Raw genomic sequence first — 121896 nt, forward strand, 5'->3', positions numbered from 1 at the left:
AAGAGACCCCAGCTCCTCGTTTACTGCTGCCCTCACCTGTCTGTGAGGGGTGGCCCCCCTTTCTGCAGCAGAGATGCCAGAGCAGCTGCCCTGACAGGCAGGTCCCTGGGCACAGCTGGTGCTGAGCAGGCGAGGCAGGCAGCCCATGCCAGCAGCAGGGGAGTCACACAGAAGCCAGGCTGAGGCTTGTGCATCACCTATGCCTTGGCTCAGTTCTGTCATCCTCATGCCTGCACCAGGAGGAGGTACCAGCTTCCTTTGTGCCTGCAGAAAAAAGTGATGGTGTGAACTAATGTGAACCAGGTAATATCATGTGAAAAATCCTTCATGTTTTAAGGTGAAAAAATAGACATCATTTTTTTAAGCACAGGGGTGGAATGGGGAATTAACTATGGGAATTAAATGCCAAGGGAACGAGTGGGATTTTCGCCTCTTCATGTACATTTGATTCAAACATCTTCCAATCAGGTTCTCAAGTAGCTACACTCAGTGTGGGGATAAGTGGGTGCAATGCAGGCTTTGTTTTGGCAGGTGGTCAGATGAAGTAGTTCCCTTTGTCCTGGGCTCGGAGTTTATAAATTGGTGTCCGGTACCAAGCGCCTTCTCGAGTATGCTGTGCTACAGAAGGATAAAACCAAGCACTTGAAAGCATATCACTGTGAGCAAGGAATGTGGGATGCTCTATCCTAAACTTCAGTCAATGGTGTCCCAAACTGCAAACTGTGAGTGCCCTCCAAAGCCTATGTAGAGCTGTAGCTGCCAGAACAGCACCTGCCAGCTGTGTCTCTGCAATCCAATAATCCAGTATCACCCCCACAGCTGGCCTGCCCTCACTCACAGCATCACAGACAGGCAACAGAAGCTACATCACTCTAATTATGAAAAGGCATTGACACAGTCATCAGGTAGAAGCAGATATGTCTCCATCTTACTGGAGATATGATATTCCAACACATGTTCCATGAAATGTGTTTTCAGCTGTCTTGCAGGAGACTATTTCCCAGTCTAGTTGGGGGAAGGAATCTGCTGCCTGCTGACCATGAACTGCTCTTCCAAGGTAATGTATACACAAGATGACCAACTTTGATCAATAGCACAGGGAAACTGGTGCTGTATAACCCTGAAAATTTGACTTTTATGAAGGATTTGCAGAATGAGCAGCTGCTTCCACCTCCCTGAACTGCACTGCCTCATCCCAGCCCTGGCTTTTCCCTTAGTGATCCACCTCCTCATTATGCCTAAGTGATTTGACCAGACAAGGTGACTAAAAATGCCAATTTTCTAACATTTTTGTGTAGAACCCATATGTCTGTCATTTTAAGGTGAGATTTTCCAAGCTGCAATGTTGGGGCCAGTTCCTCTGTGTCCTCAGCTGTATTCAGTTAATGAGCTGAGACTTCCACCAACACATAGCAGCTACAAAATGCATTTCAGGTTTATGGGCACTGTGTATCTGTGGTGCTGCAAAACAGCAGACCAATGGATCTGACCAACATAGTAATCAAAGACATGGGAACCTGTGTGGGAACAAATAGGATAGTGTAAGAAGACTTGATTATGGGCAGGGTTTTTTGAGAGAATTAAGAAAAAATATCCTGCAGTGGTGAAAACAGATGATATTTTAAAATTTCTCATAATGAAATTCAGTTACTGCTCGGCAGATCTATGCCAGGGAATACTCTACTCTCTTCCATACAGTTACTAGGGAAATTAAATAGGAGGTTGTTGCTATTTTAGGACTCGGAATGAAAAATAAAAGTGCTGGTTTACTGCAGCACAAATTTGTAGGGACTCTCTAGGCCAGGCTTTTGAAATAGACTGAAAAGTGGGGGAAGGGGGGAGAGTTGTTGTTTTGGGTGGGGTTTTTTTGTTTTCTTTGTGGGGTTTTTCTGTTGGTTTTTTTTTCCCCATGTCAAAAGTAGACTTAGGATCTGATTTTCTGAGGAGGAAAAATTGTAGTGGAAATGTGTGCCCCTTATCTTGTCTGCAGTGTGAAGTGAAAGAAAAATGTGCAGATGCTATTCAGCTCTGCCTTAGTTAAAGGTGTTGCAAAGACTTTAATGGCAGGAGTACTTTCCTGCTGTTAAATTACTCCATGCCCTATTTGTAACACCTGGTAGTTACTCTGACAGCTACACACTGATATAGTGAAGTCTACAAGAGAGGTTTTCAGCAGCTCACAAGGCTCAAAGATATGCTGGGGCTGAAGGATCAGAGCTTCAAACAGGAGTTTCTGTGACATGAACCAAGAGCAATTCCTCTCCCTTCTTTCCAGGAAGTCTGTTTTCTTTTTCATTACAAATCTAAGAAAAGCTCAAATCTTTCTCAAAAGCAAGATATTGGGACAGGGATATGGCATTAAACAATGAGGATAAATGTGGAGAAGCAGATCTATTTGCTCTACAGAATTATTGCTGTAAGTCTCTACAGGAAAAGCAGTAGGGACTGCTTTTTTTTTAGGGTTTTGCTCACCCTTCCCCAAGTTATATTTTGATAACTTCATAAACTGAATGACACAGTATTATATCCGGAAATTGCAGTTTCTTTCTGCACTTGCAGTTTCTCTGAAACTTGCTCTCTGCTCTGCAATGGCAGATTGAAAGCATCATCCTCTACCATTGCTACTCCATGTCACAGGAGTTCATGATCTCCTGTGGGGATGTAAGGGGACAGGATATAAGTAAATAAAGGTGGAATAGAAAGTAATCTTACCCCTTAGAGAGTTGCAGCTGAGTTAATGATTAAAGATTAGGAGCAGGTCTGACTTTAACAGGCCGCAGCTGTAGCCAATCAGCAGAGTGTTATAAAAGAGTGGATTGGGTGGTTGAGGGGAACTGGAGTCACTTGGATGCTGTGAGGGTGAGGAAGAGTCAGTGCCTAGAGGAGTTGCTATGAGAAACATCAAGGAGATACAAAACTCTAGCAATATGGAAACTTTGCGATGTAATGACAATAGAACTCTTATGCTATAATGATAACGTGGGGAGCCAAACCTCCACTGCTTTGCCAGTATATCAAATGGCAGAAGTCCTTGGTGGGTTGTGTTTAAATGAAGGACGAGGGTAAGAAGAGCAGGTTGTTTCTCAGGCACTGCTGAGGAGTGGCTCTTCTCTGCAGGGATGTGCTACCTTGGCTGATTCCAGCCATCGCTGGGACAGCGTGGAGTTAGTTAAATGGTGTCACTGGTAGAGCATGAGTCCCTTGGAAACAGAAGAGCCACTCAGCAGAGCCACACACTGCCCACCAGGCCATGCACTGCCCTGCAGCTGGTGTGGCCAGGCACCACCATACCTGAGGTGCAGCACTGCTGTGCCCTGAACTCATGTCAAAAGTGACTCCAGTCATCTTCAAATTCTGCCTCAGACCTCTGCTGTCCTCCTCTCTCTCCCTGCCTGTAGCTACAAATGTAACACAAGGGCTTGTGCCTGTCAGCTTTGCAAAATATTTACCATAAACATCTCAAATTGTGATTCTTGCTAGAAATGCCACAAGGGGGAAGAATTGGGTTATTTACAGGGCAGCATGTACTTAAAACATTTGGTTTGTTTAGTTAAATTAAGACTGAGGCTGCACTTCAAACTATTTGTTGGGAGAGGTGGGGAAGGAAAGAGGAGAAGGGATAGTGTGAAACTAAAATCCAAGGAAAACTCAGTCAAAAAATTCTGGGTTTGTGTCTAGATGGGGCATACTGTAGTTTTACATTGTATTGGTTAAAAAAAATTTGGGCCTTGCCAAATCAATCCCTTTCAAAAGGGCTCTTAAGCAAACTATTTTTCATTAAGTTTTCCATTAATTTGTTCAGCAATAGGTTTAACAGATTGCCCTGCTCTACATCTGACAGTGCTTCCTCTGGCTTTAATAATAAACCACTGAAACCAGCCACAGTAAAGATGTGTCATGGCAGCACAGCTAATCAAAGTGCCTGCAGGTTCACTGGGTTTACTTCTTTAAAAAGTTTTTATCCTCATCACTCTAATGGCATGTAAGCATCTTGGTGGAAAATGGAAATCCCAGTCATCCATTTCAGGTTCATTTCAAGGCAGCAGTGCTTGCTTTGCCAGCAGAGCTGTGCCTTCTGCTAACACTGTGCTCCGGAGCACATCCATATCATGATGTAGTGCTGGGTTTTTACAGAAAAGCAGCAGAGGCCAAAACAACCTGCTTCAGATTAGCACATTGACTTTGCAACCACAAAGCCATAAGTGCTGGTTATGTATATGTGGCCATGTGAGAACTGTTGTGCTTGTGGGTTGACAGAATGAAGACAGGCTTCCATGACAGTGTCATTTGGATGCTCTTCGAAATCTGAGCAGTTCAGGGAGACAGTATAATGAAATACAGAGTGCTAATTGCTTTAAAGTAACCTTGGATGTTCCCAAGTTTTTGCCTGAGTGGTTTGGAAAAAAAAAGAGAAGTACTGAACCAGCATTCCTAGGAAATGAATAAACTTTTGCAAGCCCAATCAGGAAGGCAAACATAACATTTTCTCTCCTCAGGAAGTAATGAAAACTGACTTCATACTGCAAAACATAACGAGGGGTGTTTGTCATAAGTAAAAAAAATCAATGAACTCCAGCTGTTCCCCTAGTCCTGGAAGCTTCATTCTTCAATGAAGGAATATTTTTTTCTTACCGGAACATTCCAGAAAACAGACTTCATCTTCAGTGACAGGTATGGAAAGTCAAATTGGATGGAGCATAACTTTCCAAGATAGTAGACAGGCTTTCTGATGAGCCCTTAAAATAAACTGCTAAATGAGAATTTAGCCTAATTTTTGCAATTAGAAAATTAGCAAATGACAGTTTCCTCTTCTTCTGAACAGAGGTTCAGCCTCTATTTCAGATGCTGTCTTCTGGTTTCCCAAGGAGCACTTTCTCCCATCAATGCATCATGCTGAAATATGCAGAAGACAAATCAACCTCTGGTATGAACCATATCACCTTAGGGTGTTTATCAAGTAAAGCATTTACTTATCTAACCAAGAAAGTATCTCACTAATCAGAACAGATGGAACATTACAGGATTTGGCTTCTCCATTTTCCAGTCTGGATCTGCATCCTCTTTATGTCTCAAGAAAGTCTTCTAGTAAAGTGTCTTTCCTCCATGCATGCAAAGATGCTTTGAGTCTCCTTTGAACAGGAGGAGTTGCCTTATCTCTCCTAAGGCATATTAGGGCTCTGGATCTCCAGTTCTGCTGTTTATTCCTATGGGCATTGCAATAAACCTGTGTGATGGTGAAGACTAGAAATTAAATACAATCTGGGCGCCCAAGCAGTCAATCTGATGGAATTCTATTTACTGTTGGAAAAATGTCCTGTGTTGAGCCTGTTTGGGTAGAAATGAAAGGATTTAATAGTTTCTGGAGTTCCTCATTCCTATCAATGTCTCCCAAGGAAAAAAAATCAACGTTCTAGTGAGATTTTTAAAATGGAGTTGGAGTCAGCCAGCCATCAGAAACAATCATGTCACTCCTGAGAGCAAGCACAGCAAGAAGCAGTGTGAGGGAGAATGGCTTCTGTGCCCAGCCCTAATAATGCCAGCTCATGGGTTAGTTTAGCAATGGAACACAGTAGTAGAAACTCACCTGTACTGCAGCAAATAAAAATCAAATTCATAGAGCAGTTTGGTTGCTAGCAGTTATTCACACATTGTGAATAAATAATTGTGTCAACAGGAAAGAAAACGAGGGAAGTTACAGTTAGATCTCATTTTCACATTCTTTATTTTTGAGCAATGTAAACCCAGAATAATTTTTTAAGGACTATTCCTGAAATATTCCTAAGACTTCCCTCTATCTAGCATTTATACAAAGAATCCACAGCTGCAAATTTGAGCCATGACTTCCCAGCAGTGTAAGTCTCATAACAAATTAAAATGCAATGTTTCACAAGTTTTGTCTTCTAATGGTGGTGCAACCAAAGGATTACACGATTTCAGCTACAGTGCTGAATTTAGGTACCACGTTATCTGTATTAAAGGGTAAGTGTAAGTTCGGTGCATTGATTTGCATGGTAAAGCTATTAAAAATGGAAGAGGGTTTTTTCCCCTCAGTCTCTTTAAGCTGCACCTTTCTTGTAAAGTTTATCCTTGTCACAAGCTGCAGTAATAAGCAGCACTTGCCTACAAATACATTTTTCTGATGTCATGGATTTGGATTTAGTGGTCCTGCTTTGGAATATGCTACTATAACTGAATTCAATTTAGGAAACTAATTAAGATGACTATTTTTAAACTGCAACCAGTGCTCTGTCAACAAAGCACAACAATTTTGCAATCAACATATGCACAAAATGCTCCAGAAAAATAATAAATGAAGTATTTTTTTCTTTAAAAGGTATGTGTGGATGGTGTAAAGACCATGTGGTGTCAAGTCATGAAAAATATTTAGTGTAGGACAGCCCTGATTTCACCCACCGAAGAGTTCAGTTGATAAAAGTAGCTTGCACATACAGAGTCTTAGATTCATGGATTCATTAGGTCAGAAATGGCCTTTGAGTTTATCAAGTCCAACTGTAAACCCAGCACTGGGATTTGTGCCTAGTCCAGCACAAAACCATGTCCCTAAGTGTCACATAGAATGATGCAATTGTTTGGGCTGGAAGATTGGGTTAAAGATCACTTAATTCCAATCCCCCTGCCATGGCAGGGATGCCCCCCTCTAGACAAGGTTGCTCTAAGCGGCATCCAGCCTGGCACTGAACTCTCCAAACATGGGGCATCCACACCTTCTCTGGGAAACCTGTCCCAGTGCCTCACCACCCTCAAAGTAAAGAATTTCTTCCTATTATCTAACCTAACTCTACCCCCAGGTTGAAGCCATTTCCCCTTGTCCTATCACTAGGGGATAGTCCTTGGGGATAGTCTCTGTCCATCTCTGTTGTAGCCCCCTTTAGGTACTGCAGGGCTGCTATAAGGTCTCCCTGGAGCCTTCTCTTCTCCAGGCTGAATAACCCAAACTGCTCCAGCCCTCTGATTATCTTTGTGGTCCTCTTCTGGGCTTGTTCCATCAGGTCCACCTCCTTATGTTGAGGGCCCCAGAACTGCAGGCAGTACTCCTGGTGGAGTCTCCAAGAGTAGAGTAGAAGGAGAGAATCGCCTCTTTTGAGCTGCTGGGTATGCTGCTTTTCATGAGACAAGATGAAAGAAATCATGAAGAAATCAATCAGAAGATCATGCAAAGATTGGTAAGCATAATGATCTTGACCTCTTGGTAAACTGGAACTATTGACTGAATATAGCCTCAACACAAACCTGCAAAGTTCCTCTTCAAGGAAGAAGAGATACAAGCTAGGAACTATGCTAGGGAACAAACAAAAAATCAAGCAAGCAGACAAAATGACCTGATGAGTTCAGTCATGACAAAAAGGTTGTCATGGTTTCAGGGTGACACTTCATGAGAAAATACATCAGGTTTGAATTATCTCTAGTTGTGTAGACATAATGCTACAGTAACAGTGGCTGGAAAATGAAGCCAAAGTAATTGATGTGAGAAATCAGATCTATACCTGCAACCTGCCTTTGTGTATGTGCATGTGTGTGTGTTTGTGCATATATCGACATAAACCAAACAATCCTGAACACACTGAGAGGTAAGACAAGTTCTCCATCTCTGTGGTCTTTAGTTTCTTTCAGAAGCCTGATGTAAACACATTACTTTGGCATCAGAAAATCCACTATTCCTGTATTGAATGCAATTAGTTATTGCACTCAGTATAGGAATAGTGGATGAGATGTAATGACCTGTTGTTTTACAAGAAGCCAGGTATGAAGATCTAATAGCTCCTTTAAATCACCAAAGCAAAAAATTAGCCCTGTAAGGAGGAGTATCAGCAACCATTATTCAAAAACTGATCCCAAGCTAAATATTCAGCCAGCATAAATGGATGCCCCAAAATTATTCCCTGGAAACACCATGATATGGGAAATTGTGGTCACATGTTTAGAGATTCTCAGTTCCTCTGTGCCCAGTGAGAGATTAACTCATGGATCTACCATTTTTTTGTCTGTGTGTCTTTTTTCCTGTGGCTGATGAAATAGCTTAGCTAGGTAGTGTGTTCTGAGTCAGTGACTGCCCACTGCATTGCAGAAGGCTGCACAAGCTTTTTTTAGTTTCTTATAGATTTTATTTGCACATATTGATTCAATGAGAAAAATTATTTGTGAAAATCACAAATGCAATTTGTCAAATCTGAATAGGTTTTCCATTTAAATGGACAAGGAGCAGAGATGTGGAGAAAGGCAAAAGATAAAAATCAGAGGAGATAGGCTGTAAACTGCATCATCCTCAGTGTGTTACCAAACAATCCTGTCAGGGTTCTTCCTGCCTATTATCTTAATGTCTTGCAACAGTAATCCTTAAGAATATAAATCTTTATTATATCTACTAAAGAGCTGACAGAGAAAGGCAAAATATAAGCACTAGGAAATAAATCACAGGTGCAGAATGAGATCAGAATCTTTCTTCATGTAGGCAGCATGATTGCAACTGCAGCAGCTGGCATCCTCTAAAAATCCAGGGCATCGTGCAGTCTGATATCTGCTTGTGTCTTCAAAAATTGCCTCAACACTGCTTTAGGTTTGGCAGTGCTAGAGGGGTCTGGTTTGATGGGAGTACCCAGAGTATGATATCAACATTTTAAGAAGACTTTCACAGGGTAGCATGTTAATGAAAGCCCAGGGCTGAAGCTGGGTTTCCCAGGCAGATAGTGAAACCCAGCAGCCAGGAGATGGAGCAAGTTCAGAGCCAGTTTTCCTGATTGCTGGCTGTAATAGAAATGCTTGTGAGGAAATTGATCCAGACATTCAGGGCAGAATAGAGCAATTTGGAGTGTGGTGCAGGACAGGTGCATAGTAAAACTCTCAAACTTCACTGAGCTATCCCCCCTTCACTGGGTCCCACTTGTTTTTATTTTTTATTTTGCAGACCACACAAGTTCACTATCATTTTACAAACTTTTTATGTCAAAAAGCTTCTCTCCTCTTATTAATGAGGTCATTTTATTCAGTCAATGTAAATGTCAGCTGCCAGTTGTAAGTATTATTATGTATATGGGGCTGTCAAGGAGTGAGAGGGAGATGATGCAGGCAGCTCACTTCTGTCTTAGCTCCTAGGAAAGGAGTCTTTCAAAATAGGCTGTCAAAGCCAAACCATCTTTCAAAATCCATTCTGTAGAAACAGTGCAAGAAAGCACATGCTTTAAAGCCAGCCAAGGTAGGGCTGATATGACTGATTTCTTTTTCTGATGTCAAAAAGCTCCATTAGTGACTACTAGTGGTGCAAGAATCCAAGGCAGCCAGAGAATGGACAGAGCTCACGCCAGTAATTGCATCCAGCTGCATTTTGTTTGCTTTGGGGATTGAATTTTTTAGCCTTCTGTTTGACCTAACCTATATCTGAGCAAATTTCTGCCTCTGATGAACATCCCCACATATCCCCATTTCACATCCTCCCTGAGCTGCCAGGACATGGAGCAGCTCTCACACCATGACCTGGATGGGAACAGAGGAAGACCAGGATGTACAGCCTACAGCTCTAAGACTGAGGGGTAGATTTTGTCCTGGCAAGCTTGGCAAAGGAATATGGCATGGATTCAAGACAGATGATGGCACTTGGTTGTGGAGAGATTGATCAGAAATTTTATAAATGCAAAAAGGAGATATCTTCACAGAGGTTTGTCTCAAATCTCCAAAATGCCTAATTCCTGAGGATATCAATAGCAATTAAATGGTTAAATGTTCTGCCTATTACATAAAAGAAACAGAAGGAAATTACATTAGCTCTCCTATAGGAATTGCTCATGCAGCTCTATGAAAATCTCCCTAAGGGGATAGGATTAAAGGAGGAAAGGCAAATTCCAGATGAATGCCATGAAAACCTTCTAGGTATCCAGAAGTACTCTCTCAAGAACATCCCAGCCCAGAAATAAAGTATGCTGAATTCCAGATTAATAATTCCATCTTCCATTTTTTTATTTCACCCAATTAAAACAACAAATCAGGAAAACACATCTCCCTGAAGACATCTAAAAGAGACAAGAGACCCCCTTACTATTGCTGCTACATAATACTTCAAGGAAACACAAATGAGCAGAGCTTTATGATCACTGTCCACATCAATATTCACTGTTCTGGCTCCTCCTTAGCCAGAACTGCATCATTAAAGAAATAGGCTCTGTCCCCAGCAGGATATGAGTGAAATCATATAGGAAGAGTGAGTCCCTCCTTCCTGCTCCCAGTTTTCTGATCTGAGGGGAATGCTGAGCCAGACAGCATGGTTGCAGAACCTTGTCCCTTTACCATGCCTATTTTTAATTTATTGGTGCGCTCAGCTGTTCTTTTTCCCCCTAGCTCATGCCACGGTGGCATCTCAGTTTCTGAGATGTCTACAAAATTCAGACAGAAAATACTGAGACAAAGATGTGCTAATTGAAAAGTAGTTTCATATGAGTTTAAGGCAAGTGTTGCTGTGGGACAAAATCTTAAGGAACAATGTGAGTTATTTAACTTGGTGATGGAAGAGTTTGTTTTCACTGCTGTTTCTGATTCTGCCATAGGAGGTCCTCAGGAGCAGAAGTATGTGAAGAAAGACAAAAGACCACTGCCAGAACACATTTTGGATGAGGTTATCATATCTTGGAAAGTCTGTGGCTTGTTTACCCATGAAGATGTTTACCCTTTGACACAGATTTAGTCTTTGCTAGCATATATTGAAAGCTGGGGAGACTTGCCAGAAGTTGTGCTTATGAGGGAGAAGAAATGCTGATTCTTTGTTCCTTTGCCCTCAGCTGTGCCACCTGTGGCCACCCCAGCAAGCTGGACATCTTCCTGCAGGAAGCAGAAACTGGTCACCATGGCTCCTCATCTTCCATGTGGAAAAGGGACACCTGCAAGGGCTTGAGAGAACTGCCTAGAATTTGCCAGGGTTTCCTGCAAGGTGCAGGACAGCTCCACCACCCACCTATGCCAATCTTCACCTCTTCACCCATAAATGGGATGAGGAGCATTTACTCACCTCATACCCTGACTCTTTTTAAAGTCATCCTTGTGTAGGATGCACTTTAGCTTAAGGGTTCATCCAAATATAAAGTCTTATCCTATACCCTTACCATGCCTGTTTTGGCTACTTATCCCCAGATAATTTTATCTGAAATTTAGTGGTCCTCTGCTTTACTTATTCCCTGAGAATGCAGAGCATTTTTATTTTCTCTGTCCCTCTCCTTTTTTTTTTTTTTTTTATTCCCTCATTCTCCCTTTCTGTGATCTTGGGCTCTTACTCTCCAGTCACAGCACTTGCCTTCTCGCAAAACTGAGGTTTCATGATAATTAGTACCAGACCTGGACACTACATGTCCAAAAAGGACAAACAAGATCAAACAATCACATTCCTGCCAAATTAGCCCAAGCCTACAGCAATGGTTTCTGGCAGCCTGAAGCTTTCACATGAACTTCATATGAGAGAGAATAGGCAGTACCTGAAGGTGAAGTTAAAACAGCTGGTAAAAGCTGAACCTGTCAATGTCCTTTGAATGAATGCATAATGCAGAGTTTTTTACTGTCAGATTGGTTTCAGGGAGCTGGACAGAGCTTTTGATCCAGTGCTAGAATCCCAGACTTTCCTAATCTTAAAGTTTTTCTGCAGACTTATCCATGTAAACTCACCAGCTCCTTCCTTCTCTTCTCCCTGCCTCTTTCCAGTGGTGAGCTGCACCCTTTCCCACATCCCTGCCTGGCACTGCTGCTGTGGGGGTGAGAATGGGTGATGAGGAAAAGCAATGGAAAGGCTTTCACTGACAGGGCAACTTCTGAAATTTTATTTAGCTATTGCTCCCTCTATAATTAAGAAATAAATAAAAAAGATCAAGACATTGAATTGGACGGCACTGGTCAAAGCAAGCACTGTAGTGGTTCATGGAGGTTAGTGCATAAAAGTCCTTGCCAACCCTGGGACACTGCTTTTGTAACTAAAAGGAAAACCAAAATTGCACAACCCTACAGCTCTGATTTATAGTAAAGATAGATTTTTAGAATTAAAAAAAAAAATAGAATTTATGTGAAAGAGTCATTACTGAGTGAAAATTTTCATATAGATTAGTTCTTTGGGCAATTTTGTAAGCTTTTTTAAGAAGGGAAATTAATCCATTCAAGATGCCCACTCAGCCCTTTCTCACAAATAAAATAAAGCATCCAATCACATTTTGACAGTAGGAAACACTATGTGTGTTGCAAGTTGGTCTGGCTGAGACTGAGTTAATTTTTTAGCTATTCCCATGTCTTTCAGATGTTCTGATACACTTACCACAGGGAAATCGCTGCAGACCACCCTTTTATGATAATCCAGGAGAAAAAGCCACCACTTTGCCTGGTCCTGTGTGCTGTCTCCCCATTTCCCTGACCTTGAAAGTTGCTTTGCAATCTTTTTGCAAAGAATCCAAAAGCCAGCAAAAATGTGGATTGCCTTGGTAGAAGCTCTGCAGTGTGTGGGGGTGCGTGTGCTTGCACAGAGAATATCCTGAGCAGGCAGTTTTTTATGTCCTTCTGGCTCAGACTGTGCTCTGACAGCACTGATGGTGTAAATGCAGTAAATAATTCTGGGCAAAGGTCTTGTCTAAAGTTTGTGCAGGATCTTTCTACAGCAGGGACCCTTCTGAGCATCATTTTCTGCAGAGAGCAAACCAACATGGACAGGACTGCCATGGAGTAGGATCTTTGGTGTGTAGGCCAGGTAGACATGAAAGCAAAAGCTGTGGGGAGAAAGGGAAAAAACAATTCTCCATGACAATAACAGGTAAGACAGGAAGTGTTTTAAAAGAAGTCCAATGTCTTGTTTAGCCTTTGGAGAACAGTGTCCCAATATCAGGGATAACAAAGCATGGAAAAGGAGCTCTCTGAGGCAGTTCAAGTCTGGCTGATCTTGCCTCAATATTTGAGATTCTTCCTGAAGCTGCTCCCATCTCTATTTCCTATCATTTTTTGAACTGCAGAATGCAGATAGTTTTTCCTAGTATTAAACTAGCCTGAACAGTGAAGCTATCCTCTGTTTCAGGCCTTGTGCCATACAAATGTAATTTTTCTTTTATTCAGCCTCAGAGCAACTGGGAATTTCCCAGGCTGTTCCATGTGCAAATAGTTTTTGTGTCATTTACTTATGCCTGTACTTTCCAGGGAACTCCTGGCTTGGCAGGTAGTCATGCATTAACAAGCAAAAGTGCACAGAAAGTATAGCTAAGGGTCCATGTCACCTGTGTATAGCCGTGTAGCTTGTACAAACTATTAAGCTAATAAGAGAAACAATGACAGCTCTGTAGCACACTGACAAAACCACAAGGATGTAAATTCAATTTCTGAAGGCATTCCTTCAGAAAAGAAGCTGAGCTAGCCCAATGCTTTCCAAATTACTTTGTGTTCAGAGCACCAGGAATTTCTTACAGTAGAGGAAGACCTTTTTTTCTCATTTTCCTTTAGCTTTCTTTTCCTTCTGTGAATCCCTCAAGAATGATGCACACCATTGGCCCTAGGTGCTGCCATGGGAGACACCTAGTTCAGTTTACATTTATGAGCTAATTGGAGATCCCAGGATGCAGAAGGAGAAGAAATGGGCTGGCAGTTTCCATGGCAATTCCCTAGTCTATTAAAAATAATCAATATAACTATAGTAACAAACAGCAACTTGTTAGCACAGAGCAGTGAAGCAGGGAGCAGGTTCATTCTGTCCACAATACACCAACGGGGTGTTCCTGAGATACTGAAATGGAAACAGCAAACCAGAAAACTGCATTTGACCTGATTTTTAATTTTAAAAATGTTTCTGCTTCCAGAAACATTCCTGACATGAGCAGGAATTGCTTGTTGTCAGCATCTCTGAAAAACAAGTTCCTGACAAGCATGTGCACGAACAGAGTATCAGGATGTGGGCAAAGATGCAGCCTGGTCGTGCACAAGGTGCACAGTCTGCCTCAGTCCCTACATCTCCATCTCTAATGAGATGCCAGAGCTCAGACTGGTTTCCAAGAACACTTACATCAGTAAGGAAAGACCAATAAAACCAGATTAATATCTCAGGAAGTTTGTTTTATGACATTATAACCTTGACAGTTATGAAGTAAACAAAGCTGTTTTCACATCTGTAAGCAGAGATTTTCAAGAGCTAAATATGCTGAGAATTTTTACTCTTAGTATTCGTGCTATTTTTTCCTTGTTCCATAGAGCTCATTAGATCCATGCTTTGTTTTAATGTTGTTAAGTGGTTTTCATTACGTCTTCATGGAACAAATGCCTTTTCTTCCTGCTGGATATCCAAAAGAGCTTGCTGCTCGGGTTGTCTGATTTTTACAGAATTTTACTTTCCTGCTGTCTTTAAAGGAGTCACTGCTATGGGCAAATGCCTCCCCATGCAGCACCACAGGCAGGTTTTTTCCACCCCTCTAGTATGTTTGCAGGGCTACCACACCCTCACTGGATACTGGCATATATACCTCTTTGAACATGACATCAAAACCTGTCTTTTTAATGTCACATGCAGTAAACAAGTTATTTAAAATGCAGAGAGATAGTACTTAGTTGCTGTATTTGCTAATGCTTTTTAAAGAGTTCAACACATTTTAGAACAGAGAAATTCCTTAGGAGAAGAACTCCAGTGAATGGTGTCAGCCTGTGCCGTCTGCTGAACTCTGCTCCGGGGTGCTAAAACACAGCAGCTTTTGTCAGGGACGTGCATCCCCATGGGCAGCAGCAGAAAGCAGAAAGCAGCACCAGCAGGCACTGGCACAGCTGGTGGTGGCTTTCCCTACCATACAGGGAAGGGTTTGTGCAGCCTGTGGTCAGCCACACTCTCTGCCTGTCCTTGGTATGCATTTCAGGGCAGATATCCTCCCAGTGATGGGGTGGGGGCACGGATAGGGTGACCTGCAGAGTATGGGGTGGAAGCACACTGACGGCAGAGTATGGAGTGGCACTGACTGATGCCAGAGGCAGAGCCCCTGCAGTTCATCAGGCTGACTTGCCTCTGCACTGCAGCCATGGCTGTGCCCTCCTGTCACCTGCCTTCTCCCCTCTGGGCTTCAGCTGAGAGCCTCCAGGGACAGCAGCTGCAGGAATGAGTCAAAAAACCCCACCAAAAATGTCACATGCAACTCCTTTGTGTGCAGCCTTTCCTTCCCTGTGTGAGGGATGGTACAAGCTGTGAACTGGAGAGCTGGAATTCGAACACTTGGCATAAGGAGCATATAAGAGATTAAAGCAGTGTCGTGCCATCAGGTGAAGCTCATGCCAGCAACTCACCTGATGGAAAATCTTCCCCCACAGTGTCAGCCTTGCTCTCACTGCTTGCATGGTGTCGGCCTTGCTCTCACTGCTTGCATGCAATAAAGTCTCTGCTCTGTGAATTTGGCAGTGTTGGTGGACACAGAGTTGGCTGCTTTAGGGGCTCAATTCCCTTGCCTTGGTTCAGCCTGTGAGGCAGGAGAAGTCAAGCCAGTGGGAAATGGCTGGAAACCATTCCCCTATTCCAGCTGACCCATGCCTGGCAGAGACCTCTGGTCACCCAAGCAGGGTGGGGAGACATTGTTCCCATCCCAGGAGGGAGTCTGCTCCTCCCCTCAGCTGCCCCTCTGGGAGTGCAGCCCATCCAGCAGCACTGCAACACCAGGCTGACTGAATCCACTGCAGAAACAGCACCTTGGCTCCCTGCCTGCTCCCCAGTGGGGTACAGCACAGGCATGGATGCACAGCATCCCAGCACTACTCCATCCATCAGCAGGCAGCACTGCAAACACAGCTTGGTTAATTCCTTATCACACTTACTACACTTATCCTCCCCAGTGACAGTTAATAAACAAAAAATACTAGAGCAATCCTGTAAAAATAGTTCTGCTATAAGAGCATGTGGTTGTAATTACTGCATTTATGGACATGTCTATTCTTTTTCTTTCCTTCCATCTCTGTGTAATAGGAAATGTGCCAGTTTTCAAACATTCTGCTTCATTACTATTGGAAAGAAGTTTCCAAAATTCAGAGTTTGTTTAACACAGGTTCCTGATTTCATCCTGAGAGTCGCCCTCAAAAGCTGGGCTGGAACAGATTTGCATGAACTGAAGTTTCTGAAAGTCCCGGGCAGTTCCTTGTCTCTTCACTTTCCTTCTTTATCTGTCTCTATTACACTAATTTGCTGCACACTTTCTTTCCCTTTTTCTTTTTCTGATTCTTCTTTTGCAAAGTCCAGTGTCCCTTCTCCTTCTCCCCATTACATTTTCTCTTTTGCCCACAACTTTCCTGTCAGTCCTCATGCTGTCTCCGCTGCTGGTCTGCTCTCCAGGTACCTCTCTAACCCCAGACAATTCCTTCCCTTTCTCAGCATCACTTCTGGATGTTTGAAATCATCCTCTCCCTTTATTTCCCCTCTTCTGTCATCCTTTCTATAGTTTTCCATGTCACCATCTTTTCCCCTTCCTAATCTCTTCTTCAGTGTCCCCCAGCTCTCCACCCCTCTGCCCAGCTGCCCTCCAGCATCCCACTTCATGCCTTTTCATCTTCCTGGGGCCTTTCCTTGTGGAGTTCCCCCTCTCACTCCCCACTACCTCCACCCAAACTTTCAGCCCTCTCTTATGCCTTCTTTGGTTGCTTCCAGAGCTGGGTCTCCATCCAGCAGTGCTCTATGACTCTCATCAAAGCATTAACTCATGCTTTGATGGGGCTGGCATCCATGTGGCAGAGGATGTGAGACCTGTGAGATCTGAATGGGTTTCTGGGGGGCTGTGGCTGTGCTGGAGTGTTGGCACTCACTTCCCATCCCCACCCTGACACAGGAAATCATTGTCAGAGCCAACAGGCACAAAGCAGCACAGCTCCAGATCTACTGGGAGAGGTTTGTTTGTAATGGAAGTAATCGTGGTGGATTAAGGGAAGCTGTCTCTTCCAAAAAACACACAATATTTCAATATTAGATGGGGAGAAGTGGCCAAAGTACCATGACCCACGAAATACCTTTGAACTTTTAAGGTTTTGGCACGATGGCAGTGGGCACAATGTTGCATTCAGCCACCACACCAGTCCCTCTTGCATGGCTAAAACCACTCCTGCTGCTGCTGCTAGGGGTAACCACAGAGCCCTGCCTCCTGCCAGAAGATTTCAGAGTGCAATGCAAATAATTAATGAATTATCACAACACTGGGGACTGATGTATGCTTTCATTATTCTGTCACACACAGGGATTCCAATCAGGCATAGTATCTATTTCCAGTGCCACTCACCGCCTTCATTTCCACATCACTTTTCTACAAGATAGTCTGGCAGGTTAGCTTGAGGCTTGATAATCTAGGAGAGGGTAATGCTGGGCAGACACAGGAGAATACAGAACACTAAAATGCTTTTTCTGTAGCAGTAGTTTTTGTTTAGGGATTTGGGGATTATTATTATTACTATTATTATTATTAAGACTGATGAAACCTGATCATTAATTCATTTAAGACATTTATATCTTTCTAGAAGAGAGTAGGAAAAATTGAAAGTAAATGGAAACTGTTGGAAGAGTAAATGTACATGCTTCTAAATTTCCAATATTATTTTCTTTATTGACATAATTTATTATCAAAAACTGTTGGCTCAAGCTGGTTTGAATTTCTGGGAAGTTCTCTGGCCTCTGACTGACCATTACTGGCACTCTCAATTCTGTGCATGTACTGACATTCCAAGTGTGAGCAGTTTTGCTGCAGTTCAAAACAGCTTCAAGAAACTGGGCAACCCCAGGGCCAAGGCAGTAGCAAATGAATGGGCAAGGAGAGGGGTATGAAGCGCTGCACATGGAAACAGCAAAGGGAGCAATAGGAAATTACACATCCCCAAGTAGACAAAAACAGAATGGAAAGAAACAAAGTGTAGTGTAATGAGAAAATAATTTGACCAGGCATGTACAAATGAAAAAGAAAACCAGAATACAAAAGCTTGAAGAGCAGAAAAAAATACACAAATACAAATAAATACAAGTACTAACCACAGGGATGCTCAGAGCAGACATGAGGTACTTATCATGAACATGCTCATTGCTTTAGAACCAATTGCTGCCTTTTATATGACAGGGAGAGAGGGCTGCTCCCCCTCCCATCGCAAGGTGCTTATGCAGGAATTAAACATCAGGAAATCAGCCTCTGCTAGACCTGTCTTTGAGACTGTATGAGTAGTGACAGTTTTGACCATCTGCTACAAGACATGCATGAGAGACATGGCTGCAAAGCAGAGATGTGGTGGGCACTTTTCCTGACTCAACAGGAGCAGACACCAGCTGCCATTAGCAAAACCTCATGAAAACAAGAGAGGGCAAGAAGGGAAGGCTGCACAGCATGTTGTGGTGCTGAAGTCTGCCGAGTCACAAGTTTTGGATGAGCGTATGAGCTAAAGACAAGTGTATATTGACAGCAAAAACCAAAGAGAAAGGATGATGGGTCTTCTCGGGAGGCACAGAAGCTGGGCAAAGAGCTTGCTGGTGTGGCAAGCCACAAAACTAATACTTATTTCTATTTCAGTCTAAAAGAACAGTCCAGAAAAATAGTCTCCTTGAAACAAACCTTTGAATGCTGGTCTAAGTCTGACCTGTATGACCCAGTCTGGGATTTCATGTGCACAGATCTAATTTCACACTGTCACCAAAAGGGACAAGACTGGCCCTGCTGCACATGTCCAAAGCCTCCCTTGCACTGTCACCAGCAGAAGTAGAGACCTGTGGCAAACTGAGTCAGGGAGTGTTTCAGGCTGAACATGAGTCATTATTTTTCATTTGGGTTGGTTTTCAGCTGCACCTTTCCCCCAATCCTGCCTGCTGAGCAGGGACACATTAGCCCTGGGAATGCGTGGCTGGCAGTGAAGATCCCTTTGGCAGCAGCACCAGCTGCAGCCTGAGTCAGCAGCACCACCTGATACTGGTGGCATCGCAGGGCACCTGGGGCCGCGTGTGCCTGGGCTGAGCACGTGCCTGTGTGTGTGTGCCCTGCCCATGGGTAGGTCCTTTCTCACAGACAGCAGAGCTGTCCCTGCAAGCACGGAAACTGGCACACATGTGACTTTTGTCCTGACTTGGCAAAGTTTCCCCATCTTGCTGCCATTAGTGCATTTTTTTCCTTTCAGTGGTCCAGCCCTGGAGACCACCCTGAGCTCTTCATGGGATATGTTTGGCAGCTACAATGTTTTGCATGCCAGCTGGATTATATTTTATATATCAGCAGCCGTGCCTGGAGCAGTGCCTGATCCTCTGGCTTCCTTTTGTGGTGATCTCCTCTTTCCTTCCACGTCTGTGTGCTCTGATGCCCATCAGCCTGTCGTGTGCCAGGGAAGCAGCAGCACGACAGAAATCCCCTAAGGATTTTTGTTTTCCCTTTTCACATGAATTCAGGCACAAGGAGGTTCTTGAGGAGCCCTTTATGAACAATTCAGCACTTGTTAGACAATGTCCTCCAAGTCATGCATTGGGCCAGCACCAGTACAGAACACATGTTCTCCTGAGCCCACAGGAATCTGATATGAGGTAATCCATCAAGCTCTACCCATTACTTCATCCTCTCCTGCACTTTTCCCTGTGCACTGGGAGCAATATGCATTCTTTCCTCTAGATATAAAATTTACTTGTAGTCTGGAAGTACCTGAGACACCTTAGCAGCTAGAAGCTCATGGGGGACCACTGCCACTAAAAGTGTGGGATGAAAGTTTTGAAGAGAAGAGGCAGAAGCTCTGCTGCACTGCTCCATGGTCTGTTCACAGGCACCACTGAGGCTTCAGGGAACCTAGGCAGTCAAACACATCATTGAGAAATGCATTTGCCTTTGGCACATTTTACCCAAAGCAGAAAGTGTGAAACACCTTGAAGCAGTCATAAATTCTGTTTCAGCTCGATTGGTGTTTTTACTGCCCATTTTGCTCAAAATGACAGCCAGGCCTAAAACATCCAAGTTAATATATCATAGCAATAGAATTTCCTGTTGTGCCACACCATGAAGGACAAATGAGAGATCTAGTCTTGCAAAAAACATTTAGTACATTCAGAAGAATCTCAACCAACCTTCAGTGGCTCTTTATAACAGATGCCCCTTGCTTTGTGCTGCTCTGAGGTCTAGGGTCTGCTCTAGCAGAATCTGAGCAAGCTGTATTTGTACATAGCTAGTAACCAGCAGCATTTATTGTAGGTCTTCTTCCACTGCTGTTTGCTACTCACTCTAAAATACTACTCACTTTCTTTGCCAGAAAACTACACAATTAGTACCAGCAATTACTACAAGCAATCCCAATAAGTTACACTTCTAAGACAATTTCCACTAAAATAGACACCCCTCCAGGGTGAATTGCTCCAACACATCCTGGATGTGCTAGGCTGCAAGCAGGGGAAAAAAAGAAAGACTATATTGGAGTACAGGAATTTGTAAGGATTGTCATATTTCTAGCAACATGGTGCTTTCTTTCCCCTACTTTTTCAGTTGAATGTTCCCTTGCCATCACCTTTTGCTATCACCTTTTCCATCCTTTGGCTCCAGTTCAGTGAACTAGTTGGGCACATATTTAACTTCAAGCAGTTAATCGTGTGCTTATGTGCTTTGCCCTGTTGGGACTCTGGTTGTTAACTAGCTGCTTCCTGTCAGGAAGGAGGGCTCTGTATGACAGCACCTCACCCTTGGGGCTGTGGGAGGTTACTCCAAACCTTAGACCAAAGGGACTTGTTCAAGAGCACTATGATTGCTATTTTTCCTGGGAACACATCATGCTGTCACAGCATCAGTATTAGCCTATATAAACCTCATTCTTGAGATGGTCACTTTCTGTGCCCCTGCAGAAAGCAGACTTTCAATCAGGGGCTTCCTGTGGTCCTGCACTATTACCAGCCTGCAGCAACAGCTCTGAAGGCAGCAGTCTCAAACTTGAGCCCTCTGTGGCACTCAAAGCAAGGGGTAGGAAGAGTATTTTGCTAGCACAGTAATTTTTCTCTATTGGGGCATGCAGCTGCACTGCATCAGCCTAAAGGTGCTTTCCTGCTTACGTGCCTGCTAGCTTGCACCTCATTGAGCTGACTACAGTTTAAAGTGAATTTGGTCTGGCAGAGCATAAGCCTTGCTTTCTACTGCAAGCCTCTTTACTGAAGGCTCTCCGGGGACTGCAGATTCCTGGAGGGAGTGGAAGAAAAGCTGCAGAGCTGGGCACCGAGCCACTTTTGCAGGCAGAAAATACTGACATAGTGCCATCTGCCCTGTAAAAGTTGTTGGCAGTGTAAACATACATACCACATCTTCAACGTGTAGAACACCCCATAGAAAGAAAGTTAACATCCCTTGCTAAATCACACCCCTTTTCCTTTGGATTTCATTCTGCTTGCTTAGATTCTTACAGAAATGCTTAATATTATGTTGTCTGGCTGACTTTACCCCCTGTCACTTTTGACAGGCCCAAGTTAGGGGGCTAACTGGAATCCATGTTTAATGCTTTGTTCATGACTGGGCAATGAGGATGGAAAAGCTGTAACGACTGTTCCATGATGCAGGGCCTATAAATAGAGTGCATGGAAAAGGGTGCTCTCTAATGCATTATGTTCTAATCAATAACAACAAGCTGACTCCAATTATATTTTATTGTCTCTGAGAAAAGTATTTACATGGCATAACAGCTGTGAGTCACAGCAGTGGTTTAGTTAGGAGTCAGATTCACTCAGAAATACTTGAGGCTGATTTTGTTTTCTGCACTCAGGCACTGCACAATTGACTGCTCTTGCTGCAGTTAATACTTAATCCCTTCACTGAACTTGCACTTCTTACCTCTAGGCGTGCTTCACAAGAGTACCCTCTAAGGCCATAGGAATGAAAAGGTTTCTAGCTGGAAATGAAAACCCAACAATATCCTAGCTGGATGAAAACCCCAACGATCTTATTAATTCTTTGTATGGAGAAGGTGTAGAGATATCAAGTACATGAGATCCTTCAAGTAAATGAGAAAGAGAATAAAAGTAAAAGTGAAGAAAGAAAGAAAGATGATGGGTCAAAGTGACTTCTCCAAAGTTGCACAGCAGATGAATGGCAGAGGGGAGAACAACCCAAACTCCCTAAGCTCTGCATTGTTAGGTCTAGCTGTAGACATTGGGTTCCATTTTTTGTTTTCTCTGTGGTCTGAGTTGTTTTTGCGTTACTTTATGGCTGCTGAAGACTCACAACAGTTACATAAAGGACTACTAGAGATACACAGGTGTTGTGAGTCACAGGGCAATTAACCAGAATTCAGTCATATGGCACAGATCTTATGTACATAGGAGCTTGAGGAAAACTTTCAAAAATCAATCAGTAGAGTTCAGATACTCAGAACATGAGAAGAAATAAAATCCAAATACTGTGTACTTAATGAGAACTGGGCCAGGGAGAAGCACATATTTTCAACTTTCAGCCATTTTTCCTTTTCAGAAATGACAAACACTGAGTAAAGATCTTTTGTATCTGTTTCCCAACAGATATAAAAACATACCAAAAAAGAAAGAAACCTTAAATATATATACTGCAATATGGTAAGTACAATGGTAATTATTTTAATTTGATGGATCTAATTTTCAAGTGGCATTTACATCCCTGGTTTCTCCAGAACACTTAGTGCTTTCTGACAGCCAGTGAGGATGATATCTTGAAAGATGGAAAGCTGGGAGGCAGAACAACTTTGGTGTTCCAGGATAGCATTCACATCTATGTGGAGGTTGCCTAATAGCAACTAATAGTATGAGGTTCCTTTTGTCTCACAAAAGGAAACATTTTGAGAAACTTGCTTGTGCTTTCTTGCTTATATTTTTTTAACTGCCAGAGAAACATGACAAGCGATAGACTGAGATTCAGTGGGAGTAATAGGTAGCAGTCAAGACCAAAAATATAAAGTAGCCCCAGAGATCAACCAGAGTCATTTATCTCTTGGACACAACTATCCTTTGGTGAGAGGAAACACATTGCTGTCAGTGAGTTACAGACATCAGAAGTCAGGACCTGGAAATACCCATTAGCGCATTATTGTCAGGCTGGATCCCAATATAACTTTGCCTTTGAGAAAGGTGAGGTTATCTTGCCCTTGTCTGTGCCTCTTGGCTGTTGAGATTTTGGACTCTGACAGTGTCCTGGGAAGTTGCTAATGTCTGGAGCCTGATTTCCAGAGAAACTGAGCATTATAGGAATGTACGTTTTGCCAAAAGTTGTATCTTCCCTTTTGTAATGTCTTTGTATTGCTCAAGTAGCCCAAGCAAGCACCAGGTGCCAAGTTACTCTTGTGCTTGGATGGTCCAGTGGTTATTCTGACACAGAATGTGAACTCACATTAATCAAATCACTGCTTGCTCAATGCTTTGGGGATGTAACATTTTGCACAGCATCAGTACTTGACTCTAATGGTCAGTTGGTCACATCCTTCTCCTCCATTTCTGACAAAGCTATCCAGTTTCACAGGCCAAACTGAGGGCCATAGAGATGGAATGACCACTGCTGTGTAAATAGCATCACCAGGGTAAATCTGTAAACATGCAATGTTAGGAGGTTGTCAGATCTGATACTTCCAATACCAGACCATAGTTAGTACCTCTGCTACAATCTAGGCATGCAGAAATGAGTCATTGCTGACCTTGAACTTGGTAAGTCCATGAGCTCACAGGAAAGAAGATTTCTCTCACTTTGCAGTAGAAAGTTTCTTAATATTTGCAGTCACATGAAATGCAGGGTGGGATGCCTCTTAGTGTGATAAATTGCTCTGGAGCATTTGAAGATTCAGTAGTTACACTTTTGATTATAATAATTCCCTACACTCAAATTATGATCATTGTGTTTGTCTCACACAATGCAGTCCAAATCTTTCCTGATGCCTCCAAAAAGTACTCAACTGCATTTGTGTTGCTAACATCAAAACGCATGTGTATTTCAATGTTTTTAAACAATTACCCAGGAAATTATTACCCTCCTACTTTATTTAATCTACCCTATTTTACAGGGCATCTTTTTTGGAACCCTGCCTTGGCAGAATACAAAATACACTCTGGTAATCGAAGACAACAGTTCACTTCCTCAAACAAATTTATCCACTTAAACACTTCTCAAACAAATCCAGGGATCAGGAGCACTAAACAGGATAAAGGCCTAAGCAATAGGATTCTGTGTACTGCATTTGCATTCTTTAATTATCATCTTCTTTAAAGGGAGAGAAACAAGATAGCTGGCAACCTTAATGAAAGTGTATTACACTAATTTCCAAACAGTTTGGAGGCTGCTCCTGAGTAGATGTGCAAGTCCAGCCAGTGACCTTCTTATGACAGGACTTTTACATATATGTTTCAAGAACAGCTTTCAGCTATTTTTTTCCCCCTGATGTTGTTGTGCTCTTTGTTTGACCCTAAGGAACTGCTAGTATTTCCACTAGTCATTGGCAAAACTCCCACAGACTTCAATGCAAGTTAAATTTGTCTGCAGAAAGAGACATGTCATTTAGTCTGTGGTTTGGTCTCACATTAACATGTGATGCCCACTGCTATGCAAAACAAAATAACAAGCTTCTAAAAGGAAAGTTTGTTCTTTTGCATATGTGCTTTCTAACCACATAAGTAACAAATAAAGATGGTAATTTCACTGGCTGCAAGTGAATGTCTGGAGCTTCTTGAAAATGGTATTTCAGAGGGACCACAGGAACCTGTAGGGCTCACAGAGACCCAGGTGCTAATTCCATGACTAAGCTGTGTTGAAGTGACTCGAAGACAACTGCAAAGTGACATTCAGTGGCTTACCATCTCTCAGGTCAGTGACTGCCCCAATTCCTCTTTGTTGTGTTGAGGTGCCCCAGGGCATCTGTAATCCATGTTAGGAATAGGTGTTTGTTTAGGGTACCACAAAAAAAAAAGTCTGCCCAGTCTGCAGCAGTGATGACAAGAGCTGATTTTTATCAGAATACACAAAGAAGGTGATGGAGAATAGTATGAAATATGCTCTGTGTCATTTCATAATTCAGGGAAAGTTTCTTGTGCAAAACACATTTTTAATCCTACTTTGAGAGAGCAGAATGGTATTGGAGACAATTCCAAAGCATAGCTAGAGGTAAAGCAAAATTACCCTTAATGGATGCTTGAAAAGTTTGGGATATAAAATGTTTGGGAACAAAAAGAATGAAACAAAAATAAACAAGACTAAAAGCATATAAAATGATGCAGACAGAAGTTAATCAGGAAGACAATGAAGGCAACTTCTTGAAAGGAAGATTTTAACCTTTTTTTTTCCTCAAATGAAAGAAAAGCAGGTAAAAAAATTTTATTTTCACCATATGCACAGCTAACCTATTTTTCTATTAAAAGAGACTCCTCTTAATGCAGAAAGGCAAGTTAAGTGTATTTACAGCTTAAAGCAGCATCCAGAGTTGTAACAGGACAAACATGCAGGGCTCCAATCCCAGTCTTGGTGGGAATGCAGCTATAATGGGGGATGTGAGAGGTGTAGGTTCAATTTCCTTCTCCACCATGCAATCTCAGTTTGGCCAGGGAGGGATGAAAGACAATAGCTGGGCAGATGTTGAAACTTGGTTTGGAAAGCAGAATCCCACAGAAATTCTCTGGAATTACATAGTTCAATGCCTTTTAAACATTGGTCTCTCGGTGCCTCTGCTCTCCAGCTGCAAAGTGGGAACAATGTCTCTGCACCCCAAGCAAAACATATGAAAGAGACAACCCATCAATGTGCACAGATACTACTCCTGAGACTGACAATCAGAGAAACATTATCTCCAGAATGAATTAACTCATGTTCCTACTTCTAGGGGTTATTGTTGTTATTTGGTTGTGTTGTTTTCCTCTGTTTTTTTCCTCTCCCTCCCACAGAGTACATGAAGCTGCTGACTGCTGCCAAGGTCTAGCTGGGCTTGTTCTGCAGCTGCAGCCCTACTCCTGGAGGAGTGTAGTTAGATGCCAGAGTGTCAGGAGGGCAGAAGCAGAGCTTGATGACTCTTGCCTGCAGCTCAGCATTCTTTTCTTCTGCCTCTGTTTTTTAAACTTCAGTGATTGAACCCATTCTTTTTCTCCAACAAGGGCCTTCACTGACAAAGCATCAGACAGGGCAGCAAAAGTGACCTCAGAGTGAATCTAAGTATGAACTATTGTCAACAATGTGTCATTCTTTTACTCCCATATGCTGCTACAGTCCTGAAACTACAAGTCCCAGTGTGCAATAGCACAACTTTATCAAAATGGACTATTGGTTGCCTAGCAATTAAAAACATTGGCATCCAAATATCTATGCTTAGGGCTACAGAAGCAAACATTATCTGATTTGGTATTGCTTCCCACTCCAAACTGTGTTTTATGTACCAGTACAGCAAAATTCAGAAGTCAGGAGATTCAGAGCACAAAACCACTACTAGATTCATAGCAGAGGAGACACAAAAGGGATGCAGCACTTTTTGACTGTATCCTGCAGCATATACTGATATATAAATCACACAGCAAATATCAGAAGATGCAGTTTGGCATTATGTCCGACCATGCTCGAATAATCAGGTCAGTCTTATTTGTTACCGCTCCAAACTCTCCCAAATACTAGCTTCCTTGTTTTATTCTGATTCACACAGGCCCCACAACCATCTGTGATTTGGCAGCTTCTACTGAGTCAGAAAATGTCAGCAGGAAAGGGGAGGGGTGATTAAAGAGAAGAGACAGAAACTTTTCCAGCCCTCTGCTTGCCTGCCTTTTTAGCATTCTCTGTGTGAGCTCTGCTGGCAACACCTACAATTCCTTTCTTTCATTAGAACATCTGATTGTGCTAACAGGGGCTGCCCAGCACTTGATTAAAGATGTGTTCTTAACCAAGAATAGTGCAATTAAATGTGAGAGTTGTATGGATCCAAGACCTTAATCAAGAGCAGAAGAATAAAGTACTACAGATTTAAAACCTGATGCGTGGAATCTGTTAAATCATACTGACAGTCACAGACCAGTCCAGCTTGGAATCCAATATGCCTTATATGGTAAATTCAGCAACATTTTAATAACTATCCACTAGCTTGGTAGCAAGTTCTTTTCATGACAGTGCAAGTGCAGTTCTTTTCATACCATCAGAGCCAACCTTTGGGACACTCTCCTTTTCCCCAGAACTAAGATTAACACAGGAAATTTTGCCAAAGTGTAATTGGGTGATATTTGTTAGTCAAAGGAAAGAATTCCCTTTTTGTCTGTTCAGGTCTTTCTTTCATGGCTTGTCTCTCACAAATTTAGTGATAGAAAATGCTAGGTAAAAGATTGATCTTAAACACATATGGCATGATCCAAGATAGAAAGGACTTCTAACGATCTCAATGGACTTTGGATTTGTTACTATTCTTTCTGGGCCAAAAAGAGGTTCCTGTTGTCTCTCTTCTGTGTCTGCAGAGTGACTAACATAACCTAAAGAGAACAGTCAGCCAAAGAAAGCATTATTATAACCATTGTTTTGCACAGGAGGAACACAAGCTGTGGCCCACAGAACCATGAAACTGCCTCACTCATTCCAGCAGAAATATGCAAGCCCTAGGTCCCTATTTGAGAATCTCACCCAGTGGTTTGAGCCAGATCAGGTCCTGGTAGATCAAAAAGATGACAACAGGTCCCCAGAGTCACAGTCCCATAATATATTTTGTTACTGTTTCTATTCACTGGATTAAGGCAGAAAATTTACTGTAACATGCAGTCATTAGACCAGACATATACGTATGAGGAGGTGCTGCAGGAGAACATACATCCATTTTGAAAAAAGACTCTTAAGGTTGTAAATAAAGATTTATAGAACTATTTGCCCAGTTGCTACACAGTTTGAAATGTAGAAGAAGCTTGACAGAGTTATCAAATTACTTGGGATAATGACCAAATCTCTAAAACCTTCTTTCTTTGCTAATCTATGAAAGCAAATACAGACTGTACCCAACCAGTAAACTACTCCCTGTGAACTGAGTCTCGGCAGAACAAAAGGTACCTCCTCAGTCTTCAATGATTTCTACTGTTAATGCAATGTTGTCCTGATATTTCTTGTTGGGGAGGGAAGAGACAGAGGCCTAAGAGTTCTGAGGTCCCCCATGGATAAGCAGGATGCAAAGCTCAGCAAAAGGTCCTGTCTTCTCAGCACCTGAGCCAAAGATGTGCCAGTGGCCCTTGGCTAGGCTGGTACAGCTCACTGGGAATTGGTTTCTGACCTCACCTGCCTGTTCTGCCTTTGACTGTGACAAACCAGCCTGCTGCAGTGTGTGCCCAGGAACACCTTCTGTGCTGTTTCAGGCCAGGATGGTCTGAAATGGGGATGGATTGTCAGATTTGACCAATTTTGCTGGGCAGTGATGTCAGAAAGTCTTCTGCACCACAACAAAGGCATGTTAATGGCAGAGTAATGTCCTTGGACTGGAGCAATGTTGTGAGCTCCAGTGAGCCACCACAATAGGCCCAGTTGTTCCGGCTCAGTAGCACAGATCACCTCTCATCACTTGCCTCCTTTGACACTGCAGAAGGCATTCACTTTCCCAGGATGAGCTTCTGGAATGAACCACAGAAGTTCCTCACCCAGTTCAATGCAAAAATCAGCTGGGTTTTCCCTTCCTCAGAATTAGGTGGGTTTACATCTGTCAGAGTGTTTGGCCTGTAAGGTGGGAGCAGGTTTCACCCTTTCCCTCTTCAAAGAGCAGTAGAAAAGGCACAGCCCATCTTACATTGCTACAGCTGTGTCTGCTTCAATTCCTTCATCCTACTTACCCCAGAAAAGTCGAGTTCCCTGCTATTTCTTTTTCAGCTTCATTTTTCTGCACTTCAAAACCAGGATTGTTTATGCTTGCTCCACAGGACTGCAGAAAACACTAAAACAGTGCAATGCTCTAACATCTCATATCCAGCATGCTCTCACACTATAAGCTGCTTGCAAAAAGAAGAGTGGTCTTCCCAACCTCCAAATTTATTACTTAGCTGGATCACAATCTTTTATTCTACTTCCAAACAAAGTGTAGTGATCAGAAGTGCTTCTTGTGTGATAGCATTAAAGAATTTTGCAGATCAAAGCCTGTCTGAAGTGATGGAGATGGTGACTACCCCCCTCCTCTAGATCCAACTTAAAAATAAAAGCTCTGTGTGTGTGTGTAATGAAAACCAAATTGTCTGTGTCTCTGCCAAAGGAATAAGAAAACCCAGAGTGGCATTTCCTTACTCCGGACCTGCGGCAGCTGGCCTCTCTTGTAATATGGAAAGTCAGTGGTGGGTAATATCAGAGTCATGGAAAACAGTTTTAGTCACCAATGAGTGGGTGTGCACTCTCTTTCAGAAAGAGAAGTTAGCTGTTGGGCTCTTTACAGTGTTTAGGACAAGTAACTTTGTGAGCTTTAACCTCAAACAACCCTAAACTTGCTGTGGGTATCAACAAGACCCTTCTTCCTGCTGCCTTTCTTGCTTAGTAGCAGCAGCAAGCAGTCCTGCAGCAAAGATGACAGCTAACGACATCAGTACCCACTTATGGCACAAGAGCTGACTTCAATTCAGCTCTGACACTTGCTGCTTGTTCAGGAAAGTCAGTGCAAACCTGTGAATCCAGCTATGAGCACAGAGAAGTTAATCTATTGTTCCTCTGTACAGGAGGAAGAGACCACTCCCTTTTTATATCAAAATTATATTATATTATATTTTATATAGCAGTAAGTCATCAGAGCTAAGGCCTGTGCAGCAAAGCTGGTGGTATCTGCTTCCTTGTTTTAGTAGAGATGTTCCACATGTGGCTTTTTTATGCAAGATTTTTTTGTTTTGTTTTGTTTTGGTGTTTTGGGTTGGGTTTTTTTTTTTTTTGTTTTGGGTTGGGTTTTTTGGGTTTTATTGTTGGGTTTTTTTGGTGTTTTTTGTTATAGTTTCTCCTGTGGGTTCATGGCTTTTACACAGTTGTTTTTACAGGCTAGTGATCACAAGTGTGAAATAGTAGCAGGAAATTTTGAGCCCGCATGAAGTGCTGTGAGATTCATTACTGTACACTGCTAATACTTATACATGCATGTAAAATTTGAAGTTTCTCTCTTCATCCATTTCAATGTCAAACTCTGTGGGAAGCATCAGGACTGGCAGATTAATCTGAGATTTGACTTTGGATTTTAGGGAGGTTCAAGTAGCAATTAAAATAAACCAAAAGTCTGAATTTGAAGACTCAGTTCCTCTCTGATTTCAATACATTCCTGTCAGACACACTTTACATTTGACCCCTGTGTTCCAAGTGAATGAATTCAATCCAATCTTCCTGAATTGGGGAAATCTTCACTGTTGATCAAAGTCCTTTTGATGCCTTGAGAGGGTACCTAGAACAGAGGCTAGACAGAGTTAAAGGAACAAAGGATGTATTTATTAAAAGGCCTTCAAAGGACACACCTTGGGCAGTAGAATGTAGGGGGTTAGAATGTAAGTAAATAAAGGTAGTATAGAAAGTAATCTTACACCCTAATGAGTTGCAGCTGAGCCAATTATTAATTAAAGATTAGGAGCAGGCCTGACTTTAGCAGGCCGCAGCTGTAGCCAATCAGCAGAGTGTTATAAAAGAGTGGGTTGGGTGGCTGAGGGAACTGGAGTCAGTTGGCTGCTGTGAGGAGAAGGCAGAGTCAGTGCCTAGAGGAGCTGCTATGAGAAACATCAAGGAGGTATGAAACTCCTGCACTAAGGAGACAGCAATGTGGAACCTTTGCAATATAATGACAACAGTAGAAGAGCCTGACCAAGGCTATACCCAAGACAGATGGTGTGTCACAAGTTTTCACACTTTTATAAGTTTTGGTCCATTTACATATTGGGATTGATTTTCCAGTTACAGCTTCAGGAAATGAAGTCCCATCCTCCTGGTTTCCTCTCTTCAATTCATTGTTGTTTACACTTTTTGGGCCTGAGGCTGTAATGGTGTCCTTGGTTCTCAAACTGGAAAAGGATTCCTTTGTCTAACTAAACTGTGAAGAGAACTTGCTAACGCTTTATATGAAGTTCAGAGTTATATACTAATGCAGCACAGAATCTGGAAAATATGAAAGCTAAAACTTAAGCCATCATTTTATCTACAGCCTGTCTTTCTTCAAATCACAGGACAATGTAGGTAGGGGAAAATATGTATATATTCACACAAATATATATATATATATATATATATATATATATATATATATTCACACTGGCCCTGCAAAGACAGATGCAAACCTATAATGTTTGAACAAAATATCGTGAGAAAGGATTAGGACCACTTTAGCTGAAAGAAATGATAAATTACTTGGTTCAACTTCCTACCCTAAAATGTCACAACACTTCCTTTTATTGCATATTGGTTGTGATTCAAAGTCCAGCATAACACCCTTCCTTGTTCTGTTTTAGCTAAGACTGACTATTGTTTCCATACAGTGCAAAAACAAGAAGGAAGCAAAAAAATAAAAATTGATGTGTATATATATCCATGTGATGTGTACATATCTGTGCGTATAGAGACATAAAAGGAAAGCAGGCACTTGGAATTAGTGAGCTCTGATTTTTCTCAAACGATGACAGAGGTGATGGCTCCAGCATTACAGAAGCCTGGGTCTCCCAGACATATCTAAATGTATGCAACCTATGAGACAGCAGTCTAGGCCAGAATACATGCAGGCTGGCACTAAATGGCATTGAAAGAAAAACAGAATATCTAACACATAACTCATAGGAGGCTTTGCAAGCAGCATAATGCTACTTAAATCATCAGACCACTGTTATCTTCATTTCTGAATGTTGCAAATTACTTTCATCATCCGCTCTCCACTCACTACAGGAGAAAGAAGTTGGAGCCAAGCTTAAAGGGGCAGTTCACTTTTAAAAACCTTGGTGGGCTGACTGCAGATCACTTTGGCAAGAGATTTTTAAACAGTCCTAAATTTGTCTTGGCCCTTTGTGCATCTAGTTCAGCTTTTGGCCAACTTCCAATAGTAAATGAGGATTTCTTCACTTTCTGTCCCAACTGCTGTGAAATTTTGCTGTAAAATAAATTAAAATTGCAGAAATCCATCCAAAAGGTGGTTGAAGGGAATACAGACTCCTGCACAGAAAAAGAAAAGGTTTTTTCCTCTCTACAGAAGAAAAAAGGACACATGAAACTGTTCAGCCCCAGCCTGGCTTATGCAGTGCCTGTTGCAGAAAGATAACTAAAGCCATCTTTGTTTTCTCTCATCTGGTCTGTAGAAACATCATGTGTTTTGCAGCTCTGGAGGGCTATGGAAGAGAAGCTGGAAAGTGAAAAGAAGCCTCCATAGAACTATTTCTACCAGGCCTATTTCTCTTCTAAGGTGGTTGAATGGTCCCCTTCTGATGGAAGGAGAGGGAAGAAAGGAATAAAACTGCAGAGAGGAGAAATGGAAGATCTTTGCACTGAAAACACTGCTAATCTTCAACTGACAAAGTCTCATCCATGCACAGGGAGACCAGTACAGCCATTTTTCTGTGCCTAAGCTTGAGAATTTTTCTTATTATCTCTATTTTCACTTCCTTCCTTTCTTTTTTCCCCCTGCAGTACAAGAGGCAAAATCATGATCAGAGCTGTAATGTAGGCTTATAATATTTGAAGGAAAACATGACATGCATAAGCACATTTCTTTCATTAAAAGATTGATTGCATTTACTTACATGAAATTGGACTTCCAGAAACTGCTGGATCCCATTAAGTCACGTGCTATTTTTATGTAAAGATTTCAGTGCCATTCTTTGGGAAGAGTCTGTTTACATGCAATATTTGATATAATTTTTCTGTACGTACTATGTATCTGACTGTGCTGCTCATATATGCAGTAAAGTATCTTACAGCAAAAAGCAGCTTCAGTGGACACTGTGGGACTTCCTGGAAGAAAAGTTCCACTTGCATGTGCAAGTGTTTGTGTGTGTGTACCCAAAGATTTAAGAGTGAATGAGCCAGTTTGTGAACTGGCTTGTTCAACTTATATCCCACCATCTTACCTCCTTTGGTAGCCAGCTACTCTCTGAGGAGATATTTTGGCTTCAGAAGAACTCCTATGAGACTTCTTACCAGCAACAGCATGGGTAGGTCAAGTGTCTTCAGCTGAATTAAAAAAAAAAATAAATCCCAAACTCCCAAAACAATCAGAATATCTTTGTGGAAACTAGAAAGATCCTGCAAAGAAACAAGCATGCCATATGCACACACATGTCTGGCTGTGGTGATCTTCCAGCAATATCATAAGCAGCTCTACACCACATATGGTACCAGAACAGCTGACCTGCTGCAGATATCTTGAGATACGGAAGAAAAATTCAGTATGATTTTCTGTGTCACCATGCCAGCTGGCAGTGTCATGGTTGCAGAGTTCACATATGACTGCAATTTTCTGTAATGACAGTCCTTTCCTACTGTGAATATGATTTAGAAATTATTCTAGCTGCAGTAAACTCATTTAGGGAAATTTGAGGGGCACTGGCAGACGTGCAGGCACATCTGCCACAGCCAGTGGCTGCCTTCCATGTGGAGGGGCAATCAAAATCAGACTCCTCAGCTTTCAATCCCTGTGGTACATTAGCAGGTTAGTACAAGTCTATGCATTCACTGAGATGTAATATTAAAGAACCTCTGGCTTTAATGAGTTGACTAGTCAAGGGATTTAACTCAGCCAGTAATACCAGCCAGCAAAGCTTGCTTACTTGTGTTACATACCTCAGACATACCTATGCAGGGCCTGCTGTCTTCCCATTGTTCATTTTGGGATTGCATCTACTCCACAGTAAAGGGAAAAATTATCTCATGTGATAGACCAGTATATTTTGGGCTCACACTTTAGATAATCTGATTTGAAGATATAACATGTATGGACTCCCCTACAGTGTCATTTTTAGTGAATCTTGGCCATACACACACACAAACATGCACCGCCACTAGGAGGAAACAAATTCCAGACCCTTTAACAGAAACATTGCTGACAGCAGGTACTAGAGAAGAGGCATTAACAACACATTCACTTTGATCATGTTGATAGTTCAATCTCTCTTATCCCATGGAAATTCTAGTACAATTCTTTCTAGAGCAACATAGTTAGCAAGGCACCCTTAGGTGTGAGCTGCCACGGCCACACAGCAACTGGAACAACTGGACACATCAGAAACACATCTCCACTGATACAAGAACTTTGCCAACAGAAGAGGTCTGAGGGAGAGGGGTAGAACCAAAGTGCAAAAACAGATGAATTGTCATTACAAAAAGCAAAAGCACAAATTCTGTATAATGTATGCCATTAACAGTGAAGAAAGTGCATTTTCAGTGATGCAAAACAATAGATCAAGATCTCATATATTTGTGAATGGCAATAGTAATATCAGCACTTTTTAGGACAGCCTGTCCAAAAAATATTTTGGCTGCAGAACAGGTAGAAAGTCCTATGGTATGGCATATACATACAGACCAACAGCAATAAACCACATAAAAGTACACAGTGTGAATCAAAGAGGGGTGGGAAGGCCAGAGGCAACAAGGGGCTTTGATTCTGTGCATTTAGAGCACCTTCCAGTGTAAAGACATGTACACAACTGAAGACACCATTACAAATGAGAATACCATTACTGAGAATATCAGCATGAAATGGCTAGAGTTGTATATTACAGATCTCAAAGCCAAAGAAATCCTTTGTATAGCAGCACGGTGAGAATTCTGTAAGTTCTTGGGCTTGCCTTCTGGATTGCTGTATATCTTTGCTAAAATGCTGTTGAAGACATTTGGATACAAAATCCATATTTAAAACCCCAAGTTTTTAAAGAGACAACTGGAGAAATAAACTGGTGGTCTGAATGCTCTGTAAAATTCTATTACTCTGATTGCAAATCCTTTCCTACATATAACAGCCAACTCCCTTACAGTGTCTGTAATAGTGAGGAACAATTGTGTTGTTACTGGAAAACAAAGTTCGTTCCTTCAGCAACATTTTAAAGATATATAAGTCTGTCACTTACATTGTAAAGAAAAATCACCTAATAGAAGTGTATTCTGAGTTTGAGGAATGATATGCAGAGGTTTTGAAGGGAATTATTCTCCTCTACTCCTTCTGCCTCCAGCAGAGGGTCTGAGTCAGGCCAATTTTCTAGCCTCCAGGAGGCCTGCTCTGTCACATATGCAAGTAAGATCTGAGTGATTCTCCTCTGTATGCTTCTACCCTGCCACACTCCTCCATAAAAAGGTCTGGTAAGATTGTGGCTGTATGTCCTGGCATGAGGGAGAATGATGCTTTTTGTTAATAAGTACCAGACATCTGATTCCTAGTGACATCTCCATTTCAGTGGGCAGCTGACTGTGTCTCCAGGGACTTACTAAGACATGCAATAGAGACTAATTCAGAGTGCAAGTAATAATAATAACATATATCTGCATTGAGACTTCAGACAGAGTATGGAGGAGTAAAATTATTAAAACCTATTTCAGAAACAGGCTTACAAAGCTCACCACTTCCATTGGTGACACTAGGATTAATAGGAAGGTCAAGTAATGTTTAGATCATTTGTGTTTTTTGCACAAGCATGTGTATATGTGTAGATTTCCTTGTCAGAAACAACACAGCCCAAAGGAGCTTTTCCCCCTATAGCAAATAAGCGAATAAAGCCTTTACTGTGGTTCAATAACCACAGTTACAGGAACTAGAAAAGTTACCACAGTCACCACAGCTTTTGAAGAGAATATTTAAACAGTGACAGTGGCAATTTTCTTAAGTTAGGCTTTCCAACTAGCCGTCTGCAGACCAAAATCACCAGTTTTGATACTTTTAGGCATCAGAACCAATGCCTAAAATTAGACTGACACAGAAAATCTTGACAAAATGGACTCATCCTTGACCTATTCGTTTATTTCAAAAACCTTCTGTTCATTTAACTTACATACATCAGGGAATGTTGTTGGTATTTGATCCTTTCTCTGTGATTCAACAATGTGGTCTATGTCAAAGGCAACCAAAGAAACTGAAGGGAACTAAAGAAACACCTTCACTGACTAATCAAGGGAAATGCTTTTGGATTTACATACTTCAAACAAAAGTGCATCACAATTTCTCAGAACAAAACTGCTTAACTTCACCATAAAGGTAGTTTAAACAAGTGTTTTTGCAGTCAACAGTGACTGAAGTTAAGAACCACATTTTTTTACAATTCTCTCATATTACCCTTTCCCCAGCATTAGGCATTCAAAGCTGGTCAGCTGCTTAGGCATTTAAAAGGTCAATTTGCAAGGTATCTTGGTTTGTTAATTTCCATAGTTAGACAGAATATTAAACCATGTTCCAAATTTACCATGAATCATGTCTAATTTTTCTAGTGCTAAGGAAGCTAATGGAGTGAAATTTCAAAATTAGGGCAAACAGCCAAATTTATAGAACCCTTGATTTTTCACTTAAGCACACAGATTTTTGTCTCTATCTAAACTGTATGAATTTTCTTCAAGATTTTCTGTCCTTGTATCTTTTCCAGCAATAACTTTGCAATAATGTCTGAGTAAGTTTTGATGAATTGTTGATTTGCTTGAAACCTTCATGTATTGTGGGATAGACCTAGAAGGGACCAGAAGTTTAGATAGAGCAAATTATTCTGAGTGTATTTTTAGCCAAGCAGACAGCCAAAATGGCATGATAAATTGGGATTTATGGCTCTAATGCCTGCTCACTCCAATATTTGCAAGCCTGAACTGTTACCAATACTACCACACAGGCTATTGCTCAGAACACAGGGCCTCCTGTTTTCTCTCTCTTCAAAAAAAAGTTGTGCAGAGGAAAGAAGAATAAGGTCCTTAAAGGAAGGAAAAAAGTGTGAATTCTCAACATGACTGGAATAGATCAACAGATCACTACAAATTAAGCACATTAAATTTTCCCTATATTGCCACATATACAATTCACTAGGACAAAAGCCTATACTCTCTCTGAAATCCTTTTTACATTCACATAAGAAGATGTGCACATTAATGGATCCTGGGATGATTTTTGAAATTCCTTTGAACACACTATGTTTCTCCAGAAGAAGAAGAAAAGTTGCCAGACAAGATCAGGCTGATGTTGAAGAAGTGCCTTTTTACTCCTTCTGACCTAGACATGCTGTTTAAAGGTAACATTTATCATCATTGCTGCACTGTGTACCCAGCAACAGCCTAACGAAAGGTGCAAAAATTCCAGGATGAAGGACACTGTCTTTCTGGAAGTTCAGAGCCTGGACAGCATCCATACCTCTTTCACTCTGCGAGAAGGAGCAAGCCAGGCTCTGTGCATGTCATTCAGATGGCAAACAACACCAAGTCGAGTGATGGCAACACCAGAGTCGCAATGCCATGTGTCAGGATTTCGGGCACCATTGTGATCATATCTGGATGCAATATTTCCCTACTAGATGCAGCTTGTTGCCAGAGTGCAAGTAAACTTCATAACTGACTGCCACGAGTCAGTCCAGGAGCAGGGAATTAGCAAGTGGCTCAGGCACTCTAGTCTAGGAGAAGAGTAAAAAAGGAGAGTGGCTGCAGCACTGGGAGCAGTGGTGCTTGTTCTCCTGCCTTGAGTGAAAGTAAACAAGTCCATTGTTATCTGACTTTGCCAAACCTCAAAGTATAATGCTAGAAGGAAAAATAAGCTTTACAGAATTGAGCATATACAACTCTTTTCTTTCCTTCATAAATTGTATGTTAGAGTAGCTGAATCTACCAAAGTGTTTACAGTATGCTATATATATAATGGCACATATAAGCTTTGTAAAGGGTTTGGAACATTTCAGAAATGTCTCTGGTGCTGAAAAAGGCTAATGTATTACAAATCATATAATATTTTAATTCAGAAAAAATATGTTTAGGAATTTTGACCTAGCATTAGGGTTAGGAAACTGAACGAGGATGCCATGAAGTATGACTGACAAATCAGTCAAGCTAGTCTGCTTCAGATACATATTGTGCAAGGCATTATCACTGCGATCAGTCACAAAAAATGCATATTTAGTTTTTTTACATTAAATACTACACCTGTGAACCTATGTAAAAGATATACAAAATATAAATGTCATTGGGACTGTATATTTCAAACTTTTTAAAATAAACACAAAGTATATTTATATATATATATGTAGGCATATAGGTTGTAATTTCAATGTCAACACTAGCACAGTTTGTCTCTTCTAAATACAGGCCAGTATACTTCCTAGTCCAACACATGCACCTACAAACACATGATCATGCATACAGCTTTACGTTCTGCTGTTTGCAGAAAAGTCAGAATATACAGCACTATACATTGTTTCAACTCAAAATTGATCAAGAAATTAAGAAAGATGCCATTCAAAGAAATTCCTTGTGAACTATTAAAAAAAAACAAAAACAAAACCCAGAGAAAACCAGGGATATCTCTATTTCATCTCAATAAAAACACTGAAGACCATGGTGATGATGACCTAAGATTCAGAATGCTTTGTCCAGCATGTGGTGGGGGTCACTCTTGGACAAAACACAACAGTGTGGAACTGGTTGCTATGACACATACCAAAAACAGTCATAGTGAGGCATAGAGCTTTCACAACACCATCCAACCCAGCTCTGGGTTCAGACTACTGAGGTCTCTGACCGAAAGGAGACAGAGTTGTACACTGTTCTTCTCACAGCAGGCGGTGCTGATGGGGATCTGGATGCCCATCTGGAAGGCAGGCGTCGATTTGCCGGCCGAGCGGGACGAGAGAACCCCTTCTCACTGGAACATTTCACTGGCACACATATCTAGAACACAAAGGCAAGTCCTTGCTTTAACGAGCTGCAGCTTTTGTGGAATGCAGTGGGAATGCAGGAGGACATTTGTGGTGACCTCAGAACAGGTGGTTGGAAGCTATTAAAAGGAGCACAGCAATGCACAGAATGCAAAAGAACAGCTATTTCTATGTACAGGGATTGTCACATCAGTTGTGGTTTAAAATACATGAAGACAAGTGTCAGACACAAGGAAACATACAAAATGATAGTGCAAGACAAAATTGACATTTCCTCTTATCTTTTAGTTTCTGTAAGTTTTTTTTGTCAATGAATGCTGTAAAATATTCCAAGTGTAGAACTCAGAATATTATCTGATATTACTGGAGTAGGATCTACATGCTTCTCAGGTATCTTTTGATAGATCCTATTTCAGGAAACTCTGTTTCCATTAGTTCAGTGTGAAGCTGTTTAACTTGGTAACTAATTCAGAATGGTTATGTGTTAATACAGTGTCATGTCTACCAGCAGATCCATAGAGATGCAGAGGAAACTCAACAGATTTTGATCACAGTGACACTGATGTAAATTTGAAATAATGAAAATAAACCCAGTGCCTCAAGCCACAGATGTAGTTCTGTACATCTCTGAGACATTAAATAGTAACTCCTGGTCAGGCAATATTCTACACTTAGCTTCTACAGATAGAAATGACAATATAAAATGTAAGCTTATGAAAAAAGTCATTATTCCTTTTCTGCATATTAATTGATGAAAATTTGTTTGCCTGTCAAAAGTTTATTGGATGAAAAAGAAATCAGAAGCTTCACAGCTTTTTTATTTCTGTGCTGAAGGAAAGATGTGCCTGTTAAGCAAGGCATTGCATCATAGCAAGGCTGTCAGAAAGACATGCAGAAGAAAATCTGCATGGTCAGATTCTCAGCTGCTTAAATCTATATAGCTCATCTGAAGTCTGTGAATTTGTGCCAGTTTAAGGCACACCAGCTGACAGCCTGAACCCATTTAAGTTTCCTAGCTCAAAACACACCTGCCTTATCTTTTTTGAGATTCCAAGAGGCATATCTCTTTGTGTTCTTTGTGGACTTTTACAGAACCGGCAACTTACAGAGTGTTTTCCAAACCATCTGTTTGTCTTTTCATTAAGAAAGAATGTTGGTAAAGGCAGTATTTCTAAACTTCTGGAAATAAACTTCAGCCAAATATAAATTAATTAGTCATGCCATGCTCTTCTGTTTCTGTGAACCTATGCTTGAATGTATAGGAGAAGCTGGAACTGAGACATGAGTAAGAGAAGGTTACTTTGTGAGTGGAAACTTTATGGAGTCACAATATTCCTTGTCATAGGCAGTTCCAAGGAACTCCTGATCCAAGCAGCACCCTGGATACTGAAAAATGTTATCTAAGACCTCCAGGGTTTGGGGCATGGCCAAGTCTGCTTAAGCCCTATGGGAAGTCTTATGACATAACACATCAGCTAAAGGAAGGAGAGAGGGTGTTAAAACCTGGTTGAAGCTCTCACTAGTTCAATCTTAGCATAACTGCACTATAGTAAAAACCTAGCTTTGCAGAACACCAGCAGGGATAAGAATCTGGCACGTCTTCACTGCCCATTCTTACTTACATGCTTCTGCCCTCCCACAACTCTTAATCTGCAGAGGAAATGCTCCTGATTCATCCAGATCCTGGCCTAAAGTATCTATTTTTACATAATTAGTTACAATACAAAGTTAGTCTGCCCCATTTAAGAGTCTGAGGCTTGCTATGAAATGGAATTGTTTTGCTTTTGTCATTCTTATGAACCTTACCTCTGGTAACTTCTGCCTCTCTTTTCCTTGCTTGAGTTGCTGCCCAATATGCCTGGCTGAATTCCTTGGAAAGTCTTGTTTTTCTTGCTCAATCTGGAGCATTTCTAAATACTGACTCAGTGTCTCGCAACCCCCATTGGTGAATTCAGAATTTGCCTGTGTCCTCTTATCTTTGCAGCATTTTGCATTACACGGAGAAGTCACAGTTGATTTTTCATAGGTTTTCAAAAGCTTTTCAACAACACCATAGTTGGATCTTGAGTCAGCTGAGCGCGGGCGGCCGGATAAATTACTTGGTCTCCAGTCATGCTCGTGAAGCATGTGCCTATAACCACTGGTATTTGGAAGTCCATTCATGTGTTTTTGCTGCCCTGCTGTCCTGACAGCTTTGCTGGTGTTGTTAGTTTCTTGCTCCTTTGCTGCAGAGAGCTTGGCATTTGAAACACAAGGCATATTTACAGTTTCTGCCCTGCTAGCAGCAGAGTCACAGGGTGGACCGCAGGGTTTGTGATCTTCTGAGGCTGTTTGAGGCACCTGATTTTCCTGCAGAGCATTGTTACGTTTGTCTGTGTGAAATACAGTGCGATTAAACTCATCAATCTTTGCTGCTAGTGTTTCATTTCTTTGGGTCTTTCCCAAAGGATGCCTGGTGTCCTCCAAAAGATCATTGTGCGAGGTAGCAGGGGCATAAAAGTCATTGCTGTAAAAAGGGCTGCTGTGAGACTTGGTATTTTGTTTCTGATGCATCTTGTTGCTTTGGGCCATATTTCCATCTGAACAGCTCTTTTGGGCTGAGAGTGAGGAAGGCTCATTTTTATTGTTTTTTCCAAGCTTGCCCATATCATATGCCCATGTGTTGTGGCAGAAATTTGTTGGAACGTTGCACTCATTTTTGGTTACAGGTATTGCAGCAGTTACCATTACAGGGACTTTCACAGCCTGCCCTTCATTTGCACAGGCTACTGCAGATTTATTTTTGTTTACAGGTGAAGGATTCCTCAGTTTCCCCCCATTCCAACAATCCTGAGCCTTGCAATTGCTTTTGATGCCTGGATCTCTTATGGGTGCTTCTGAAAGCTGTATGACTGCAGAAAGTGAGTTTGTTAGGTGACGAGAAGTGCTCCGTGGAGGAACTGGTGGAGCTTCTTTCTTTTGCCAAGGTCTGAAATCTGTTCCTATGTCACCAGTAAGACTACCATAAGAAATCTCCTTCAAAGCCCTGGTGGAGCTCATCAGATTCTTCCTATTATTATGTTCCTCTATTTCAAAAGCAACCGAAGTCTGTGATTCATTGCTGGACACATGGTTCATCTCAGGCAGGATAACTGTGTTTTGGCTTTCCTCAAATTCCCCCAGGAAAGGAAGTGACTTCATTCTGGAAATAACAGAAGAGGTGTTTTAGGAATGAGAATACGGAACATTCCAGAAGACCTCAGCATCAATTAATTCTCCCCAAAAGCAGGTGTTTTAACACTGGCTACTTAAAAAGATTTGGGAGCAGTTTTGCTGCAGCTGGGATACCCAGCACAATCGAAACACACACAAAGATTTTGAGGAAAGGTCAACAAAAGGAATTTGCATTCCTTTCCTTTGCCACTATAATTATTTTTCTGAGTTTCTTAGATGATGACTGTTTTCTTGTCTCTGCTACAGTAAGTACAGTAGGATCTTGTTCTAATGACTCCTAGGAGGCTACCTGACTATGAACTGAGTGAAGAAAGCTGTAGGACACAGTGCACCCCTTGTTTAGGTTCATAACTTTACACATGAGATCTGCTTTTTGATATATGATAAAAAAGCATCTTTAAAAATTATGCATCAGCTATGAATCCATTTGCTCTAAAGATACAAAGAGTAGCTAAAATAATGAATTAGTGGCAAACTTTTAACTGGTCACATGGTGGAGTGTGAGAAATCCCTCTGACCTTTGGGAGCATCTGAAAAGGTTCAGTTTTACCTGAGAATTTCTGCACAACTCCAGAGGCAGTCTGGTGTTTAGCTTGCTAGAGAAGACAATGAACACTGAATTTTTAAAAGATGATTGAATGTTCACTTGCCATACTTTTCAGGGTCTGACTTGCCATCTTTCCATTAGTACAAATTTACAGTGGTTCTTCCCTCTCCTGCTTTCTTTCTGCTCTTGGATCATCAGTTCCTGGCACATCCCCCATGCCTAAGGCTAGATTTGGGCTTTAAGTGAGAAATTCCCAGCCTGACAAACCCATACAGTGTTGTATAAAACTACATGGCAATGGGGCCAGAGTAGACAGAAATACCTGTTCACTTTCCCAATCCTCTGTACAGCCATTAGAAACAAATACAATTTCATCTCATATATATACTAATCTGAATTTGTATGTTCTGTATACAAAATCAATTTTGCTAGTAAAACCTGACTTTGTACCATATTTCAGCATATTTCATTTGAATATTTTATGCTGAGCACTGAAACATTAGGAGGGTAGGAACTGCCCAACTAATAAATCCAACAGCAAACCTGCCTTCAAAGTGAAAAGCATCAGGAGAATTATTAATTTCCTTTCTCTAACATAAAAAATCTAAAGATGTTTTTACCTTCTGTGATTGGACTTCTTTCGAATTTCCTCTTGATAGCTGCATAATTCTTCACTGACTCTGGCAAGTTCTTTAAGAGCCTTTATAAATATAAAAACAGGCCTTTAATATATACATATAAAATGATATCTCCAGATTTAATTTGAAACTTGTGGTCATTTGCATTTAAGATTCAGAGCAGAGGGAAGTAGTATGAGGAAAGATACAAAAATGCCCCCACCTTATGAACAGAGGTAAAGAGCATGCTGTTAACACATTCAAACAGTGAGAAGACACTCATTGATAGCAAACCTAGGAGCAAGTAGAGACAGTGACTTGTGGAAAGCTAAAATCAGGGAGATCAGTTCTTTAGCTTAACCTGGCAGGCCAAAGTCCTCAGTGCTTTCCTCCCCCTTGTAACAGAAACATGCTCCTTACTTACTACATTGAGATCACCAATATAATTTCTGGTATTCTGCTCAGAGGTTTTAATGGTGAGGCTGTCTTGAGGTTCTTCGTGGTTCTCAAAGGCCAGATTGTCCACTAACAGAATATTGTTTCTGCTCTTGTTTCTGGGCTCCTTCCATTCGTGTCCTGTTACACCAAGCAGACTCCCTTTGTCCATTCTGTCCTTTGCCACATTGTGTTGATGGTTCAGCTCCGCTGTGTCACTCTCTTGCAAAGTAGGGCAATGCCTGGACAGCTGCAGCATCTTGCTCTGAATGGCCTTGCTATCATGGATGGTCATATTGCTCTCCCTTCTAAGTTTTACCTCCTGGTAAAGCTGAAACGACAACAGAACCTTCTATTAAATCATGGTATTGTAATGAGCTTTATGGCAAAGCCCCATATTTATCTTCTGTTTTGAATGATGCTTCACTCAGCAGCACTGATTAGAAAGATTCTGGATGTGTTAGTAGGAAAGTGCTGAGTCACCAAGTGTGACAATTCAAATACCAGGATTGCCACAGGATAAGACTGTTATCATTCTCAAACTCTCTGACATAATTTTAATGTATGGCTTCCACCCCTGGTTGGGACTGGAAGAGATCTCCCGAGATAACTGGCCCTGCTTTGAGCCAAAAGATGCAGGGTTGTTTTCCAAGTAATATCAGCACACTCTGTGGTGGACACAACTGTTATCTGATGGACAGGGAATGTGGGGGAATGTGACAGAGAGAGAATGTTCTGGCTATGCTACAGCCTATTTATTAAAGCATATTATTTGAAGGAGAGGAAGTGAATTCTCATAAAATACAGTGCCATCTGTACTAGAGCAGACTCTTTCAGTTCTCAGACAAGTGGAATTCTTCCCTATAACTGGAGTGATAAATCAGTACTGCAGAATGGTATTATTTGGCAACGTGTTATCACCTCCTTCTTTCATGCTATCTGCTGAGATCCAGTGGATTCATTAGTAAATGGTGTTAATTCTGGTCACCCAGCACATTCAAACTAGGAACTGTGGTAAATTATAAATTAGAAAAAATGGCAATATCATAAAAATCTCTTCTGCTTACAGTATAATTTCCAGTGCCAAGAATCCCACAGCTCTGTATAAACATTCATTCTCAACTTGCTCTCATGAAGAAAGCACACAGGCACCTCTGAGCAGCCATCTGCCTGCCCTCTCCCAGTGCACAAGGCCATCACAACAGCTTTTGGAAGGACAGGGGAAAAGAATAACAACATGCAGAACATGTGGCCATTTCATGGGCAGTGCTGTGGATTAGAAGTATTCTCACGTTCAGGGACTTAACACTTGACCTCATCCTGGGTTTTCAGATTTCACTTCCAAAGCCCAGCTGCTCATGGAAACTGAGGGCTGAACTTTGCCATTTCCGAGAAATAAGAGCCTCATATGGATTCAGCACACCAGTAACAAGGAAGGATACTACCCCATAATATCCCCCATAATAATACCCCTATTAAGTTAGATTTGGTGGGCTACAGAAAACTGCCAAATTAAAATACAAGCTGATAAGTAAGTACAAGTTTTATTGAGGAAATCCTTCTACAGATAATGGCATTTAAAAGATATCTATCTCTCCTTTTCTCCAGCCATGTGGCTTGTGGATAAGAAATGTCAGGCATCTGAAATCAGCAGCAGCTATAGTCACAACTTAAGAGGGGACCTTAGGATTCCAGTAACCTTGAGGTATTATCTGTATTTTGTTTGGCCCTGCAGTAGCCAGCAAATTGCTTCATTCTCTTCCTTTCAGCCCCATTCCACTCTCTTTTTCTTGCTTTCCTAATCTCTGTGCTAATAAAGAACATGATGAAAACAGTCCTTACTGACATTGTCAGTTCTATTAATAGCCAGAATACCTTTTCATTACTGTCATTCCAAATCAGCTCTTATACCTAAGAAAATGAAATTCAACTGCATATACAGATCACATTACTAACTTTTGAACCATTCTCAGCTTGGCAGTGAAATTAGGGAAGACTGCATAGAAAAGTCCTAACACAAAAGACAAAATGTGGCAAAGACCATCATACCGAAATCTGCAAGAATTGTGGGTAAAATATAAGAGAGTTGACATTATGGAGTTCTGCTGCAGGCTGGTTTAATGGGCAGTGTATGCTGCAATTCCTTTGGCTTTGACCATTTTCCTTCTCAGTTTCATGTGAGCAATTTCTGCCATACATTCCTGTGCTGCTCAGCCACACGACAGCGCTGGCAGAGAGCAAGTGAAACTACTCCACCTGTATATTAGATGAAAAATGTGGAAAGCTCACTAATGAAAAAACTTGCCTCCACAGGCTGCCAAGCAGACTCAGTTAATGCATTTTAGAGTGTCAGAGGGTTTGGCTGCAGGGACAATTTGGGGATAAAAGAATAATAAATAATTGCTGTGACTATTTCTGGAAGGAGATGCACTGCAAATAGCAAGGACTGTTTGCTAGTATGTGTAAACACAAGCGGTTTCAGAACTTTCATGCTATTTGCTGTACCTGTTTTTTCTCCCAAGCGTCATTCATAAAAGGAACAGGTTCTAGCCAGAAAAATTCTGTGTCATGCAGTATTTCATATATATAATATTTTTAATATTACCGTTTGCCCCAGCAGACCTGTGCCATCTAAGGCCTTTTTGCTAGAGAATTATGATATCTAAATTTTTTGTTACAAAATATGCATTTTCTAAACCCATTTCTATTGTTCAGTGTTCACTTGAAAAAAGCATGTGTAATATAGGCAACATGGCTCATGCCCATGACTGAATTGTCCGCAGTACATACAGCCAATAATCTCATAGCTCACAAAGCCACATTCACCTCCTACCTTGTATTCATGACTATTAAACAAGCAATTGCAAATACTGCTTAATCCCAGGATTTTCATCCTTCCATCAGCTGTTAGAAACTTCCAGTGACACATAAGGAATAGGATAAAATACAGAAAAAAACTTTAAGTGACTCAATGTCACTTCACACCAAGCAAAAATGGTAGTTTGGATTTTTGTTTAGAAGTACCTCTTCTATTTTCTTCTGCATGAGCTTCCATTGACATTCCCATTCTTTCCTTTCATTGTCAAATCTCTCCAGCAATTCCATTTTTTCTTTATTCCAGTTCCTCTCAGTATTCTCCAGTTGTTCACGCAGGTCCATGGCTAAAGTCTGTGCAACAGCAAAGACAGCTCTCCTTTTTTTCTTTCTTCCCTGAATGTTTCCTGGAAGTTTAAAAGAATATGTCTTACTTATGTTTTATTCTGTCTTTCAAGGAACAAAGGCAATCAAGAAAATTCCCAAAATTACTAACTGAAAGGAGCTTGCAGGGCACAGTATTATTCAATTGATATTTTTCTGGAGTGTGACTTGAGTATGGATGAACTAAGCATTATAGGACATAAATACAAAGGCAGAGATGCCCAGTCTGGGAAGGGGAGGTGGAACACATTCAGCATCGCAGAATTCAGTAACATCTGCCACAGCAGGCTCTGTACCATGATCACTTTGCATCTTTGCCATTTTTCTTCAATATAAATGTGTTTTCAATGAACTTGGGTCTGTACAATATTGAATGGCACTTCAGGACCTTGGCATCCTGCAATATCTGCCCTTGAGGGTGAAAGCTATTTTTATATTTGTTCAAAAGACAACTGTAAAAGTATCATGTTTGCTCATGCACTCCCTGCACGCATGCAAGGAGCACGACAAGGACTGCTACATTCTTTTGGCAACTGAGGACTGCAATGGGAATTCTCTGGGAATTCTCATGGCTACATGAATGCTTTGGAATTCATGAAGGAAGACAGGACAGGAAAGTTAATAACAGGTACAAACACATAAACAGTAGAAATCAGTTATATAGGAGGGACAGAAGGTCACCAGAATGGGTTCAAGAATTTTGGATTTACAGATCTAGATCTATAAATGTTAGTTTCAGTATCAGCATGGGGAAAACTACAAAATATTCTTCAACAGCACTAACTCCAATCTAGTTCAAAACCTTTCTCAGAATATTTGACTAATTAGTGCTTCAGTTTCTTCTTTCCCTTTAGAAGTCTTTAGCAAAGACTTTAGCCAAAGATAGTCTTTAGCCTTTAGTGTCTGTAAATGAAAAGAAAATATTAATTGAACCACTAAATTGGCAATATTTAAGGGAAATATTTTAGATCTGCTTATCTGATTTTGGAGCAAAGAAGTTACAAATTTTATGGGCCTGGTAATCCCCTTGCTTCCTCTTGCTTTCTTAGGTTTTACACTAGAAAGCCCATTACCATCAGCACATTTACTATGCCAGCAAGATTGAAATAGGACTCATTCATTCAGTTATGATGGCTTCTGTGATATAATGCCTGGTACAGAGGCATTGATACTTGAGTTTGCTAACTTCAGCTCTCAAAGCCAGTTGTTGTGTTACCAAGGTGGTCATGGAATCTAGTTCTAGTAATAAAATGCCTCTGCACTGCTTTCTGCTCCTGTCAGAAATCAAATACGTAGGAAATTGAATTATCAGAGAGTTAACTAGGAGTAAGCGCAGTTTATCTTTCTGCAAGTTGTTCATTTCCCTGACTGATGATCAGTGATTGTCAACTCACAGGAACTACTGATTTTACTGCCCACATTTCCTATGATATAGTAAAAATTAATTCCTGAGCAAAGTTCTTCCCCATCCCTTATGTTACTGGCACCTCTTGTTGATTTAGCTGTGGTTACCATGTAACCACCATTTACTGTGTCAGCTTTATCTCAGCTGACTGGGAAGACAAGGTTAAACTTGAGTCAGCTTCTTTCATGTACAAGTAAGCAGAAGAACTCAGATGAAACCCAACAGGTTACTTAGGTCTTTGGGTCACAGGAATTCCTCCCACAGGATCTCTGAAGCCATCACATGCCCATCCCTAACTCAGGGCTTGCAGAACAGTTTGCCCCAAGTGCCTGCCTTGGAGCTCTGAAATGATAATCTGTCCCTCAACTACCTACAAACAGATTCCAAACCCTTCTTCTTTCCCCTGCCTAAAAACATACAGAGCAACTTCATAAAACCATAAACCACCTTGAAACTAGGAGCTGCTGAAAGACAGCACAGAATTCTCATCAAAAAAGAAGCCAAGTACTGTTTTGCTCATGGCCTCTTAGGGAATACAGCCAGGCTACAGAGACTGCACCTCTCCAGGCCAGTGTTTCAGCTTTGTGCCAGACTCCAGTAAGCGTTGACCAAAAACAACTTGCAAAAAAAATTCTATTACACTTAAGATCCATTGCAATCTAAACATCTATGGTTAATGAACTTTAAGAATATTGCAGTACTTTCTCACCTTGCTAATTCAAAGGTTACAATTTTTGATACTGCCATTTGATTATTTTTTTTCCCTACATTTACGTCTTAATAACCTTTCAGGATACCTCTGAGAAATAAACAAAAGTCAACTCTCTGCTCCACTATAATCCTTATACAAATACATGTCAGAAAAAAAAAAATAAAAACCCCTATGTGTAAATGCTGTACAGTCATGAACAAGACAGGCAGACATAATCTGTCAACAACTTGCACAAATGGTGATTTTGCTAGTGCACTATTAGTAATAATGACCATGCTTTAGTCAGCCACACATTACTAGAAAGGTCAATACTGTACAGCATATTTGTTTTTACACACATAAGAACAGATAAAATATGTATTCCTTTCAAGCATGAATATAGCATTGAAAAGGCCTCTGGTGCTTCCTTAGTGCTGGAAACTATTATTGCCATGCTGGCATTCATCTTAACAATTTTCAAATTGTTTCATACGGAACTTTGATTATAAAAAAAGACTGAAGACAGTCAGAAGGAAAGCAAGTTCTTGAAAGAGGATAGTTACAGATGGTCACTTGTAGCTCTAAGATCCACAAAAGGCGTGTATTGTTTCTTAGGCTTCTCTGATTTCCTCTTGACATAAATTCTGAGAAGAAAACTCATGTTTATTGATATTAGCAGCTGGATGACTATACAGCTTTGCTGCTATTTTACAGTGGATCAGTTCCTCAGGAACTTTGACTCCCATTTCTACTTCTCTTTTCCCCCACTTTCTCTTTTTCTTAGTGTTTGCTTTGGGTTTGTTTGGGGTTATTTTGGTGGAGAACAATGTGCAGTCCTGGTAATACACCCTCTGTGTGTATAGTGCACTGAGATTTCCCCATGGGTATTTCACATTGTTAAAGCAACCCAAGGCATGTAAAATGTCACATTATCATTTGCTCTGTGGATCAGAACAATATCTGTGCTCTTGCAGTATTGGCAATTTCTCCATGTCCTAGACAAGGTCAGAAGCTCATTACAGCAATCAAATTAAGCAAATAATCAATTTTGTCTGCATCAGCTGCATTTTGCTTTAACTTTTCCTTTAGCCCTTCCTCCTCTCAAGCAAAAAATGTTTAAAGCTACTATTTGATGTTAGTCATTATTCCCCCACATCTTACCCTTTCTAGCCAGATATAAAAATACAAGATAATTTGCAAACAACCTCTAGCAACTTCTGAAAATAATCAGCTTGACATCAGCTGAAATGTTATTTTTCACCAGAGTTTAATCAGATTGGATGTGCATAATCATTCAGATACACACATCTTCCCTTGTTTTTACAGAAAAAAAAATGCAATCAAATTATATTTCCAAATAAGTGCTGTATTTTGGATGACTAAGAAAATTGTAAACGTATGTATTTGTTCAATTATAAATGTGTGCCATGTGTCATGATAACATGCACTTTATACATTAAAAGAAAGTACAGTTGAGTGAGAGAAGGGATAGAGAAAATAGGGAAAATGAGAAAGAAAGAGAAAGAAAAAAGAAAAGGGAAAAAGAAAAGAGAAAAAGAGAAAGAAAAGAAAAGGTAAGGAAAGAAAAGAAAAGAAAGAAAGAAAGAAAGAAAGAAAGAAAGAAAGAAAGAAAGAAAGAAAGAAAGAAAGAAAGAAAGAAAGAAAGAAAGAAAGAAAGAAAGAAAGAAAGAAAGAAAGAAAGAAAGAAAGAAAGAAAGAAAGAAGATTCAAGTGCACACAATGCTGTCATCCCTGTTCTGTTAATATATCTCTGCCTACACTGAAAAAACTAACTGAACTTTAAGAATAAAGAAAATGTATTACATCTATGAACTTCACATTACATTTAAATAACATTAAGAGGGATGTTTAAATAACTGTTTGCCACATCATTGCCTTTTTTTTTTTTAATCTTAACTGTTCAAAGACACTGATTTGAAATAAACTGCAACCATACCTTTCATGGAATAAGAAATCCTGCAGGAGTTTTTCAGTCCATTTCCAGGCAGCAGAGAAAGCAATGAAACACACAGCTAGCAGGGATCCTGTTCTGTGAATCTTGATCTTTAAAAGAAGTAAGAAAGCTAAGCAAGACACAACCTTTCAACGGGGGCAGCATTTGCAACTCTCTTTGAATAAATGCTCAACTTTTGCAAACTGGAAAAGAGTTCCGTTCAGCATCATCCCCGCAGCTGGCTGCCACGTGACGTCAGTGCACGGAGGATGGTTTTAAAGCCATCTCTTCCAACCCCCAGCTTTGTAACTTTATATCTCCTCATATTTTGTGTAAACAACTCCAACTCTGGGACATTTTTAGGTTTTATAGCGCCGTCCAGTCTTTAAAGCTTGCCGAATCAGCTAGTGTTAATATAAAAGCTGTGACAACAGGCAATTTTAGGTTTCTTTTATTGTTGTCTATCCTGTAAAGGAAGATTTTTGCTGTCTTCCAGACACCATTTTCAGCATTATATTTTATAGTATGATAATTTTGAGATTTGCAACTAGATCCTCCTTAACTGCTTTGTAAAAGGAGTTTTGTTTAAAGCAGAGGTTTTTTTGGTTAACAGCTATCCTAAAGAGCTAAAAGCAAACCACTCCTCCCTAAAATCCCTTTCTGTATTCTAAATATGCTCTCAGTTATGAAATGCAGAATTATTGGGCACTGTGTAATCCTACTGTCTTGCATTCTGGGAATGGCAGTAACAGTTTCTTTGGGATACACCCAAATATTCCTGATACTTTATAGTGTTTCTGGATCAGATTCTACAGCCTGTTAATTCACTTTGTATCTCAGCAAAGCAAAACACTTGAAATTGGATGAAGACTCTCCCTTGAACAGGGAAACTCATCTCTGGCACAAGGCTGGTAAAGAAGGTCCAAAAACACCTTGGGCTGGGTATAAATCCCTAGGAGTGTCCACAGCAAGTGTTGGCATGGGATGAGGGAAGGGAGCGTGACAAAAGCATCCAGGAAGCAAAAGTCCACAGGAGACCCTGAAGCCAGAGCAGCAAAATTCAGCTGCTCCCCCTGCTGAGCCTCAGGCAGGAGGAGCCCAGCTCACTCCTCAGGTCTCTGACCACCAGGATAACTCCCCTGCTCCCCTGGGTTAAAGTGCTCCCAAAGTTTGGCAGCCCCAGAGAGACCCCCGGGGGAGCCTCGCACACACCACCCTGCTGGGCACTGTGACTGGGTGTGTCTGCACACAGCAGCTGAGACCCGCAGCAAATTCACTTTTCAGGGAACGTTTTGCCCCATGCGTGCCTGCATAAGGACCACAAAATACTTGATTGAGGCAGCACCAAACTGGGCAAATAGTGCTGTCAGACAGATGTCTTGGAATGCCCTAAGCAGGAACATATTTTTGTGGGCAGTGCAGCTGATGACAAGAGGATCAGTGAGGAAAAAGGGCACGATATGAGGATTCACACATTCTTTGCTTAGTCAGCACTCTCCTTGTTGGAACAGTAAGTTTTTATCTGACAAAATCCATTATAAAATCCAGTATAAAAATTTTAACTCTGGGTGCATTTTATAGTAAATACCAAACCAGGTTTCAGGGAAAACACATTTTTTCTCCTTATATGGTCTAGCTGTAAGTCTCAGCGAGTGCAATAATTGGGTGCTTATTCTGCTCACATGTAACCTAAATAATGGGACTTGGGCTATTTGTGAAAATTGTAAAGATTTTCTAAAAATTGAACAAATATACCCCAAGTACTCAACTGAATGTTCCTGAAGAAAATCCCCAGACTCTAAACTCTAAGGATTTAAATCTAAAGAAACAGTATGACTTTCTTTTGTGAGGTTAGGTCTCAAGTGCCAGCTGACATGGCTGGGAGTGAAGCGGAGTGCTTGGGAGCAGACCTGAGCCCACAGCTGGAGGCCAGGCATCAGCACACTGCCTGCTCCCTGAAGCCAGCACAGCTGCACTACTGCACATGGAGGCAGACTCTTCAGACATGTTTTTTTACTCTTATCCATCAAGAGGTATTATTCTTGTGTCTTTAATATTGCTAACTCCATGCTTCTTGTCTTGCTATGTTCACTCTTTGAAGTAAAAACAGTAAAAATAAATAAAACAATTGGCTAAATCCCAGGCTTGAGTTCTCAGACAGGCAGAAGCCTTCATTTCTGTCAGTGTGAGGAATTAGAAATGTGTGAGACTCAGGGGCTTATTAGGAGACAAGCACTGGACACACCTCATAGGTCTAAGGAACACACTAAATTCATCCTTAAATGGAAAAGGTGAGACAAAGAAAACATGAAGTGAATTGTAAAAACATGGGATCATTGTCCTATATACCCTTAAGTGTAGCAGTAGAGAATTTTAGCAGGAGAGAATTTCAGGAAATTATTCAATAGAGACTGTCCCAACTGTCCCTCCTCCAGCATCAGCAGACAAAGCAGCAAATTTGGCTTCTTGGTATCTGGCACAGATAAAATAAGCAGGAAGACTACTGTAGGCTTATTACATCCAACATATTGCTTCCACTTCCAAAAAGTATATTTTGTCCATATCTGGTACCATCAATGCTTGGGTCAAAAATCAGCACCTCAACAACAATTAAAAAAAAAAAAAAAAAAAAAAAAAAAAAAGGTGCAAGGGCATTTTAAACAAGACCTCTGCTAAATTTCTCTTCATCATGCAAGACTGGAGATAAAGCAGCATGAGTTTCAGCATGAGCTATAATCTGATCATACACTCAGGGCAGTGGCTGATAAAATCTACTGAAGACTACTTCAGGGTATCTTTGGCTGTGCAGCCCCAGCTGGGTTATGGCACAGCCATTCTGCTATGGCCACAAATGCTAGTGACAAGAAGGAAGAACAGCACTGCTGCCACTGCAATCAACCCAGCCTCACCATTAGATTCCTGAATGATGTGCACCTTGATAATCCTGGTATATACACTTTGGGAGTGGCTATATACAATGGGAAACGGGAAGAAGGGAATACAAACTCTGTCTCCTCTTACTGTTGTGAGCTTCTGCAATAGGATATAACTCAGTGGAGAGGCAGAGCCAGCTAAGTGTTATGTCATGTCGCTGCTCCAAGGTTACATTGGAAATCGGTGGCAGATACTTTAGATGTTTACTTTAAATAGAGACACCGTAATTTTCCCCATAGGCAACTGCATGTGTAATGGCAAAAGTTGGATTTGAATATCACTTCCCCTGGCATTAAATCACAGACAGAAATGTAAGCCAATGGGAACTACGTCCCTGATACTGATGCCTTTAGAAGTCTCCTACTCACCTATCAGATTCTGGGGTGACTAAGGAGAAGGGCATGTAATACCCTGAAGCTCTGCTTGTTTTCGTAAACAACTCCTGAAGTTCATGTGCAGTTCATCTCTTTTTATAACACATATCTAGACAGCCATGTTTTTGGCAATTTTCTATTTTCCGACTGCCAGGCATGTTTCTGCACTATAGCACCTGCTCTCTTCTAGTTTTGATTCTGAAGCACTGGTGACATGTGTCAGCAGACACTTATTCTATCTCTCAACTGGAGCTTCAGGCATGGATATTTTTGGTTGAAAGAAGTATATCCGAGCCTGGAGAAAATGGTCATTCTAACATAATGGGAATTTTTCAGTAGCAGTAAGAGAGAATATCTGTAGAGGGATTTTGTCAGGGCATTCAGAACCAGCTCTAAACAGGAAACTAATTTAATTGGTAGCATTAAAGGAAAAAATGCACCTATTCCCTAAATTACATAAAAATTCACTGGAGATAGTGCCAATTTCCACAAGTGAAACAATATCATAATTAGATCTACAGAAGGAAGATCTTTTCCTTTTGAAAGAATACTGAATAAATCCCCTGGGAGCATAGGAAACAGAAATTTAATATATCAGGGAAGTGCTAAATGAAGGCAATTTCATGGTTCAAATTCAATGGCTTTTTTCCCCTGGAACATTAGTACTTCACCAGAATATTCCAAAATGGGAGCGGTAAATCTGCTAAATGAGATTTCAACTGATAGGAAATGGCATATCCAGCTCCTTGCCACATGCAAACAAAACCTGTATTCTTCTTACTGTTTGTCTTCAGAACTCCGAGTGGTGCAGCCGCTCAGTGAATCAGCAGTGCACTGCCTGACTCCAATGCACTCCTGCCAGAGGATGCTGATGTGTTCAGCTGCATTTGCTCACTCACCTGTGAGATGGTCTTCACCCACCAGGCCAGTTACTGAGTGGGGAGAATCTGCTTTCTTTCTTGGCAAGTGTAATTACTGCATTTCGTAATATCAAGTTATTTCAATTTAGCAAGACATAGAACACTTATTTCTTTGGCTAGATCTTATCTTCTGGCTATGGATAAATGGCCATACTCATTCTGTTAGCTTTCTCAGCATCTTTTAAAGTTGTGCAATATCTGGCATGAAACAGATCAGCAGCTCAAATCACTCCCTTCAACCTGAATGCAAAAGGACAAGAAATACACATTTCTCACTGAGCTTTCTCTGTGAGGCTCCTCGCCATTCTCCTTGCTCATGAGAGATTCAAAGACTGTCTGGAGCTTCTAGAATAGTTTTGTATGTTTTAGTGTGCTTTAATTTCAGACTGCTGCTTGTGCAATAGCTCCCTAAATGTCCCAAAAGGTCTCAGCTTTGATTTTGCTTTGTTGATGCCTGATGGAAATCTCCAGCTTTTATGCAAGAAAAAATACAGTGAGAAATCAATGGGGATGTAATTGCCAGTGCTGTGCAGAGATTATCTCCACCTCTCATCCCAGTAATTCATTCTTACCTTTTCTGATTTCTGAGAAAGAAGCAAATCTTTCCCAATTAATTTCCAAGATTTATTCCATGTATGAATTCAGTGTGCTACTACATTAGAGTGTTACTGATACACTCTCTGTAAATCAAACCTTCTCCACTCATTTTTATTACACACAACACCAAGAAAGGTATAAGCAAGTGTGGGTTAAAAACTAGAAGCCCAGAACTTCAGATCTTAGATTAAGTATGGCTTTTTCTCTGTTAGGGAAATTGAGTCAGTAACATTTAAGAAAACACAAATGATTGTTTTTTCCTCCACAGGAGATACTAAACCAGAAAGAAACTGAAAAAGTCAATCTTGTGCTAAGATTTGGTATGACAAGTTTAAGCCTCAAACTGTTGTATTTTTAATGTGCAAATTGCAAATCTATGGGGAGAAAAAAAACCTCTAGTATTTCCAGCAGCTGCTGAAAAACAAAAGGCCTTTTCCAGTTACAGAAATTCACTGAGAGTTATGGCTTGATCATATCTTGCCATAATAGTTTTTAATATGTGGAACTTAATTTTAGGTAACTGCATAAATTATAGCATCTTAGAAACTCCTCAGAATTACTTTGGGCCTGACTTTATCCTTTGCTGGGAAAGTAGTCAAAACTATCTATTAATCTCACATATATTGATTATAATTTCCTTTATACATCTCCCTAACTATAACATGGATAATGATGACAACATCACCTAGTAGGAATAAGTATTTGGATTAAATCAAGGAGTTGAGTGATTTATCTGATCAAGGTTACTGCACCTGCAGAGTATGTTGAGGGAAAGCTAGACAAAGAGAAAAATACTGCACTTTTTTAATAATGAATATTTTTACTATTTTTTTTCACTCACATGACAAAAATTTTTTTGTCCCATCTCTTGCTGCTCTCTGAGGATTTTCCCTCAAAAATGGTGTCTCAACTATTTCAGGTAGCAGAGCATAACCTAGGCATGGAGATGAACTGTTCTCACTGGGGAATGCATTAAGTGAACAGAGAGCTAACATGATAAATCAAAGGTAATCCTTACCACTAGCTAGAAAAACAGCTGCTTTATTTATTACCACTCTTTACCACTACATTATTCAACGTGGAAACTGCAGAAAAAGAAGTGTCATTAACACACATACTTGTTCACCTTTCGAGAATTCATATTTGTCCGACTCAGTGGTTTCAGCATGGGTTGAATGAAACAGAAAAGTGAGCTCCATTGGGCATTTCAGATGAGGCTTTCATAGTGAGAGATCTACTGCTTGTAGGAACTGCTATGTAAGTGTGAAAGAAAGAAATTTGTCAACTGTACTCTTACTTCAGCCTCTCCCAGGCGAGAAAGAAATATTCAGTGACTACTGAGGCACACCCATGTACAGAAGCTTTCCTCACTACAGGCACAGTTAGGCAGGGGTCACTCAGCAAACCAAGAGTTGCCATGTCCATTTAAAAGTCCTGCTCAAATCTGGGGATGTAGCATGGCCATTTTTCTAGAGCACAGAGAATGCAGCCAGTCTATATCTCTCAGAAGACTCCTCAGCTACTCTGATACCTTCTCCTTATGCATTCTCATTCTCAGAGGCTCCAGTTCCTGGCCACCATTGCAGATATAGTGCTCTATACAGCAACCACTTTGACTGGGGCCTAATGCACATAATACAGTGCTGAAAAACATTATCATCACTATTATGCAAAATATACATACAAGCTCTGATATAAAACTGCAGAATACACACACAAAGTGGCATTACCATTCTTATGTGGCTGGAATACAAATTCTTTTTCTAGGAGTGGGAAGAGGAAAGTAACAGAGTCCTCACACCCACTCTGCATTTTTCTGGTTTGTTTCTGATTTGGTGCAAATTAAGGAATATTAAACTGGTTCCAGTCCTCAGGAAATTATTATTCAAAAATTATAAAACCAGACAAAGTAAAAGACTCCATTTTCTGCTTGCTTACCTGGAATACTATGGTGAGCAGGTTTCCTATTCAACTGGGTGACTTTTTGGTATGTTTTTTTGCAGTTCTTTTGGTTTGGCTTTGGTTTTGGCAAACAAGTAGTCTTCAGTGTTTTTACAGCAGTGGCTATTACAGAAACTATGTCTCTTGCAGTTCTTATCTTGGAGGGTGGACAAAATAAACAAACTGAAAATAACACTACAATGAACAGTAAATGATGAATGACTTACAGTACAAAAAACAGTGTAAAAAGGAAGACAAGTTTAAATATTGTTGTGTATGAAAGGGATGAAAATAATACAAGGATGAGAATAAGTAAAATGATAGGCTGGAACATCTGGGAAAGTAAATACAAAGACAAAGAGAACAGTCAATTAATGGAATAGCAAGTCCAAAGTTTCAACAAAATAAATAGTGAATCAGAATATGCTTGTGGAGGGACCAAGTGCCCATCTCCCATTTACTTCAGTAGGAGTTCTGCATGGTCAAGCCCTGAAATATCCAATTGTTAAATGTTCAATTTTATTATTTGTTTAGAGAAAATACTAATTAGTTTGTTTTAAATTTGTGTAGGTCCATGCAGTGCTCTGCCTTTAAGCCAATGGGAGCTCTACAAGCTCAGAACTAGTGCTAGATCAGAAAGTGAGCATGCTAAATGCCGTCTGTTTGATTTCATGCAATACATGTATAGTAATTGATTAGCTTTAAACTCACTGCGTCTGTGACTTTCTGATACAAGGAAACAAAAGACTAATTAGTCAGCATAGGAATAAGAATAGCTTTCAGCTTCACCTGGCAACTACTTCGACTGTAAACTAGCAAGACAGCACAAAGTAAATTACCACAGCAAGAGACTTACAAAACATTGGATAACTTCATTAGCAATAACAAGATATGCCAACTATAGGATTGCATGATAAGATAAGGGCAGATAATTTTCATTTTTCATGGCAAAAGATCTTGAGTCAGCAAGGAGTTTGCTCCCCAAAACCTCTCTGAAACAATTCTGCACAAAAACAAACCACAACAAAGATGCTTGTTACTGCTGCATGCAAGTAGGCCTTCAACAAGATGCAATCTATTACAGCAACTACAATATTCACATTACTGTGTGGCTCTGTGTCTCTATAAAGTAGATTTATATGGTTTCTTTTAATCTGTGGTTTGCCATATTCTCTACAGTTTTTGAAATTTAGTATTTCCTCCTGTTTAAAATTAATAAAATTTCCCTTTTATCCATTTAATAAGAACCCATCCACTAAGAAAACAATCATGTTCATAAGCACCAAAAATACCATTTGCACTGCCTTTAGTGGCAATGAAGGCCCAACTCTGTCAAATGCAATTGCAAAGCCAAAAAGGAGTAAAATGTTCTGTCTCCTAGAGCATAATTTTAATTTTAAGGAGACCAGATTTATTCACTGTTCACAAACAACTCTATTGGTAGAGTATGTTTTCATATGGCCAAATAAGAATTTCAGGTAATACAGGAAACAGTGATTTTTGTTCACTGCCTAGAATAAAGAATTTTCTTTTTGTGCCATAAATCAAATTTGAGGTTTAATTTGCTTGGCAGAGCCTTTTTACCTGTAGGCCGTAATAAGTAAAAGTCTACCTGACTCACTGACAAAGGTTCATCTGCACTTCGATCATCCGAAGACTTTGGAACTTCCAGTCTGTCGATGAAAGCCTGGAGCTCCTTCCTGAAGGCCTTCATCTGCGCGTTGATGCGGTAGAGGAGCTCGTGCTCACGTATCCTGCTGCCATCGTCCTCCTCGTCCATCAGCCCAAAGAGGTCCCCGTTGGCCACATAAATTCTTGCCTCTGTGATGATGGTGCTCGTGTCGGAAATGAGGCGGTCTATTGTCTTGCCCAGCCGCTCGGCTTCGGAGCGAATGTCCTTCATCTGCTGCCTGTCAGTGAAGCTCTTCTGCCACCCCGACGGCGTCGGATAGAAAGACCTGGTGGGCGTCAGGCACCGGATGTTGCGCACCTCTTCGGAGTCGCTTTCCCCACCGATGGGACCTTCCCTTTTGCGGTGAGGGGGGCGGGAATCATCATCGCTCTCCTTTTTTCCCGCGTCGCTTTCCGCATCGCTGTCTCTGGGGCTGCCACGGATCCCCAGGTGAGAGGCCAGGTCGTAGCGCTGCATGTTGGACATCAGCACTCTGTTCTCATACTGGAGCTGCATGACTTTGCCACTCAGCTCGTTGATCTGCATTCGTGCAGCTTTTAGCTCCTCCTGTAATGCTTCCGTCTTGGCATTGTCATGGTGCCTAGAGCTCTCATGGGCCCCAGACTTGTACTTGTATTTGTTCAGCTCAGCTGTTATGCGTTTGTTTTGTTCTTCTAAATCAGCTACATTTCTCCTCAGCAATTCTGTTTCATCTTCTACTAGCTGCAAATGCTGTCGTAATTCTGACAGGGATTCATTCTGCTCTCCCAGGAGTGGGTTAGTGGTCCCTGAGAAATCATCTCCTCTTAAATCATCGAGCTCTGCTTTCAGTCCTCTGTTTTCTACTTCTAGTTCCACTATTTTCCTCCCAAGAATGTTAGCTTCCTCCTCCACAAGCCTCAATCGAAGCTTGAGTTCAGCTTCTCTTGTGGTAGGTGGCCCACCTGCTTCACCTTTTGGCAAGGGACTGTCCAAATCCCCATAAAATGATCTGTATTTTTGCAGCTCATGTTCAAATCTGTCTTTCTCTTTATCAATTTTAGCCATTTTCTTCCTCATCAAGGCTGCTTCTTCTTTGACAAACTGTAGCTGGCACTTCAGGTCTTCATTGTCGTCCTTAGGAAAAAAAGCAGTATTTGAACAAACTCGAAATCAAACAGGAGACCTCCAGTGGGATTGTCTTCATTTACAAGATTATCACAGGTACATGGCTTAAGATACTAAGATATTTTTCTGCAATATTTTTTCACTGATCAATAAATTAAAAAGAGGGGAAAATATTGTTTTACTTGTGACTAAAGTTTGCACAGTCACCAGAAGTACCTTAGAGGGTGAGAAAAGGGGGGTTTGTAAAAAACCTTATATTTTCTATGCTTACAACATTATCAGACTTTACAGTGTTCAAAAATCCTGAAGTCAGCACAAATAGAACTTATAAATCTTGTTTCACTGCTGCTGCCATTTTACTTTGCCTAAAATTCAGAGTAGGTGGAAGCTGGTGGGTTCTGTTGCAGCACCAAGCTTGTTTAGGGAGTCGTTGAGATTAGTGGTTCCTGACTGCAGATCTGGGATAAGAGCTCTTCCATTTCACAGCATAAAGGAAAACAAAGGGCAAAGCAAAAAGCAAGCCAGGTGCAAATACATAAACCATGTACCCCATTTCCACAGTTCCCTGAAGTCTTCACAGAGGAATCAAGGCTACAGTTACTTGCAACCTACCTCTGTTGGTGTCTGCTGTGACTTTTTTTCTGATTTTGGTAGGTCTTTACTTCCTCTCCTCTTCAGTGATTGCTGCAATTACAACAAAAGGACATGCACTGAATTTTTTCTAAAGATATACTAAAGATGTATTTAATTTGTATATCATTACTTTTAAAAACAGAGCAAATCAAATGCAACTGTAAAGGAATTAATTTCTTGTAATTTTTGAGTTACCAAGTACAGAGGAAAGATATATATCTTATATATATATACCCAGCCCAAATATGAAACAGCAATGGCACACAAATAAGGTTTTAGTATAATCAGTCTGATACCTTTTTTATTCAACACATTTTGAGACTAGTGCATTACGGATGTTTAATACATGACAAGAGTGGTAAGATAATGAGCACCCCAAGTGGTAACTTACAGATGGGAAAGCTGAGACAAACAGTGAAACCCAGCTCCCCCATTTGATATTAGCCCTGGTGGGGCCAGGGCACTTAAAAAAAGCCTTAGTCTTAGATTTTCTACACAAAACAGTGTCACTAAGATCTGTGGGCATCTACAAGCACACCTTTCTCTGTGTCCACCCTCAGGCTTCAACTTTGCAGTGCACTGCAGTCACACCTCCCTAAATGTACGCTAGGGACAAACTCACACATGGCTCTGGTCACTAGGTTTATTCTATTTTCAGATCATATTCGAGTAAATGCCATTTAAAACTGCTTGGACTACAAAATTCTTAAGAGAAACAAATCATACCAGCCCAAGAACAGAAACACACAAAACACACAAACACAGGTCTGCACCACCATATGAGTGAGATTCTTTGGTGTCCTCTCATCTGCTATATAGCCCAAGAGAGTAAAAAGGAAACTCCTGCTTTCAGAGCAGGATGCACTGGGATTGAAGCCAGCTAGTGTATCCAGCAAAAATCTTGTAGTTGCTGACAGCAGAAACTTGGTTATAGAAAAGCAGCAGCAGTGGAAAACAACTGCCACCATCCCACTGGCAGCACTCAATACTGATCATCAAGAAAACAGCAGGAGAGAGGCACATGAATGAGAGAATATGTTAATACATAACACCCCACTTGCAGCTGTTCCCAGTTTTTGTGTTCCCCAGGTAAACTGTAGGCTACAAGGCAGGACAGGGATAACCAACACCATCTCCTTCTGAGACTCTGCTCTGGTAGAAACATCCTGTGAGAAACATACTGTTCCCTGCACCAGCTGGGGGAGAATCCACCTAAAAGCCGTCCAGTTCCACAGACTGGGAAGTAAAATATGTTCATAACTCCCAAGAAATAGAGGACAGTGCGTGGGTATGCTGCACACAACAATCCTGTGCACCATTTGCCTGCTGGTACTAATCATCCTCTTTCTTCTGCAGATCAACTCTATTAGAAACTCCTACACTCATGAACTGCTCACTAGAAAGGAAAAGTTAATGCCACAGAAAGACTCACACATAAATAAATTTTTTACGTCTCTTGTGGAAACATTGAATGCTCTCAGTAGACCAAACAAAAAAGACAAATCAAAGATCATACCTAGATAGCTGGACAGCCGTAAAACACAGGCTTCTAATGGAATCCAGAAAAGACATGAAAATAGTTCAATTAACTCATTTAGCCGTTTCAGTATAAACCCAGCAACTCTGGAATCTAGTAAACAAACAAAATGGTTCTTTTCCAGAGTCAGCCACGTTATCCTGTTGTAGAAATGGTACATGTATTTTTGAAAGGGTTGTTTTGTTGTTTTCTGTTAGAATTGGAAAGTCAATAAAGCCCTAAACTTCCAAAGGAATAGGTTACCATTAATTATACTACTATGTATCACCACTTTGAAAAATACCCTTTTAAAATCAGTTTACAATGCAAACTTTTCCTTGCCCTGTATTTATGCCAATACCACTCACTGATAGTAATACTATTAAATAAATAAATAAATAAATAAATAAATAAGCTATAGCCAAACTATATTTCTGCTTTATTACCTAAGTGCCTTTTGCTCACCCTGTTGAGCTCAGCATCTCTCCAGAAATAATGAAGTTCTGAAATGCTGGGCTGAAACTTCTTTTGTACCCTATAACTTTTCAGAAGATAAGAGATATGAGAAAAAGCACTTTTATAGGTTTGATGTGCAACACAACCCCCTGTTCTTCTCCTTTCTTGCTCTATTTTTTTGGTGTTCCTTTTAGTAGTCAGGATAGCAACATTCAAATTACAACAGTAGTTGTGGCTATGTAATGATTAGGCACTACTTTCTGTTCTGCTCTATTTGAATTATAGCTAACTCTCCAGAGCTTGTATTGTTCATCAACAAAATGCCAGCATTTATCAAATATTTTATAGCAGAAAGCAATGAAGAACAAGCACAATTCAATTAGCAGGATAATGTGGGTAAGCAGATTAGGCCCAGCTGGAATTGGTATGATCTCTTTTTATATCAAAAATACCATGAGACAATTTCTGATCACTAGAGGTTAAGATCTCACACATCTCAGCTGACAGAAAATATCCTCGCTATCACAGTGTCCTACAACATCAAGTCAGGGTACTGAGGCAATGGCAATATCACACTAAACAAAGAATGCCGCATATCAAGAAGAATATTCTGCTATAAATATTAAATTTTTGCTATAAATACTAAATTTTTGAGAGTTGCTTCCACATGTGCATTTCACAATTTACAGTAGCTACCCTTTCTATCAGTTCTCTCAAGCCTTGTTCTACTGAAGTCTTCCAGTTCGATTTTCAACATGAAAAAAATGATTGCTGCTAATGAAATAAGCAATGAAATTCATCACAGCGAAATGGAAAAAAGAAAAAAATGTTCAAACTAACATATGGCAGAATGAAAAAATAACAACTCGGACTCCTGCTCGTAAATCTTCATACTAAACTGAGACTGGACATTACTAAAATTGTCTGTACATTGCTTGTCACTAAAATCCACCTCTGCTGCTTTCTCAACTGTAGCAAAAAATCTGCCCTTCATACACTAGAATTGTAGTTGTGAAGGAGAGTTTGTGGGCTCAGATAAATTTTTTTTCCATGTAATTAAAACAATCGTATTCAGAAGTGTCCACAGCCAGGAGAAGACCGCAGATGAGGTTTGTATTAGATGCCAACCAGATCACAAGCTAAGGGCAATTCTGCTGTGGTGCTCAGCAGCATCAGTTCTCCAGTGACCTTCACTGGAGTTTATCCAATGTCTTGCTGGAGATGCTAAGCACTTCTCAAGATGGCATAATCCTTCTCTTGCCAGCCCTAAATTGCAAGCCAAATGTGCAGCCCTAACATCACCTGTCACGCTCCCTGCTTCTCAGGTGGAAAGAGATCTGAAATCTACTCTGAGAATAACACAATATAGAGATAATTTCATCACACTCTACTGAGTAGTAAAGCTATAAAATGAACTCAAATTCTTCCTGCCTTATTCTAAGCTACAGTAGATGTCTTGGCAATTAATAAAGAATCCTGAAGCAAAATCTACTGAGATTTTTTCAAGATGCTTAAGTTTGATTATTTCAAGCCTGATCTAGGGGTATATTATCTAAAACTCTCGTTAGGCAAGCATGGGAGGAATTCCTGACATATCAAGAGATTTATTCCTGCAGAGACCCCACAACAGCCTTTTTTCCTCCTCACAGAACAGGGCAAAGGGTGTGCAGCTCCACAGCTACCACAAACCTTCTCATCTGCACAAAATTGTGCTGTATTTGGCTATGGTTAGCTGACTCCCAACTGCTGTGACACACCTGCAGTGCTTTTGAAAATCAGAGTAAGCCCAACACTTTACAGTCTTGAAAAGCTGATGAATAGTGAACAATTTTTGGGCTGCACAAACTTGTGCCTCTTTGTGGCACAGAGTGACTATGACCAGGGAAATGTAAATTTGCCCTAAGCCTCTCTTTGCACTTTCCCTTTAATCAATATGGATGTGTAACTCATAGAGCTGGATCAAATCAGACACAAGACAGATTTTTTAGTTTTCTGCCACTGCGTCTAATGTAATAAAAACTAAATTGACACTATCTATATTGCCAAACTGAAAATTTATATTTTCCAACAATAACACCAACAACAAATCTTTGTTTTTAAAATGTCTTTCTTATTCTGCAAGTCTTAGCGCAATTTGCCAGTTCAATACCCTGGTTTTGTCTGTCATTAGCACAAGCACACAGAATGATGCAATACTTTACTCCTTCTACCACCATTCAAGAGCAGGAGTCTTGAATATTTCTGTACTGTACTTGCTAGCAAAAATAAACCACAAATGAAAAAGCAGAGGATAACTGAAATGCAAAAAGCACAGTCTACCTGTCCACAAAGCAAACACTAAGCATAACCCTATTAGCTGTACCAACACTCTTTTCATATTTAAACTGTCTTGTTTCAAAAACACTGCTAAGGAGCAATACAAAATTTAAAAAATGTTCACTAGAGAAAGAAAAATAGTTCTCATGTAGTTGAATGACTTCATATTGTAGAAAAGAGGAGCTGACCTCCAATATTTGTATTATTTCATTTGCATTTATTTAGGAGTTATCTCAGTTATCACTTTCAGATCCTTTACCATTATTTATTTATAAATTAAATAAAAAAAATACAAAAGAAGGGAAAAGATATGCAATATTTGCACCTTAGCTAGAGAAATGTTTTGCAGTTTGAAATAAACCACATTTTTAGAGCATATCATTGTAACTACTGTGGTATAACTAGGTAAAAGCATTCTTTGCAGTGCATAACCGAAGCAGCATATTTATGCTTCCATGACATTTGCTTCCTTCTTTTCCTTATTCAAAAAAATGACATTAGATGAAAGCCACCCTTTCAAAGCTCTCATTACATCCTGGTCAAAGAGTCATCCAAACTGATACTTTGCTTTCTGTGATTACACACTCCTTCATCCACCAGGATATCACAAAACAGTAAAAGCAATTTCTCTGAGGAGGAAGAGATCTTCTGCCATTTGAACCTTTCAAAGCATGGAAGAGCTAGACATGGTTATTTCCCCAAAGCTATCCAGCTAGGATTGTTATGGATGCAGAAATCACAACCATCTTACACTTGGCTCCCTAATTCTGAAATGTAAAAGAAGATCTCAGAACATCATGAATATTTTGAAGTGCAAGTGCAGGAATAAGTTATTAAGCTGCATACTGATGATAGTTACTCTTTTCCTAGGGCTTCTTAAGTTGGTGTTTATTTGGCAGCTCTGCTATTTGTCTATTCTGAGAGAAGAGATTCAGTCCTTTTGACAGGGTTTGCACAAAGCCTAATACAATGCACTGCTCCAGCCTTTATCTGCAACTGACAGCACGACAGACAGCACATCAACATAGTTAAAACCACTACCACATAACAATAGCAATATTCACTGGCACAGATATGTATATGGCAATTATAAATTAAATTAATATAAGATTCCATCAAATGTAGAGTGTTTTTTCTCACACCTAGTACCACATGCAAAGCTTTTCAGTCTTAGAAGGATATCTCAGAAGAGATTCCAAATAGATTTTCATGAGAATAGGAAAGTGTCAGCAACGAGATGAGGTTCATTGCCTCGGTTGCACAAATGCATATATATTAACCAAAGTGTGGTTATACTATCCCAACAGAAAAAGATTTGTGTCAAAAATGAAAAGTAGTGAGAAGGAAAATAAGAATGATTCTGCACGTAGTGTGCACCTCTACACTGCTCATTGGAAATGTATAGAGAAGGCAGTTCTGCAAAGCTGTGGGCTGATCACACATGTCCATTGGTGTCCATGCTCATTTGATACTCAAGAGTTGCATTAAAGGCACAGACAACACTTTCAGTCCCTCACCTGGATTCACAGGGTGGGACAGCATCAAACAGGGGCACACCCGGGGGCATCTGTAGGTGCACAGCAGAGAAAGGAGCTGTGAAGCTCACCCTCTGAGACTGTGCCCTTCTGACAACTTCCACTTACAGGAACATCTCACCAAAAAATCAGATTTTAGAGTTCATTTGAAAGGATGCAAAAATTGAAGATGAATTCTTCTGTTACTCTTGGTCTTTTGCCTGTGTTTACTTGGGGAAGTGCTTTTGTAAAGCTAACTCTTTGTAAATTGGCTCAAAAGTATTTTCTGTAATACAACATATGGGGAAGTTTCAAAGGTGTTAGGAAAGTTTGGTCATTGAAAACAGAGGATCAGACTGCAGTGCTCTGAAGTTATGCCAGTGTGATCCAGCCACAAACTAAACACATTTTGATGAGCAGCTCATGTAAAGAAGGTGCTCTAGAAAAAATAAACCATGGACACTAAGAGCTGAAATGGAAGGAAGGTGTTTTCTAAGTTTGGGCAGCCCCACACCTACTTTTCTTACTCTGGTACCAATCTGATTTGACATAACCTGCATCCCATACTTTTCCTGGTATTTCAACAATGGCTGGAGATGAGGGGAAGGAGGACCTTGCAGCCCTGGCTAGAGCAGTCTCCAGCTGCTTCACTAACTTCTAGAAGCTCTAAGACCTGAAACTTGATCCCCATGTCCTGTCCTCCTAAATGATGACTTTTCCCCCTAACTGAAACTTGCTCAGGTTCTTATGGGAAATGCTTACTCCCAGCAAGGAAAGGGGCTGTGACTCTTAGGCTGACTTAAAATCTTCATGTAGAGGTTGACCTAAAACTATTAATTAAATGTTCCCTTTGCTAGAAATGTGAAAATCTCATTCTGAAAAGAAGCTTGACAGTCTTCCACTCATTATAAATATTTGATCACTGGAATGTATTTTTAATTAGCTATCATGAACAAATATTTGACTCTTTAGCATTTATCATAAATGTCACTGAACCAGCAAATCACCTGCAAATTAATACCACAGCAGCCCTAATGGGGTTATGCAAGAATCAATTCTAGGTTCTACTCTAATTAACATTTTTCTTACTAACTGGAAAGAAGGCCCATAAAATAACATTGGATAAAGACTGCAGGGTAAAGGTTGGAGAAACACTAAATATTGAAAAGGAAGGTCACTGATACAAACCTTTGTGCAATCAAATAAAATCGGTTTTAATATGACTAAATAAGAAGATACAGATATAAGAACAAGGAATAAAAGCTATGCCAATACAACAGGAGAACTGCCTAGAGAATAGAGAAGATCTCTTGAAAAGCCATATCTCTGAAAAAAAACCTGCAGGGTCATAGACAATAATCAGTTGAAATTATATCAAGGTGTAATTTTGTGACCAAAAGGTTTATGAATGTGGGATGCAGATATCAAAACTGGGATTTGCTGTGCCGTGAGTAGAAAGGCTGTGCCTCTTCACAGAATCAAACCAGCCTCAGGCAAGTGGAAAAATTCACTTCCAAGTAGTGTCTACCTTTCTCCTTTGAGAGAGGTCAAATTCCTAACCTAGGTTAAATGTTTCGTTTTCACATGGGTAAATAATATCAACCTTAAGCATGAAGATTTTAAACAAAGAAAAATACAAACACCAAAACATTGATGACGGAGTCTTGAATTCAGCAAGGCAGAAAGAAAGTATGTTTCCTGCCTGGTAACTAACTTTCAGTAAATTCAGTAAATGAGAAGGGAGGTGCAAATTTTTACCTGTTCCTGGGACAGTTCACAAAGAACTATGGTAGACTGTTCTCAGCTGTTAATTTTTAGCACAGACCAGCACCCTTTTCTAAAAAGTAGGCGCCAGCTTGAATAAAATATCTGGGGTATTTTATGACCTGTGTTATTCAGAAGATCAGACTGGTTTACTGTATAGGACAGTTCTGTCCTCATAATTTCTGAACACATGAAACTTGACCAAAATTTGGAAACTGAGCAACAATACTCCTGGGAAGCCCATGACAAGAAAAATAAATCTCTGCATGTATTTATATGCATCAGCAAGGCAATATTCCATTTCAAAAGTCGTTCTGGAGGACTGTTACTGGTGCTTCTAATTAATCATTTAATAAAGGATTTAAACTGCTAGCATCTGTAAGTTTAAAATAATTTAGACCAGCCTGTAATTTAAACGACTGCTGATAATCAGGGCAGTTGGATGTCATCATCAGTCGTGCTTTGCAGGGAGGCAGAGTCCTCTCATTACGGACAACACTGATGGAAACAGATGCATGGCAAAGACCTTCTAAGTGCAAGTACTCATCTGTGACCTAAGCAAAGGGCTTTGCTGTTATCCTAACCTGGATTCATTGCTAAGCTAGCCTAAGTCAATTAAAACAATCATGCAACCAGGATCAAGCAAAGAAAAACAGACTTGATACCTGCAGGTTTTATTCTACACATCTTGATATTTGCAGCTGTTAATACTACCAATGAGGGGGAAAGAGGGGAAATCATATCATATGTCAAAAAATCTAAGCAGAAACAAAGACTTCAAAAAAGCACACTTGCACATCTAAGATGTTAATCCATTCCCTTTTACTTCAAAATAAGAAATGCAGTACTTGGAACTCTTAGCTATAGAACATTATCAAAATCTGAATTTCTCTAATTCCAGGAGGTTGCATTTGCATTTCTTGATATTATGAACACAGAAGTAAGTGAAAAAAACCCCAAAAACCCAAAAACATCAAAAGCCTGGTGCTATTATTCCTGGCTAGCATCGATTCCACATGATTCAGAAGAGCTGCTGAGCTGATCCCAGAACCCAGCACACCTATAGCTGGGTATTCCCCTGTCAAGTGACACATATTACAGCATATAGCTATAAATGTGTGTGAATGAGAGGGTCTAAAAGATGACAGGGTCTAAAAGAAGAGGGCGAGAACACGCCATTCTGAAGTGTCATAATCTTCCAGGGCAGTTCAGAGGTAAAGCACAGCCAGCACACTGCCAGTTTATGAAGAATCAGCTGGCTGCCTTGAGCAATGGCACACAGAAGCCATTTGCTGGGCAGTGTTCCCCACTACTGCATGTGTCCAACACTTCCCTTGTTGCACTTTGTTCTTCCTGCCTCTCCCTTGCACTGCACATGAGGAATGTGCCTGACGGAGAGCTCAGTGCTGAGCACAGACACACACACGCACAGCTGTGACACAGAGCACCAGCAGAGGCACAAACCTCTGTGCAGTATCAGTGCCACTGGGAACATGCCCCTCTTGGTAGCACGTAGCTGCCTCAGATCTGTTCGTTTGCTGTGTTTGCCTTGGGGAAAAAGTCTGCTTGGACAGACTCTCAGCTCTCCTGTTTAGCAGAAGTAACCTGGAAACCATTTCCTTCTCCCTATCCAGAAGTGACCTTTTCTACCCCTCTATGCTTCACTGCAAAGTGGGAAAATAGATTCTGCTTGTTACTAACAAGAACAGATCAGAACAGTTGGGGCTGAAAGAGACCTCTGTTATGAGCAGCCCCCACAACTGGCCCCAGCAAAGCATCCTGGCGCCTCCACAAATGGACAAATGTTTTGAGTCATTAATCATTTAATAGTCCAGTCTCTCACAACCTCTGAAGATCTAGTCCAGTGCCCCCTGCTCAGAGCACAGACAGCTGAAGCAGGCTTCTCAGGGCCATGTCCTTTGCAGTCTTGAATTTCTCCAGAGGTGCAATCTCCTTCCTCTATAGGCAATGAGTTCAGTGTTTGAGCACCGTCACACAAAAGTTTATCCTTGTCCTGTCACTGAACACCACTGAAAGGAGTCTGCCTCCTTCTTCTTTCCATCCTATCAGATATTTCATAGAAACACAGATCTGGGGCCTCCCCAGATACCCTGCCCCCAGGCCCAGGAGCCCCATTTCAGCTCAGCCCATGCTTCAGGTCCTGCTTGAGCTGTGTGAGACGCAGTGAGTCTGTCATTAGCTCACCATAGTTGTTCCTGTCACTGGTCATGGACTTTGTTGATACACCTGTGCACTGGTTTTCCAGCTGAACCTTAGACCTGATTCATCACCTTGAACCTGACTGATAATCTGGACTTCATAACCTTTTATTTCTAAGTGTACTGTGGGCAAACACAAGTGACATTATAAAGCACTGGCAACAAAACATTAAGTTGGGCTGATTTTTGGGGGGATTGAGTGGGGGCGAGGGCAGGGAGAAGGACGTGGGAAATGTTTTTCAAGGAAAAGGACCAAACTCCATCAAAAGGCTGGAGTATCATACTGCATCTTTTGCATCCTGCTATGTGCCATGAGGATACTAGTTAACAAACAGTATCACTTCTCCTTCCTGTAAGAACTACACACAAGTCAGAGCAGCACACAAAGAAGCTATGCTTGCTTCGCTAGGCTTTTCTGATTCTGAACATACTGGGTAATTTATGCCAGCCACCTAAATTCTTGGAACCACCATTCTGAAAAAAGTGATGAACAATTACTACTGAAGAGTAAATTTAGAAATTCTTGTGATAGCTTTATTGTACATGTCTCTGCTGTCCATGTTCCATTTGAGGCTATGCCAAGTTGTTTCATCTGTTTTTCACCTGGAAAGTGCACTGAGGTCACACCCTGAGGGCCCATGACACGTTCCAGAACAGCCATCTGTACTGTGACAGGACAAGGTTCCCTCCTTACACCAACAGCTGAGTTCAGCCAAAATGCAGAGCAGCACAAACCTCCATGGTGCCACTTCCTATTTACTCTCCTAAAGCCAGGACAAACTACCTACAGCTGTGAGGCTCTGCCAAACTCCTGTCAGAAGCATCTGAAAGATGCATTGGGAAATTCCATGTACAGAATAACTGAAAAATCCATCAGGCTGCAGAGTTCTCTGGAGGGCTTTGAAACTGTAGATTTGCTAGAACATCCAGAGAATGTAAAGACAGAAAGTTCTTTCATAAGGGGTTTGTGAAAAGCTCAGTTTAATATGTGAGAAAGATAGCCCTGAAACCAGCAATGACCACATACACTAAAACAATAACAGAGCTATGGCAATTTCTTTTTCAATCTAAAACAAGCTCATATTTGACCTGTATCAGCACATTGCAATACTCTGTTATTTCAGCTGTTTCTTTGAAGGGACAGGTGCACTTAAGCAGGACTAAATACAGTGGTACAAGGGACAGAAAGCATGTATACCCACTACTCATCAAAGCCTTGGAGGGACTTCCAGTAATATGTTGACATTTGGTGTACTTTAATTCCATACAAAAACATGCATCTAGAACTCTGGTTCAGCACCTAGAAAATGTCTGTTTTGTCTCTATAAAGCCTTCCAATTAATAGAAAGCAATTTTGACAGGTTATATGGATTTCCTCTAAATCTAGATAATCCTAGCCTACATCTATATTCCCATTCATGTTTTTGTACCAGCACAAAGATACTGAATTTGCCCTCCATATCATGCAATCTCTTTCTTTAAGATCTAAAGTAATCATACACAATGTCTTACAGCAAGAAAAAATTTTCAACCAGCCAAAAACAAAAAAAATGAGCAAAAATAAAATGTGAGCTGGACCTTGAAAAGTACAATGTATTATTACAAAAAAACCCAACCAAACAACAAAACCAACTTAGGTGAAACAACAACAAAAGAACCAGGGTGGATTATATGCTGTCTCTGATACTGTGAAAAGTAACATAATAGAGCTATTTAAGAATCCCCTAAACAAGGGAGCTCATTTTTACACTTCTAAGTGACCTGGCAACTTTTTGTTTCAACTGAGCAGTCCAGTTGAAACTGGACTTATGTCTCGATTGTATATAGAGACACTTGAATCTCCATTTGAGTAAAGCAATACTGAAATTGAGAAGTACAAAAATAATTTTTTTTTTCTGTGACTGAGGACCATTAGAGAGCTTTCTAATATTTTATTTCCCAGACTTTTCTCCATTTGTTAATGTGGTATCATATTTTGGCAGCTTTAGTGAAGTCAGTAGTGAGGCTGCCTACTCAGAAAGAGATAAAAAAGGTTTTCTTTCTCCTTTATATCTTGAGGAAGTCATACCCTAAAGTCTGTATTAGGAGAAATACATCTCTTACCACCTGCTCTATGGTGAGTTCATGCTCACAAACCATTTTCCCTGATAACCAGTTACCCTCTACCACCCGATCCACAGCTCCCACCCTGTCCATTACTTCCACGGACAACTGGGCGTGGCAAGTGATTGCCCCTTGCCAAGTAATTCCCAGCAGGAGGAAATCACATGGCAGCAACAGACTGGACTTGCTGTTCTGCATCTCGTTTGCCATCTCATCTGGCTCCACACCAAGTCACAGAACCTTTGCCTGGTTTTTGCACTAGTAAATGAAATGGTCAGAAACTGTTCTCAGGACCCAATGCCAAATGGCTCTTCACAATTCAGTCTCCTTTCAGCTCTGATGACAATACAGCTGAAGTTGCCTGCAGCTTCCTTTCAAACAAACAGGAACACATCCAAATTGTCAATCTGTAACAAGCTCTGACCCAGGCAAGACCCCAAATCGTGCCCAAGCACCGAAGCAGCGGCAGCTGACCCAGGTCAAAACCATCTAAGGGACATGTTAGCCACTGCTTGTTCAGTGTGTGGGCCCCTCCTTAGCCTGATTTACTTTACATATATAGTTTGACTGCTGGAAGCAATTCTGTAGCAAAAAACAACTTTGAAAAGAATTATCCAAGGGAAAAAAAAAAAGTTTCAGGTGCTTGAGACCAGAATGTTGGGACTGATGTCCTTTCTGTAAAACATAATTTCTATGTTTTGGGGAGCTCAGGTTTTATTCTATGCTTCCATTCTAGTTAGGTTTTTTATGGTTTTTTTTAAGACAGTCATTATTTTTTTTTCCTTTAAAATATACCATACTGCAAAGAGACTCTTCTAATTTTACCTGGAGACTCTATATAATATCAGTAACACCTTTGACAAGAAAACTTGCAAATCTAAAGCTGCTGCCATCTACCACAGAGATGAAGGAAAATAAAATAAGATTCTGACACAAGGAAAGAATTCTCATGTCCCCATGAAAACAGAGTAGGACCATTATGTTTAAAGATTCAAAAGAACTGATCAGCCTTTATTTTGTGATGGCTAAATTAGTTTCTGTTTTAAACCTATTTCAGATATACTCTTTTTTACTATAGCTGCCACTCCTTCATTATTACTTCCTAATCAGCCATCAATCCTGCCACTTCTTTTACACACCCTTGTCAATTGTCAGACCATTCAGTAGAAATTCACAAAGCAGCACACCAACTCAATGACTGAAAAATATCCCTTCCAGGCATCTTTACTCATAAAATCTCCACAAAATAAGATGTTTATGGAACTTTATTCCTTTGAAATAATTCCATATTTATTACCTATGTTTTGGAATACATTATTATTCACCATATATTCAATTTTGAGTAACTCTTGAAGCAAATGGCTCATGTGAATTGCTGATGGTGGATAGATAATTAAAATCTAATTTTACAAAGTTTAAGCATCAGCTGCATCTCAAATGCACTTTTTTTCCCCCTGCTTATGACATGACATTTTCAGAGAATTACTACAACAGATTCTGCTACAAAGATTAATTTCTTTCTCCATTAAGATGCTTTTCTCATATTCAAAGAACAAAACCGAAGCAAACTCTGCTTATCCCAGTCCCTGTGAGGTCACAGTGTGCTCTGAGCAAGTGTGTCAGAATCACACCCTCACAGGTTGTGAATAGCACCCCTGCTGAGTACTGCTTTTAAAGGAACAAAATTCTTGGGCAAGACACCAAAGGTAACAGAATACCACACAAGCAAGTCTAACTGGGGGTTATACATCTGCTGGGATGTGGTGCTTAGAAATCACTGAGCTGTGCTTGGAGATAGAGGACTTTTTCTCTCTTTCCTGTAGAAACCCAGGCAGACATTTGTTTCTCATCTCTTTTTGAAAAGTCTTATAAGTACCCTGTTGTTCTTTTCATCAAAACTAGGTACTTTTATTTGAGACCACAAATCAAAATTCCAGATCACAGAAACCCTCTGCTTAAAGGTACTGCTGGTAAAAGTGTTGCTGATAGACTTAGTATTGGATACTCCAAAAGACACATGAAGGAACTGGTCTTGTGAGAGCCCTATTAAATCTTCCCCTGCTGCCATCTGGTGCCAAGAGCAAGTAAATTACTGTAACTCTCCAAAGAGTTCCAGTGACTGCACTGAGCCTGCGAGGATGAGCAGCTACAGCAGCCTCTCATCTCACTCTGCTTAACCTTGCTCCCTCCATTACCAGCTGTTGGAAATGAGGCTCTAACTCTGAGGAAAAATGAAGATATGAGGTGCAATTATGATGTGCCTGGGAGACAGCATGATGGAGGAGACTTAAGCTTTCTCTTTCAAGTATCAATCTCCAGTGATTCATACGCATGCAGCACAGGCAACAAACAGAAGCTAGAAATCCATGAACATCCACATAGTTATGACCTCACTGGAATCACAGAGACCAGTCAGGATAGCTCACATGCCTGGAGTGCAGCAATGGATCGATGAAAACTCTAAAGGTGAGGAAGAAGGGTTTGCCTCCACACAAAAGAGCAGTTCAACTGTGTTTGGTGCTGTCCTGTGACAGGTGATGATGGGCCAGCTGTGAGCTAATGGCAACAATCAGAGGCCAGAGGAGCACCCTCTGAAGTGTCTCCTGATCATCTGATGCATAAAGGGAAAGAGATGAAGCATTTTCAGACAACTACCAGTCACCTGATTTCTGCAATGGACTGAAGACAATTTTTGCCACAGGTGATGAATAAGTCAGCTGTGGCAATTACTTTGATGGACCTCTTGCAAACAAGGAATCAGAGGTTTAATGGTCAGTGGCAGCACTGGCAGCACTGACTGTGAGATGGTGAAGTTTAAGGTCCTGAGAGAAGGGATCAAGACGAGTACCAGGCAAGGGAGTTCTGAAAGCTTCCAAATATGTAATGTTACTGTTGGATATGGCTGCCTTGCCTGTTGGAAATGCTGCAAACCACCACTCTTTATGAGACTTGTTTCCAATTTTTTGCAACCTCATTACATTTTAAGTGTTGCAGATTTTCCACACCAAGCATCTGTCCTGGGGTAAGCTACCAACACTCTTAATATTTTGGGAAATTTCAGCAAATTATTCAGCTCTTTTTAAGATGACAATATTCTTGTTTGCTCGTAATAAATTATTCTAGCAACTGTCCTCTTGAGACATCCCAATATGTCAGTGTTCCAGACCATTTTTGTGTTTATATATGAGGTATACAATGCATACCTCATACTTTCCTAACTCATCAAAAGGATGACGTAACCTTTTAGAAATTTTCAATTCCTATATATTACCAGGTAATTACTCATTGGAGCTTACCAGTTTGAATTGCTAAAAATTCAGTATTTATAAATTACCTCACCCTCTCCCACTGCCAGCTATCAATCTGCACGTTTTCTCCAGCTGACAGATTATGTTCCAACTCCAGGGCCAGAAGGCAAAGCCAACTAATCCTGCAATTGTTCTTCCATGAGGGCCTGGATAAAGCTGAAGCCAGGCATTAGAACCAGAAACCTTCATTCAGGTGCTCACAGTGATACAGTTGCTGTTTCCTAGCACACAGAGTGATTCTCCACTGCTCTCAGACCAGATGCAAAAATGATGAGCTAAGGCTTGGAAACCAGGAAAGGAACAGAACAAACCAAAGAAGATGACAGATTTGCATGAGGGGGTGGAGGAACCAGGGGAAAAGTAAAAATTTCACAGCAGATAGAAGTTGTAGCTAAGGAATGGGGGATAATATATTTAAAGCAGAATAAGAGCAAAATTAACTAGAAAATTCTTGAAATCCAGAGAGGAGATTGGACACTTGCGAACAGTTGGAAGGATGCAGGGAAGGAAGGAATGGTGGGAGAGAAGGACAAGACTGGGACTTAGAAACCAGAAGACAGCACAACAGCTACTACTATCAGACATAAAAAAAAAGAGAAAAAGAGAAAAAGAAAGAAAAGTAGAAAGTGAAAGAGAAGAAAAAAAGAAAAAAGGAAAAAGAAAAAAAAGAAAAAGAAGTTCAAGACTGAGTGAAAGAATCTGGAGAATGTGACACTTTGTGTGTTCTAGAAGAAAGACTCGAAATAAGTGGTTGTGGTTAAATGGCAGAAGGGGCTTAAAGAAAGAAAGGGTTATGATAAAAAGAGATACTGGATTTTCATTTTAGAAGAGCAAGGCAAGCTAGTATTGGTGATCAAGGGGACTAGGACAGCATCTTACTAGATCTTTCACAGCATGGGTTTGTTGGTTTGAGGTGCTTTTTGGTTGTTTTGGGGGTTTTTTGGTTTGTTTTGGTTTGGTTTTAGGGTTTTGTTTTTTTTGTGAGGTTGGGGGGTTGAATTTGGAATTGTCTGGGCTTTTTTTATTGCAGCTTTTTAAGTGAAATTTTCAGCTATCCTTCTGATGTCTATGCAGCCTGAACACTCAGAGAAGTATAACGAGCTAATCTGTGCTTAAACAGGGCAGGCAAAGGTTGCAAGAGTAAGCAGAAAAGTGTAATTACATTCCTGTGGTCCCACAGCAGGATAGTGTCAAAATAAGGAACAGAATTCAGATTTTTCCTCACAGCGCCAGTGCCCAGGTCCCCAGATCCTGTTGCCTTCTTCCATTCCCATGCAGTGTATGAACCAGATTGACAAGACAGGCACCACTACAGCAAAACACAGACCCACACAGGGAGGCGTAGACACCTCTGCCTGCACTCTGAACTGGAGGCACAAAAGACATCTCTGGTTCAGTGCTATGGTTATCACAGGTTGTGTATCTCAACTAGAAGTCTGTGCTCAGAAGAAGAAAATGGTGGCTCGACAACAGCACCCTAAAGCAGCTGTAAGAACTGAGCTGCCTTGCATCTGCCCAGCATGGAGCAGCAGCAGAGCAATCCATACCCATTCAGAGAGACACACTGTGGTGGTACCAGTTGTTGGTTTCTCTGGGTTGAAGGCACTTGAGACAGTATTTCAGGTTTGGACTCAAGTGTTTATTATTTCTTATCAGTCAAATAGTCTCACTACTGTGAGTTTGGCAGCTTTTCATTAGAAGGCACAAAATGGCTAACAATCTCTTGTTACAAGGTCTTTTAAGACTAAACTATCCAATTAAGAGCTGACACCTGGATTATTTTCCCTTTTAACCCAATAACTGATCCCTAAAAGCCCCTATGTGGACTTTTCTGGCCAATTACAAAATGCAACCCAAACCCATGAAGAAGAAGGAGGAAGAAGAAGCATGAAGAAGAAACCCAGGATGACACCCTGTGCACTCCATCTTGCTTCCATCCACAACATACTAAAAATCCCAAAACCTAAATTTCTCACCTAAGGGATGCACCTACACTACTCTCTATAATCTATTTCACACTTTTGTGGATTCTGGTCTATCTTGAAGTCTAGGAAGCTTTCTCCATGAAAGAGGGTCAAAGTCAGTGTTCCCCTGGGGGTCAGGACACCCCAGGGCAGACAGAGAAATATTCCCAGTGATCTGGGTTTCCACAACACATGTCCCTGAAAAACACTGTGCTTCTTGCCATTGCACGTCTGCATTGCAACAAGAATTTATAAAGCCCAGGGTCCAGTACAACAACCATATTTTCCCTCTACATCATTTGTTTCACAACAAACCACTAAACCTCAGCTAGCGGGGTGTTTGCTACATAGCTACAGCAAACAAATTAATTTTTAGTTCATGATAACAGAAAGATCTATAAGCATAATCTAGGCTTTACTTGTTAACAAAGAATTAATGAAAGTTAATTAATTAATTAATCAATGAACAACATGTTCACTATTATTAACATGTTAATTTATTTTTTAATATCTGAAAAATTACATCTAGTTACTGTTGCTTTCTCTTTCCTGCTAGAAACAATTCCTCTACTTTGTTTTTGGCTTCCCAAAAAGGATTACAGTTGATAGCAACCAATATTAAAGAAGAAATCAGCAGCAGTTGCTACAAATAAAACCAACACAGATTAAAAATCTTGTGTGTCTGTGTGGATATATGCAGGAATAACTTTCCATCAAATAGCTGCAGTTTAGGGGACTGAAAGCAAAAGTAACTGATAGAAAATGAATGCATTGTTGGAACACCTTCCAAATCCTGGATGCTTGCAAGCTTCTGCTGCCATCAACAACAATTTCAAACTTGTTGTGGAATTTATGATAATTTGTTTTTTCCAAAACTCCAAATCAAGAAGGCAAACTGCAATTACATCTTTACATAAATGGACAAATACATTCATATGTCTATATTCACCCAAATGTTCACTGGAGAACTCCAGATTTAACTCTAAACCAACACATCTGCTAGCTTTTATCTTTTCTGCATATTTTCAGTCAAGTCTCCATGCTTTTTGAAACAACAGAGAATCCACAAAGAGAAAACTTTGACTTTGGTCCTGCCCTAGAGACTGCCTACCAAAACATTATGCTTTCTTTCTTACATTTTCTATTAAGTCATATTTTAATTCTCTGATATCTCACACTGTTCATTATTAAAGTACAAGAAATTTCACATGGTAGCTGTACATAAATAGATTTTAAGAATGGAAAGGTTTGGGTTTCTGCAGTAGATCTGATGACAAAAGTACAGAAATCAATCATTACATCTCCAAGCATTTTTATTATACTGTGAAACAAAAATCTTTCTTTCTCTTTAGAGAGATACTTTCCAATTAATTCTAAGCTCAATAAAGCAAAGATCACAAAACAGACAAAGGTCTTCCCCATATTTCAATTTAAGCTGAGTAGAACTCCCTTAACCAGGAGGTTCCATTGGTTATAATGGCTGTTTTGAAAATGAGAAAGGGTGGTAAATCCATGAAATTAGAGGAAAATAACTCACAAACAAACAGAAAATTAACATAATGACTACCTCACAATGACATTTAAAATGCATGAAACCTTCACTTGCCAGAGAAGAAGAAAAATTATTTGTCACGGAAAAATTCTAATGCAGACTGCTTTCAGTTGTTTTCGTGTTTTTTTGTATTAACATTTGAATAGGTTCTTCACAGATTCTAAATTTCAATTCTGTAAGATTTACTATTCTTTACAAGCATGTTTCCATGGGTCCCCCAAGTCATGGTATATTTGCAAAGTGCATAATAATAATTTGGCTTTGCTTCAAACTTGTTTTTTTCTCTGACTTGCACCTCCTCACCTATCCTCCATCTTCCCCCATGGTGTGCTGAAAGTCCTGGCCTGAAAATCAGCATTCACCTGCTGAAAGTAACTCAGCAGCCTATTTGAAATACATAAATCCTGCCAATCACAATGACACATAAGGCAGTTCTCCCTTCTTCAGTATAAGGATATATTTCTGACTCTTTGTCCAGTCCACCCCTACTATGGTGTCAAGCCTTACTTCACGTTTTCATTCTGGCTCAGTGCCCCCATTCTGTGCCACTGGGAAACATCCATCTGCTTCAGCTTCATGAAAACCATTATTGTGTAACAGAAACCCTAAACATGACACCATCTCTTCTGGAGCCTCCAGCACCCTTTCATTGATACCAACAGCAAAACCAGAAAGGGCTAAACACAAGCCAAAGAAGGGAGTGGAGAGCAGTGCGGGAGCAGCAGAATCGTAGCTCCGCAGAGCGGGCCAGAGGGAAGAGCCACAACATGGAGAAAGTAACTAGTGATGACAGGGATGAAGAAATCCATTAACTGGCTTAATATCAAAGAACAGAAACTATTAAATTGCCACCAAACATTACTGTAATCTGAAGATGCTTCAAAAAAGGGAGGCAAAATGATTTTACAGCAGTATAACCTATTAGAGAGAAGGAGGAGCCAGAGATGAGAACCTAAAAGAAAGCAGAGTGTGAATGGACAAGAATAACAAAACTTTGGAGTAAAGCCAATCTTAAAGACAAGTTACAAGGATAATTACAGAAAGATCATGCTCTTATCAAGAGGAAACCAAGCTCTATTTAATGGCAGTAACCAGAGAGAAAACAGAAGGGGAAAGTTTCAGGGAGATAAGTGGAAACCTGACTAAAGCTCAGATTTTTTTCATGCCCTTTTAAAATCAGCAGTTATCTGAGAAAGCGGCAGAAGGTGGAACAAACCACCTGTTTAACCTCTACTAATATGCTTGAAATTCAGCTCCTGTAAAGAAAAAAATTTAATGTTTTTAATACTTTAATAAATCACTTAAAGGACTCATTTGCAGTTCCTAAAAATGCCCTAACATCATACAACTCAAAATTTCCTACCCTTTTTGACAACTAAATATGTCTGTTCTGCTTCATACAAGATCAAAGAAGACACTGGTGTTCCTACTAGGGAATATTCCTAAATGTGAAAATTGAGGGCATTCATTGAATTTTAAATCTTGAAGAGGAAACAGGAGAGCTGTTTTTAGGGACTTCTGATAAGTCATTCCTAGTCAACAGTTTCTCATTTTACTGCTGCTTTGTTATCTCTGTCAGCCTGGCTAATACTGCTGTAATGCAATTTTCTGCTTACTTAATGGCACAGTATCTTGCATCTATATAATGGCAGCTGGAGTAATTTTGAAGATTAATTAGATACAATGAAAAATTATGCTTAGATTGAAAAGCCAGGTAGAGTCTCTCACTTCCCAGCACTCCAAAGAGCACGACTGAACAAGATGGGGAGTTGGCTAAATCCCCAGTCTCAGTGTGCCTGCTACTCCCCAGTAGTAGTTAGCAAGAGAAGAACTACTGGTCTTTGTAAAAACCTACGGAAAACATCGTTTGGAAAGTTAGATGCCTCTGGCACACTTCAGCACACTTACTGCATGAATATTTATGTAGGTACAATGTATCAAAGCCTCTGAACTCTTGTTACCACTAACTTCACATTTCCCTCCTAGTAGAGAGAGAAAAAAAGGCACCACTTTGTTCCTGTTTTGCTAAAAAGCAAACAGGAACCAAATATTTTAGTTTCTTCGCAGCTTCACAACCATCAAGCTGTACTTTAGCACTCCTTGCAACTTTCAACTTTTGACTGCCATACTGTTTGCCCCCAAACCAAGCTGTAGAAGAAAAACAGTTCATCAGGAAGAATCTAAGCTCTTCAAATAATTGGAGTAGAAGTAAATAGCAATACTAACCTCTTTCATTTTTTCCAGTTCATTCTGTAGTGCTTGTTTGGCAATTTCAACTTCTATGAGCTGCTGTCTTAATTTTTCATTTTCATCTTCTGTTATAGTGCGTTTTTCTTCCACGTTTTCTAACTCGTGATGAAGTCTCACTGACACATCTTTTGCAACCTAAATGAAATGGTATATCAAAAGAAGGGTTAAAAAAAACCATTTACTGCTGCAGTGCTTAGTGCCTAAGCATCCATATAAAAGTTAATTCTGGGTGTTTTGATGGAAGAGGTATGTAAGGAAACAGGTAGACAAGGACACCCACAGACAGAATTCTAAATAGTTCCAAATTCAAGCCAATTCCTTCCAAAAAATTATACATTATCCCTATGGACTTCACTGGAAACCACATCAGACATTAAACCCCAACTCCTTCTTAGGTTCTGTCACATGAACAGTTAAACAGGACCTTCACTATCCCTGGAGACTGTGCATCATCTATTTTCTCTCAAACACAGCAAGTTTATGCTTTTCAGTGCCCAAAAACACACCCCTTCAAATACTTGACCCGCTACAGCACCTAAAAGCAGGGCCCATCTTCTCCAGGCCTTCTCTACCCGTGTCTATCTCTGACTGCAAATGGACACATGTTTATTTTGACTCTGCTAGTTTCTCTCTCCTTGGTGGACAATTAATCAAAATATTTACTACCATTGGCTCATTTTAAGATCAAAATACAAACAAACAACATTTTTACTGACGTTGTGTTCACACAATGATATCCGATATTTTCAATGGAAATAAACACTAAGGGTTTTGGTTGTTTGGGGGGATTTTTTATGCATTTTCATAGGAATAGAGTTAGAAGGCATATGACAATATCTAATTCCTCCTCCTCAGGAAAAGTAATGAGAATCTTGCCCTGCAAGCCACTTGCACTATATTTTGTGAAATCACCAGAAATTATAATCACACATCAAAAATATTTAAATATACACTAATCACTGTGTTGATGGTGATTTAGACACACAGAAATATAGTTTGAAAAGCCTAATTTCCTGCTTTTTTTAGAACACTGGCAAGCATAATTAATCCAACTTAGCATTAGCTAAGGGAGTTCAGCGAGCTGTCCTTCATGGCTTTCACTCAAACCAACTTTATGTTAGTATGTCAGAAGTTCTTGGACATACTAAAACTGTAGACAAAAAAATACTAATGGTAAGAAAGCATCTAGAAAGATCCAAGGTTTCAGAAATCAGCAGCAGCTAGTGACTCAGCCTCCCTTGACAAGAAAGCCAGTGTATGTGAATTACAGATACAACACTGCAGTGTAGCACAGGATCATTCAATAACCTCCCCCACTGCACACGCACTCAGGACACATAATGCCCAACAGAAAGAGTGAGTGGAGGGGAATTTCAATTATAACCATAGCCCAAAGAGACTGCAGAATGAGCTGAGAAACACACCACAGGGCTTTAGCTTGATGCCTTTTCCTACACTTAGTATTAAAGTGCTCATCTGGTTGTGCAACCAAAGTGGAAAATCATGGGGGATATTTAAAACAGCACCCTAATAGAACCTATAGTCTATAGATACAGTCTGGATCAGTAAATAAAACCAAATCATGTTGTAATTACTGGTAGCTAATTTTTTGACACAAAAACTGGTGTAATAGCTATTAATGCAGGAAAAAAATACAGGGCATTCTAGATCACATGGCAAATGGGACTCACTTATGCAAGATACATTTTAATCCAGGCGTATGTAAGATACAGTCTTGCAGACAGCTGTATTAAAATGTATCTCTGAAGGATCAAGTTCCCTAATATATTGCAAAATGAACAATATAAATTTGGATAGTCCTTCTTCAGAAGAGGACTTGAAAACACTACCTAAAACCACACGAGTTATAATTACGGTTAGCCAGCACCCAGAACTCTATTAGGCAGAAATTTGGCATTAGACATTCATCCCTACTCCAAAGCAGAACACATTCATGAACAGTGAGAACACTCTGCAAGAACACTGCTCCTTCCAATGAGTCAGTCACACTGGGAAACACATGGGAGAAATGCTAATTAAAGCAAGCTCTTTGTCCAGCTAAATCCAAGGCCTTAGCTTCTATCTCCTGTATTGGCAGACAAGCGCCTCAGCAGAAGTGCCCTCAACAATTCCCTCCTCAGCCCACATGTGTATGACTTGCTAATAAAAGTAACACTGAGCCAACAAAGAAGCCAACTCTATAAACTGGAATCACAATTTACTCAGGATATGAAGGCCCATCTCCAAATTCTGCCTGCAAATGTGTGCGTCTCAACTGATCACCTAAGCATCCTTCTGAGTGTGCAAAACATCCTTGTTTCAAACAGAAATCCCCATGAGAAGGGGGTGATTTTGCTTCTGATCAGGAAGACTCTATTTTGTCAAGATCCACATGGGCAGCTGTATTTTTAAAACTGTCACAGCCACAACAGAAAACGTGGGTTCTGAATATGCACAGAGAAGGAATAACAAATAGAAATTTTAATAATAGTGACGACAAGCTTGAAAACTTTCAGAAAAGATGATCCAAACCAGGTCTGAGAATAACATATTTATCCATCATATCCATCCGTGATATTTATCAGAAAGAAGTTAAAAAATAACCTTATTCATAATCACATATTAAATTCACATTTTAAACTGCAGCCCACAGAGCCCATGAGCCATGGGTAACTAGAGTCCTAGGCAGAAGTGTGGCCAACAAGCTCACATTTGCTATACAGAGGTCTGCACTTCCATGACAAAAGGTCAGTTGACTGGGAGACCAGTCAACTAAAAAATGTTTAGGTGTCCTCATTCAGCAGGAGTCCTTCAATATCTAGTGAATGGAAGCAGAAATTAAACTTCCAACTGTGTCAAGAAAGGTTTTTTTCTCCGTAATTGGACCAGTCTAGAATGGACATGATGGGCATTTTACCAATGACAATCTTTAAAAAAGGACTGAAACTTTTCCTTAGCACGAGGCTGTGGTTCATTCAGATCTTATGGATGAAATACAGTTGATGACACATTGAAATTTGATGGGTTTTGTCTATGCTTTCAGATAGATGTGAAAAACCCTGGATTCATTGAAGATGACAGCAGTTTTTTTACTGATGGAAACAGAGTAAGGATTTAGTGTTGTGACTGCAAGTATTCAATCTGCTTACCCTCTAAAATCTTTCACTAAAGAGTAACAAAATCCCCTCAAAGTCAACGGGGCTGTTTGGTGAGGTTGGTTTAATTCTGCAGTGGAAGGGTACGTTTTGCACTCATCATAAAGAGCCAAAAACCTTTAGCTTCTAATTTGCTTTTGAGTAACTCCTTGCACATTACCTTTGCAAAAAATGATAGGACTGGAGCTGAAAATATCCTGTCTACACACAGCAAGGGCTCCTATTACCAAGAAGAGCTTGGCCATTGCTATTCCATGAGCTGCACTGGGTGCACAATGGAACGGATGGGAATGCCTGAGTCATGAGGACCAAGAGCATGGTTGTGTCTCCATCTGAGACGCTCCCTTCCCCTCGACACCTGCCCGTGTCTGTACCTTGAGGTCCTGCTCCATGCTGCGTATGAGCTCGTTGTCGATCTCGCCAGTCTGGGCGTAGCGGAGCCGCTTGCGCTCGGCCTTGCGCAGCCGGTACTGAAGGATCCGGCAGTTCTTGTTGGCTCGCTCCAGTTCATGGCGCATTTCTTGAAGCTGACAAGCATCCTCCTCAAAGAAACTGTCCCTCATCTCGTCCATCTCTGTCCTCAGCTCGTCTATTTCGTTCTGGCACGGGGGCAAGAAGGGGACAGGGACGCAACAGGTGGGTCAAAAGCACAAATGTCAGCACGCATAGGAGAAGGCAGCCAAAATGGAGCTCCGCCCCGCAGGGAGGGCAGGTAAATACAATCCAGCTCATTATAAGAACCGCAACGAAGCAGGGAAGTGGTACTACCCGCACACCCAACATCAGAGCCATCTTAACGATGCTTCCAGCGCTCCTGCCGCAAGAGAGGGAGGCCGGGAAGGTCCTCTCGTCGGGAGGCAGCCCGGTCCCCGCCCGGCCCTGGTTCTCCCCCACCCCCCGCCGCCGCCCCGGCCCCTCACCTTGAGGCTCTCGTTCTCCTCCCGCAGCTTCTCCATCTCTTCCTCCATCTCCTCCTGCAGGTGGGGGCTCAGGGCGACTTCGGGGCCGCAGCTCCTGCCGTCGCCTTCCGCCTCGCCCTGCCGCAGCCCCTCCGCCCCGGCCGCCGCCATGGCAGCGGGCGAGGAGGCGGAGGCGGCCGGGGGAGGCTCGGCCGGGGCGGCGGCCGCGGAGGCAGCGCTGCCGCTGCTGCTGCTGTGGTTGCTGCCCTTGGTTTGCATCTGGGCGGCCGCCGCCAGCCCTTTCCTGAGATGGAACTGGATGAGCTCACTTTGCAGGCATCCCTCCTTCCAGTACCCGCCGCCGCCCGCCGCCGCACCGCGGCCCTTCCCCGCGCCCGAGGAAGATGGAGGCGCCGGGGCCGCCTCCCCCGCGCCCTTCAGCGGGGACCGCCCCGCTTTCCCCCGCCACTGCTTGGGCGGCGGCGCCGCCGCCCCCTCCCGCTCGCCCCCGCCGGCCCCTGCAGGGGGCGCCTCCTCGGCGGCGCCCGGCGGCGGCAGCGGCTCCTCGGCGGCGGCGGCGGCTCCTCCTCTCCCGGCGCTGGGCGGCGGTTCAGCACCGGCGCCGGGCTGGACAGCTCCCCGCCCCGGCTTCTCGGCGGCGCGGCCGCGGGCGGCTCGGGGGGCCTGGCCGGGCGGCGGCCGCGCCGAGGCGGCTTTGGCGGCTCCGGGCGCGGCTTTGGCGGCGCTGGGCGGCGGGCGCGGGGCGGCGTCGCGGGCCCGGGCCGGGGAGGCTGCCCGCGGCTGCTTCCTGCCGCTGCTGCCCTCGGGATGCAGGCGCGGCTCCGCGGCGGCGCCCCCTGCAGGCGGCTGGCTCATGGCGGCGGCTATCTCGGGGACGCGTCCATCACCGGCCGGCTCCTCCGCCTCCTCCGCCGCCGCCGCCCCGAGAGCTGGGGGAGGAGAACCGGAGAAGCGGTCGGGGTGGGCACGAGGAGGACGGGGAGACGGGCTTTCGGGCCACGGCGGCCGCCAGCCTCCCCGCTCCCCGCCGTCGCGGCGCCCCGCCGGCCCGACCCGCGCCCACCTGCGGGCGGAGCGGTGCCCGGAGCGGCCCGGGAGAATCCGGCAGAGGCCGCAGCCCCGAGCCAACCGGAGCGGCTCCGGGAAGGGCCCGAAGGGCTCCGCTGAGGCTGAGACCTGATCCCACTCCGTCTGCACCTAGGGGCGTTTCCCCAGCCCCGATGCTGAACCTTCCCCCACCACACCGCCACAGCAGGGATGAATTTCCTCCCACACACAAACTTCCCTCTCCCTCGTCCTCACCACCAAGGCTGCGTTGCTAATGCACCTGTCTGCCTGCTAAAAGGCCTCGTCCCAGCGTCTATCACAGCCGAGTGGGGGAAAGCTACTGTACAAAGGGCTGCACACGTGGAAGCAGCTACAGATTTCCCTTCAGCTTTGACAGCAGATCTTCCGGGGCAAGGTGACTCGGTCATAAAGGAAAGGGGGTTTGCAGTCAGCTTCTAAAGACACATGTCCCCAGTTTTTTATCCAGAGGTGCTTGCAGGACTTAAGACCGATTCATATTTTTTACCAGTTGTGCATATCAATAGGTTATACAGGACTCAGACATAATCACTCCAGCACACTTTCAAAACAGAAGAAGCAAGGAATACACTGTCACCCAGAACAAAATGTTATGTGTCATTCTCTGAAGAATGCTCACTTGACAATTTGCCTCTATAATGACACAACTAGAGTTTTCATGACCACAACAGATTATGAAAAAGGACTGTTAAAAGCCATATCATGCTGCTAATGACCCCACTATATTCTGAAAATAATGGCTATAATCCACAAACTGTTTTCACACAGCCTTTATTCAACCTCCCTTAGGGAGAACAACAGCAGAAATGACAGCGTTCCTAACATGGCCTGCCCATTCCCTCCTAGAACGTGGCTTAACCATTCCCTGCTAGAACAGGGAATAAAGAAAGAAGCACAACTGGGCAAAATCAATGTAGAGACTATACCATGCCCTGACAATTGGTTTACTCCCTCGAACATACTAGACAATGAGGCTGTGTTTGCTCTGTGTCACTGGCAGGAGGACATCATTTCCTCTCAAATGCACTGTCATTAATAACCTGATTTAAACCAATATTCTGGAAATTATTGCTCAAAATGACACAATTTGGCAGACACTTCCCAAACATTAATTAGTTAAAAAAAAAAAAAAAAAAAAGCATGGGTGTATAGAGCTATAAAACTTGTATGACAACACTTTATATAATATTTCCTTACATTTCTATGAGCCACCACAGACAGAATTCCCACCCTACCATTGTTTGGAGCTATACAGGTATGAAATATAAGAAACGTAATACAAAATAATCATCGGGAACCCTATGTTATAGCTGAATCTTTTAGGGAACTTTCACGGCAACTAAGACATCGGACTCAACCGCGACCTGCCAGAACACAATCCCTTGCCCTGCATGCCCCAAAATCCAAGATCTGCTACATCCTAGGGTTAAACTGGCTAATTTTATATATACATATATATATATATGTATATATATACATTTTTAACTGGCACAACGAAAGCCCCGTCTGAGATCAAGTCCGAAATCTCTGTCCTCACAAAACTCTGCAGCTCGACCTTCTCCCCAGAGACAAACCCACGTGGCGCCGGGACGCGGCGTCTCCGCAGGTTTTCCTGTCGGGAACAGCTGTCCAGGCGGAAAAGGGGGTAAATAAATGGAAGCAACAAAAGGGAGCGGTCCGGTGGCTCCACGGGCCAGCGCGGGACTCTCCCGTGCCCCGAACTTCGGGCAGAGCATCCCCCTGGCTCTGGCCCTTTCGTCCTACCGGGCATCCGCCTCTGCCCCGCCGAGAATTCGCAAACGCGGCTTAAGATTCGGGAGCGCTTCTGCCTTTTGTCCTGGTTTAAAGGAGCAGAGGGGATTTTTGAAGGTCTCTTCCCCCCCCCACCCCGCTCATACCTGGTGCGTTTGTAACATGTAACATTCATGTTACATCATTAACATGTATGGGGAGAAGGAAAGAAAAAAGTAGAAGGAAAAAACAAAAAGGCTTGGATCTAAAGCATCTGCATTACTCACCACCACTTTGTCCGCTGCCCGGCTGGCGAAATGCATGCACGGAGAGCCGGGCACCGCACACGAGGTGCCCGCCGCTGCCGGAGCCTCTCAGGAAAATGAAGCAATATTCATGAGCTGACCTCACCGGGCCTGCGAGACGGAAGGGGTGGGGGGGACGGGGGAGGGAAGGGAAGAAAGCAGCGAAGGGAAGAGAAAGGAAAAGATTAAACGGCGAGAACCCCGCCCAGGCCTGAAGGCTGAATTACGTCCCTTCATCTATCCGCACATGGTGGAATAGGATTACAGCGCGAATGGGGGAAGGAGCGGGCTGCAAGCAAGGGATGCGCCCGCTCTCGCTTCCCAGTGCATGCGGGCAATCGATGATCAATTATTTAGCGTCCCCTTCAGGGGAGCCTGCTCGGGCCGGGCAGGGGTGCCGGGCATCTCCTGTACGGGCAGGGCTGCGCTGACAGAGCTTTCTCCCTTTGTTCGCCGCCCTCGGCTGCGCCCCCTCGGCAAGAGCCCGCTGCCGCCCGGAGGGGCAGAGACAAAGGCAGCCCCGTCTCTGGGCTGGTGGAGATCCTTCCCTGGGGTTATTTACGCGCCTCGACACGGGGACCAGCGGGTCACTGACCCTTTCTTTACTCGTGTCGCGGGCAAATCTGTTTTACCTCTCTGCTCTATCGTGAGGTGAATTTACCTTTGCTCTGAAGCACCTCAGGAGGCTCTTAAGACTTTGCGCTTGAAGTCTTTCCCAACTACAAACAAAGAAAAACAGGGGAAAGGCTTGCTTTGGTTCCCCTCCCTCCGAGGAGGGCCCCTTGCCGTGTGATGGCTGTGTGTGGGAGTGTCCGGACGCACCTGTGTCTGTGCGAACACCCAGCGAGAGCAGCCTCAGGGCAGCAGCGCTCCTTTTGGGGACCCTCTCGCTCCCCCTGCAGCAGCTCCTGGGCTCTGCCTCAGCCCCGGCAGCGCCAGGGCGGCGGACGCTTCTCTCCAGCCGTGGGGAGAATGGGTTTGCCGGCTGGAAACTCCTCCCGAAGGACGATTAAGTGATGGTTTCGTGCACATAGGTATACCAGCGTATACACGCATGCATACATCTATATATGAACTGTATGTACACACGTACACTGTGCATAAATACGTGCACAAATGTGCGTGCATACACGTGCTAGGATGCCAACAAAATATACAAACATATGCATGGGTTTGTACATTGCATGGACATAAATATTTATCTCTGAGGTTCTTGTTATACTTATCTCTGAGGTTCTTGTGCAGTCCTTGGGCGACGGCAAGCTCAGGGGAGAGGGGCTGCCCCCCTTCCAGCTCCCCTCCTCCTGACAGTCATCTCCACCTCTCCTGACATGCCATGCAGGATTCAACACATCTAAACCAGCATACGTGGCATGCAGGAAGGTACTCCCCCCAGGCAGGTGCCTGTCCTCCAGACTCCAGTCCTGGGACTGCATGAACGGGATATATATAGATGAGTTGAGAGCAATCAGAAAATAAAGAGTGATGAGTTGAGAGCAATCAGAAAATAAAAAATGGAACGTTAATGCTGAATAAGAAAATCACTGGGACCATGAAAAGCTACTTTAAAAATTATTAATATTTAATGATTTTTTTTGGCCTTTGAAACTCATAAAAAACAAATGCGATCATACCAAGTAAAGAAAATAATTGATTGAAAGCATGAGGAATGAAAATAAAAAATATTTCTGGAGTAGGAGTTGAGAAAATTTCCTATGAAAACACTAGATCAATTCTGCTAGAACATCTAGGTCCCAATCTCACTGAATAAACAGAATAGAAGTATTAAGGACATCACAACAACATAACATTTCATTTACACAATATCATTCAGAAAGACAAGAACAACAGTCCCTACTTTTAAGCACTGGACATTATTTACCATCTTTTCTGCTCCCTTGGTGGTGAGTTGCTTGGATGAACTTTCTACAGAAAACAATTATGCAATGTGATGGCATCTCATACCACTTATGACAAGTTTGATCATGCTTTTGGAAAGGTACAGATTCTTAATTTGTCGCAGTGATGGCCAAATGAAAACCAGATCATCAGATTATCTTCACCTACATTGTCAGGCCATAAGTCTGATAGTAAAGATCAACCTTATGGTGGTAAAAAATGGCAATTTCTCAGTGTGGTTTGGTATGGTTGACTTAATTCTCAAAAATTTCCATTCTCTCTAAACATTAGTGCTGACAGAGTTATAAAAATTGACATGGGCACAAAAATATTCTACTCATATAATTTACTTTTCTGGGGAAAATGGATAAAATCAATACAAGTTAAAGTACTCTTTTTCTAATATAAGATGTATTTCCACTAGGAAATTTTCTACCAGATCTCTGTGGGCATTTTCTATTACTAACAGATCATGATATAAAAGATACAATAATTATATCTACCCTTGGGTAAGTGCAGTATGCAGAGACCCATATATACAAAGTAATACAGTAAAAAATTCCATTTATGAGCAGATTTTATTGCAGAGTCACTAAAAACCTGTGGATTGATATAGTACACAGAAGGAAAGATCTTAATTTCACACAGAAAACAAGGGGACCTCAGCTGACCATTGTCATTCATAAATGAAACACTGATGTGGTGCAGAACAGTTGTACAAATACACTGGCTCAAATGTCAGGGAAAAATGATGGAAATAGAATATCAGAAATTATTTAGTGAGAAGTAGAGAACAAACCAGAAAATATAATTACTGGTCCCGCATAATTCCCCGGTGCAGAGAGATTTTGATTACTGAGAGCAGTTCTGGTTCTCTGTCTCAAACCAGGCTTGGTGGAATGGGATAAGGTTCAGACGAGGGTGGCCAGGGCCTGAAGTGCCTCTGCTCAAGGAATGATGAGATATGTAGGAGTCTTCAGACATGAGACAGGGTGGCTGAGGACAAATGTGATGCAAGTCCCTACAATCTTAAGTGGGGAAGGTAAACAAGTGTAAAAGGTTCACCGTTACTCACAGCGTCTCCCCACACAAATGGTGCAGAGATGCAAACGTGAAGGAAAGAAACAAGCAGGTGATGCTTTCCAATCACCTGGAAGACAGTCCTTGTGGTTAAGCTACTGAACTCCCTGACACGGCGTGTTGGGAATATAAGGGTCTGCATGAGTTTAAAAAGTGATTGAAGAAAGTAATGGAAGAAAAATTAGTTGGCGACAAAAAAGGACAAACATGCTCAAAACCCACCTCTCCTCTGACTATTTTTTTGATCTGAGAGATGGTGTGGGAGAGATATTAATATGTGTTTTTTCATTCTCTTCCAACATCTACTATTGACCACAGTTAGACACCTATCAGTAAGATAAAAAATCTTGGATATGGCTCTGTATGACAATTCTTATCCTGTTAGTATCACACTCTAGCTTCACCCCCTTTCTCTTTTCCACCTTATTTTGTTTTCTTCATTTCTATTTCATTCTCCCACCTTAGATTTATTTTTCTGCAGAGCATTGGCAACCTGCTGCACCCTGGTAGAGCATACTTATGACTTTTTCATTACTTTTCTGCTTTCAATAGCTAGAATTGTTTTGACTCAAATTAGAGTCAACAAGAGAAAACAAGATACCTTGTTTTCTAGTCCCCATTATTGCTTGCTCATGTAGAGACACATTTTTCTGCCTACAACTGCATTAAGTTGTGTGCAGTTAAGCAAGAGATGAAAGTAGAGGAAGAGAAAGGAGAGGAAGAATTTCTCCTCCAAGCAGAGTTTAGCTTAAGTCACATGTTTCTTTTCCTAAGTTAAGAAGAGAATCCCTTTACATAACACCCCAAAAGTGTGACCAAAGCATGACCTCCTAGCTTTCAGCAGAGAATACTTTAATAACAGATTTCAGGAGTGGCTTGGAGAGGATGCTTTTCCAGGAAAATGCCTGGGTGGCTCACAATTGCTGTACTTTCTGCACTTGCTTACTCACCTCCTCTGCCCTCTTGGGAATATGCTGGGTTATGCTTGCTCTGAAAGAGAAGCTTCTGGAGCATGCTGTGCTAATTCATGGTGCTGGCACTGTCCCAGCTGGCAGAGGCTGCAGTTTATCTCCCTGCCCAGGAGGATGTGCTGCACACAACTAATTCTACCCCAGGCCAAGGCCCGTTTTCTCTGTCCATACAAAAAAAAAAAAAACAAAAAAAAAAACCAAAAAACTTTGAGACTTTAATTCACCTATTTCTAATATGTTGACAAAGCACCACAAGAGGTAATTTGAGAATAAACAATGAATATATTACAACTTTTCTATTTTCTTATATACTTGTAAATGGAAAAGCTTTCCAGAGGTACTGCATAGCAGAATTGCACAGCACCAAATCATCACACTTCAAAAAGAAGTAATCTTGATGTTAGATAGGAATAATACCTGACTGAAAAAACAAACCCCATATATTTTAAGTTCATGCAACTCAGTAGAACAGAAATAACAGCACCAAATAATTTGTTAAAAGACACATAGTTTGGCATACCTGTTTAGCCAGATCATTATATAAAATCATGGTGGTCTGATTGCCATTTCTCCTTCCTTTTTCCTTCTCCTCCTCCTCCTTAGCAGCAGCTTCTCAGCCAGAGACAGCTATAGCATGGCACACTGAGGCTGCACCTTCTGTTCATCAGCAGACCCTACATACCAAGGGGACAGGATGCCCCACCAAAGGTACAGCAATGCCATCTGCACCTTCCCTGGCAAGTCATTCCCATGGGAGAAGTAGGTCATGTTGCCTTTTACTGTTATGTAAAGGAAGCAGCTTCATCGACCATACCTGTGAGGGGTCACCTGTATCCCCGTTCTGGAAGTTTGGATCTCATGCACTCTGTCAGACCTCTCTTGCATTCAGGCCTCTCACTGGATTCTCAGACTCACAAGATTGTAAGAAGGCACAAAATATTTAAATTGTAATGAAAATTAGAGGCATCTTCTGTTCCACCAATGGAGAGTAAAACTAGGTGAAATTAGGTCTGTTGCTTTTAATAACTAAATTCTTTTAAAATAAAGGCTTAGTTCTAATTTTGTTATCACACATTTCATTCAGCCTTTTCAAAGACTTCAGGAAGTTTCATAATCATGGTTTTTTTCTACAGCAATCAATTCTACTTATTGTTCAGAGATAACAACTGAACTGAACATGCCCTGAAACAGGTCAGTTCTGCTCAAACATTTCTCATGATAAAAAAAATTCTATCAGTCTCTCTCTGTCTCTTCTGGAATTGCTATATCTTATGTTACTAGAATGATTAAAAAAGGTACCAATTTTGAATTTAAGACACTGAAAAAGGTCTCTGTATGGCTGTGTTTGCTGCCATTCTACTTTCTCATACTCTTTTCAGAAGATAAGATTACAGCAGACTTGCATAAATGCAATCATGCATGCATATATCTGAATAGTCTATATATTGCATTAGGATCTAAACCTCATTGATTATTTAATAAGGCTAATGGTAGAGGAACAGTAGAGAAAATTTTATAGCTAAGACTGTGGGAATGAAAGCCAAAATATGGAATTCCTCTAGATAAATCAGTCTCGTTGCATTTTGTATGACATGCTTACTGGCTGCTGAAGGTAAACAATATTCCCTTGGACACTAACGCAGTACCAGTATGTTCAAACAGCTTTTCAGGATGAGATTTCAAACATAAAGTATTTTTGTTGCAGATGATCAATTGCAGGTGATCTCAGACTTTAAATGACTGGTGTTAAAAGAGATTAGTCGTGAGCCAGCTGTATTCTGGGGTCTGCCTGCTTTCTCCTGACAGGGAGGCTGTGCCACAACCTGTGCATCACACTGAGAGGGGGCCCACAACCAGTATGAAGGTCTTGTTGTCTATCTTAATCTTTGAAGTCCTCATCGTGGCTTTCCTGGGCAGACTGCAGAGCTTCTTACCCACATGGTGCTCCACCACAGCTTGAAGCAAGTGAAAACAGTGCTTCTAGCATCCCAGGGGGGTTGCAGGCTCCTTCCTCTGTGCCTAAGGAGAGTTTGGGAGATGCAAGGCCATCCTGGTCTCACACATCTGGTGACCAAGGAAACAAAGTACTTTTCAGGGGTTTCCACAGTAGGTGATTATTCTTCATTTATTTGTAGGCACTAGAATGCCCAATTCCCTTTGAGTGCTAGGGGACTTAGGTCCTTAGCTTGGAAAGACAGGGAAGACGTGAGGAAACAGGTGAATAAACAGTCTACATTTTGTTAGCTGAGAAGCTTGAGAGTGTTTTATGTTTTTATTTATTCCTCATTTAATGTTAATTAAATTTTTATTTCCTCCCTGTTAATTTGTTATGCTTGCTTTGATAACTTATGGATGTGTATAATTGTTTAGGCTGGGACTGTCTCTTCCTACTCTGACTTCCAGGTGGCATCACATTACCATATACATAAACTTCCAGATGAAAATTCCACCTAGATTTTCCAACACCTGATGTTAGCTAATTAGCTTATTTTCCACCTGTGATACCTCCTGAAATATTCTCTGCCTTTTTGTCCTCTTCTTATGGATAATCTCTCTCTTTATTTTTTCTTTGGTTTCTCTGTTATTTTTTCACTATAACCTGCATTTTAGGATCAGTGGATTTTTGTATATATCATTTCTAAGCTTAATGCAATTTTCAGAGATAACTCTTGGACTAGAAGCTTTAGAAAATGCTGTCAAATTTATCTCTGTTCCTTCTTTGTCCTAAACACCTGTGAGACCTCAACATAAGTAATCCTGAAAATCAGTTTTTTTCATTTCTATGTCTTACTGGATTTTGTGTATGATGGCTGGACATTTTAGTTGTTAATTCACACTTACAAATCCTATGAAAATCACTGTATTTAGGCAAGCTGCTGATTAATAAATCAACAGTGAATGAGATGCTTTGTTCAACAATTTGCCGGGCTTTTTATCAGGCCTGTTATGCTGTTATCTACATCCTGGATCACATCCAAGCTTCTTACATAATGCCCTAGTACTTTCAGAGAAATTAGAGGACTCTGGCACACATCAAGACAATAAAATCAGGATATCAGGTTTTCCAGCCGGTGCGTGTGCACAGAAAAAGCTCTGTAGGTGTATTGCGAAGTACACATGGCAGATTTGTTGCAAGGCTTTTGACTCAGAGACTGAATTTTGATTCTGATTTAAAGAGCAAGGGAGAAAATTATTTTCTCCAGATCTGCTGCCCTGTGTTGGCTGATATTGCTTTAGATGGTTTGCGATGGCAGGCAGAGCATCAGTTGCGGCCGCAGCACAGCAGCTCTGCGCTCTCTGCGGGCCGCGGGGGAGCCGCTCGCTCGCAGTGCGGATGAGGCCAGAGCCCCTGTTTCTATGGTGACTTCACCTGCTGCCACCTCATCAAGCAGCCCCTCTTCCCTTCCGTGGAGATGGTGCAGGGGAGGGAGAGGAGGGGAAGGCAAGGATGGATTATTTCCGAGGAGGAGCCTGAGAAATCAGTATTGGTGCGTTGTAGTGTCAGCGTCAAGGAATGGGCAGAGGCAATCCCAGCAGGGCAAGTTCCAGGGACATGCTGGGCTCCTCCATGCTATCCCCCTCCTGCACTCCTTCCATTTCACAGAAAACATAATGGTGATGGCCTGATCTTGTTTGGAGTCTCTGTAGAGAAATGTTTTTCAGCACAACACATCTACCCTGGTGTAATTCTATCACGGGCAAAACAACAATCGAGCTTTGTGAAGTAAGGACAGTCCCAGCGACACTGGAGTCCTGCAAAAAGGCTCTGGGTCACATTGCCATAGCAATATATAAACCCAGGACAGCTGATGCTGCTGCCCACAGAGAATCAGGATGTTGCAGGACAGATCTGAGATAATCCTTTATTGATCTGAAGTGCAAGAGACCATAATTGAAGCATAATTGACCCTTAAGCTTAAGGCAATGCCTTTGTGCGGAAAAAGGTGCTGCAGAATCAATCTTTCTGCTCCCCCTGTTCTGAGTCTGAATGTGAGGCTAACTTGGTATCTATCCCACCAATGTCAGCAGTAAATCCAAGTGTTTCTGTTTGGCCAACTTAATCAGTTATTAATGAGATATATATACAGGAGAGGATGCCCTCCAGGTTTCATTCATTATTGAGGAAGGAAGCCCAAGGAAGGCACATAAACTTACCCTGCCATGTAGTCATAGTTGCTCAGAAGAGTTGTGATCCACTCTTTTCAAACCCACCTGCTTTTCCTACAGTCCAAGTTGTCTTGTAATTGTAGAAGAGGCATGTGTAGGAAGCAACAAATCTTAAATATGCAGAGATATTCCTTTAAATCTTCTGGGGCTAAATCTTGGCTTCATTAAGGTCAGTAGCCAATCTCACACTCTTGTTAAAATGGCCATCCCCAATGTTAGGATTTCTTGGACATTTTGGTCATTGTCTCCTCTAAGCTGGCACAGGATTCTTCACACTGATTTAAGTACTGACAGATTTAATTTAGAAGCTTAACTAAACCAACTGCTATAAGGTAAACATAAATTTTCAAATCACTGATTGTTTCTGCCATGACTAGAAATAAAATATGTTCTGATCACTTGAAATACTTCATATAACCTGAGAACTTATGTGAATAATAGTAATGAATTGTAGTAATGGATTTTATTATACCACCAATTGTCTTTGCATTTACAAAAATTTTGTATGACTTAAAAAGCATGAGGAAAATAAAAATAATTTAATGCAGCAAAGTAAATGTTCCTAGTTTTATAATGAAGTTTTTCTTTCAAAAGGAAATCTGTAGTTACTGGAAAGGAAGGCTCTCTCTTCTGAGCTGGAGCTGCTGATGCTCAGGCACAGAGCCAGGCAGTGCATCCCATCTCCTGTTTTATGCTGGCCATGTACCTTATGATTTCCAGATACAGTCCTCCAAAGTCATGATAATATTTGCTGCCACGTTGTCCTCACCTACCCTTCAGATCTTGTTCTGGAATGAGACATGAGTAACAGACTGACTCAGGGAAGTTAAGTCCTTTTTCTCAAAGAAGACTGGGTTAATTTGTTTCAAGGAAAAAAATCCTAAAATGTTTTTACCCACTTTTCATTTGCATGCACTTTCCATTAATCCATCATAATTTTAAAGATGCTTAACTGAGTTGAAGCAAAAATTCAGCTTTCATTTTGTTTACTGGACTTTTAATAGCTTGAATACCAGAAATTCTAGTTCTGTAGGTTTCACTACCATTAAAGCCCACAAAAAACCACATGAGAAAACTTTCCTTGAGCCCTCTTTAAAGAATAAATGTCTTCTTCAATGACTGTTGTGGTGACACTCTCTCTCATTGCAGGATGTTCTGTGAGCCCTTGGGAGTCTGTGTGCATCTTGTAATTACTATCAAAGCTTTGGCAAAGGGTCAAACTATTTCTTCAAGCAGTTTTGAAGTGTAACTCAGGCCCATGTGCTCTCATCAACCACCCATCCAAACAGCCTGATTCAAGCCACTGAGGTAATGGTGACTGCAGCACTGATGTGAAATGGGCACCACACAGAGTTATTTCCCTGGCAGCCTGGTGAGCACATTAGTGAATGGGCACTGCCCCCTGACCAAGGGGTTCTGCAAACTGCGCAGATCAAAACCTCTCTGGGGCAAGAGCAGCTGCTAGTCCACTTCCCAGACAGTAACATTTGAGATTCTCCCATTCAATATTTCTGCAAATTATGAAAGACTCACCGTGTCTGGACAGAGACCTGTTTGTGTCAGTAACTATATCCCCCCTGAGACATGGATTCAGCACTTGCTTAGTGTTTGAACTGTGTCATAAGGACATCATACACACGAGGGTCATAGGGATCAGAGGAGCTGTTTCTTACAGGAAAGACAGAAGCCACAATGGCTCCAAAACCAAGCTAACAGTCCAAGCACAGCATGTGATCTTTATGCCAGTTTGAGGAATTATCCTGACTGCAGAAAAAGAGTTGATACCTGGTCCAGTATAAAAACTGCTGGACAAAGAGGTTTTTTTTGCTAAAACATTTGGAAAGCATTGTTGCTATTAGACGTTTGTTTAAAATCCTTCTGTAGCACATTGCCACAATGTCTGGCACAAGTAGCTGTAAAGTTAGATGTACCCTCTCTTTGCACCTGTCAGTTGAGATGGAGACATCTGACTGGGGGAAAAATATCAATTTTTTACTTCAGTGATCTGATTTGATACATGTGCGTACTTGCCAACATATTAAAAACATGTTCTAGTCCAGTCTTCTGATTCTATATAATTTTTATTTCAGCAACATGTGAAAGTGATAGGGAGATTGAAAAGTTATATAGCATCATCTAGTGTTCATATACAAATTTACAGGAGCTTGCCGTTTCACCACCCTCAATTATTCAGGTTAACTGGTGCCAGTGTTGACTCCAGAGGAAAATGTGAGATAAATTCTGTCTTTCCAGCTGTTGGCCTGTGGACTCCAAGGAAAGAAAAAAAAAAAAAAGAGAAAAAAGAGCTGTGCTATGCCCATACTGTTAGCATTCACAGGAATGGGACAAGAATAGTAAGTATTTTCTTGCAAGTATTTTTGCAGATAAGGCTAAGCCAAGGAATTTTGGTGTGTAATTTTAATATAAGGATGGTAGAAGCCCAGGATCAGAGTCTGCGGTACCCACTCTAATTTGACAAAATAAATTAGAATGCTTTATTTTTTAAGCACTTGTTCAAAGAAAGACAATCCAAACAGGAATCCAAATATTCTGTCTCCAAGGCTAAGCATTTTAGATTAAATTACTTTGAAGGAAATGCAATAGAAATCCAGGAGGACATCGCAGACTTCAGAAATCTGCCCTCTATAAAGAATGTCTGCTTATGTTCACTTTTCTGGAGGGGGATTGTCTTATACTTCTTAAAATCTTAATATTTCAAAATTTAAAATTGATTTTTCTTAACTGTGTACTGTGTTTTTATGTGTAGAATAGCCAGCATAGAGATATATGTTAATACAAAAAAAAAAAAAAACAGAAAAAAACCCCCAAAATAAGGGGAAAAAATACTGATGCCTCAGGTTTTAACTTTTATATTTTTCAGATTCTGTACTTCTTTAGTGTGTATTTCTGAGCTTCATATTAAGGGATAGTAAATTCTCTTCACAGAGTAGGTCGACAAAATAATTCCTTCTCTAGCTGAGGACCACAGACAAATGATCCAAATCTCAGGCCCAAGAGCATAAACAATGTGGATTGAAGAGAAAAAAACCAAGAAGGATGGGCCTTCATAACCTAAAGCTATAAGTGGACAATTAACTCCAATATGCAAATGGACCAGAACTTATGAAAGTATGAGACCTCATGACCAGTCATGCATTTTGTGACCATTTTGGGTTTATCCTGGCTGGGCTCTTGTGCTGCCCAAAGTGTATCCATTGAAGCCTCCTAATAAATCCCTACGTTATTCTTTAGCTGTGTCTAGCCTCTGTTCTAGGTCAGCCTTGACAAGGCATCAGTACCCCTGGCCTTCCATTTAAATCTAGGCTACAGCCTAAATTTTCTTGTATCTGTGTCAATGACACTCCTAAGCATCTCCAACAGGTCTCATCACTCTGGAAAAGGCAACCTCTGTTTCTAGGGAGCACAGCAGCTTCCTTCACCACCCAAACAGCAGGTCACATCTCCCTGGGCTCTTCTGCTGCATGTTTTCCCATGGTGTGCCATCCCCTGTAAGTAAGGATTGTATTGTGGCTCCCTGCAGGCACCACAGAGCATGGCCCAAGTGCTGGTGCAGGCAGGGAGGAGACAAAGACAGGTTATACTGGAAAACAATGCAGGAGCAGGACAGCCAGCCAGATGGGAGGCTGAGGGAGGCATACCTTGTCACCAAAAAAGCTATTCTAGTCCTCTTGATGAGAATTAAGTGGGACAATTAAGTATGACTCAATATGAGTAAGGTCACGTGGCACACACATTTGAGGAAATGGCGCTTCAGAACAGGCCAGGAATAGTTGGGAAGCTGGACATTTTTTACTAGTGAAATCAGGGACTCCTCAGAGGTTCTTGTTTAATAGGAACACCTGAGGGCTAAATGAATTCCTTTCAAACATATTTAAAACCAAACACGTGTTTCACTCGCATCCCTTTGACAATCCAAGGCCTAATTTTTTGATGACTTGGGACAACAGACTAGAAATTCCTGTCCTGCAATAACTGCCCAGCTGTGTGTCTCAGGGATTTTTTTAGGGTCCCAAACTTGGTGGCCTTTGTGGAGCTTAGTCATATTTATATTTGCTGTGTATCAGCAGGTGGCTGTCAGATAGGAAATGAATTTCACATGAGTCTTTATGCAGTGGACACTTGCATTATGGAATTGATATTGGTATGTATGAAGTCATGCCATGTGAGAAATCTCAGAAGCAGAGTTCTCTGGAGCATCCAGGTACTGGAGTTTGAGGTGTGCTCTAAAAAGAGATAGAAGTTAAGGGAAAGAAAAGCATGAAAAACTGGGTATAGGAAATACTTATCATGTTTTCCATAAAAAAGTATTCTGTTTGAAAAAATGTTTGTTTTCTGTCATGTCTAAGCTTGGTGACATGACATCTCTCCATATACTATCATTATGCCTCATTTCAATGTTAGCTTTGTTGTGCAAGCATCTGTGAATACCCAGTCATTTCTGTCTTTTCACACCTACCCATGCACATGTTTGCTCCTTACACACCTTTTCTGAGTTTACAGTACCTTAATTATGTTTCAAAAATGACTGATTTTGTTTAGCAATTTTATGTTGAATATACATTTTAGTTTAATCAAACAGGTTTGGAATTCCTTTTTCATGAGTTATTCAGACTTCTCTAAACAAGACTGTAATCTGCTTTTCTTGAAAATCACCCTTATTTCCTCTCTCATTACAAATGAACAGCAGAACTAAAATAGTGTGTTGTATACCAACACAGATTATCAATTAGAAACGACAAGAGTGTTATTCTTTCCCATGATATAAGCAAAATTAGGCAATAAATGTGAGGCTAATTTATACCTCATGTTTTATTTTACAACATTTCTTTTCAGTTGTCTTGTACTAAAATTTGTTTTTCCTGCTTACACAATGAAGAGCAATCTATTCCTTTGAGAAATTTTTTTGTTGGCTCTCCTTTGCTTTCTTGCAAGAAAGCTGCTCCCCTCCCCCTCCCTTTTATTTTTCAGTCTAAGGAAAATGGCTATAGCTGGAAGAAGATGGTTGACAGCCTCCTTAAAATTTTCTCTGCAGTCTCTGAGTTTCAAACGCTGATTTTAATCCGTGAAATAATTGTTTACTCCTTCCAAATGGTAAAAAAAAAAAAAAAAAAAAAAAAAAAAAAAAAAAATAATAAAAAAGCTGTTTTGGTCCAAGTTTCTAATTGATGCATCTGTTTTGCATACTTCACATCAGTAAATCTGGGCACTAGCATCTAGCCACAGATTTACTGCTTTGGATACTTGTAGCTTTCTTTTAATTAATCTTTTCCATTATGCTGATTTTTTTTCTAATTAGCTATTCTCATTTTCATCTAACTAAAATGTCACACTAAAATTATAAGTGAAGATTCGGTTTGTTTGTCTTATAAATTAATCCGTAATTAATGACAGATTGAAAAATAAACCCCACTCACAACATGATTCTAGTAATTTTTGTTGCAATTTACTCTTTCCCTGGTGATATATAAACAGACAGCCAAAAGCTTTCCTTGGCTTCATAAGCAGTCTTAGGGCTGTATTTGACAACAATTTCTAAGAAAAAATAGACATATCATATTAAAAATTCACTATCATCTTCCTCCATTAAACAGGTGTTTACAACTCAGATGCTCTCAGGAGTATCTGTTTTGCTTATATCAACTTTTAAGTATGTGTTTCAGTGAGTGCAGCTTTTATATAGTCTGACTCAGTGGAATGAATTCCATCACACTATGAAAATAAGGCTGAAGTATTTTATGGTAGGTGCTGAAGAGGTGATGCTGAAGACCACACTGTAGGTGCTAAATTCTACAGACAGCTGACTCCATGATCAGCTTCACCTTCAAGCTGAAGATAAAAAACACAATAAAGATTATTGTATAATCTGAACTAACCTCTAAGCTAAATATACCTCCATAATACCATTATAAAAATAAAAAATTCAGGTTAATTCAAATTTTTGATTTGGGTATGATAAATAATTTTACTGGCTGGTTTCTTTCATATATATATATATATATATATAAAATCTTAACATTGGTCCTGCAAGTAAGACTGTTCAGGAAATTTGAGGATGGTCTTGACTCCTCTGGAGCACTCTGGTCTGGGAAGTACACCTAGGACACCACCAGGTGTCCTAGGACACCACCAGCCATTGCACATCTTGTGTGTATCTTGTTCCTCAATCCATATTTTTACCTTGGTGGTAATTAATCTTCTTTTACTATTATGAACAGGAGCTCTGGAAATGTTGGATTTACACCTGCCTTTGTAGCCATTTGTCCAGCCAGACTTCCACCCAGCCAGCCTCATGGAAAGAATACTGCTTTGTCTGGGAAAGAAAAACTGCATGTGGTAAAATCCCACCACAGATATGAATCTGGCATTTCTGTGTGCTGACTAATTACAATTTATAGTCTGAATTGTCAGGATCTTCAGCGCAGGTTACTCTGTTTGGTGAGGCAAAATCAGCTGGGAACACAGGAAGGCTTTTGCAGAGGGGGGAATGGAATTCATAGACAACACGAGAATGATGTTTTCCAAAGAAGGAGAAATGTTAGCTCCAAGGATGGGTGAAGGAGCCAGGACATGATGATGCAGCACCTCCTGCTATATCCACTACACACACAGTGTAATTTCCCCTCAGATGCCTGATGCTCCTACCTCAGCATGTCTTACTGCATTAGTGGTTGCACTCATGTGACCAAGGGTTTGGCTGATGACCTTTACTCACAGAAACACCAGTAGCAATTTACAAACCCTTTTACAGCCCTGTTAAGGGATTTTGCTGGAGGATGCTGCAGCCAGAGAGATCCTCCCTGCCCAATACTAAAGGCCTGTGACAGAAAGAAACAGAAAGCCTGTTCCAGACAATAGCTGTGAACAACAACAACAGAGAGCAGTAAGAAACTTAAATATATCCACTGCTTTTAGCTTATTCAGTGAATTACATGAAGAATACTTTTACCAAGAGTGTAGTCATTTTCCCCTGAAACAGATCAGAGACATGGGGCACCCACAAATTCTGGTGCAAGTGTCAGGGCATGAAACAAGGTGCCATGCGATAGGGAGGCTCATAGCAATAGCCCATACAAATGAAAACTCATAATTCTTCCTCTTAGGACTGTTGCCCTAAAATGAAGTGAGAAAACCCTTCCTTTCAGTGCCATTTTATATGGCTGAAAGATAATGATATCCCCAGTCTACCTAAAGGTTTCTCACCTGCAAAACTCTGTGTCAGTTCTGAATTAATTCCATTGGAGTACTGATGTCCCTTCCTCACTGGCTTTCCAGCTCCTTCTTCAGTGTATCCAACAGGACTAAGGAACCTTATGTTTTGATAGTCTGGGGCTTAGGGCTGCCATTTCTTCTTGTGGTCACCTCAACTCATCTAATTGATGCTCATTAGCTTTTCTGCAATTATCTTGAAGAAAAATCTATAGCCCGCTTGAAAACTGCAGCAGTCTCTCTTGAAACTTGATAATTACATATCAGACCTGAAATTGCCACCTATTATATATCCTGCAGTCTTTCCCAGCATGTGATTCTGCTGCAATACCTCTGGGAACACATCCTTACTGAGCAACTGGTGAGGTACTTGCTAACAGAGTGGTGAATAATGGTGCTGAAGTTACTAATAGTCTTCCTTAATCTCCCCCTTGCTTAAAATGCTGGCATCCCTGGCAGGGTGCTATGGCTCAACACCCAACACCAACACCACTCAAGCCAAATTGACATCACATGTACCCTCCCCTCTCCCCCTCAGGACAACCAAACCAACTGGACTGGATTCCAAACTGGAAACACCAGCTCAGATATTTCTCAAAGGAAAACTGTTGTCCTTAAAGTCTTATGGAAACTTCAGCAACTTGTTTGCACACACAGGTGCAAAAATGAAGTAAGATCTTTAAACTGAATTATAATATTTTTCAGGAAGAACTTTTTATTATATTAATAAAAAATTATTATTGGCTCTTTAAAGATTAACTGGGTTATTGAAGTCCTTCTATTACCGTAATGAGGCAAGAGGCTGAAACTTCTAAAAGCAAAGAGACTCATCAGTTTAAGTAGATGTATTCTTGGTCATTATTTCCCATTTAATATATAAAACAATTTTTTAACTATCAAATAGCTCAAAAATTTATATAAGGCAAGCATTATGTCATTGATTTATCTCAATTCTGTATTATAAGTCTTTGGGAGAGTGTGGTTTTGCATTTGCACTAGTGATTAATATTTTCATGCCTGCCCAGGTTAGTGTTAGTAGGGTTTGCCTTTCTAGATGGCAGAGCAGGAGGACAGTTTTTCATGCACAGTACAGTTCCAAACAAGCATGGAACCAGTAGTCCCCTACCAGGTAATCTGCCATGAGGATGTAAATATAAGAGATCTCTAAAAAAAAAAAGTGAAGATTTTTATTCACCTCTATTTATCTTATGTACCTTAAATAAAATTGCTCATGTAATACAAATGCCTGGTATCTTTCATTAGGAGAGCTCAAACTCTCCTCTTTGACTAAAGAAAAACAGAAGGAGTTTAGCTTCCCAATTGGGACACCTCTTTCAGTGATGATAAAAAAAAAAAGCCAACCTCTCTTACTCACTCCTTCCTGATACTAAATAAAATTTCTTCCTTAGTGCAATTATGAGCCTTATGCCTTTTATTTCATAAGTTTCCTCCGTATATCTTGTGCCTTAGCTGATGTCTTTCATTATCCTTCCTTTTTAGATAAGCCTTGCTGCCCATTGCCTCAATTAGGGTCTAATATATATATATACATATATATATAAAATCAGCACAGTTTTTGGCATTAATCCTCAGGATTATTCAATAGAATGCCTTATTTTAAGGAAAAAAAAAAGTACCTTTCAAAACATTTCCTAAATCATTTTTTCAGAGTATAGATCAAAAATTACTTCAGAAAAGTAGTTAAAAGAATATTGATTTTATTTAATCTAAAAATATGTTTTCCATGTCTAAAAGTAAACTTGTAATTTCTACTCCCTCTGCAGTCAGTCAGGAGCAATACATCTCAGTGGTGTGCAATAATGAGTTACATTCTGGGTATACCTGATTCTCTAATTTGTTATCAAGGGAATCTACATATCTAGGTTAGTGTTAAAATGCCCACATTTGGATTAAATAAATGCCATCCATAGAAGTTAATAAAAGAACAACTTGATTTTTCAAAACTTCTTCAAGGCAGCATGATCAGATCTGTGTTAAACACTGCATTTCAAAATCATTTGGGTATCTCTCTCAATCACCCAAGGACAAGCAGACAAAAAATTATAAGTGATCATTGAAAAATTCTGCCATTTACTAGAAAGTCTCCTTAATAAATAGAGTAAATGGAAAATTTTTGAGTTGAAGAGATACATTTCTTTTGAATTTACTATCAGAAGTTTGCAGCCAGTTTTGACTTGCTCCCACTTGAAGGTTCTTTCAGCACAAAGCCCAACAGAAACTCACAGAATAACTTCAAAGAAAAGCAGCATTTGCAATTTTTCTCATGCAATAAAAGACTACAGAGATAACAAACCACGTGTCTGTTTGCTGAGTGTTCTTTTGCAACCACTGCTTATCTGAGAAAAAGCAGCTGAGGATGATAAAGTCCTAGAATTCCTGACAGTAGGTGAGATCAAGGCAGCTGGATGGTTTCACTTTTGTTGGAGTATAACTTAAACACCAATTTTATCACTGGAGGCATGGTCTTTGTCTTCCCTTTGGAGTCCACAGGATCATGGAGGTTTAATAGGAGACCTTAGAACATTATATAATGATGACCATTTCTACACAAGACAAACCAGTACTAGAAGTACAGCTCTCCGGGTGCTATGTGGCCTGAAGACAGGCCGATCTGGCTACTTCCAACACTCTTATGACCTGAGGGCTGCAGGCAGCTGTCCCAAGGCCTAAAGACAAAGCAGACAATGGCAGCACCAGCAGCATGTCACTGCTGCTCTTTTGTCAGTGCCTGGAGTCCTCCTCAGAATACCTCACACACAGCCTGTGCATGTGTTGAGGTGAGATCTCTGCCACTTCTGTCCCTTCTTTACCCAAAGGAATTGGGTTGGGAAAGGGAAGCTGACATCTTGTAAGAAACACAGACACAGAAAGTTTTATAGCGCAACTGTGCAATCAGTATTGTAGCACCTCACCCATTTGGAAGTGTGTACATATTTCATGGACAGCATGGATTTGGACATTTTCTGATTAGATTGGTTCCTCTTAAACATCTGGTGGTGTTCCCTGTATCCTACAGAGAGGACAGAGCATTGCTCACAGCTGCTAGTCTGGCAACTCCACGTCAGGGTCATGGCTGGGAAAGGGAAGGGAGACAAAGGCTTGTGCGTCTGAGTCAGCCTTTTTGTCCAGCCCTCACCTTTGCCAATAAAAGCCCTGCAGCTACAATCACCTGTGTCACAAGCCTTCACAATGTGGCCCCACTTGGGCATACATGCTCTCCTTGTAGTGATTGTCACCTTCAGTCCTGTCCCTGCTGCAACGCAGAGCGAAAATGATGTCACTGGAGAACATCTCTATCCCCCTCTGTGGGACCTGGCCCCTGGAAACCTGCTGGATTTCCCAGTAAAGGACAACAAAATTGTCATCAATGCTTGGAACTACCAAGATCGACTAGGAGTGTATAAGAGCTTGCTAAGTGCTTCAGCCAAATATTTTGATGCCTTTGGACCCCATAACAGTGGCAATATTCTCTGGGGATTACCATTGCAGCATGGCTGGCAATTTCGTACAGGTATGAATTATTTCCTTAAGATGCTGGCTCAGCAAATTGTTTACCAGACCTGCTTAGAGGCTTCCTTTCCAAAGTTTCTGCCTCACAAGCACAGTATGGCCTCAGACAGTGTAAACTTTGATAGAGCTGCCAATTTGAAAAAGAAATGCTGAGTGAACACCCTTACCTTGCTGAGAAATAGCTATTAAAATTCCTTATAGGAAGAGGTCAGAATCCAGATTTGTGGTATAGATGGGCGATATTTCAGCTAACTAAAAATCTTTGGAAGGGCATTCCCAGTTGCTTCAATTTATGTAGACAGATATCAGGGCACGCATTCTACAATGATGTTCTTAAATTTTTAACTAATAGGCTTTTATTTTTGTTAATGTTACAAGAGGTGGTTAGAATTTAATTCCTAAGACATGTATTTGAAAGTCAGTTCTTCCCTCTGAGAATTTATTTCCATCTATTCTTCATGACCAGTTTAGAAGTAGCCTCCTTATTTTCTAAATATGTTTTTTACCAAAATGGAAGTTTTTGTTTGTGGGTTTTCTTGTTTGATTGCTTGTGGGGTTTGTTTGGTTATTTTGTTTTGTTTTGTTTTAAATTATGTCCAGATTCTAAGGGTTTATCCCCTAAAAGCTGGTTGTTGTCTAGGGCAGTCATTCTGGTTCACTTGTTGTGCCTGTCAGGGAAGCAGTCACAGAAACACATGTGAAAGGTTCCTTAAGGCTAAGGCTGCAATATCTTATCAGGGGTAAACAAATGCATCTGACTGCCTGTTGTTTTCTTTATTGGATGTAACCTGTGGTGGTGGTTTGTGTGCCACTGTAGGTTTGAGAGAAGACAGCCTTCTTCCTGGTGGTGGAAGAAGGCTGCCAGCATTTAGTCACACCTAATGGAAAATGTACTCCTAAGTCAAAATGAGGAAAACAAGATAGTAAGCAAAATCCAAGCAGGAAACTAGATGGCAAACGGACAGCAACAAAAAGAGTTTGGTTGGGGTTTAGGCAAGCTTTTTCCTCTTTTCCTTCCTTATGTATACAAAAAGAAGGGCAGATGAAAGGGGTGGCTGGTACAGCAGGAGAATTGCCCCAATGTGTGGCAGAGGCAAAGATGACTGGATACAGCAGCTACAGCTGAGTGGTGACCTGCTGGAAAGGAGGAGTTGTGGAGTCTGGCCTCATCCACAAAGTGAGGATGTGCCTTGTTGCAGTGACAACTTCCAAGTAGAGACAAGGGACATAGTTTGTGAGGAGAAGATTTGCCCCTGGTTGCATAGACAGGTAATGTCCTGTCACCTGCTAAAAGAGTCATAGGACTGACACTTAGACAAATTTTTTAATTTACATGAACAGAAGGTTAAAAAAATACTAAAAGGAGAAATATCACATAGTTGGAAGTAGTTTTACAGTAAAAAAATGTGAGCATTTGAAGGAAAAATGGAAGGGACAAAGAATAATATAATTCTGGTGCATACAGTAGTGAGGTTAGCAAGGGCTAAACCTAATCCAGATAGGCGGTGTGATAGATTAGTGATGAATGACTGAAGCATCTGTATATCAACATAATAAGCTTGGGCAAACAAAAACAGGATTTGAGTTCATGGTGCAACACAACAGAACTTTGAAAATATTACAATTTTTTTTTTAATTAACAGTTCTATCTTGTCCTGAAAGTTATGTTACTGAGAGAATGTTTTAATGGATACGGTTCTGTATAAACCATGAAGAGCAAGTGAAGCTGTTACTTAAGAAGAGTGGCATGAAGATTTGTGATAATCCACTCAGGGACATAAAATGAAATCAGTATTTTGCCTAAATTTACAGCAGAGACAAGGATCCTGAGACAGCATGGCTATTAGGAATGAGATTGTGGAAGCAGAAATTGTCACATGGGAGGTAAAGCTAAACTGAGGGTCCTACCCGGAGAAACTGAGGAAACAGGATAGACTCTATCCTCACTTCACATACAGAAGTACAAATCCAGGATCAAGAACTTTAAGAAATATTTACATGGTATTGTATGTCTGAAGAGCAGGAAAGATTGTGCCTGTACTTAAGAAGAAAAGAGGAGATAAGGACACATATTTATTTGCCTTATATCAGCAGTAAACAAGACATTAGAATAAGTATAGAGGAAAGAATATTTAATGACACGGAACCAGATAGAAAAAGGGATAAAGCACAGGTTATGTGAATCAAAGGTAAATTGTTTCAGGCTAATTTGATATCTTCTTTTGTCATACAAATATTGGGGTTTTTTCAAAAAGAAATGCAGAAATGCATTTACTCCCTTCTACAGAACAAGGGAACTGCAAATCTGGTAAAGGAACACCTGAGGGAGAATTTGGTGATAACTGCTGCTAAAAGAAGTCTATGGCTAAGTGGAGGATGTGCTAGGAGTTCTTCATCAGCAAGATGAGAATAACTACATTTAGCACTTTCATTAACAACATTTCCACCAAAAAAAAAAAAAAAAAAAAAAAAAAAAAAAAAAGTGGAGAAATCTTGCATAACAATTGTGTTAAGCACAGGGAATAGGAGGAAGCAGAGACAACAAAAATGGTGTGGACACCTGTAAGTGCAGTTAATGCTTCCAGTTCCAATTTCTATCTTAAAATTATCACTGATACTGCCTGGGAAATCTTCATTTTCCTGAAACACCAAGGCTAACAATACTTGGTAAGCCTTATGTACAATTCTTTTGCAACATTTTGTCTTTTTCTTCTTAGCTTTTATCCTTCCCATTCATCCTCTTTGCACACCAGTGATCTATTGCTGCCTGCTTTTTGACAATCTGTTGAAGTAAAATCTTGAAAAATTGAATCTTTCTGTAAATATTAAAAAACATAATCTTCATTTTAAAAAATGGGTTGAACTGCAACCCTCATTATTGCAAGTTCATGTTCTCAGTGCTTGGCTACTGAAGGATACAGGTTTGAGCAACTAGCATGCCCCAAAGCACAAGCTCTGCCCAGTCAGCTAGGGAGAATAATTAGAATAATTTGTATGCACATCGTTCATGATCATGTCTTCTTCTTGAGTGTAAGTATCAGAAAATTTGGTTTGGTAATGAGGTTTAGTTCTAATCTGGCAGAAATGACACTGCCATTATTCAGCTGACTCATCAGAGAGTGCTCTGCAGGGCAGTTTGGGAGCTTCTGGAATAGCTCAAGTCATTGCACAAGGCCATGGTAATTGCATGCCATGCACTTAAAGCAGGCTTCCTGACACTCTGCATGACAACACTTAATGTACATGTATGGTATTCTTTTAGGACTTAGGCTGTTTCTTCATGCCACGTGCTTAAAGTAAAATATTCTCTCATGAATAATTACGAAATGTCTTGCATGTTTTCTACAGCACAGATGCTTGCAAACTTTGCTAATTAGTTACAGCAATGTTTGCATGCTTAGCTTCACAGTAAGGCTACGTTTGTCTGCATGATTAAGCTGGAAGTGATTCTGTATCACACAACCCAATTAGGTGAGGCAATTACTGGTACATTTAGTTTGTGCTAGTTTGCTTGTTGAGCAGCTCTCCTGAACTAGCAGCCCTACATCTATTAGAAATGATGCTTCAGCTATGCATGTGCTCATGTCTGCATGTGAATGTACATTTAAATCTCACTAAAAATACTGTGATGCCCTGATTTCAAACATTTCAATAAATTCACAGACTGCATTTACAGTGAGGGATAGCTCAAAATGTAAAACACAATCAAATTAAAATGCAATGAGAAACTCAACTACTCTAGGACATTAGTTTATGAAGCAAAGCAACAGTGATTGTTTTGCTTCTCTAACCAAAAATCTGCATGCTTTATTCCTTAATCTTTTTCTCATCTCAGTGGGATTTCTTGTGCGAAAAGTTTGAGAAGTATTTGTTGTATTATTTCATTTGATTCATTCAGGTAGATTAGCAGATCCTTCTGGTGTGACTTCCTGTGGCTATGAAAATGGAGAGCCCCTGTGCCAATCTGTAAGAAGCTGGTGGTCCTGTAAGTATATGCTGTCACACTATTCTTTTCCAAAATAAATTAGTGTCCTTGAAGGACATCTGAAAATACTTGTTCCCCTTAGACTTCTCTATTACATTATAATTTCAGTGCCATGTAATTCTCCATCACAAACTTGCAGCAAGACACTTAAGTGTGAATGGGTAAATGAAAGTTAATTAATTTTGAATACTTGCTTGAGGATGGAGAAAAAAAAAAAACGAACAAGTTTGCAGCCTTAAAAATATTTATACTGCAAATATTCATGTGAAAATATGTGGGAAACACAATGTCAGGTATATATATTTGTAGATATTTGTAGATATTTGCAGTTTACAATGTGTCCAGAGCAGATTTCTTCAGTTTAGATGCTTGCACTTCAAACTAAAATTTTGTGAGAAAATGTCAAGCAGGAAACTTTGTGGTTCTTACACCATCCTTGGTTCTTTTCCCCTTAGCATATTTTCCCTCCATCACTTCTGTCCCTTGTTCCCTCAGCTTCCTTGATGCCCTGTTGTAAGTTCCTCTTTTGCCCAGACCTGGCAGTAGGTTTGAGCAAGCAGATCTCTCCCTTCCCTGTCACAGCAATGTTTTTCCTTCAGTGGCCATTTGGATTAAGCTTCTGGCTGTGAATCAGCAGTTAAATGTATATATCTTCAAGTGAACAAAGACATAAGCATAGATAAAATTTAAATGTAAATCTAGGGTAAAACTGACTGTGGTACTCACTTCAGCTTTGGTTTTCCCTCTCTGTGTTTGGATAGCACTAGTGCTCTGTGGGATGGTGTCCCACACAGTGTCAAGTAAAAAGAGTCGCTGCATAGCCCTTTGCAAGCAGGGGACCTTCCTGGAATAGAATCTACCACTTTTACTTTCTCAGTGTTTGAATTCCTGCTCTTCATTTACATCTAAATATTGCCTGTTTGCTTGATATCCATTTTGTTGCCTCCAGAAAATGTATAAACTCAGCTTTGATTTACCCTATTGAAGCAAGAGCATGCAAAGAGTCTTTGAGACTGCCTGGAAACATCTCTCAGTGTTCTGAGGATATGAAAGCTTTCAGCTGACCTTCAGAGGAGCCCTCTCTGGCACAAGTAGTCACATGAAACCAGGAATGAGCTTAAACCGGAAACTCACATTTAATATACCTTGGGTGTGTGGGACACTACCTGCTTAAGAACATCAGTCTCTTTGCCTAGAGTAATACTCAGTGTAGTCCTGTCCTGCATTGTTTTATGCCCTCTAAGTCACCCAAGCAGGTGCAAATACATAATATAGGCAAGAACACTTAAAAGAATATAAGCACTTTTTGATGTGAGATCAAGGTTTCAATACTTCTCATGAAAACAGTGAACAAAAAGCAAGAGCCAGTCCAGCGATGAGTCTCAGTGAAACATTGTCTTCTCATCACTAGAGAGTTTTCCTTTGCTCTTCTGACTAGCCAGACATTTCCTCCTGAATTCCCAATCAGGTCCACATTTAGGAACTGTGTCACATCAGTTTCTCTTTATATATAAGACTTTATATTTGTTCCATCAGCACCCCCAGAGAAGTCGAAACCCTTGTGCCTGGCCAGCCTGTCAGTGCCCCATTATGGGGACCCCACCAAACAATCCACTCAGAGCATGGTTTGACCCACCCGCGTAGGGTCACAAACCAACAATGTTCCCACTTGGAGTTGGTAGATATTTCCAGTTCTGTCAAGTATGTTATCTGCTTCTGGCCACTCCTCCCTTAGTGCCCTTGAATGACTCACGCTAAACAGTGTACTGAATAACACACTTTATTAACAAACACACTGATAATCGAACACTGTGATAGGTTAAGGTTCAGAGATTGCTGTTGACAGTGACTGATTGCAAAAATGAATTCGAAGCAATATATTGACCAATTCTAATCAGCAATTAAAGCTAGCTAGAGATAATAATTTAGCTTGTACGGAATGAGGTTCTTACCCAATAGGCATCCCTTTGGGGGAAGAAGACAAGTTCAGCCTGTTGACTGATCCCAGGAGTTAGGATGGAGTCTTCTCTGACCTCCCTCCCCACTTTAGCTTGATTTATATTATATATATTCCTTTGAGGGAAGCGAAAAGGTTAAGTTACAGTTGGTGGCATTTCATGTTGATGTGGTGCTTGAGTCATTAGTATATGTACAGAAAAGCAAGACTTATTTTCAAGCTAAGGAAGCAAAGGCCAGCTTCTAGTTAACATCTTGTTCATTCCTTGGGCCTAGTTCCTGCTAGCTGCATGTTTTCAGTGGAGCATAACCACAACACCACTCTGTTGCTGCATCCTTTCTATCACATCTGCGTCAATTTTGACAGACCATGACCACAGCACCTCCATGCTGCTCCGTCCCTTTTTATCATCTCATGCTTAGAGCAATACACTGAGTTCCCTCAGTATCCCTGCTCCTAAGGTGTGCAGACCCAGCCCCTGCTGAACTGCAGCCAACACACGCACTCCTTCTTCGTGAACATTGTTTTGTGATCTTCTCCCATAAGGTGGAGAAATGGCTTCCCATTAGGAGGATATGGATACATGGTAGGTGTTCAGGTTTTAATGATTTTGGTCCTCACTGCTGGGATTTTGTGCAAAATATCAGTGCAGTCCGTGTCCCTGAGACCATGCATGGGCAAATGACTTCTCAGCGCAACAGCTCAGAGGTGCCCGCCCAAGAGGGAGAACAACAGATCCCCAGGGTTTTCTTCACTCAAAACTATTGAACTTCATTTCTACAAAGGGGACACAATTAAGAGGAGAACTTCAGATTCTCCTCTCAAGAGAGGAATATCAAATAGCCCTGTGGGCACTCTCACAGGAAAAGGTTTGGCACCAGTGAGGACTGAGCCTGAGTGTCCTACATTCTATATCTGACTGCTCCAACTTATGGAGCAGACCAAAGAAAGCCATCATCATAAAATAAATCTAAACAGACAAACTGAGGTAATATCAAGGAATTTTCAGTGAGTGAAATATTTTTTAGAAGCAAAATTATTTTTTTCCAGTAAAATATCACACTTCCCTTTCTCATAGGTCTAGGGTACATAGACGAGGGTTTTTTAATAGCAACAACACTTGTGGAATACCCCTTAGTCTTTCTTAGTTTGCAATTAGTATTTGAGAGGCTTTTCTTGTCTTGTCCATGACAGCCTACAAGGTCCCACTTTTTTCCATTAGCTTTTTTCCTTTCCTGTAAAGTAAAACACAGTGGAAGCTCATAAAAGGCTTTTAAAGGACAATGCATAAATGAACACTACAAATCATATCTAAATCAATACAAGGGTCATCTTTATTACATTTCAGTACATATATTCCACTGCTGAGCACAGTTGTATTCGTGGCAATTTGGAACAGTTGTGTTTGGTGTGGGAGAGAGTTCATTTTCTTATGTGGGAATTATTCATTCGCTTGTGATTAACACCTGCTGTCTTTTAATTGTTGTTACAGGTATGAATTACTATCTGGCTATTATACCCTTTCTGGGGGCAGTGGAGGCTGGCCTCTTTGGGCAGCTGCCATATGAGATAGAAATACTGCCACCCGAGGAGCAAAAAGATGATTTCTGTTACAGCGTTAAAGACTGCTGGTCTCGCATGCCCAAGCTCATGGATGACTGGAAGGCCTTTTTTGAAGTAAATAATTTTTTAAAAATAGTTTTAGAAATTATACCAAAATATTAGCTTTAAAAACTATTATTACTGTCATATTTTAAGATTCAGAAACCTTAGTTTGTTTTCAATAGCAGCTTCATGTAAAGATAAGCAGGAAAAATGGAAAGCATAGCATACAGTGAGTCAGAAATAAGTAGGACAGGATTTTTAAAAGTTATGGAATTTTTCTCTTCTTTTGAGACAGTTCTGTATTTTGGCCTCTGTTCCAAGACACTGTTTTGTATTCAATTACATTTGTATTCTTCCAATACTGCTTATGTTAGCAATGCAAAATAAGCCTGTGAGATGGAACACTGGCTTTAAAAAGTGGCCTTTGGTTGGTTTAATAAGGTTTGTTTATTTCTTTAAACATCTAAAACTTAAAAATGCTGAAACATCATTCAGAAGTACATCTATTTATGCAAGGAGATATTCTCTTTCCTCCTCACTCTGCTGTTGTCTAATCCTAAAAATAACAATATTTCTGACTTCACAGATTTAATAGCTATTTTTTATAGCTAGACTACTGCAGTCAATATTTTTTATTGGTAGTCAAATAACTGATAATGAGCAGGAATGTTAAACTGTAAGTCCCCCTTGTGAGTGAAAGTAGATGCTTAAGAGTAAGACGGGATTTGTCTTCATAAGATCATTTTTTCCATACATCATGTTTCAGAAGTTATTGTAAAATATTTACTCCTCATATAACTATAATGATAACAAGGATAATTTTCTTCTTTTTCTGAAAATCTTCAGAAAGTTGTGGTTAAAAGAATATAGATAAGTTTTTTAAGATAATAAGGAGTCCCCTATTTTAGCACTGAATATTCCATGACACGCAGATACAAAAGTCCACTGATTTTTTGTAACCAAATACTGAAATTATGTGAATAAAAGAATAAAATCCTTTCAATCTTGAAGTCGAAAAACAGAAGCTATCACTAACTATTCAAATGCAATTTTCTTTAGCTTATTATTTTGTGAGGGTATGTGCTCATATAAAAAAAAATTGGCTTAAACCTCCCCTCTCATTTTCTGCCCCTTTTGCTCCCTGTTGCTGCAGTATCTGTTATCTACAGAACACAAAGCTGTGAGCTCTGCCAGCCTCTCCTCCTTCAAACTGGACGATGCCCTTGGCCTCATGTGGAAGGCACACACCTCCTCCATTGCTTACGCACTCCCCGTGTTCCATGACCGGTAAGGGGAATAGAGCAGTGTCCATGGAGCATCTTTCCACCTCCAGGCCTCTTTGGAAGGATGGTATCCTAACAAAGTCTGCATGAGCCCTCGTACTGTCACTGTCATATTTTCTGAAAAATCCCTTTGCCAGGATTTCTTCTCCTGGGAAGCTAAGAAGCCTCAGAGAAAAATGAAAACGATAATTATCTGATTCGCTTCTCCTTCGTTTTGCTGCTTTGGAATGTGGTTTGGAGATTGTTTATCAACTGGTCATTGTTTGATTGGTTTCATGTGAATTGTTTTGACTTAATTACCAATCACGGTCCAGCTGTGTCGGGACTCTGGAAGGGTCAGGAGTTTTTCATTATTATCTTTTAGCCTTCTATCTGTATCCTTTTTTTATTCTTTAGTATAGTTTAGTATAGCATAATATAATATAATATAATATAATATAATATAATATAATATAATATAATATAACATAACATAACATAACATAACATAACATAACATAACATAACATAACATAACATAACATAACATAACATAATATAATATAATATAATATATCATAATAAATTCGCCTTTTAAGAACATGGAGTCAGGTTCATCTTTCCTCCCCATGACAGGAGACCGTGGAAATGCCACACTTAGGCATCTACTCTATAGGTTCTGCTCTTCCTTCCTCTCTTTCAGAGTGTGGGATGACCAGTGGGAGATGGCTGCCCAAACTGCCATGACCAGTCAGGCTCTGGGCTTAAAATGAGATGCTGGTTCCCCTCTGGGAGCCAGGGCCTGATTCAGGAGCTGTGTTTAATCTGGGAAGAGGCAGGGTTGCCAGGAGAAATTGGGTATAAAGTACTTAAGGAGGCTTCAAGTCACAGCGGCACTGAGGCCACTCAGGATTTTATACTGAACAAAAACCTTTGGGATAAATGATCAACTAGTGTGTTCTACAGGAGAGTTCAGTTATCTGCTGCATTTTTTTATTTTCTTCTCTTTCAGCTTAAAATATCTCTCTGATCCAGAAGCAAATTTTGGAGAAGACTGGGCTGATGCTGTAGATTTCATTGCTGCCACACACTTCAAAACAGACTTGCCGACCACAAACAACTTCCAGGCTTTCCTGCCCCAGAGGATGCTTGTTGAAGGGGATGTTCTCCCATCCATTAGTGACTTCAGTCCAGAGCAAAATAAGGTTCTGGTGTCACTGAGAGTTCTTCACAAAGTAAATAAAATAACAGGTATGAGCGTGACCTATAGATATCTGTTGTGCATAGATATTAATATATTGTTCTCTCTACATACCTTTCTCCATATGAGGGAATTCACAATACAGTGAATGTTTGATATAAAGTAGTATAAATACATCTTAGAGACTAGCAGTAAAACAGTTAAAATACAGCCATAAGCAAACAACACACCAGACAGCAAATGCTGGTGGGATAACGCTGTGGGATAACAATATGAGGGATTTCAGTGAGAAAAAAACCCAAAACATTATGAGAGCAGATGATCTTACTCTTTCTTTTCCCAGTTTTCACAGGAACTTTAAAAACAGAGACTTTTTTTTTCTGTTTCACCGGTTGAATCTGAAACCACTATAACTGTAAATGAAATTATTAAACCAGTTGAACAAGAACAAACAAACAAACAAAAAGTAAATTATCATAAGCAACACTTTTTGCGTCCACAAGTGTTCTGGTTTCAGTTTTTGATTCTCTCTTGGTCTTTGATTTAACAGAGATGTGTCCCAGCAAAACTATCCTTAGTCAATGCTGACTTTATCGTACTCACCATAATAAGTCGTACATCACCATCCAGTGGTGCAACACAGAATTACACTCTCCCGAGGATTCAGTTCTTTCATAGATACTTCTGGGCTGGCTATTTTTGTTTGACCTTTATGAAGCAAAGTTATTTTGAATCTTTAAATTAAAATAGAATGTAAAAATACACTGAAAAATTGGCATGCCTAGCTATGGCACTTGTGATCCTCTTCTATCTGTATATTTCACTGAAAATTCTCTCACCAGCTGGATTTAAAGCTGAAAAAGATGTGAAATAAATCTATTCAGTGCTACAAAAGAGCATCTTCCCATCACAGAGTGCTTCCCTGACATTTTTCATGCAGCATTATTTTACGAATCAGAATAAGGGTCTGAACAGATCTATTGCTTGCTTGGCAGCCTATGACACAGTTCAGGGTTTCTTGACATACCTCCAGGAAAGGAGAGGAGCACAGCAAGGAAAAGCATGACCAGAAGGACAGGAAAGAGGGTCGAGAGCACCAGGGTAGCACATCAGATAAGGAAATCCCTGCAGGGAGAGAGGGAAGGATGTATGGATCCTGAACATCATAAGTGGAAGGAGAGAGAGAGATAAGCTTCATGCAGGTGCAGCCATAATGAATCCCATAGCTGAAATCCCTTGCTTTTCAGGGGAGAGATTTCCCTGACTTTGCTCTCAGGGATGAGCTTTGAATTCAGCTGAGAATTAAATGCCACCTAATTCAGCCTGGTAACTGATTTGCAGATCAGAATAAGGAGCTTTAAAATAAATTTGACTGCATCTAGACCCACAGCTTCAGCAGGGACCTGAAAGACCGTACCTCAGTGCTACAAAGCACCGGTGACAAAACAGACTGTTTTTGTAGATGCTTTTAAATACATCCTGTGAGAGACAGGGTTCTCTACTGGTACTGCAAACCTCAACAGCAGATAGAGGGTCTTACTACCTCATAGGACGGGACCCTGTCCAACCCAGAGTGAGATTGATTTTTTGATTCAGAGTTTGATTACTCCTTATTTTTGTTCAGTTGCCCCTGCTAGTCCAGCAGGAACTGTAATGAGAGTTGGGCTGCTTCTAAAGCTTTTCTACTTGTGGACTGTCAGATCAACTTTTTACCCAAAGGCAGAACAGGAGGAGAATAAATTCTTACACTAGGCATTTTTACCCTCAGATTTCCCCTCTATCCACTCCAAAGATGAGCACTGACTGGGGTGAGGAGTAGGCAGTGACTATCCTGCAAACTGGGGCTGATGTTGGGCTGTGTTGGCCGAGCCACACGTCCTAGAGAGCCGCTGTTTATCACCTGGACTTAAGTATTAGGATCATTCGCTTCTTTAGCTTGAGGTCTTAGCTGGCAGAAAGTGAACACTCTTTGTTTTAGAGTGGAAACGAAGACAGGCCTGACTATAACTCCCAGGCTACTGCTCCATAAACCACGGAGCTACGTGCCAGAGCAGACAAAGACCTTCCCATAAGCCTTCAATCATTTCGACCTGCAGCACTGGCGACAGGGGAGCAAGCCCCGTGGTCTGTCAATACAAAGGATCCTGAGCTGAGTGAATGCTCTGCGTCTCCCTGCACATTTGTAGGCAATTATCACCCCCTCAGCAAGCTCCAGCTTTGTCTGCAATTCTCTGTCCCCGGGAGGGTGTGGAGTGCTTGTTGCCAGACGTGCGCTTGGTCCCTGGTACGCTGTGAGCTGCATGCTCTCCGTGCTAATTTGCCAATGCCATGTTGTGTTTCTTTCCAAGGAGGATTGCTGCTGAAGATCTGGCAGAAGGCTATGTCCACTGAAGCAGGAAGAAGAATAGGCCGAGAGCTGATTGAAAGCTTGCCTTCGAGCCAGAAGCTTGAACTACTTGACCTAATAGAAATTTAGAATTACTGGGAAGGAGATGATTTGAAAATTCCCAGTTCCTCAAGAAAGAGCAGTTCCAAGGTGGATTGATTTAATCTTTTAGCAGACGTGTGTCTGCTAGTCTGGCCTCGGTAATTTCTTTCAGCAGGATTTCCTGAGTAGCCATGCATGTCTCTCTCTCATATAGAATCAATGTTTTTAACCTTATTTTTCCTAATTATCTCATTTGTTTAACTCAATTCCTTATAAATAAAAAAACCTCACAGAAAAAATCTTAGTTTACTACTTTTTGTGGCTTTATAAATAGTGTTTGTGGATTAATAAATAATATTTGGAGATAAAATTAAAAGCAGGCAAAATATATTTGGTTTCAGACTGGTTTCTTTTTCCCCTGTAGGCAGGGATTCCACTAGATATGTAATTACTTGATGGTCTAACAGATGATCAGGAGAAACATTTTTTTTTGAAGTTCTGATCCAAAAGCCTTGACTGTCAAATCTCAAGGCTGACAAGTCAAATGCCTTGACTGTTTCCCACCAAAGCTGTTATTTCGCAGAGCAGCTCCAACCAAACTGGAAGCTTTCAGGCTTTTCAGATTAGGTACTTGAGTACAGATAGATTCCCTTGCTGTGCTGTTTTGCAGCAAGTACATACCTCACATGGTAGAGCAGAGCCAGACCAGAGCACTCCTGAAGCAAATTAATTTATTCCGTACCAGCTTTTACATGACAACAGAGATTTCTTGTTCTTGATTCATTTCACTTTCTTCAAGAAAACTTTGATCTATATATGAATTTATGTGATTGTGTGCACTGTACAACCACAGGTTGCTTTTCCTTTCCCTCAAATCTAATCCACTTGTTGCAGTGTGTCATATGTTGGATTTGGTTACTGAGGAAGAGCTGTATTTGCAATGTTTGCACTCCCAGTGCCTGGAACACTCAGACCCAAGGGTTGATCCCAGTCTTTGGGGTGATAACACACATTTGGAATTGGTTATAACTTGAAAACAGAGGTTGTGGGGAGGTGGGTCAGGGATCCTGCATGCAGACAGGGCTTGAAGTTTCTTGGGAAATGAATGAAAGTTGTCTTTGCCCACAGCAGTTGGCTTGGAACTAGATGACCTTTCAGGTCCCTTCCAATCCAAATCCTTCCGCAATTCTATGAAAAGAAGTGATTTCTTTCCATTCCATTTTCCTGGTTTGATTTGTCCTTTCTCCCTAAACTTGCATGATATTTGCACTGTAAATTAAGAAATAATTATCGTCACATTGAGCAGTTAAACACCATTCTGTCCTTTAATGTCCCAGGACAAAGGTGTTAATTATTCATTGTCATGTAATGGATAAACTCTTAATGTACCATCATTAGCTAACAATTTTCAAAGGAAATACATTAATGAGGTATAAGAAAATGTGGGAGTTTTTACCTTAATTACCTGGTTCATAGATCACAGTA

At 40.9% G+C, this 121896-nt stretch overlaps 3 protein-coding genes across 4 annotated transcripts; 1 reads left to right on the top strand and 2 right to left on the bottom strand.

Annotated features, from left to right (window-relative positions):
• Nucleotides 1-35805: 35805 nt before the first annotated feature.
• KIAA0408 (KIAA0408 ortholog) lies at nt 35806-57754 on the bottom strand. 2 transcript variants are annotated; one of them, XM_063151143.1, is made up of 7 exons: nt 57525-57754; nt 50765-50784; nt 46538-46734; nt 43503-43844; nt 43082-43161; nt 40508-41882; nt 35806-38714 (listed from the first exon to the last, which is right to left on the bottom strand). In XM_063151143.1, the coding sequence occupies exons 2-7, from the start codon at nt 50769-50771 to the stop codon at nt 38544-38546; spliced, it is 2172 nt and encodes a 723-aa protein (XP_063007213.1). In that variant the 5' UTR covers nt 50772-50784; nt 57525-57754; the 3' UTR covers nt 35806-38543. The 2 variants fall into 2 exon arrangements, with proteins under 2 accessions (XP_063007213.1, XP_063007212.1); XM_063151142.1 differs by having other exon boundaries at nt 50765-50871.
• Nucleotides 57755-57867: 113 nt separating this feature from the next.
• Nucleotides 57868-89157, bottom strand: MTCL3 (MTCL family member 3). The gene is made up of 7 exons (XM_063151141.1): nt 89081-89157; nt 85977-86905; nt 85431-85655; nt 81878-82036; nt 60919-60990; nt 59140-60315; nt 57868-58530 (listed from the first exon to the last, which is right to left on the bottom strand). The coding sequence occupies exons 2-7, from the start codon at nt 86829-86831 to the stop codon at nt 58426-58428; spliced, it is 2592 nt and encodes an 863-aa protein (XP_063007211.1). The 5' UTR covers nt 86832-86905; nt 89081-89157; the 3' UTR covers nt 57868-58425.
• An 18485-nt stretch (nt 89158-107642) lies between these two features.
• C3H6orf58 (chromosome 3 C6orf58 homolog) lies at nt 107643-120799 on the top strand. The gene is made up of 6 exons (XM_063151146.1): nt 107643-107974; nt 111872-111958; nt 115408-115592; nt 116674-116807; nt 117795-118033; nt 120332-120799. Exons 1-6 carry the CDS (start codon nt 107653-107655, stop codon nt 120457-120459), a joined length of 1095 nt encoding a protein of 364 aa, XP_063007216.1. The 5' UTR covers nt 107643-107652; the 3' UTR covers nt 120460-120799.
• Nucleotides 120800-121896: the final 1097 nt, after the last annotated feature.

The sequence above is a fragment of the Melospiza melodia genome, chromosome 3, assembly GCF_035770615.1.
Source record: "Melospiza melodia melodia isolate bMelMel2 chromosome 3, bMelMel2.pri, whole genome shotgun sequence".
NCBI lineage: Eukaryota > Metazoa > Chordata > Aves > Passeriformes > Passerellidae > Melospiza > Melospiza melodia.

Coding starts and splice junctions, on each gene's coding strand:
- MTCL3 (XM_063151141.1), bottom strand. CDS start 86,831: ATGAGCCAGCCGCCTGCAGGGGGCGCCGCCGCGGAGCCGCGCCTGCAT. Junction 85,656..85,976: donor AGGAGAACGAGAGCCTCAAG/GTGAGGGGCCGG, acceptor CCCCCGTGCCAG/AACGAAATAGACGAGCTGAG. Junction 60,316..60,918: donor CACAGCAGACACCAACAGAG/GTAGGTTGCAAG, acceptor TTTTTTCCTAAG/GACGACAATGAAGACCTGAA.
- C3H6orf58 (XM_063151146.1), top strand. CDS start 107,653: ATGTGGCCCCACTTGGGCATACATGCTCTCCTTGTAGTGATTGTCACC. Junction 107,975..111,871: donor TGGCTGGCAATTTCGTACAG/GTATGAATTATT, acceptor TGATTCATTCAG/GTAGATTAGCAGATCCTTCT. Junction 115,593..116,673: donor ACTGGAAGGCCTTTTTTGAA/GTAAATAATTTT, acceptor CTGTTGCTGCAG/TATCTGTTATCTACAGAACA.
- KIAA0408 (XM_063151143.1), bottom strand. Junction 43,162..43,502: donor ATATTGGTGATCTCAATGTA/GTAAGTAAGGAG, acceptor ATATTTATAAAG/GCTCTTAAAGAACTTGCCAG. Junction 41,883..43,081: donor AAGAAGTCCAATCACAGAAG/GTAAAAACATCT, acceptor TGTTATTTCCAG/AATGAAGTCACTTCCTTTCC.